Source organism: Tachypleus tridentatus, chromosome 2 (assembly GCF_004210375.1).
Source record: "Tachypleus tridentatus isolate NWPU-2018 chromosome 2, ASM421037v1, whole genome shotgun sequence".
Lineage (NCBI taxonomy): Eukaryota > Metazoa > Arthropoda > Merostomata > Xiphosura > Limulidae > Tachypleus > Tachypleus tridentatus.
In genome coordinates this window covers 116918928-117041599 of record NC_134826.1, presented here as the reverse complement: position 1 = coordinate 117041599, position 122672 = coordinate 116918928, and the positions used below count along the sequence as shown (strand labels likewise).

The window sequence follows — 122672 nt, the reverse complement described above, 5'->3', positions numbered from 1 at the left end:
AATTCAGAGGAATTTAGTACGCTGTGATGAAGAACTTTCTTACTGATTTCGGGGAGCTAGCCACCCCCTCTAATCCCTTTTTAACAATAAAAAAGAGACATTTGCTTTGAGGATTTCTTGGATAAGGAGTGCATGATTAGACACTGAGACACAGAATCTAACTGAGACAGTGAATGTACAACAGAGTCGTCCATGCGTGGTCGTTTTCTGATAATCTGTTTTTCTTAATTTTTTTATTTTATTTTTATTTTTCAAGTATGGTTGTATCTATAATAAAGGGAATACATCTCAGTGCCCACTAGCCCTAGCCACCATGGAACCATACGAGGGGACGCGCTACAATGTCAATCAAGGGTATTGTAGCAACGCCAAGGTTTTGTGAGCACTATACCCAAACACCAGAATCAGACACAATCTTCACAATACCCGTTGAGAACGTCCACCACTGGTACTTGGTTCACCCTAGCCTAAGTGAACCAACCGATTGACCTAAGGATTACCCCAAGACCACCCGTCTACAAGTATTCAAGGCCAAAGTAGTATGTTAGGGTTGGACCCTTAAACCATACAGAACCTTCTCTGGTTCTCTTACCTCATACAGGAATCAACACCAAAGGGAAAAAATAGTAAAAATTACGACAAATGTTCGATTGATTACTAATTTCCAATTAGTTGGAAATAACATAGAAGACGTAAGGGTATCATTTAGTTCCTAGTGAGTCAAAGGTCAGTATGACAGCTTATATCACTAAAAATTTGATTTCAATGTCCGTGTTTAGCGCAACTTGGGTAGTCCCTTGTGTAATATTTTGCTCCAAAACAAAAAACAAGGAAAGTACTTTCAGGATGGCAAAAGTTCTTTTTTGTTACTGATCTTACGATTGTTTATTTGTTTTTTTCTCAAGTTAAGAACAAAGCTACACAATGGGCTACCTGTACTCAGGTAACCATGATTATGGAAACCCAGTTTCTAGTGTCGGAGTGCGCAGACATACCTCTGTGTTACTGAGGAGCCCGATATTACAAACCAAATGACATAAACTTTAAGAAAACCCTTCACATTTGGTTTCTATTCAAAACACATATAAATTCACGACAGTTCTCTTATAGTCATTTTATTAACTAATTCAACATTAATCTTTAAAGTTTGTTAATTTACTTTTAAAATAAATAAAGTGTGCTAAATGTGAAGCATTTCACTATTTGGATTTATCCACTGTAGATAGTTTTTTTTCCCCTGCTGTATGATGTATTCTTTAATCAAGGTTAACTAACTGAGAAAACATACTTTTGGACTATGTTTAAGTTACAAAAAGGTAAAAAAAACAACTTTAAGTCACGTTAAGTGTGGTCACTAATTCCAGTAAAAATCATAAGACTAGGAAATCCAGCAAATCTAAAAAAACAACAACGTAATAAAGAATTTAAATATTATTTTCCAGTGAGAAAAATACGTTTAATATTATTCCAACAACAGCCTGTAGACATTTTATTAACTTGTTTGTTTGTGAATTTCACACAAAGCTACTCGAGGGCTATCTGTGCTAGTCGTCCCTAATTTAGCAGTGTAAGACTAGAGGGAAGGAAGGCAGCTGGTCATCACCACCCACCGCCAACTCTTGGGCTACTCTTTTACCAACGAATAGTGGGATTGACCGTCACATTATAACGCCCCCACGGCTGAAAGGGCGAGCATGTTTGGCGCGATCGGGATGCGAAACCGCGACCCTCAGATTCGAGTCGCACGCCTTAACACGCTTGGCCATGCCGGGCCGTGTTTTGTTAACTAAATACGAAGATATGTAAATATACATATACCAGGGACGTGAAGTTTAAAAAATCTGTAGATTGTAACATTATACATATTCTATAATTTATAAAACAAATCTGAAATACCAGAATGTCATCAACACATTAAAATATTATTGCTTTTCCTCTACCCCCCGCTACCATGAATTCCAAGATATGCTAAACACGAAGAGATGAAGTTAATTCAGAACTAAACAGAGTTACTAACTTCAGAGAAATCTAAAATGGTTTGAACTTTTTTGTGTGAAATAATTATGGCAGCAAGAGAAAATCAGCATTTACATTAAGGGTTAATTTATATGTACAAAAATGTAGATTAGTTCAAACATACACATCTTCATAGTATTTCAAGGCTGTATTTCTCTCTCATTAATCGTGTAGTGCATTGTTCTTTAGAATAAGGTTTGTTACCAAATACCTTCTCGGGTTTATTATAATATGTTATAATACCCTGTACGATAGCGACTGCTGAGCCATCGAAACATTGAATTAGAGTTTCAATATATTTTAAAGAAATGAGGAGCAACTGACAGCTAAGCTTGGGAATGGGGCAAATCTTAACTATGTTTACTCATTTTTCATGATTTGTTAAACAGAGGGTCTTTCACATCATGTTATTTGAAAGCCTTAGTTAAGTTTTCTGTTTCTTTTTTGAAAAGTTTTCATAAATTTCCAATATTTGTTTATTACAGTAAACAGTAGGCAACGTTACGGCTGCCTGTTCTGGTAATTTACTAAACCTTTATTACGCTAAACTGAAAGAATTAATTTAATCTTAGCAAAAACGATAACATTAAACAGTTCTTTTATTTTGAAATCATAATGTTACGTACCTCATAAACAGCTACAAAGATGCTTAAGTTATATTATATTTTAAAACTTTGACTTTTATTATTTCATAGTTCGTGAAGAAACACCTTTATGTGTTTCATTACATCTATCTCGTGTATGTTTTCAGTTACTTACTATTATTAATATTATTACCTGTAATTCATTGGCGTGATCAAAATAAAAAACAATATTTTTCTTATCTGGAATGCTTCGTATTAAGCATGATTGTTTTAAGTTCGTGTTTTATAATTAAATCTGCTTCAATCTCAAACTACTTTAAAACATACAATTTTTGTTTTTATTTTGAATATCCAGTTCAGGAAGTCACTTTACAACCATAGATTATTGAGTAGGTTGTATGGTATCAACGAAAACATAACATAAGAACATAAACCCAATAATAGCTGGTGTTAATGCTTACTCTAGATGCTTTAAAAAGGAATGGAAACATAGAACATAAATACCATAATTCTTAAAGCAGGAAAATAGAGGTAACTGTAAAGTATGACTATGATTTTTTTCAGTTATATTTATTGTACTGTTTGGATTTTTTTAAAAATAAACGAATTCCCTGAAAAAATAATAGATATGCTTAAATTTATTACAATAAAACCTTAATATTAACCTTAAACAGTAAATTTTAAAATATTGTACTTGATATAGTAATAGCGTTTCAGAAAATCTTTTGTCTCCTGTCGCTAGCCTAATTGACAAGTTCCGCTTTTGAACAAACCTTATAGAAACCTGCAGGAGAAAATACTGACCCGAAATACTATTCTTATAGATTTCTGTTTATGAATTTGAAATGAAAAAATTTGGTTTGTTTTGAATTTCGCGCAAAGCTACAAGAAGGCTATCTGCGCTAGCTGTCCCTAATTTAACAGTGTAAGACTAAAGGGAAGGCAGCTGGTCATCACCACCCACCGCCAACTCTTTTACCATCGAATAGTTGAATTGACCACACATTATAACGCTTTAACAACTGAAAGGACGAAGATGTTTCGTGCGATAGGAATTCGAACCTGCGACCCTCATAGCATGAGTCGAATGCCTTAACCACCTGGCTATGCCAGGCCTTATGGACCAATTAAAAAAGAATGTTTAAAAACTGCAATTACCGTTTTTGTCATAACATTGATGCAATGTATCTAGTGTGGACTTTAAAGTTGAAGAATTTGAGTGGACAAAGTATATATGTAATTTGATCACCATGTTTATTTGCTGTGTTACGTATTATAATTTATCTCGGACGAGACACCGCTTTATTATATTACGTACGTTACGTATCACAATTTCAAATAGCTTAACATTTTAATTTAAAAGTTTTTTTGAGGGTCGATATATATGATGTTTACGATATTTGGCTGTAAGATTCATACGCACAATTTTGCTTTGTTGAAACGACTATGTTTTAATATACAAAGAACAACATAATTTATAATAACAATTATTATAAATGATGATTTATATACAAAAAAAAGCTTACAAACTCACAAACAATATTTTCTATCTGGTTTGAAACTAAATATCTTATCGACCGTCCACGACGAATGAATTAATTCTTAGTTGATATTGTTACATTTCGTTTAAACGTAAACTAGCTAACTGTTTTTTTTTTGGCTGCCCTCACGCAGCATACAAGTTGACTTTTTACCGACTAAGAAATTTAATTTTCTCGTAGAAATACCAAAATTTGAAGTTAATCCTCTGAAGTTGAACGGTTTTTAATGTTGGAAATTTATAAGCATTTCTGGTCAAATATCTGTGGTTTTTCAATTATAAGCATTTATTACAATTCCGAAGTTTGTAATATAATAACTGTAGCAAACCAACAATATTACTAAACTGCCACTCCGCGTTTTGCGATGGTTACCTTTTATACTTATAAGGTAAGATTCTCGAAAATGCAGCTGCCAATAATACTAGCAATCACTGGTATTTTACATACACACGAAAATTGGGGATTTTTATGCTCGAGAATCTTCTATAAATTTAGAGAACAGGCGGAAATTTCGCAATAAACATATAACAATATACGTTACATGCATTTCTGAATATATATTAAAGTGAAACAAACATAGACATTAAAATAAATGTATAACAGAAAATCGGTTGCAGTACTAATAGACTCTATTGTAACAGAAGTAATTCATTTTAATACCGAGCTAGTCTATAAAAACCATAACACTTAACAATTTATTGACTTAAATGTACTTTAAGCTAACTTAGAAATTATTGTCAGCATCATATAAATATTATCGTTTTATTCAGTTATACTTGTACATAACTTTTAGTGTCTTATTTTAAAACAAGCGTAATATATAAAAGGAATTACACTTCATACTAAATAGCATTTTACATTAATTATAGGTCACTTTCAAAACACGTTTCGTTACCAGGTGTGTGATTTAGTTACTTACTTTCTAAATGAACTTTAAATCTGAGCAAATATTCTAGACATCACTATGAAAGTATGTTCAGAACATGTGACGTTTCCTCCAAGACCTGTAAACCTATTTGTAGACATATTTACTTGATATATTCACATATAAGACAGTCCGGTATAGCAAAGTAGTTAAGGCACTCGTACTCCGAGGGTCACAGGTTCAAATCCCCGTCACACCAAACATGCTCGCCCTTTCAGCCGTGGGGACGTTATAAAGGGTCGGTCAATCCCACTTTTCGTCAGTAAAAGAGTATCCCAAGAGTTGGCGAAGGGTGATGATGACTAGCTACCTCCCTCTACTCTTACAGTGCTAAATTAGGGACGGCTAACGTAGATAGCACTTGTGTAGCTTTGCTCGAAATTCAAAAACAAATAAATACATATAAGACACGCCAAATGTAAATCACTTACAGAATATAGTTTGCAGAACGTGGTTGTAAAATGTAATTGATAATTTGTAGAAGGTATAATAAACTTTATCCGTTTGTTAAAATATTCTTTTAAAACAACATTCTGTTTTATTAGTACACACCTTTATCAAGTCTATACTGATTTTGTTTTATTGATGTTCGTGCTTCATTTGATAATTTTCTTGTTTTTTTTTCCTGACATTACGGTGGATTTGCCAAAATGTTCAATATTTTTTACCTAAAATGTTATTACGAAAAGTAAAGAAATTATATTAAGAATTTTAAAGTAGTGGCTGTGAATAATATTGTATTTTATGTGAGAATATATATGTTAAATGAAATGAGTGATTGATCTTTTGATGTCATGCACGATGCTTCATCTTGTTTGCGCTTCATTCAACAAATAAACTCTGTTATTATAAACTTTCTTTCTTCAGTATTACAGATTTAATTGTTCACTTTATCAGAACTCTACAATAACTCGATATTAACAAACAACTTATTTTTTTATTACCATGCTCATTGTGCAATGTAACTTTTTGTTTTGTCCGCAATAGATAACCATTTCTTACTTCTGTAATTGACACTCGTATAGTGTGTGTTTTCTTATAGCAAAGCCACATTGGGCTATCTGCTGAATCCGCCGATTGATCATTCAATAAGTATTTTCAATAACATACCTTTTCTACAGTGTGTTTAAAATAGTTTATATTTTGCCATTATTTTATTTTAAAATGAGTGCTTTTATAACAATGTGCAAGAGATAATATGACACTCGTAATTTCTATAGTTAATTGTCTATTATAATGAGATGAGACTTTGTTCCTTTGAGTAAAGATTTCTTATTAGATATTAGCTAGCTCCTAAACGTGTCTTCAATGTTTCAACTTAAGCAGTTTGCTAAATGTCAGTAACTCGTGTTAAGGTAATTTGATTAGTACCAAGAGAAAACCCTTCTTTAATGCATTCAAATGAAGGAACATAACTAATGTTTTTTGTTTGTTTGTTTGTTTTTAGTAGAGGAGAAAATTTATCTTCTGAAAATATAGATCTTTTAAAAGTTGTTATGAGTATATACTCATACCCAGATGTAGCACATTACTTCATGTTCTTCACTCCTTTCTCTAAATAAACACACTTCATGAGCAAGAACATGAAATAAAACATGTTTTATTTATATTTCTTTCAAAATGCTACCTTATTCTGCATACGACATCCTGATATTTACATGTTTTGATTAAAAGTGGATAAAAGAGGAAATAACACGAATAAAAACAAGACATTTCTCTAAATCTGAAAAAACAAAACAAAAGGGGAAAAACATAATGCATTTTATGTGTGCACAAAAATAATGAAATCATTATATGCGTTCCTGTGAAATTTTAAGTAAATACGTGGCTATGCGTTATGATTAACAACAACTCTAATGATTTTGTTCGATGTACAGATAAATTTAACAAAAGTATCTTTAAAATAGTATTTTGAAAAAAGGCAAACAAAATAGAAAATCTTCCAGGCTCTATAAACTTTATTTAAAGGGTACATGAACTATTATAAAGAGTAGTTTATTTCAGCACTTTATAAACAAACGATATTTATGTTAAGAAACGTTGCATGTTTGTCAATCAAATGCAATCGTAAAAAACACTATTGAACATCAACATTACGATATTGAAAGTCTGGTTTGCATTTAGATCTTAGAAATAATACTAATTCTGTGATTTAAAGCTATACTAATATATGTAATTTATTCCCAAGAATACTTAGAAAACATTTCAAACATTTCTGGAATACTTAGAGTTAGTTATTTACTTAACTAACTCAATAGTGAAAGCTTTGTTTCAAAAGTTTCATATATTCTACCTCAATGGCGACAAGTAATAAATCTTACAAAAGAAAGGAAAGAATGTTTCTTTAAGTGTAGAAGTTACTCAATTTTCTTTTTTTTATAGAGTCAACCTTTAAATGTTAATTGTTTTATATAATTAACATCACAACACAATGCAATAGAATATATTTACATTTATTATATAATTCAGACATTGTTAAATAGTTAGGATGCACGACTTCCAAGGATGAATAAGAAATTTTCTTTCATTACAATATCAAATTTTAAGGTGAGTCATCAGTCAAAAACTGCTCTTCTGAAAAGGATATAGAGACTTAAACCTAGTATTTACAGTTTAGATACAAAACTTGTTGTGAGGTTTTCCTTTTTTTGTACTTGAGGTGAAATCGAAAAAGAAACCAGTTATTGTCGTATCTCATGTGAGCATTAACGTGTTTCACTCGAAAAGGTCTTCAGGTATGTGGGAAGTTTTCAGGAGTTGTATGGAATAACACACAGTAGTGAGAATATTAGAAACCATTTTAACAAGACATGACAAAAAGTATTCATGAACACTGGTCGAAAGCTAAGAAACCTTAAAAGCAACGTAAATATAATTAATGTCGACTTTTGAATTTTAATTTCAAAACTGTGGAAGAATATTGTAACGTAATTCCTTCTCATAACCAACAGACTAAATAAAATATACACACACACGTGTTTACAAATCAACTAAACACTCTGCACTTCCCGTATAGCTTGATGAGAGAAAATTGTCAGCTCACTGAGCGACTTCACACAGGGCAGCACGGAATTGTTGGTTCTTATCTCTTGCTTCGATACATAAACCCCTAAATGGCATTTGTACATCTCGTAGAGACAGGATATCTCTGGGTTTCGTTGAAATCGTGTGACCGAGTGACAGTCCTCCAGTTGAAACTCTGTAATTTTTAGTTGTAAACAATTATCTTAAATTAATATCATGGAGTTTCTACTACGCAAATAAATATCTATTACAATAATATCTCTGTAAACAGTTTTGAAAGCTTTAAAACTTTTGATGGCCCAGCATGGCCAGGTGGTAAAAGCATTCGACTCGTAATCCGAAGGTCGCAGGTTCTAATCCCCGTCACAAAATACATGCTCGCTCTTTCAGCCGTGGGGGCGGTATAAAGTCGGTCAATCCCACTATTCGTTGGTAAAAGAGTAGCCCAAGAATTCGCTGTGGGTGGTGATGACTAGCTACCTTCCCTCTAGTCTTACACTGCTAAATTAGAAACAGCTAGCGCAGATGGTCCTCGTGTAGCTTTGCGCTAAATTTAAAATTCAAAAAACACTGTAGTAGAATTATCAGATTTATGTGATTGAAAACGTTACTTTGATATATGACCTCAAATCTATATTTCAATATTTTAAACCAAGAAACTAAGTTGTTCGAAATCGTGAATGGCTGAAGTAATGATGATATAAAAGTTTTAAAACGCGTGTGTTAATAAATAAAGTTACTTATGTCTATTTAATAAATAAAGTTACTTATTTAAAATTTTGTTTAATGTCCAAATAATGAAAGCTGCTTAGGAAATAATTTAATTTATCTAGTATCTGTATATTTCAAAGTCTTAAATAAATAATTTTTGTAGTATCGTGCATAGTACTTATTTACAAAGCAATTACATTCTATATTTATATTTCAATAAATATTGCCATATAATATAAAAACTATGGAGACGTTCAGCAAAAAAAAAAGTATTCTAGCAAATATTAGTTATTTAAATATAATCTTAATTAAATCAAAATTTATCCACTATATAAAGCAAAACTGAGAGTATTCTATCTGGAACATTTGTAAATATCTGAATTTTTTATCGATTGGATCGCCTATATTAGCAATGCTTCTTTCCAATACTCAACTTCGAATCCCCGTCACACCAAACTTGCTCACCCTTTCAGCCATGGAGGCATTATAATATTGCGATCAATCCCCTATTTGTTGGTAAAACAGTAGCTCAAGAGTTGGCAGTGGGTGGTGATGACTAGCTGCCTTCTTACACAGCTAAATTAGGAACGGCTAGCTCAGATAGCCCTCTTATAGCTTTGCGCGATATTTATAACAAACCAACCAAACTAAACCAATATTCAACAATACAACTGAACGCTTATAACGCTAGAAGTTTGAGTTTAACTCCTGCTCATACGTACGCAGTCCATTCTACAGCTTTGAGATAAAACACACATACAATAACTATTATCATCACCAGTTGTTGTTTATTTGATTAGGGCGAATAAGGTAAAAAAAAGCTTTAATTTCATAGATTGGTCAATTTGTCCGATGGTTTAACATTTTAGTGGCTTTTTTTAAGCCTAATCTAAAACAATATGACTAGAAGGGACAGACACTTTGTTTCCTTCCTCCTGATCCATCGAGAGACTGCTGAGGTCGAAGCACAGTTGGGTTTGAATTATGCAGCTCAATGAATTGCTGTTCGAATCTTCTGTGGTGTCTATTTTGCTGCATTCTATCACGGAATTCAAGTCTAAATCTTTCCTAGATTAGACAGTAAACAGAACGATATCATCGTTAGCTCATTAAGCATAAAAAAACAAATACCTAATTAATTTAAAATAATTAATTATATAATTTATAAATGCATTTGCAGTATATTTGCAGTACAGATAGCTCAAGAAAACTTCAGGTCATTATTGAAAAAGATACAAGTGGAGGAAATTTCTACTTATTTTAAGGTTTGACGAACTTTTTATTTACGTTGCATTTAACTGTATAGTTTCGATGTTTTAGCTGTGTTTGTTGTGTGATATCTTAAAACAAAGTATTGTTTGGTCAAAATGTAAATGTATGAAACACATGAAAAATGTCTTTACGTGTGGTCATGTTAAGAATCATATGCTCCCCTCCCCTGTCATTTGGCTTTTTTATCAAATCACCACTGCATCGAAATATATTCAATTCACTGAAAGAACCGACCTTCTTTTCAAATTAAACTTACATTTATTTGATACACCTTATTTTTTACAAAATAATAGATTTTTTATTGTCCCAAGAGACTATTTTATCATGCTTTTTTTCATAATAAAAATCTCAAATGTCAATTAAATTGTGATGGATGCATCTTTGAAACCTATGTCATTAATGAAAATACGTTGCCTTAAGTTTAAACAACTTTTTCTTCGTAATGACAAGGACAAAATTTTAAAACAAATTGTATGAAATTAGCTGAGAGTGCAGAGAAATTCTGAAAAATTGAATAAGAATACAATTAAACAATTAGAAAAAATATGTGATATGTTCTGCATAAACGAAACAACTATCCAGTTTTGTAGCATTAGAATTATAACAAAAATTAATCATTTTTGGAAAAGAAGTGCACACAATATTTATAATACACCTGTAAATCAACATAAATTATTCCTGTTTGAAATGGTGATAAAATTGCATTAAATGTTTTATTTTTAACACTTGTTTCTAGCACCAATTTATATAAAATGTTTTTATAAAAATGTTACGAAAACATTATTTCATTTTGCATACAAAATTCAATTACACTGAGTTGTAATTATACAGACTTTTGTTATTTCACAACAGTATGATTTCTATTACCTGAACACTTACTTCTGCAAACTTATTGGTATAACTTAAATACACTGTTGTGTGATGAAGTCACGTTTTTATGACGAGTTTTTATTTCAATCGCTCAGGAAATGAAAAATGTTCATTTAAAGTAATTTATAAAATGCTGTTTTAATGCATAGTTTGACAATTAGGAATTGCTACGAAATACCATAAGTTGTTAATATTGTTATTTGTATTTCGATTGTATAATATTCAACACAAAGACTGCGTCAGCCAACATATGTTGCTGTTAGCTTTAATAGTTCACAATGGTGGTAATGTTTTTACATAAACTTGTGTTGTTCAAATACCAGAAAACACAAGTTGTGTTGTATTTAAATACGTTGATTTTACAGTGTATGACATACATGAAAACTAAACAGCGACGTATTTAATAATTTTTGGAAGGTTACATCCATATTGGTGTTCTAAAATTTCATTATTTTATTCACTTATTCATATGCCTGTCTGAGTATTTATGTTTTAGTTTCTCTCTTATTGTCTTTTATTAAATATTACTCATTATAACAGGTATGTTGAGCTTTTAAGATTTAATAAAGTGGAGGATTAACACATTACAACTGATTACATTATTGTAGTTTACTGTAGAATTAACACATTACAACTGATTACATTATTGTAGTTTACTGTAGAATTAACACATTACAACTGATTACATTATTGTAGTTTACTGTAGAATTAACACATTACAACTGATTACATTATTGTAGTTTACTGTAGAATTAACACGTTACAACTGATTACATTGCCGTAGTTTACTGTAGAATTAACACATTACAACTGATTACATTATTGTAGTTTACTGTAGAATTAACACGTTACAACTGATTACATTGCCGTAGTTTACTGTAGAATTAACACATCCCAACTGATTACATTGCCGTAGTTTACTGTAGAATTAACACGTTACAACTGATTACATTGCCGTAGTTTACTGTAGAATTAACACGTTACAACTGATTACATTATTGTAGTTTACTGTAGAATTAACACATTACAAATGATTACATTATTGTAGTTTACTGTAGAATTAACGCATCACAACTGATTACATTATTGTAGTCTACTGCAGAATTAACACATCACAACTGATTACATTGGTGCAGTCTGCTGTAGAATTGCAATTTTTGTTGTTGAATTTTCATCTATACAACATAATACATGATTTGTTTCTGTTAAAGAAATGTAAGTGACAACGATAAACAAAATTGGGTCTCTACTCACAGTTGTCTAGGTAAATAGTTAAAGTCCCTAAACAACTCTGTATCTCTTTCGCTACCAAATTAGACTGATTCTACGGCTTCGTGCCATTTGCGACTATTGTCGAATTTTTATAGCGTCTTCTTTGTTAAATAGATAGCAGCACTTTACGGGTAAATGCAAAGCTGCCACTTAATATTCTTGAACCTTTGATGGTTTATCTAGGATTTGCAGTGAAGTTATAATTTTTTTATGTAATGCACCCCTATTCGGTACTAACAGGTAATAAAGAATCTGGCAGTCAGCATAAGTTAGAAATAATAGTTTGGCAGCAAAAGAGATATAATATGAATTATACAGGGTGTTCGGAAAGTCACTGTGTAGTTTTGTAATCATATGTTGTCATATTTCAAGCCAGCAACTGATAGCGGTGTTTAGAAACAAAATAAGAAGGATCCAAGTCTGTATTGATGCCAACTGGGGTCACTTTCAACATTGTTTATAATTGTCATTCATATTTACCTCCTGTATTCTATATTGAAACATGTCTGTTTTATTAATTCTGTTATATTAACAGAATATATAATATTCTATATATAAGTGCACAGTGACTTTCCGATCACCCCGTAGATAGCTACTGATTTCTTATACAGAAATTAAATACTTCGTATTAATCATGGGCAGATTGGTCTATTGATAAAAAACAGATTTATATGAGGAATGAGGTAATATAAAGATCATTTTACCTGAATCGAAAATCATAGCCATCTATTATGTCACGCAAAAGATATGTATTTTCATTGTGCATATCAGATGATATTGCTTAGTTGGATCTATCCTTATGTAATCTAATTCAAAATATCATTTACAAGCTTAAACTGCCAAAGTATCACTTTGTAAAAATTAAGTTGTTTATAAAAAAACTATCATTAAAGTAAGAGAGGAAAGGTTAGGTATGAAATTAGATAGTCACCTTGTACACTGAAATAAACTTTTTTAATGATTTTGTAGGCCTAAACATAGTAAAACGAGACTACTGGTATTTATACTATAAAGGGAATTAATATAAGTATAATATATAGAATATACATACAGGTCGTCTTCGTCTATTTGTTCTTCTTATCGGCCCCACCTACATACGGTACAAATCAAAGCTAAAATGGTTGTGTGATCAATACATATGTTTAATAAAATGATAATGTAGGCTAATCTTATTGAATTAAAATCATATTAGAAACAATAAACTATTTATAACAATAACTGAAATTACGGGAATCACTGTCAATGTGCTTAAGAACATCACATATATTTTGGCGGTTAATATAAGTATAATGAAAACATTTCTGATACAAAATTTGTCAAGTTCAAAATACTTTTGAAGAGATAAGTTTGTTTATTTTTTGAATTTCGCACAAAGTTATTCGAGGGCTATCTGTGCTAGCCTAATTTAGCAGTGTAAGACTAGAGGGAAGACAGCTAGTCATCACCACCCACCGCCAACTCTTGGGCTAATCTTTAACTAACAAACAGTGGGATTGATAGTCACATTATAACGCCCCACGGCTGAATGAGCGAGCATATATGGCGCGACGTGGATGCGAACCCGCGACCCTCAGATTACGAGTCGCACGCCTTATCATGCTTGGCCATACCGGGCCGAAAAGATTAGTAAAATAAATCAAATTAAAAATGTCAAGTTATTGTGAAGTTAGCTGAGCTGCATTTTTTATTTCCATCGCAGTTTAAAGGGAATTACTTGTTTAGTAATACAGCAGTTGGCATGTATACTCATTCGTGACCTTAAATCTCTCAGTGTCTTTAATTAATGTACCAGTTTTGTTTCATTATTAATATGTTGGCAAACTGACATAATTTTTGCATAATGTAACTTGCCCCGTATGTCTACGGATTTACAACGCTGGTGGGCTGAGCAGATAGCCCGATGTGGCTTTACTATAAGAAATCACGCACACAATATAACTTTAGAAATATTATTCAGTTAAAATATTTTGATATATGTTTAATTTCAAGACATGATCATGCGAAAAGCCAAACAACTACAACACTATATGACTACTGTTATGTGGTAATCGTTGTAAAGCAATATTAACAACACTATGATTATTTTGTGTAGAAACTTGTAATATATTTTTAATAAGTTTAGTATTGCCAAAAAATAAGAACATTAGCGAAATACCACTTTTTTAATCAAATGATAGTGTATATCACCTTGGTTACCATTACTTACGCGTTTCAGATATTTTATTTAAATTCATGCTAACAGATAGGGATAATTGTATTAATTTTAATGAGATACAAATGTTGTCTTGTAGATGAAAGAAAAAGTCTGGCGAAAAGAAAAAAATGCTTTAATTTCTGTGTTAGAACAGAAATATCGAGCCATAGCGGATTGTACTTCGTTTGTTTTTTGAAAAATAAAATTATATGTCTGAAGTCTACAAAATGACACATATATGTACACATATTAAGTAAATCCTAAATTCTATACATGAATTTTATTTACTTTTTGCACTGCTTAAAACAAATAAAATATATAACGCTTATAAAGAAACTGAACGTGTATTAACCGGACTAGTATACAGTTTGTAACTTACTTACGGTAACAGTGTATTTTAAATAAATCTTTGCGTGTTTTAAGATTGCTTCACTCTAGAAGGCTTACGTTAAAGTGTCAAGAAAAGTTTGAAGCCCATGGGCAATTTCAATACCGTTTGTTTTAAGTTACTCAATTATTGACTGACAAACATTCTTTGACTTATTATTTTGAACTGACAAAAAAAGGAAATTTTATTAAGCTTGTCAGTCATTATTTGTTCTCGATGCAACGCTTTCAAAGTGTAGTTAAAACCTAAATAAAGGGACGTTTCTTCTGACTTAATCAGGTAAATGAATCGTTTTGTAGTTTTCTACTTTATAATTAATCATAACATAGTATTGAAAACTTAACTTTGGTTCTTAGATAATGCATAAAGTTAGCTTAAATAATACTCACGTTGTAAATGGCATAAATAAAAGGATTACAGCAAGAATTGCTCATGGCCAGCCAGTGACAACAAAACCAAATTACATTGATGTACTTGTACCTGTTGGAGAGAAAAAGAAAAAGGACATTAAATCATTCTCTGAAAGTTCCATAACTCTAAGAATCCAACACATAGCACTAAGAATTACTGATTAACCGGTGAAAAAAATGCAAATACTACATAGTTTACACGTATTATCATGAATATAGGATTTCTAAAAATTGTTATGATAAAACTTTTATTTTTTGACGAAAAACTAAAAAATAACTCAATTTATCCTTACCTTACGGCTTGCGCGGTTTGCTTATCAAGACGATGCTTCAGGAAGAAAATGTTTAGAAGTGAGAAAACCATGCGTAACTAACAGTAGCATAAAAATAACCTTCATAATTGTAACAGGTTGACTGGGAAGTGAAAATATGCCAACACAGAATTCGGGCAATAAAACAGATTTAGGAACGAGTACAAAACTAGTGGCAGTGCACACCACATAGTTTTGAGGTCTGTATTGTTGCATTTTGTTCTTGTGTAATATTAGCGCTACGCTCTTTTTGTGAAAGAACATCTGATTTTACTCATGTCCAAACTGTCACTCTGAAACGAATTATACGTTATTGCATAATCATACTATAATAATATGTGCTCGTTTCACGACTCTTCAATTGAAATATTACCTAATATATTAAAAATTATAAAATGTATTCTTAAAAGTTCAAAGATTGTATTCATACTGATTTAAAAAATAAACACAAGTTACATGATCAACAGAAATGTCATATTCTTCAGTACATGAGATATGACTTAAAACTTGTATACAGAAAGTGTATTCATAATAATTATAATCAAAGTTTCGGTAATAAATCAAGTAAAACAATAAGAAGCACTTGAAAGTTGCTTAATAGTTTATTCAAAGTAAACAAAATGTTAAACCACTTTATATAACTTTTATAGGTTTCCAGATCTGAAGAATTTCGTATTGTGCGTTAATATTGTAATTTAAACATTTATTGATCATTTTAGCCATTTCTAGTTTATCAGTGTCTAGATATAGCTTAATCTGAACTTCATAGGTAAAGTGAAATCGAAGATGGAGACAAAATTTTCATAAAAAACGTCAAGATTTAAACTTTGGGATTTTTGACGATAACAAAAAAGTCTGCTGGAAGGTAAATATCATTTATAAACTCTCTATAAACTATTATATTGTTGTTTCTAACATTTTAAAAGTATTTCTCGTCGGCAATAAACCTAGTGCATATAATTTCAATAAAATACCAGTAAGCATAATGTTTGCCGACACTGCTAAAGACATGATATTTGCCATATACAGTAAACTTCAATAAGCTGATAACCTATTTAGCCTCATTCTGAAAACGAGGAAGATTTTTATTATATATTTATAATAATACATAAAACACATTTTAAAAATTATGATGGCATTCAAGATGTTCATTAGTATACCTTCACTTCGGCAATGAAGTTTACTACGCGAAACAAATATGCCAACAGAAAGCTTACGAATTTCTGCTTTAGGTTGTGAATTAAGTACATAAGCGATTAGAGAGAAATATTTAGTAGTAAATACTGATATGATAAAGATCCTTAGTGTATGATATCGTTGAGTTTTTATTGGTGAAGCTTTGTTTAAATTAACTGAAATCTATAATAACAAAACAGCCTTTCTGTGTTCGTGACCGCAATAACTCCAAGAGAAAATATTCTGGAGATCTGGAACTTCCCAAGCATACGAAGAAGGTTTTGAGGGTGTGCACCTGGGTATTATTTTTTACACTTGATAGAAAATGTTTTGGCCAATTTTTAGTCCTATAGTTTTACACTGTAGCCTTTAAGCCACATAATTCTGCCTTCTGAAGGCCTATTGAAAAGTATAATTTTTCTTTCAAATTCTCACTTACTGAAAGAACAATATGGGGTGGTTTCTGTTTAATACTATTTTTAACACAAGTTAGGAAAAAGTATTCAAATTTGAGAACTTAAACAAAATTGAATTTAATTAACTTTGGGATGTATGTTTTTCTTATAGCAATGCTATATCGAGCTATCCGATGTACCCGCCGAGAGGTATCGAACTGTAGGTGCTAGTGTTATAAATCCGAAACTTACCTCTGTCCCACCAGGAGGCATTAAGTTTGTAAAACGACAATAAACAGCGGAAAGAAAAAATATTAATCAGCGAATATTAAAGAATTTGTAGATTGAAAATAATTCAGATGAAAACAGTAATAAAAAACGACCTCAGAAGCTTACTTAAAGTATTTCCTTTTAAAAAGAGTTGAATTGAATTAAGCTCTAAAAATGAAAACAGATAAATCATTCAAAGAATCGGCGTATTGGTGTAGATGTAGAACCAATTTCAATAATGGAGAAGCTTGACTGGTGAAATGAGATCTCTGTGAATCACGAAGGGACCTTGGAATCCAGCAACGGAGTGTGGTATTTTATGCTATTTTGAAAAAAAAATTTTATATAAGAAACAATCAATCCAATGATTCAAGTTAAAGCTGGACACAAGCCCGTGTGACCACGGATACTCTTCATTGGTTGCTTCTCCTCAAGCATTAACGTGTTAAAAGACTCAGCCAAACATCTTTCAAGTATGAACACAATTTGAATTTGAAAAATCGACTGTTAATGGAGTGAAAGTGCAAGATATATTCCTTTAGGTACGGATAGATTAATGATTACACGATTTGGCTAAAGGAGCAGTACGAAGGTGTCTATAATTACCTCGTAGGATCTATAGGACAGTCTACACCTGAGAGTATGAAGTCGTACATATCACTTTTAATACATAATTTGTTTTAGTTTTGGTCATGGTGGCCAATTTCATAAGGTCCAAAGAGAGCATAAATGCATGTTTTTATAAAAAATACACATATAAAAATCTGCCGAACAGTTAAAAAGAACCATTACAGGTGGGTTTTACGAAATACGAAACATGGAATTGTTTATTGAATACACTGCACTTTCAAAGTAGAGCAAACTTTTCTCATAATGTACATGGTTTTAAAATTTTCATAAGTTCGTTAAGACTATGTCAGTAGTATTCTATGATCTCTTTAATATTTGTGAAACCTGTTTGAGACTTGGAAAAGGATTGCAGTGATGTAGCTTCTTTTCTGATCAAAATAGGTGTGAAGAAGTCATGCGCTGATGTTGCATGTGCGTGGAATATTGCATGAAAGGAGATAACATATTAATGAAATATAGTTGGAAGTATTTTCATATCTTAACGCATTAAATATTGGTCCGTTTTTAATAATACAATTTAATTTTTGACCGAAATTCGTTATAGAATTAATAACTTCTTAAAATTTATTAAAATAGCGTTTTATTGGAAGAAATACATGTTGATAAATGTGTTTCATGAGACTATATATTAAATGAACAATTAATAAATCTATAAAATGAAAAAAGAAGTTGTAATTATCTGAAGTTAGCTGTGTTTTAGATTTAAGCCAAAATAATTCACCTTGTCTGTGAAATGTAAGATATTGACTTCATTCACTGGGACAGTGTTAAGTCTTCCGATTTATAACACTAAAATCATAGGTTCGATTCCCCTGTACTCGAGTCTTTCGAAAGGTCCACCTTTCGAAAGTACTTGTGTTATAGAGTTTCAGATCTTTGAGGCAAATCTATGATATTGATTTTGGTCTGGTAACTAGTCTAACTTTCTATGAGCCTTTGAGAAAAAAGATTGTATCTTCAGCGGTTACATGGAAATATGATTATTCCTCAGGAATGTTTGCTCATTAGATCTATAGCATCTGGCGTATTCTCTTTCAAATATTTTTTTCCATCTCCTTCGCTACATGTTAATACCGAATCAGCCCGCAATTTCATTTCCGAAAGTCATAGCCGTAGAAGACACAGATAAGTTCTTTTTCTAGAAACGTCAAAAAACAGCTATTAAAGTGGAGGGGAAAAATAGTTGAGATTTTATATGCAATGAAGCATGTGTATATAAAAATATTTTTGGAACTGAAAAATAATAAAGTATTTACATTTCTGTTTTGAAGGAGACAGCAATATCCATATTACTTTTTCTTGCTCCTTCGAAACAGAGACGTTAATCATCCCATTCAATGTCAGAGATGTCAATATTAGTTTAAATCAGTTTAAGGGTTAGCTTAAGGAAAAAAGCTTCAACCGTATATTAAAAACTACGAATATTAAACAATTCAACCGGCAAATTAAAAGGATATAAATGTAGAATCAAAGGTTCAAATGATGTAAGTATAATCAACTGATAATCAGAAATATATATAGTTAGACCAATCAATAATGGCGTGAATAAATTTTGATTATCAAAATTATATGTAATTAAATACATTTTACTCATAATTTTGAAATATTCCAAACGCACAATAAATCAATTCGTTTAGTGTATCCATCTCTCACTTAAAGCTTGTCATTATTGACGTCTCGTAGGTTGCTAAACAACTGGTTACCTAAATTTTTTTTACCGCGATTTTTAATATTATAAATCCTCAGACTTGCCGTTTAGCCACCGAGAAAGAAGGGGGAATCAACAGATACGGTAATGAAGCTAACTTCAGGTCTTGAATGAAAAACCTCACAGAACAAAACGTAAAGACAAATGTTACGTGTTTCTGCAAGTTATTTAAGTAACGGTTGAGATCCATCATCTAAAACTATCATTAACACCCGTTTTTGTGGTAATAAACGAAAATTCCAAACATAACTTAAGTGTTATAAAGATAGCATGTTACCCCGTGTGGATAACAGTTTAATATTTGGATAATATCATGAAATTGTATCTGTTACACTTCAATAAGAGGCACCGCGTTCCGAAAAATTCATGGAAATAGACCCGGCATGGCCAGATAGTTAAAGCACTGGACTCGTAATCTGAGGATCGCGGGTTCGAATCCCCGTCACATGCTCGCCCTTTCAGCCATAGGGTCATTATAATGTTCGGTCAATCCCACTATTCGTTGGTAAAAGAGTAGCCCAAGAGTTGGCGGTAGGTGGCGATGACTAGCTGCCTACCCTCTAGTCTTACACTGCAAAATTATGGACGGCTAGCGCAGATAATCCTCGTGTAGCTTTGCGCGAAATTAAAAAAAAAAGTTTCTTGTAACAAGCATAAACAAGCAAGACAATCTACGCTAGCGTATAGCTACAAATGTATAGCGGAAAGATCTAGTCAACCAACCAATCATAAGTCTTTAGACTGTTCTTTCTCAAATAATATAACGTCACCATGGATGTGAAATATAAACTTTAACAGATTTCGATTCCGCAACCTGTAGATAGCGAGTCGAACGTCCTAACCACTAGGCCATTTCAGGCTTCTTGAATACCCTACACATAATATTTACGAACATCATACCAAGCTATAACACAACAAATAATTATCATATAACACATTCTATATAATTTTTTTTCGTTTGCTTGTTCTGTTTGTTTGGTATTAAGCATAAAGCTACATAATGGGCTATCTGTGCTCTGCCTACCACGGATATTGAAACCCAGTTTCTAGCGGAGTAAGTCCGCAGACATACCGTTGTGCCACTGGGAGGCCAATTTTTTCGAATTAGTTTGTTTGTTGTTAAGTACGAAGCAACACAATGAGCTATTTGTGCTGTGCTCAGTTTTTAGAGACTGAGCGCTCAGATTCGCTGGGGGTACATATGTGAAATGAATAATCTTAAAAGTATTCATTCAGTGTATCCTAGATTATGAAACCAAAAAAAAAAATAAGTATTTTTCTCTTACTTAATATTCCTATGAGATATTTAAAGAAAATACCTCTCATTTGATTACTGCGGGTATCGATTTTTAGCTCTATACTCCATTACACTTATTGTCTGGTTGTTTTTATCAAATTATAGAAACTGATTGTAAGTGCTTAATCTGTTTACTTTTAAATTCCTGTTCGTGTATAAACTTGTCAGTTTGTTATTATTTAAGCTAACACATCTTCATTCGTTTTCCGACTCGGCATGGCCAGGTGGTTAAGACATTCAACTCATAATCTGAGAATCACGGGTTCGAATCCCCATTACGCCAAACATGCTCGCCCTTACAGCCGTATGGGCGTTATAATGTGATGGTCAATTCTACTATTCGTTAGTAAAAGAGTAGCTCAAGAATTGGCGTGGGTAGTGATGACTAGCTGCCTTTCCTCTAGTCTTACACTGCTAAATTAGGGACGGCTATCGCAGATAGCCCTCCTGTAGCTTTACTCGAAATCCACAAACAACTCATTCGTTTTCTAACTTGGATATGTATTGTAACTAAAACAACTTATTTTATCAGTTTTTCTTAAAGTATTTAATTTGTTTTTTCGTATTTATTTTGAAATAAAGTCAATAAATGCATTTGTTTGGTTTATTTTGAATTTCGTGCAAAGCTACTCAAGAGCTATCTGCGTTGGCCGTCTCTAATTTATCAGTGTAAGACTAGAGGGAAGATAGCTTGTCATCACCACCCATCGCCAACTCTTGGGCTACTCTTTTACCAACAAATAATAGGATTGACCGTCACATTATAACGCCCTCCACGGTTGAAATGGCGAGCACATTCGGTGTGACAGGGGTTCGAACCCGCGACTCTCAGAGTAGGGGTCATGTTTCTTAACCACCTGGCCATGCCGGGCCAGATACATTCGTACTTCGTTGGAATTATTCGTTTCACGTGTTTCAAAAATAGAATATTTCAGTAGCAGAGAGTGAAAGATAGTTTTAAAAAATAATGCACAAAGTAAATGAAAGTGAATGGTTCTTTACCTTTTATATCAACATTTTAAAACATGCTTAAAACTAGTTAATATATTCATAAAATATGAAATGTCCTAAACAGTCTGAAAGATCTACACCATTATTTGTATTTTTTTTCACTCTGTATTTGTTTTTCTCTGTTTTCATGTATGATTTTATTAGTGCCCTTATCAATAATCATTTTATATTCTACTTTATATATTATATTTTTATGGCCTTTATCAAAAGTGAATGGAATGCAATATAAATTTAGCTTAACCATTATTAGTAATAATATGGCTGAGAGGAACACATAATAAACCAAGTAAGAGTCCTCAATACCAGCGGAACGTAAAATTCTTTAAGAAGGGTTAGAATAAATTAATGTATGAGTCCTCCCCCCTCTTCTTATTAGCCATATTATTGTGTCACCAATACCAGTAGTGTGTCGCTACACGATGCGAATTTACTACTCAACAGGATCTCTACTACCCTACACTCAAATTGAAATTATTTTAGGAAGAATTAAAGTACATTAATCTATGAGACCTTTGGCGTTAACAAATAAATTAATCGAAAGGGTTTTACCTTCTGAATCCAAAACTGTAATTTGACTTCAAATCGGTCAAGAGGTGACAAAACTTAGCTGAATATTTGTACTTGGAAGACTCAGAGCCATTTTATTTTTATTTATTGATTTTTTAAACATTAAAATCAATATTTTTGTATTTCAATACAGAAGGTTTTAAAATCGTAAGACTATCAATGAAAAAAATGCAACAAGAATAATAAATATCTTATTCACTTATTCTGTTGATGTGAAAAATATTAAGACATTGAAAACTATACTTTAGTCTTTTGACAGTTTCATTAACTATCTGGTATTTCTCTTTGTTACTGGTATATGTAATATTAGTTATCTTATTTATTATCCAGTTACACATACACAGTTCATGAAAATTAATTTACAATAATAATTTTCTAGCTGGTCAGCACTGAATTTACGGGCTTGCAAACGGGTTCGATTCCCCTCTGTGGACAAAGCGCTTATTTATGTCTTTCAGCTAAAAATACAACGAATGTATAACAGTAAATGGCCATTTCTTTATACTATAGTATGCCGTTTACTCGAATTTTCCTAACTATTATCTCAGTTATTGACACATAATTTTAATATTTTATCTCCTGGAAATATTTTACGCGTAGGCAGATCGTTTTTCTGAAGTTTCGTGGTTCGCGTCCTGTTATCACTAAAACAAAAATCGCGCTTCCCTCTTTGCGCCCAAGAATACGTTATAAAATGTCACATCACACAGTTTTTTCTAACAAGAGTAGCCTAAAAGTTGATTGTGGGAGTTATTGACTAGCCATTCTCCCTCTAGTCTACTACTAGAAAATTAAGAACAATTAACGCAGGTAGTTGTTGTGTAGCTTTACGCGAAATTCTAGGAGTAAGTAAACAAATTCTATTTTTGTTATAGAATAGAGAAGTCAATTATATTAAGATGTGTTAGTAATAAAATTACAAAGTTATATAAAAATACAAACGTCGTAAAGATGCAATGCAAAAAAAAAGTTCAACAAGAAAAAAAAAAGTAGAAATACATGACGTCTTCTATTGCAAGTGGAAATAGTAGCCATGTTTGATGATTAAGGTTTGCATAGCCCAAAAGGAGCAAAATTAGAACAAATAATGCAAAAATCTCTGGAAAGTTTAAATGTAAATGTACAATTCAATGGCATTTTACTTTGTAAACAGAGAAGCTTGAAAGTTGAAATTAGTTTCTTCTTGTGTTTGCAGTGTCAAAGTTTTCCAAAGGTAATTATTATGCTAACCTTTGTTCGCTGTTGAATATAATCCAAAAGGAATAAAAATATTTTGAAAATCAGAAAAATTCATATTTTTAAGTAAACTTTCCCCATAAACAAACTGGTAGCAGCCAAATCTTCCCCTGTAAGATTTGTGAGTAACATCTTAAATAAAATTTGTTACTGTAAACTAACAATACTTAAAGAACTTAAAGTTAATTTATGATTACACAGGACAGTAAATTTATTTGAATGTATTAACATTGCAAATTAAGAATTTTGAGTATACTTTCCTTGAAGTATTGTTTTGTAGAGTTAAAAAGTAATAAGTGTTAAGGAACGAGGTTATAACATCAGTCAGTAACCATATGTGCATTTAAAAGTATTTAACTTTAATTGTGAAGGCGATATTTTGATTAATAACTAGTTAAAATGATTATCTCAAACTGGACTTCTTGTGGGGAAGAAGTAAAAGTTTTCAGGTTTTCTACATAGGTATGGATGGGCAGAATTTTTTACAGTAGGTGTCTGTAACTTGTTGGCGATAAATTTCAATAATAAATGAACAACACACAGTTCACTCATTTCAAATGATGTATTAAAAAAATTCAAACATATGCACAAAATTCGTTACAGTATTGGTTGTCACAGTTATATCCAGAACTTTAAACTTAAAGCTCTAGATACACATGATAACCAGTATTGTCTATTTTTCGTCAAAATACACAGAGGTTGTTTCAATTACGTTTGAACACCCTTTGTCAAGATAAACTATTCTTCTTTATTTATGTTGTAATAATATAAGCTGTAAAACTCACCTTAAAAATCACCTTTTATATCGTACTGACAATTACGCAGTCTAACTTCTTTTCCACTTTCTTCTGCATTAACTGAACTTTCTTGTTCTAACTTGGTCGCATATATATATTGCTCGACTGTGGTGTAGAGCTTTGTTACACTATAACATTTCGTCTCGAAGGTTTAGAATTTTTAGTTAAAACAACGAGAAAAATTAGTATGGATCGAGTAACATGGCTTTAATTTACATCAATTGAACTACTCAAGAAATGATTCGTAAACAGTTACGTGAGTAAACTTGCTATAACTGTCGCTTCTAAAACGCTTCATATTTTAACGCTCATATAATATAATCTATATAAAATTAAAATAAATAATCGAGTATGTCTAAAAGCATTGTTGAATTTTGCAGCTAAATAAACAAGAGATGCTTACAGCAAAACATGGAAAAGTACATTAACACTTTTGCAAATCATTTATAAAATGTCAGAAACACTTAATGTCTATACTTAAAAAGCTCTGCATTACAGTAAATGCCAAGTTTGATCATGCCATTTCAGATGATAGTCATGGATATTTTAGCTCCATTACCACCATAATATTCAGGAAATAAATACATAATAGTTGTTTTGATATATTTGACTAGACTTCTGAAAGAATATGTTAATTAGCTTAGAAAGCAGAAACCAACTCTCTGTAAACCAAATTGTAGATTGATATGGAATGTCACAGTATTTCTGACGACAGATATTCAAAATTTCATTTCAAAATCAACAAAAGAAATATTCAGGTTGTTAGAAGCGAGGGAAAAGAGACAAGTGAATGATATCTAGCTCTAATGGATTAGTATAAACGGTAAACAGAACTTTATTAGACATAATATTTCAAAATTATAAAATGTTAAAGCAAAACAAAAACAGGAAATTGACATGTTTCATTGCTATTATTAGTTTATAGATGCACAGAAAGAGAATCGACAACTTCTGGGTAATGAAGAGATATGTTGTTGTCAACATATTTAAAAAGTTAACTATTCATCACATGAGATTATAAAACGAAAATGTACAGAGAATGCAAATAGCATTTGAAAGATCAAATGAACACTTAAATTAGGCATCCGAAAGGATGAAAAACAAGCAAGTAAAAAGCGAATGCCAGTGAAATTAATTTAGGAAAGAAGGTTTTGTTACATTCCTTATTGTAAAAAAGGAAAACACTAAGACATTAGGTCAGCTATGGAAGAGGCTCTTTAAAATAATAAAATATTCTGACAATGTGTTTGCTTTATAACATTTCTGGACAGTGGAATAATTTAACGTTTTTTAACTTTTAGCTCTTTACTTTACACCAAATGCAGAGAACTTATCTGAGCAAAGCATTGATCTGTTCGAAAAGGATTAACACACCCTTTTATACAAAACAGGTGCGTGTGGCTCTTTTGACAAACAAATACTCAAAACAACTTAAAGAGATTTCCAATTGGGCTTTAAGGTTGAATTAGAAACATAGAGAGTTAAAAACAAAATGAAACTAATTATACAAAGATAACACATAAGTCTAAGTTCAGGTTGCTATAAAATATTTTTAAAATGTATTTTTCTATGAAGATAAAGTTTTTCAGTTTTAAATTTTACAGTGCATTACTTTTGCTATTAATTCTAAATGAAAGTTGAAGACAGGAGCCATCAATGTACTGTCGATTAGAAAAGCGAACAAACAAAAAACGCATTTTAAAAAGTTGTATAAGTAAATATAAATGAAAAAGAAAACTTACAACGAATTAGAAGTGAAATTTCAAACTTAATAAGATCATATGGAATATAGATTATTTGAAAGATACTTCTGCTCATATACATGTAGAATAATGTATTACGTGTTTCACGGAACAGCCACAGCTATAAGGGAGCGTTAAATGCAAGCAACATAAACTGGTAAAGATGATCTAAATATAAAATATTTTTCCAATACACTTTTTGCATTGTTATTGTTCTTCAGACGTTAGAGAGCGTATGAGAATTTGTATTCGATTCAGTTTTATTAAGTTTGGTTGAGTGGCATCTAAACAAGGTTAAACTGATAGTATTAGTAAAATGATAAGTATTATCGGCGAAACGACTTGCGCTATTGCCAAGATCAAACGTGATTGAATAGGGTTTTGGTTGAACGTGATGTAAAAGTAAAACTGGAATTGTGACAAGGATTGAAGTATTTGGAAAAGGTATTGACGAACCGATGTAGAAAATGTTGTGTTTTCTTTCTTTCTTTAAAGGGAAGATATCATCAATTTTGTAAGATAAAGCTTAGAAAAGCTGAAGAAGCCTAGCGGATGGAATTGTCGTAAATGGACTGTTTTATTTATTGTTGGCGCGAGGAGATAACATAGTAATAGTAACTTCAGAACAAAATTGGAGCAATGTGTTTTCGCGTCATGGAAAACTAAGAAAATGTTTTAGGGAAATACAACAAAATATTACACTCTTGGCGATAGTAAAGCAAGTAAAATAGATAACATACAGAAAAAAATGAATAAAAAAAATAATAAAAAAGATATATGTAAATAATAAACTTGCGTTTGTCTGTCCGAAACTTTCTCGCAAATTGCTCAATCAAACGCTACAAATCTAACATATTTAGAAAAGCCTTTTTCCGATGAGTCTTGGTTGTACATTGGCTTTTCCATTCAAGATGACCTCACCTGTTTTTAGCTTAGTCACACCTTTAAATGTAATGAGTACGCAACATGATTAACATGAAGTAACCATTGGCTGAAATATCAGCTTTAGTTTTTATTTTTAAAGTATTTCACACAAACAACACTTAAACCGGGCGTAATTTTCTAGTAAAATTAATGTTTTACTAAATACAATTCCTATGGGCTTTCTCGAATTATGTAGGTATAAAATATGATGCACAGTTCCTTTAAAACCATGTTTTTATGTGAATCCGTTTTTAGACATATTCAGCTGAGGCTGATTTCAGTACAACTTTACATTTACCTTAATTTGCAATAATTGAGTTTTGATTCGTTTCATAGACTGCTACCAAAATATTTTAGCTATGTTTCACTTGACAATTAGTTTCATTTTTTTTCAACTTGTAATACCCTCCAGTGGCACAGCAATATGTCTTAGGACGTACAAGCGCTATAAATCACGTTTCGATACCCCTGGTGAGCAGAGCACAGGTAGCCCATCGTGCAATAACGTGAGGTTTTGGTAAATGAAGTTATGTCTGACAGTGTAATTTTCTAAATAAACTAGGATTTTTCACTCTATCATATGAAAGCATATCGTAAAAGTGATAAATAAAAAAACAAAGGAAATTCAAGCAAAGGGTGTGAAAATTGAGTCGCTGCTGATAAAACAAATAATTAAATAATTTTCAAGTAGCTTTTGAAGCTGTAGCTTGAAGCAGAAATCAAGAATTTAATAGAAAATTTAATAGGATTTCTAATAAAGATTAGTTAATTAGATTATAGAAGAACTATACAGAATTTCGTTTACAAAGGAACTGAGGAAGATAGAAAAAGAAACGAATACCGAGTCTTTTGTTTGTTTGTTTTGGAATTTCGCACAAAGCTACTCGAGGGCTATCTGTGCTAGCCGTCCCTAATTTAGCAGTGTAAGACTATAGGGAAGGCAGCTAGTCATCACCACCCACCGCCAACTCTTGGGCTACTCTTTTACCAACGAATAGTGGGATTGGCCGTACATTATAACGCCCCACGGCTGAGAGGGCGAGCATGATTAGCGCGACGCGGGCGCGAACCCGCGACCCTCGGATTACGAGTCGCACGCCTACGCGCTAGGCCATGCCGGGCCCAATACCGAGTCAAGAAGACAAATAAAAAAATTGGTAGCGAGTAGTATACGAATTCATCTAATTAAGAATGACTCAAATACTTTGAGTACAAAAACTTGTTTGTTTGTAGTTAAGCACAAAGCTACACAATGGGCTAACTGTGCTCTGCCAACCATGGGTATCAGAACCCGGTTTCTAGCTGTGTGAGTCCGCAGACATGCCGCTGTGTCCCTGGTAGGGAAGCAAGAATAAGATTTTGGTTTGTTTTGAATTTCGTGCAAAGCTACACGAGGACTATCTGCGCTAGTCGTCCCTAATTTAGCAGTGTAAGAGTAGAGGGCAGGCAGCTAGTCATCACCACTCACCGCCAGGCTACTCTTTTACCAACGAATAGTGGGATTGACCGTCACATTATAATGCCCCCGCGGCTAAGAGGGCGAGCATGTTTGGTGTGACGGGATTCGAACCCTTGACCCTCGAGCCAAACCGTACAAAAATAAGAATGCAAGGATGGATGTATAAAAAAATTTGAACGAACTTTGGAAATATACATTGGAAATCAATGTTTAATACAAATTATAAGACGAAAAACATTGTTTGAAGTGACCAAAAGAAGGAAGGGGAAAAAGGTGAGTATGAAATATGATAATAATTGAAGACCAAGAAATTGCACAGGACGAAGAAAATTCTCCAACAGCGATTAATAATGAAATCGAGAATTTGTAAATAAAATACGTAAGGTTGAATGAAATTAAGAAACAAATAAAGAAACATATACAGAGGAGAAAATATGAGCGCAAATGTTGTAAAAGGTCAACAAAATACAAGAATTGAAAATAAAGAAGAGAAGAAAATAAAGTATTTTTAGTGTAGAATGTGGCAAGATTATTTTATAAGAATAACGAATTTTGGAATTATGTTTACAAAGACGAAGTGGTTATACTAACTTAGACGTGGTGCAGCAAAAAGTTAAGGGCAGTATAAAGAGAAATTTGAAGAATGAACAAAAAATTGAAAGGGGAGAGAGAGAGGTAAAACATAAGTAAAAGACATGAAATGGATTTTGGGTTTAGATAGAAACACGCCCATTGACATTTTGTAGATATGATTATCAGTACAATGGAAAACATTTATGCACACTGCCCGATTACCCATGGCATCAGTGCATTAGATCCACGCGTGATGTTTCATGACGTCATATCTGCACAATGAAAATGGAGGAAAATGAATTTCTCCGTGATAGGAAATGGAGGCAAAACGGTAAAATCGTAATCCCTATTGGAAATTTGCATGCACACAGGATAAAATTTCTCGAAGTTGAAGGTTGCATATTGCGTAATAAAAACGTTTTTCCAGTATGATGTAAGCAACAGTTCCATTACAGTATGATACGTTGGCTACATTGTAAACGGAAAAAAGAAGATAACTAAAGCGCTTTTGAAAATTATTTCAAATGAAAATAAAAAAACGATAGAAGAAAATGATGAAAATGGGAAATGGAGGGATACTAGAAGCCCTGAAATATGTAAAATGATAGCTGAAGAAGAACAAGGGGAAACTATAAAAACATTAAGGGTGTAAGAATGAAAAACGAATTGAACAAAACATACAAAAACGATGGGAGATACAATAGAAAATTATATGTATTATGAGTTGTAAAAATACAGTTGAAGAGAATGGCATATTAACAGTTTAGAATACAATTTACAGGAGAAATAATATAATATAATACGAAACGGAGTAAATGAGTATTTTTTCCTACATGAAAGGTATTGTAGGTAACATCCTAACCTGCATGGAAATTATGCCAGTTACAGCTGCTTCTATGAAAATGTCTTACCGTTATAAATTATGTTTCGTCAATATGCTTGTGATATATGCAGAAGTCATGTACTAATCTACCGAGCGAAAAAAATCACATAGCATTTATGAGTGTAAAACACAACGTATCATATAAGCAACACGTTACACATTTGAGTACCACGTGAACTTTTTACAGTACATTTTTACTTACTCAAACACAGATGTAAGTGCTTATAGTGCTTATATTTCAACATTAGTAAATTTCCGATATTTGTCTATACGTTAAAAAACATAAAGAAAATATATGCATTTTACGTTGTTAGACTCAACCACTTATTTGAGTAGAGCTTCAAAAAAAAATAATGAGAAAAGGGAAAATAAAAATAAAAAACTTTTTTTTGAATTTAATGGGGAAAATGTGAACACTATGAAATTAGCCTAAATACTAGCTGGTCAAAAGTTTAAGACCGTACTGAAACGAAGCGTTAATCGGTAAACAAGTAACGAAATTTAGTCATTTGTGTTCAAGCATTAGCGTTGTCAACATCTCCCACTGACATCTCATGTGTTACATTGGGTAAAAACACGATAAAGGCTAAAAAGTTGACAGAGTTTGAGCGTGACAGAATTGTCGAGGTGCAAAAGCAAGGTCTCGCTCAACATGCCATCGCTGGTGATATTGGGCGTAATAAAACTGGTGTTGCAAATTTCTTAAAAGACCCTGAGGGATACGGAACGAGAATTTCAAGTGGTCAGCCGAAGAAAATTTCGCCGGCGCTAAACAGGAGGATTTGAGAGGTTGACCGGCAAAACACCAGCAGATCGACGAACCAGATTAGGATCATTACGGACGCAGAACGCAGCTCAAGAGCAATAAGACGTCATCTACGAGAAAAGGCTTTGAAAACCGTAAACGTCTTTATAGGTCACCCCTCCTTCCACACCACGAAACAGCTCTGTTAAACTTTGCTGAGAAGCACCAAACATGGGACGTAGAAAAGTGGACGAAGATTTTGTTCTCTGATGAAAAAAAATTAACCTGAATGGTACAGATGGCTTTCGACGTTACTGGCAAAGAATATCCCATCGGAGACATTTTCTATACGGCACAGTGAAAGAAAGTTCCATCACGATCTGTGATGCTTTCTCCTTCCATGGAACAATGGATCTTTAGGTTATACAGGGGCGTCAAACAGCATCCGGCTACATTGACATGTTGGAGAGAGCATTCTTATTGACTGAAGGCCTTCGCTTGTGTGGAAATGTCTGGATCTTTCAGGAGGACAACGCTGCAATTCATAATGCCCACAGGACAAAGGACTTTTTCATGGCGATTGACGTGATTCGTTTAGACCATCCAGCGTGTTCGCCCGAACTGAAACCCATTGAAAATGTTTGGGATGGATGGCAAGGGAAGTCTATAGAAATGAATGTCAATTCCAAACAGTGCATGATCTTCTTGAAGCTATCTTCACCACTTGGAATAACATTCCAGCAAGCCTTCTGCAAATGCTTATATCGACCATGCCAAAGCGAATGTTTGAAGTTATTCGCAATGACGGCCGTGCAATTCACTACTGAGACCTGTTGTTGGGCGTTTTCTACCCTGTTCAGGACTTCATTTTGGTATGGTCTTAAACTTTTGACCAGCTAGTATTTAGGCTAATTTCATTGTGTTCACGTTTTCCCTTTCCTTATTTTCATCTTTCGAAGTTCTACTTAAATAAATGGTTGAGTAAACAACGCATAACGCATATTTTTTATGTTCATTGGCCTTAAGATTTTGACCAGCAGTGTATGAGAAAATGTACCTGATCACAGAGTGAAGTAAAAAACTTTGAATTCATATCAAATTTTAGGTGACTGAAAGCAGTGTAAAAATATACAAATATGTTATTTTGTGATGTTTCAGTACCATGGATGATAAATTACTATATTCCCAACATTAAAAAAATCCCCAGATTGTAAGAGTTCGTAACTCAAACAAAGAATGTTATCGTTGTTTGTAATTAAGCGCAAAGCTATACAATAGGCTATCTGTGCTCTGCTCACTACAGGTGTCGAAACATGGATTCTAGTGTCTGTAGACATGCCGCTGTGCTACTGTATGGGATAAACTTTACAAACCAAAAATATGTAATACAATACTGTAGGACTTCAAATCGAATTTTTAGGAACAATTACCGACATAACCTTTTATTTTCAGTTGCTGGAGCTAACAAAATTTGAAAGAGAATATAAATGGAGATAGATATTACATATCATTACGATTTATTTTTTGAGCTTCCTTGAATTAAAGGGTTAAGCGAGGTTAGAGTTAATAGCGTGCCGCATGGTGGTTCTGGAGTTCTAGGTTTTGTATTTTAAAAACCATTCTTCGCTTTTTGCGGCTGTGGGTGCATTATAAGAGTGAGTGTCATATCCCACTGCTCGATCTAACAAAAGTAGACCAAGAGTTGACAACGAATGGTATTAACCAGTTTTCTTTTTAACCTATGGCTTTCAAATTAGCTATAGATGGCGCAATAGTTCTCGTTTGGCTTTGCGAGATATTTAAAAAAACAAAAAACAACCAAACTGAGTTAAGAAAAACGTCAAACATGTTTTCAGTCATTCAATTCAAAAAGAAATATACCTTTACCTCATACTTAATAACTGTACAAGCGAACTACGTTTTTGAATTCCGCAGCATCACTTATTCATTGAATCTACAATAAATGGAATTTAATAGTAAGCATTTAATGAATCATTGGCCGACATTTCGTGACACGATTATTTCGTGTTGTTTTTTTAATACCTATAAAAAATACTAGTCTTCCTCTGTTTCTTTCAATTCATTGTTAATTTTTACTTATAACACACTACTCTTGGCATTTCTATTTCACATCATGTTGAAACAACAATGACAACTGCTGAAAGACGTTTTAACATTAAATGTTGTTGATTGTGGTTCAAAGTTTGGTACATTTTACACGTATCGCATATTTATAAATTAAAAATTCATAACATAGTAAAATAATATCAAAACCCTAGATGTGAGCGGAGCTATACTATTAAGTCTAACACTGTTTGTAGACAGACGAAAATAGACTTGATAATTATTTACTCTTTTTTAGTTGTGAAGTTATTTCAATGGTCTTTAATCTTAATTTGAGGTACAACCAGTTTCTTGACACTTTTGCAACTCTTCCGGTTTAAGATAAAAAGGAAACAAATACAAAATCAAATTACAGAAAAATAATGTTCATAGAAATAGAAACAAATAAAAATATCAGTAATAAATGTTCAAATTGAATAAATGTGAAATATATTATATTGATAATTAAAACAAGTACCTTTCAAAATATTACTTTCTCAGGTACACAGGTATGTATTCGACTTAGCATTTTTTACATATTTGAAGTAGATAGAAAGTCGTTATATTTGCCCCTTCTACAATTTGAAATGATTTATTATTAAATGTAGCTTTGAAATGTTGGATGAAAATGTTTTTCATACATTATACGTATTTTGTGTTTCTGATTTTGTTTCGCACCTGTAAAACGAAAGTACTAAAAATAGCTATTTCATGAAAAATGGTTTTTTGGAATAAGATAATTATTAAAATGCTTTCTAGTTTGTAGCGAAATAGGGGAAGAAGTACATACTTGGTACTTACGTATGTTCGTGGGCAAACAAAAATTATTCGTTTTTCCGACATAAACCTAGTAACATAATGCAGGAAATATGTAACATATTTGGAGTTACAACGATACTGACCGTTGGCATGAAAGATTTCTTTACCAGTAGAACTACAGATAAATTTTCCAACTTTAATGTGGTATTTGACACAAATCACAATTCCAGTGATATATTCGTTTTTGTGCTGTAAGGTTTTATGAGTCAAGTAGTGTGTGTAAAGCTTTTAGGCTATTTTTCAGTAAAGTGTCCATTTCTATTTCGATTAAACTAGAATGATGGATAATTATAAGTGTAATAATTGTTTTTTATGTTTGATCTACAGTCTTGAGGTTTAAACATTTTTGTAGTAATGTTGAAACCTCGATATTTTGTGAATTGTGACATTTTCTAAAAATATGTTTTAATTCTTATCTCTAAGGTATAGAATCTTTGTGCTAAGTTCCGAGTGATATCTAATTTTATGAGTTTTGTATGATTGCTCTAAAAATCTAGGAACCTATATGAGTCTTTTGGTTTCTAATAAATATCAGTGTTCACTTCTCTGTTTTTGGTTACAATAATTAAAATGTCTAAAAGGTGAAACTAGTTTTAAAATTCTTAATAGGTAAATTGTGTAACACGATTTATTCTAGTAATTATTTGAAATCAAAATATCTAGATCATAAAAGAAATTCAAAATTGTAAAACAGTCATCTGAATACATTTTTAGTGATAGCGTTTTTAATTAAGTCATGTGAGGGAGATGCTCATAAATGTATCTGAAAGTTATTGATAAAGTTTATCATCAAAATAGAAGAAACAGTTATTTAAGACAAGTTGTAAACTTTCTGTAATTAAAAGTTTACTATATCTAGGATGCAAGATATATATATATTTCCGTAGAAAGTGCGTTACTGCTGTCAGTCCAAAGTCATGTTTCATACTAGGATACAGAGAGATAACACAAAAAGACCTAACTTGTGTGGCTTTCTTCGATTCTATTAGGTAATTTTTTTAAATTAAATTTATACCATTCCTGATGTTGGAAGAGAATTTAGAAGATAAGAGATTGGTGCTATATATCCAAAGTTTCAACAATGTTAACCATTCATTATAGCTACCTTAACAACTTACCTTCTTGGTGTTTCAGGTGGCGGGTTATTCACACAATGATGACATTTACGTTTTGGCCCGGCATGGTCAGGTTGGTAAAGGCGTTTCACTCGAAATCTGATGGTCGCGGGTTCGAATCCCCGTCACAGCAAACATGCTCACCCTTTCAACCGTGGGGGCGTTATAATGTGACGGTCAATCCCACTATTCGCTGGTAAAAGAGTAGCCCAAGAGTTGGCGGCGGGTGGTGGTGACTAGCTGCCTTCCCTCTAGTCTAACACTGCTAAATTAGGGACGGCTAGCGCAGATATCCCTCGTGTAGCTTTGCGCGAAATTACAAAACAAACAAACATTCATGTTTTAATTTAATTATAAAAATCTTATGGAGCATTGCATTTGTGTATTTTTGGAAAACACAGAAATGATTAACTTTCTTTGTTACTTATATTATATTTAACTATGCTGTATAATTCATCAAGTTTCTGTTTTCAGTTCTAATCTCATAGACCTCTATTTGCTCTACATTTCTGGATTCAACACAACCAGTATCTTATTTATTAGTTATATCTTAAAAACAATCGAATAACATTGTGCTGGCTTACTTACTCATTGATTTTAGGAACAATCTCTTGAAGTATATTATAGGTCTGGAATGGAAGCCAACAAAAAGCGAAAATTGTTACCACAATCAACAGCATCTTGATAACCTGCAAAGAGATAAATTACATCAATGTTTATGAATCTTACCTAAAGTTCGTAAATAAAGCCAGTTAGATAGAATATTATTATAACTTATATTTTAATAGCCTCAAAGAATGAAGCTTACCAAAATATTAGCTCATTGTTCTGTCTCTTAATAATATGTATCGGAAGAGTATTCACTAATTAGTAAGTTAAACCTTTTGGTGGAACCGTTCATAGGAGGCATTACAAAGAAGCAGAGAGAATGGAGTAGTTGTCCCCATTTTTTTGTTTTTATAGGAATATCGTATCTGTATATATATATATAAATTACGTAAGTGTTTTTTGCTTCTCAAATTTTAAGTCCGAGTCTCGCTCATGATTTTATGACATTCACAGGTCAGCAGTTTTGAGCTAGAATTGATAAGTTTACTTACTTGATTAACCTATGCTTCACGAGCTTACATAAAAACACTTCTCTTACCGACGATATGATAATTGTTTACCAGTTTTTGTAAGCAGCTATGTATTATATAAGGTTACTGTTTGTTTAGTATAGTTTTGTTATGCTTCTACAGGTAATGTATTTTCTTGCTTTCATATAACAATTCAACTTACCTTAGTTCTTATTTATTTTATATTACAAAGATATATTCGAACAACTAAATGTTAAATCTTATTTGTTTATGATCCGTAATCCTTTAGAAATTTTAATTTCTGTTAGTTGAAACCCAGTATTTTTCTAGGCAAGTGTATAAAGAAGTCGTGCTTTGTGTATATATATAAATATATTGATTCCATTCAGTTTTATCTCTTAAAACAAATTCACGTTACATTTGTAAACGAAATATTATTTTTATACGAATACTATTAGATACCCGATCAAACAATTCAAAGGTAATTTTCCTAAAAATAATGTTGAATAAACAAATAATGTACAGTCAACCGAACCCGTTGGATGAGAGTGCATTCCATATGTTCTTTGAACAAGTAACGTTTTTTATTTAGTAAAGGACTACAGTACATTGTTGGCAAAACCTTTGGTTTCCAATACAAGGGCTACACCCAGCAGATTACAGTATCCAGATTTGTTAAGAAGCCGAGGATATTTTTTTTTCTGCTAGATGTCTTGTCATTTTACTGAGCACAAGAAAAGACCGCTGCTAAAATTAGCGCTTTTTGACAGTTGTTATTTCCATAGGAAGTATCAAACGGAGACGTTCAGTTTTATTCACAGTAATGTATTTTTCACATAGTGCAAAAATAAAATAAATCATATTATACATATAAATATATAATACCCAGACTAAACAAAATAATATCTATAAACCGAACAACAACAAATAAACATATATATATATATACATATATATACTCAAACAAGTTTCTTTCTTTATACGCGTTGTTTTAGTCTTGTTCCTATCTTCTACTTAGTTTTTCTAATGAGTTGAGAGAGGAAGCCTCTGAAATTCCGCACGATAAACAGCATTTTGTTCTGAATAAGTTTCTTTTATTCTTAGATTCAGCATATAGAAAGATGACGGATCGATGTTGGTCTCGATATAAGCTTTTAGGAGCAGCAAAAAATGGATTATTTTCCTATAATGTACTCTTGAAGACAAACATTCTGACATACATATATATTTGATATAAATATATATTAATAGGATTACCCGTTCAAAAATACAAAGCATGACAAAGAGACACTAGGCTATTATACAAGCAACATTTGTTTAAGTATTATATATCGGTATACAATCACAAAGATTCATCATGATTTAGATATAATGAACAAATTTAATTATTTATGTAATAATATTTTTAAATGTTCAATTTTTACCCAGAGAAGTAAAGTTTTTCATTCAAAGTTTAATGGAATCTTAGCTAGTTCTTTCTGAATAAAGTATTATTACTGTTATTGTTTTAACATTCTGATGACCAAATATTTTAGCAGCAATCTTCTCTAGATTTTTACTGTCATGTATATCATCCCAAGATATCAAACCTCCTGATGACTTAAAAGATAAGTTTCAGAACGTATAACGCTAAAAATCGGGTTTCGATACCAGGGGTAGACGAGCATAAGTAGTTCATTGTGTAATTTTGCACTTGACAACAAACAAATCATTCCATACAATACAGAAATTAACTAGTTCTATTAAGCCTACTGTGGAAAATAAAAAATACAGCATTTGGTTTTCGATTTCTCAACTTACATGTACAGTTTTTGCTTTGGCGCAAAACCACATTGAACTATCTGCTGTGCTCATCGCAGGAAACTGAATTTTAGCTTGTAAGTCAATAACCTACCACTGACACATCAGGGAACTAACTATTTTAAATAAAATTTTGTAGTTGTTTACGATATATTTTGTCTGTGATAGTTCAATTTATAACAAGTTATGACTGACTCAAAAACATCTTGTTTGAAACCTCTTAACTTGTACTTTAGAAGACACTTTCAGTATTTTTACGTGTAAGACTTATAAAGTTCGTGAATATTGACTTCGTATTTCGTATAGATAAATATATTTCAAAGCATCGTTGTTAGAGGATTTTTTATTTACCCACTGATGTCGCAATCGACAGAGTAAACAAATATTTCTCAGGAAAGACTTCGGATGTTTAGCCAGTAACGCATCTGGAAATTCATTCATCTCCATTTATTTCGAAAACTTATCCAGGGATTTCAATCAGCACCAGAGTTTAAAATAGAAAAATAACATATGCTAAAGCAACATCCTTTTCTGAAAATAAAATTTAAAGTAATGTCTAATTATCTAACCAACCTTCAATTATATGTCCATTTAAACTTTTAATACTGCACAACTTCAGATTACTACCATCCCTTACATGATTTGTATTTCTTTTCTTTCAATACAGAAATGTAAAGTTTAAATATAAAATTATATTTGTGTATGTATTGTGGTAAAGCGTCCCTTAGTTAGTTAGCTAGTTAGTTATCACCAACAAATTCCATCTAGGAACATAGGGCCGCAATCGCTTGCGGATTCTTCAACAAGTATTTAAGCGAGTAGGTTGTTAGCCCACTGCACCGAGCCGTCCCTAATTTAGCAGTGTAAGACTAGAGGGAAGGCAGCTAGTCATCATCACCCATCGCCAACTCTTGGGCTACTCTTTTACCAACGAATAGTGGGATTGACCGTCACATTATAACGCCCCCACGGCTGAGAGGGCGAGCATGTTTGGCGCGACCCTCGGATTACGAGTCGCACGCCTTACGCGCTTGGCCATGCCAGACCTAAAGCGTCCCTTAAGGATTATTAATTAGTTATTAGTTACTTTCTTAAATGTATATTAGTAGCAAAACAGTCAGTTGAGAAAATTAGCATAATATTATATACTTTATTATTTAGCCCCTCCCAGAGGCACAGCGTTATGTGTGCGGACTTACAATACTAGAAATCGGGATTCGATACCAATGATGGGCAGAGCACAGACAGCCTACTGTGCTTAACAAGAAAACAACTTCATTATTTAATGATATCCAATACTAAACCAAGAACCTAAAGTAAGATATTAAAGCTAGAAGATAATACTGACTAAAAGGTTTTGCATTGCGCTTATAACGTCACTTTTATTGACTAAATATAAAGAGAACTATAGCTATCTTCATTGTATATATTCGTTATATTTGTGTAAATGTGTATTGTCAGTTCAACGACAATATATTACATTTGCTCCTCTGTTATTTAATTTCAAAATCCTATGCATTTTCGGCGCATTTGTTTTGCTGAATTAGTTTACTTAATTCTAAAGAGAACCACATAAAACCTAGTGGCTAGCGTGTCCGAACAGTGAATGTAATGTTCAGAGTTCGTGTCCCATTGCCACATAACATCCTCCACACTTTGAAGCCATTTGTAAACTAAAAAGGAATCGGTCAAATCTTTCCATGTGTCAGACAAGATTAGACCAAGAGTTGGTAGTGAGTGCTACTCACTGACTGCCTTTTTCCTCTTGGATTTCTGTTACTGAGGGCAGCTTTCTCCCTGTTAAAATGCTATTATAATGAGAGCTATATCCATGGTTTTATAGAGTATTGCCTGTTTTGGAATTCTGAATTATTTTTCTTCTTCTTTGTGTAGGGTGTGTGTTACGTTTTTCCAGTTTTAGCTATATTTAGGGTGCATATTTTGTTAAATCTTAATACAGGTTTTCAGGTTCTGGTAATGGTATCTTACTTAGATTCATTGCTATGCGGTTAGACGTGTCTGAAGTTTTAAGAAACTTCTGCTTGAGAAAATCGATGGATGAACTTGGTTTGCTGGTGTAAATTATTTTAGTATATTAATGAGTATGTGTTGATATAGAATATAAATAGCTCTAAGTATCTTAATAAAGTCTGTTGTGGCTGTTGTGTTATTTATCTAATAATATGGATCATTAGTTATTCTGTATTTTATGTTTACTAAAATGATGACATTGGAACTTAAAGAAAGAAAACACCCTGACTAGTACCACTAGTAGGAGCTTATTTAAAGATAAATATTAATGAATGGAACCTAAGGTAAATATTTAATAATGAGTGTCTTAACTAATTAATATTTATGCTTAGATAATCATATGGAGTATACTATTAACTATAACCAATTATCACACCCTTACAAAGGGTCAAGGTGAGAAATTATCATACTATGGTTTGTAGCAAATTTAAACAGAATCGCTGCAAAATGTATGCATTTTAAATCCCGTACACAATATTGTTCTTTTAAGTTCCAGACTTAAATTCGTGAACGTCATACTATAAATCTCCGAATAAAATTAAATACAAGAACGTCATCCATACATAACGCATAATCAACAGCGATATGTAAATTAGAAGTGAGACAAGAATAGAAAATGTTGTTTAACTTCACAAGAAAAAATATTAAATTTTGGAAATATCCTGGACTTAAGTCACGCGATCTTCTCTCAACGGCCTTTTTCTATTAAAATTTCTATTGCAGAAAGAGAAATGTTAATAAAAATACTCTTTTGAGAAATGGCTCATTTTTCATCATCTTTACTTTGATATATTAGAATGTCAACACTAAATCAGTCCGTACAGATCTTGTGAAATATTAAGAGACACATTACCATATAATAATGGAACTTTACAGCTTTGTCCTATTGCAGCATCTATATAAAAGTTAGAAATTAAATAATCTCGAAATACTTCAAACCTATGGTGACAAATATGTACATACTAGATCATGATTGCAATAATATACCTATAAATTTTTCATTTCGCTTCTGATAAGAAGTCTATTCTTTTTGGTTAACGTATGTGGAAAATGTATTTACTCTCCTAAATAATTGTGTCGGTTTTCACAAAGTCAAAAACCAATAAATACGTCTGTGTGTTCTTCTCATTATATTACTCAACTGTTTGTGTTAGCCGTCCATATAGTAATTACATAGGCCTTTATAATAAACAAAAAAATTAAATATAAATATTTTTTTTATATTTTATGAGTTGGAATTTTAGCAAGATTGAAAATTGTTAGATTGGGTTTAGCAACTGGCAACATGACAGCAAACTTCTAGCTATAAAGCGCTACTACAACTTTATCAACAATTTAGTCAATGTAGAATTAGTACTTTTTAAAATAATTCTTCAGCAATAAACATGGCAGTTGGAAAGTTCTCTCCATATATGGTGAATAATATACTATACTTTACCAACAGAAGTAGTTAGGTAATGCATAGTATATTGATTTTAAGTATGCAGATCATCACGCCACATACCAATTACAGCTGGCATAAAGGTGAGATGGAATGAAATGTATTAGAACTATATTTTGGCAGAGTTTATCTTTGGATAGATAGTGTAATGATACCGAAAATTGATCGGTTTCAAAAACAACCCTTTCCGACGCAAAATATTCATGCATTTAGTCTTAAAGATATCTCCTTATTGTGGATTTAAGATTTAAAGACGGAGCTATTCCTTCTGTTTAATAACACTTTAAAACCATTGAATATGTATCGACTCATGAAAATGTACAAACGTAAACACCAGTAGGTAAAAAGATCCATCTATGTGGCCCAGGAACGTACTCAAGAAGGATCTCTGCTTGGAAAAGCCATCCACAACATATACATTCAACTGTTTCATACCTCAAGCATCTGAATACAAAATTGGTATGTATACTATTACCTACTCGTTGTGCTGTTTAACACAGAGCCCATGGATTTGTGTGGGTTTGAAATGTTGAAACAAGAATTCGAAAAATTGTGTCCTCGTACTCTACATAGGTTATGGAAAGCACACGGAAAGCATAGTGCGCTTTTGACACTAAAGCCTTACGAGCTCAAAGCAACCGATGAGTTTTATCTCGCGAATTGAATCAGCTGTTAATAGTGGTAAGTAGACAAAAAATTAAAAGTAAGTATGAGTAACAATTTCAAAGAAGAAAAAGACGCATATACTGTGGTAGCCACGCTGACCTATATATTCCAGGGCATAGCTTTTATAAATATACATACAGAAGGACAGGCTACGACCGTCAGTGTAGCCATGACATGCTGATGTTGTTTTCAGAAATTTGCTCTGATGAATGATAACACGTAATCCCCCTACCCCACCCCTGAAGTACTCGACTGTTTGGCACATTCTGGGACTAATGAACTTGATTTTGGTAGAACACGTACATTATATGTTCTTGGGAGAACGCTTAATAACAAGTTATTCACCTGTTGCAAGATGCTGTACTTTGTTTATCACAGTTGCGCTAAGACTGGTTTCATTTTTCTTTCTGGATATTCTTGGTGTTCCACGTTACGTTATACTTTTTATTCTGATGTCAATATCTATAAGTATGGAAAATTCTAAATCACTGATCTGAGTAAATAATTATTTAGCGTCAGAAAAAGTTGCTGCTTACCTTTCCCAAAAGTGATCAATTTTCGATGGCAACACACTTTAACGTAACGCTAAACAATGTCAAAATATAACTCTAATAATTTGGTTCCACCTCGACTGTATATTGGCTGAGGTTGTAAAATGACTTGCTGATTTCCATATTCAAAGCCCGGCATAGCTTATCACAGTTTATCACAGTTATAGCTTACTATTTTTATAGTATACTAATTGTAGAAAACCAATAATATTATTAAACGTTCTCTTGGCGTGGCCGGCATGGCCAGGTGGTTAAGACATTCGACTCATAATCTGGGAGTCAAAGGTTTGCATCCCCGTCATACCAAACATACAAAACAACCGTGTGGGCGTTATAATGTGACGGTTAATCCCACTATTCATTTGTAAAAGAGTAGCCTAAGAGTTGGCGTTGGGTGGTGATGACTAGCTGCCTTCCCTTTAGTCTTATACTGTTAAACTAAGGATGGCTAGCGCAAATAGCCCTCATGTATCTTTGAGCGAAATTCAAAACAAATAAATAAATTCTCGTGGCGTGTCAGTTAATGAAGTTTCAGGATTAAGTTCGCTAGTGATGTTGTAAAACAAATATTATTAATTCTTATATATATTTAATGCTTTATGTTACAGGCATTTCTAAATATCTATTTAACAAAAACAAACATTGAGATTAATGTAAATACATAATAGTAAATCCGTTACAGTATCATATGTTGTAAACTTTCCGCTGAGCCAATGGAAGAAGTGGTTTGTTTGTTTTGAATTTTCGTGTAAAGCAACCTGAGTGATATCTGCGTTACCCTTCACTAATTTAAGAGTGTAAGACTCGAAGGAAGGCAAACTAGTCATCATCATGCACCACCAGATAGCCCTCGTGTAGTTTTACGCGAAATTCAACAAACAAACATTTTTTTTTCTTATTCTATTGATGGTTTTATATCATTATTGATTGTTTGTTTTTTTTAATTTCGCACAAAGCTACTCGATGGCTATCTGTGCTAGCCGTCCCTAATTTTGCAGTGTGAAACTGCAGTCATCACCACCCACTCTTGGGCTACTTTTTTGCCAACGAATAGTGGGATTAACCGTCACATTATAACGCCCCTACGGGTGAAAGGACGAGAATGTTTGGTGCAACGGGGATTCGAACCAGCGACCCTCACATTATGAGTCGGACGCCTTAACACGCTTGGCCATGCCGGGCCATTATTATTGAAATCTACTTTGTTTGTTTGTATTTAAGCACAAAACTACACAATGGGAGATCTATGTTCTTGTCCACCACGAGTACTGAAATCCGATTTTTAGCTTAGTAAGACACCAGCAGATCGTCGAACCAGATAAGGATCCTTACGGACGCAGAACGCAGCTCAAGTACAATAAGACGGCATCTACGAGAGGAAGGCTTTAAAAACCGTAAACGTCTTCAAAGGTCACGCCTTCTTTCACACCACGAAATAGCTCGGTTAAACTTTGCTGAAAAGTACCAAACATGGCACGTATAAAAGTGGAAGAAGTAGAAATTTTCTACACGAAACAGTGGAGGAGGTTCTATCACAATCTGGGGTACTTTCTCCTTCTATGAGACAATGGAGCTTCAAGTTACACAGGGACGTCAAACAGCAGCTGGATACATTTGGCATGTTGGAGAGAGCATCCTTATTGACTGAAGGCTCTCGCTTGTGTGGAAATGACTGAATCTGTCAGCAGGACAACGCTGCAACCCACAATGTCCGCAGGAAAAATTACTTTTTTCATGGCGAATAACATGATTCTTTTGGAACATCCAGCGTGTTCACCCGAACTGAATCTTATTGAAAATGTTTGGAGGTAGATGGCAAGAGAAGTCTAGAGAAATGGACGTCAATTCCAAACAGTGCATGATCTTCGTGAAGCCATCTTCACCACTTGTAATAACATTCCAGCCAGCCTTCTGCAAACCTTTATATCGACCATGCCAAACACAAATGACTAAATTTTGTTACGTGTTTACTAATTAACGCTTAGTTTCAGTATGGTGTTAAACTTTTTACCAGCTGGTATTTTGGCTAATTTCATAGTGTTCCCATTTTCCCTATTAAATGCTAAAAAGTGTTTTACTTTTATTTTCTCTTTTCTTACTTTCATCTCTCGAAGCTCTACTCAAGTAAGTGGTTCAATTTATGAACGCAAAATGCATATTTTTTATGTTCATTGGCTATAAGATTTTGGCCAGCAGTGTAAATAAAATTAAACGACTTTATAAAACGTTTTGCAACGTGACATATATTATGACGCATTGGTTTGATTTGTCTTGAATTTCGCGCAAGCCTACACGAGGGCTATTTGCGCTAGCCGACCCTAATTTAGCAGTGTAAGACTAGACGGAAGACAACTAGTCGTCAACCCACCGCTAACTCTTGGGTTACTCTTTTACCAAAGAATAGTGGGACTGCCCGTCACATTATAATACCCCCACGGCTGGAAACGCGAGCATGTTTGGTGTGACAAGGATTTGAACCCCCGACCCTCGGATTGCGAGTTGAGTGCCTTAACCACTTTGCCATGCCAGGCCTAGACGATGCATTGTTATTATCTAATTCCTGGGCCGGCACGGACAAGTGGTTAGGGCTCTCTACTCTTAACCTGAGAGTAGCAGGTTCGAACACCCGTCACACCAAACATGTTCGCCTTTTCAGCCGTGAGGGCGTTATAAAGTTACGGTCAATCCCACTATTCATTGGTTAAAAAAAATAGTAGCCCAAGAGTTGGTGTTGGGTGGAGATAACTAGCTGCCTTCTCTCTAGTCTTACACTGCTAAATTAGAGACGGCTAGCGTAGATAGCCCTTGAGTAGCTTTGCGTGAAATTCAAAACAAACAAACAAAGAAAACCATGTATCATAAAAATTAACTTAATGCTTAACGTTTATTGCTGATTTTTGGTTTTTACAAATTCTGTGCAAAACATGGAAAGTACTTTTTCTCTTTTTGTGATAAGTATTTTTGTTAATGGAAATTATTTCATTCTAATGGAACACTTTGCTGATAAAGGATCGAATAAATGGATATTTTGTTTCTATCCAAGACGTCAGTATTGTTCCACTAATAATACTCTTGATTTGCGAGTTTCGAAAAATTTCAGGTACAATATAACAACAACTGCATTCTATCTAACTGGGTAAAAAGGGTAAAAAAAAATAACTAATAAATCACAAATATCACAACCCTGAATCTGAGACCGGATTTCGATACTTGTGGTGGGCACATAATGTATAGCCCACCGTGCAGCTTTGCGCTGAACAACAAACAAACCTGGGCATGAATAAGCCCAGTAGAGTGTGAAATAAGAAATTGGTAAAAAATAAAACCAAAGGAAATTAATTAGGTATAAAACAAAATAAAATCGTTAATAAGGTAGTGGAAGTTCATTAGGGTGCTCGCCTCACAGTTTGAGGGTCGTTGGGTTCGAATTCCCGTCTACCAAACATGCTTGTCCTTTCAGCCGTGGGGGCGTTATAATGTGATTTTTAGTCCCACTATTCATTGGTAAAAGAGCAGTCCAAGAGTTGGCGGTGAGTGACGATGACTTCTGCCTTCGTGTAGCTTTGCGCAAAATTAAAAAAAAACCAAACCTTACTAATTTCTTTCAAACTTTTAAATCTACGAAAATCCATAAGTGTCTCAAAGCAGTATGTGGACCGACTGTTATGAATAACGGGTTTTATCAAAATGTCGATCATTCAGGACTAAAGAGTAATGTCATACTGCTAATAACAAGGTTAGAAATTGAGCAAAAGTATGTTGAAAGTGTATACACTTGCTGTTGATGTGTTTACAATAGTACACAGTAATCATGTTGTTTCTCTGTAAAAACAAGTTAAAAACTGAACATGGGAGACTAGAAAAACAAACAAAAGGGTTAAACAAGTATGATATTTTAAAACTACGTACGGTTAGATAACAGAGATACTTTTCATGACCAAAAATAAGTTATGTTATTTTTTTACATAAATAAATATTAAGTGGGGTTGAGTGTGGCCAAGTGGCTAGCGTGATCGGTTGTGAAGCTTTTTGTATCATGCATCGTCGTCGCAAAAAGACGTTCCATAATTTGTGGTCATGAGTGCGCTGTAAGAGTGACAGTCAAATTTCACAATTTAACTGGATAGGAGTAGTGGATGATGTTGTCGACTGACTACTTTTGTTTTAGTTTATCGGCTGTAAATCGGAGATGGGTATGCGCAGGTATCCTTCACGTGGCTTTACTTGAAAATTATAAAAGAAATAAAATTAATTACTCACCTACAATTTTGTTCCATTCTTATAAATTCAAACATTATCTACAAACTTAAATGATCTTTAATAAATGAAAAGAAATTTGAAAGCTGATGTAAAAATTTATGGATATGGTTTCGTTCCTAAATAATTAACGAATATTTTGATATAACTCAGGCTTTGTTTAGAAACTTGTAACAATATCTTTTGTTTATGAGAAACGTTAAATTAGTGAAGCGTGGTATCATTAAATTATTAATTAATATGCATCAGCCGTTGATTTGAAACACTTAACATTTTCCCTGCCGGTTAGTGCCTTAAGACTTCACACACTTTTACCATATTTTTGTTTAATTTCTAACTTTTCATCAGGAACAACAGGAACTTTAACATCTTGGGAGGACTTAACTCGTTAGTCATGGATGATAGATATTTTGACACAATTCGTAATTTATCTTCTTTATTAAAATAATTATACTTAAACAAACATTTTAAGAAAGATTGTCTACACATTAGGATAATGATGTAACGTTTCCCCAAAAACTGAAGTAAGAAACGGTAGTTTCGTAAGAATAATAAAAAAGAAAATACAAACAAAACTATTGAAAATTTTCTGTTTATATAGTCTGCTCATTGTGCATGAATACACTTGTTTATTACTCCAAAATAAAACATATCAAGTGTTTAAGTTGTTCACTGAGCATTAATTACCGTTATAACGGCTGTGTAAAAGTATATTCACCAGCGTCTGTTTATTTCTGGTTTTAAAGGCGTGTGTTTTTCTCATAACAAAACCACATCGGGCTATCTGCTGAGTCCACCGAGGGAAATCGAACACTTGATTTTCGCGTTGTAAATCCATAGACTTACCACTGTACAAACAGGGGACGGTTTTAGAGGCACGGAAAGTTTTCAAGAACATTACTCAAGCTTTGATTAGCAATAACAAAAGTGATACAATGATATTTTTAGTGGTATAAGTGTAGAAAAGAAACTTGATTAAACGCTGGTTTAGAGCTTGACTGGAGTAAATATAAAAACTGCTTTAACATGGCTTTCAAAGTGATTCCATCGAAAGATGAACGGAGCAACTCTAATATCTAGCGACCACAGCCAACATATGTTAGTTTATCTCTCGCAAATATTACCACATGTACTAATCCTAGAACTAGTGACATGAAGCAACGTATTAACTCTGCGTCTTCTCAACCTTAGGCAGTTTTGACTTTTTTTTTTCAGTTGTAAGTAGGCATTGTATTTATTCTTACAAATTTCCTCTGATGGAACAACGTTAAGTTTAGGGACTTATAACACTAAAATATGGGGTTTAATTCTCCGCAGTAGGCACAGCAAAAAGACCTTATGTGAGTAAAGGTAAGTTTCATTATTTTGCTGTGAAATATCACTTATTGTTTGAGCTAAATTATTATTGCGGCATTTTGTTTCGCTCACGTGTTTTTCGTTAGAAATTATATAAAATGTAATATTTCAATAGATTATGTTTTACAATAATGACTTACATTACACAAATCACATACATTTGTGTTCAGTTATAGAAAACTTGAAAAAAAAACACTTTAATGTGAAAAATGAAAATTGTTTTCAGGCAAAGAAAACTTGAAAAAAAACACTTTAATGTGAAAAATGAAAGTCAGATGTAATTTTTTTTTTACATTCGTTATCAATGGGAATAAACAAATGTATTCGTTATAAAATACATCTGGTAAAGTCTATCACGTATTGAACCCCCTATAAACGATTCAGTTTATTTTTTAAAATGACTATCAACAAAGATGTGTATGCGCATAGAGATAAATCAGTTGTTACAAGGAAACAAGAGTGATACAAACAAATGAAGAAACGGAAGAACTGGTAACTGACGGCAAGATAATAATAGTATAAGCATCCACTTGATAAATGATTCTTAAAATTTAAGCAACGCATTCAGAATTCCTAAGCACATAAGCGAGTTATTAGTCGTTTACTTTTTGTTAACATTCCAATGCTTAAATGGTATACTGACAAGACAATATGTGTTTTACCAACAACCTAGGACACCAGCTATTCTCGACGTACGAAATATTGTTATCAGTTTTTACAGAAGCTGAAAGACAAACGTTTCCTGCTGAAACGAATCTGTATTTTTTAACAGATCAGCTCACATATCATTTTTTTCTGAAATTGATTGTTGCCAGCTAATGTTTTTGACAGATCTGTGTTTCATCATTTACAAAATGAAATAGAACAATAAAAGGAGCATTAGTTCTTACAACACGCTTTAAAAATTAATTATGACAATGTCAGAGGCCCGGCATACCTAGGTGGTTAAGGCGTTCGACTCATAATCCAACGGTGGCAGGTTCGAATCCCTATCGCACCAAACATGCTCGCCCTTTCAGCCGTAGCGGCGTTATAATGTGACGGTCAATCCCATTATTCGTTGGTAAAAGAGTAGCCCAAGAGTTGGCGGTGGGTGGTGGTGACTAGCTGCCTTTCCTCTAGTCTTACACTGCTAACTGAGGGACGGCTAGCACAGATAACCCTCGAGTAGCTTTGCGCGAAATTCAAGACAAACAAATCTTCTCCGTGTTTGTCCTTTTTTAAAAAATGTTAGGATGACAATTCAAAGATACGCAGCTAGTGGAGTAGCGTTTACTCATTGGGTTTGTTAGTTTGCTTGTTTGTAAAGCACAAAACTACACAATGAGCTGTGTGTTCTGTCCACCACGGGTATATAAATCCGATTTCTAGTGGTGTGAGTCCGTAGGCACACCGCTGTGCCAAATTTATGGGGTTAATTAACTTTGTAGCGTTATCTTTTTACTAAGTACACTAGGAATTTTAAATTGTTTTACTTAAAACATATTACAGCTAAAGTTATATTATTTCGTATAAACTTAATACCAATGAGTTTGTATGTGAACATACTTAAACCAATTTATTAATACTAACCACCAATTTCAGTAACACATTTAACTATTCGGTACTAAGGACAATTAAAACCTAATAACGTATACGAAATATATAATCCTGTTAAATTTGTTAAAGAACTTCGTATTTTAGAGAAATTAAATGCACATCACACACAAAAGTTTCACATTTAGATTTGTACGTTTTATATATGTTTTACGTTTTAAATATATATATATTTAAAGTTAACACTTACAATTATTTAACAGTATTCAGATAACAAATATTTTCATTTCCAAGTGAGTATCTGATAAGTTAATTTAAGACAATAATTTTTTCATACAGAATGATTTGTGTTTCAACGAGGCAAAATACTAAACATGTATTCCATGTTCAGTTTGTTTGTTTAGAATTAAGCACAAAGCTACACATTGGGCTATCTGTGCTCTGCCCACCACCCACGGGTATCGAAATCCGTTTTTAGCGGTGTGAGTCCGCAGACATAACGCTGTGTCACTGTGGAGGGGTCGTGTTCAGAAGATAGAAACACTCACTAGTTTTCCTTTTCTACAGTGGAAGCATCTTAAAATAAGAACAGGTTCTGTAAGTTAGAATGTTAAATCAATCCTTCTGATACGTTCCTCATACAAATGTATAGAATAGGTGAATGTTAAATGAAGAGGTCAAGAAGAAATATTTAGGGCACCACACATACGTAATAACCAAAAACACAACAATATAGGATCCATTACAAATATGGGAAGAAACAACCAGAACAAATGTTCTTGGCACCGGTATGACACGTGAAAGATAATGGCTTTCTGGGCACTAGTACTGAATGTAAGAACAGCGACAAATGTATTTATGGAACTGGTTCTTATATCTCGCGCAAACTTACTCATATTTATATAAATAGCCACTTTGCGTTGAAGGAAAATTCTACATTTTATAACTGTTTTACTATACCAAAAGTAGCACATAAGACAGTTTTTGTTTCAAATATCTGAATGTACTTCTTCTGTCATTAACTGTTTTCTGGTAGAAGGTGCATTTCTTATTGGTGTAATGTTAAGCTGTATTTTATATATTTTTTTGCACAACGGCATATTTATTTTTACACTGAAAGTACTGCTCAGAACCTCGGATGCAAATATTTTAATACATTTAAGCAGTTTCCTTCGAAAGGAGCTCAGATGTAAATATTTTAATACGTTTAAGCAGTTTCTTTAGACAGGATCTCAGGTGTAAATACCTTAATAGAATTAAATGTTAATGATATTCATTGTTACACTTGTCCCTTTACCGTGTTATTATTGATTTTTTTAAATAGTCTGTACCGTAATAATGTCCAACGAATTTTATATTATTTATAACACACTTCAAGTTTTAGAATGAGTCAGTGAAGCTGGAACTACAAATAAAAACAACCGTAATACATATATTTTATTTCTTATAACTGAGCATGGCTAAATATACATTAAAATAACTGTGGATAAGTTGTTTTGGAAACATCATACTTTTATTAATAAATCAATACTGAGAGCCGAGTACTAAAAAGATTTTGAACGTGGTTTGTTTCTGAATTTCGCGCAAATTTACACGAGGGCTATCTGCACTAGTCGTCCCTAATTTAGCAGTGTAATAATAGAGCGAAGGCAGCTAGTCATCACCATCCACCGCCAACTGTTGGGCTACTCTTTTACTAACGAAAAGTGGGATTGACCGTACCTTTATAACGCCCTCTCGGCTGAAAGGACGAGCATGTTTGGTGTAACGGGGATTAGAACCTGCGACCCTCGGAGTAGGTGTCGAACTGTCGAACGTCTTAACCACCTGGCTATGCGGGCCACGCCAAGAGAACGTTTAGTAATATTGTTGGTTTTCTACAATTAGTATACTATATAAATAGTAAGCTATAACTGTGATAAACGCTTATTAGTTAGGAAACTAATAACAATAATCATAATTTGTGAGCCCGTTGAAGATCTAAATCAGAGAAAAAATTAGTTTTAACTTCAAATTCAAATCTTAATTCCATTTACCCTCGAACAACTAAAAAGTTATAACAAAAGTGAATTGCTCGAAATAGCCAAAATTGTAGAATTAAACGTTAAAAAATCAATAAGAAAAAATGAACAAGTATCAATGTTATTATAAATGATTATTTGTAATAATCGTTATTATAAATTGCATTATTGTTTGTATATTAAAATATATATGTATTTTAAAAAAGAAAACAGTGTGTATCAATCTTGTTGATAACCATCATAAGTCTAGCACATCTCTACATTTAATTAACTTCCAAATTTATGTTAAAAATTAAGTCAGTTTCAGAATATCGCCCCCCGCTAGCAAACAGCGGTATGTCTCCGGATTTACAACGCTAAAATCAGGGGTTCGATTCCACTCGGTGGGCTCAGCAGATAGCCCGATGTGGCTTTGCTATAAGAAAACACAAACACGCACACGTTTCAGAATATTTGAAATCGTAATACGTAACCTAATAAATTGAAACTCGTCTGAAATAAATTATATTACCTAACAATATCCTTCGTTGTCAGAGTATAGATAGCCTAATGTATAGATTTGTGCTTAATAACAACCAAACCCAAAATACCCATTCCTTCTATTACATGCTATAGGAATTGTTGTAAGATTGATAGTCTTATTTCAAGAATTCTAAATAAAAATACCCCTTACATTGCACATTATAACCTCTCTACACATACGTGGTCTCTATTAGTATCAGTTAATTGTCAACATCTAGTTTGGTCTTATGAAAAACTCCGAGAATATTAATTCATTAAAATTATCTTAGGGATAATACTTTTCTAAAATAATGACATATATCTAGTTCAATATTACAGTTTTGCTCGGCAAACGCTGTGAGCTAAAACTCTATTATTATAAATGGCATATGAGCAATAATATTATAGTTAAAATTTATCTCAACTTATAGTTACAAAGCATTGTTGTGAATTTGAAATACCTAACTTTTGGTTAAACGGTTGTTTCAGTTGTCAACCCCAAACTCTGTGCATAAAAACCTCTGTAAATGTATAACAGATGTTCGTTGTCATGCAGATATGTCACTGCCCTTTTATTTCCGGAAATTTCTGATGATGGCTCAGCTGAAAGCTTGTAAAGTTAATAACCTGATTTTGATATCCACACAAATAGTCTACTGTGTAGCCTTACTCTTAGCAACAAAATACCTTACGAAGGTTAATACTCTATCCTGTTTATTGAGTTTGTTGCTGCATAATATTTCTTTTTTTCAGTTTACATAACAAATATATATTTTTGACGAAAAAATTAATAGGACTCATATCTTCATATATTTTCTCTGAAGTGGAAATACTTTGTGTGATAGTGAAAATCGGAAATTATATAAATTGTTATTTTTAGGTCATTTATTGGTTTAAGATTTGAATCAAATTTCACACTAGAAAACGAAAAAATCATTTCTGGTAAAAAAAGCAAATCTACTTCAGGAAAAGAATTTTAAAAACATTTTGGTTTAACTTTGGCTTTTCTCTAGAATTATAACTGATTTTTGACCTCGCTCTGGTACGCTTGGGTTTGGTTGAGAGTTGTGTAGTTTGCTTTGTTTGACCTCACTCTGGTACGCTTGGGTTTGTCTGAGAGTTGTGTAGTCCGCTTTGCTTTACCTCACTCTGGTATGCTTGGGTTTGACTGAGAGTTGTGTAGTCCGCTTTGCTTTACCTCACTCTGGTATGCTTGAGTTTGACTGAGACTTGTGTAGTCCGCTTTGTTTGACCTCACTCTTTTACGCTTGGGTTTGACTGAGAGTTGTGTAGTCCGCTTTGTTTGACCTCACTCTTTTACGCTTGGGTTTGACTGAGAGTTGTGTAGTCCGCTTTGTTTATTTGTTTTGAATTTCACACAAAGCTACACAGAGTCTATTTGCTCTAGTAGTTCTTAATTTAGCAGCGTAAAACTAGAAAGAAGACAGCTAGTCATCACCTCCCACCACCATTTTTAGGCTACTCTTTTACCAATGAATAGTGGGATTGATCGTAAATTATAATGCCTTCACGGCTGAAAGGGAGAGATTGTGTGGTGTGACGTGAATTCGAACCCGCGACCCTCAAATTACGAGTCAAGCGACCCTAAACATCTGGCCATGCCAGGCCAATGTGATTTGTATAAAACTATTCGAGGAATGAAATAAACAATTCATGTTATATATGGTACAACAAACAGTTGACTTCGATCTCCAAGATTGTATATTCTCTGAATACTGACACTATCCTTCAACACTTCTTTATCAAAAGTAACTTTCAGCTTGAGTATAATTCTATATTATTAACCCTGCGTTCACACATTTAAATATATTTTATGTCATAATGTTTGATAGAAAGAAGAGCTGTTGACCACCTACGACTAGCTAGAACGTTCGGTGTTTAATTTAATTCCCGCCCTTTTTTCATTGATAAATTAACACCAGTTCAAGAGGTGCTTCGTAACGTTATATTTTATTGTCGGCGCAGCTCTAGAAACTTTATTGTCGACGTGGCTCTAGAAACTTTATTGTTGATGCGGCTCTAGAAACTTGATTGTGGAACTTTAATAAAGCACATTTATATCACGAATTTTCTAATGTTTGCCACTCTAGTCTACTATATCATGAGAGAGCTAATATACAGCTCCTTAGTTGCAAAGTTCACATTCAGATGTAGTCATAATATTACGTGACTGATGCTTGTATTTGTTATCCAGTTAGAAAACTCATTAAATAATAATATTAACTGTAGTTATAATACGCTAAAAAGGTATACAATTGATTTATATGTTTTTAATGACATGACGAGAAATATCATTAACAAAACAATAAGTTTGGTTTAGTTTAAATTTCACGCAAAACTAGATGAGGGCTATCTGCGATAGACGTCCCTAATTTAGTAATGTAAAACTATAGAAAAGGCAGCTTGTCATCACCACCCACACCGCTAACTCTTGGGGTACTCTTTTAACAACGAATAGTGGAATTAACTGTCGCATTATAACGCTCCCACGGTTGAAAGGGTGAGCATATTTAATGTGACGGGGATTCGAACCCGCGATCCTCAGATTACGCGTTGAGTGCCTTGACCATTTGGTGGTGCCGGGCCAAGGCAATAAGATGAATATTCCAAAACCTATCCAAGTGAAATATAAAATTAACACATATAAAAGTTACTGTGGTAAAATTGTATCTAATCTTATCATCATTCGTAAATTTAACACATATATATTCCTTTTATGTTACATGTCATAATACTGTGCTCAGGCCCGGTATGGCCAAGTAGTGAGGTCGCTCGACTCGAAAGCTGAGAGTCACGGGTTCGAATTCCCGTCACATCAACCATCATCACTCTTTCAACTGTAGGAAAATTATAATGTGACAGTCAATCCCATTATTCGTTGGTAAAATATTAAAAGCGTGGTGATGACTAGCTGCCTTTCCTCTAGTCTTACACTTCTAAATTAGGGACAGTTAGCGCAGATAATCCTCGTGTAGCTTTTCTCGAACTTCAAAAACAAACAAACACTACTCAGCTTTTGACATTTCGTTTACGACGGTTATTTGGCCCTTATTATACAGCGAATACTTATGAAATATACTAGGGTCGGACGTGGTTTATACTTATTTGAGCAAAAAATCGTTCATTTATAGTTAAGCATGAAGCTACACAAACTTCTAATCATCAGGGTATAGAAACCCGTTTTCTAGCGTTTTAAGTCCGAAGGCCTAACGCTTTGCCACTGGGGGGAGCAAATTTTAAAATATAAAACAAACCTATTAATTAATTTGGAATTACAAGCTAGTCTTTAAAAGAGGCTCAAACTATAAGAATTTTCTATTTTATTGGAACGAATACCGAAATGTTGCAGCTTACGTAACAACATTATATAGATTACATTCTCCGTTGAACAAGAAACGTGCTTAAGGCAATGATTAAAGTATGATAAAGCATAATCTTTATCACTGATGCCTGTATGCCATGAACGTTCTTTCCATTCACTGAAATGACATATCAAATTCCAGTGCGCGTTAAGACAACAAAAGGAAAAATCCTCAGATAAACTTAATAAGATTTCACAAAAATTAAAAAAGTATGTGATAATATACCATAGAAGTAAAAATTTTTAATCTACTTATATCTATAAATAAATGAATAGTAGATGTTTGAATCATTCTAGGAATAACAAAATAAGCCTTTAGACATTGAAGTGCAAGCGTATATTTAAAGACGCTAGTATATAAATCAGTGAAATAAGGTTTGCAGTTCGAGCGTTTCAAGCAATAAATTTATTTTCTTAAAAAAAACCTCTGATAAGAATAATTTATGTTTAAAGGGAGGTTATGAGTTAGGTTTAACCTATATAAACGTAGGTTTTATTTACTCAGTGAATGTTTTTTTATAATAAACAATGTAAGTTGAAACGAGAGTCGAAGATAGAAATAAAATATATCGTCTGATAGACCAAATATCCCATTTTTCTAGTTCAATACTTTCGTATACAACAAACTCTTCCAAAAACTAATACAAATTTACTAAATTTTCCTAACGAAACTAAAAAGTAAGAAGGCATTTGATTAATTTGGATATGATCTCTTTTCAAATTAAGATAAGCAAGATATGCTGAAGAAATGATTATGTGAGAGGAAATTTTTCTTTTTAACATGGTTTAGGCGTGGCTTAGCGAATAACTTACTGAGCTGCTAAAAGCTATCTAATTTGTTTGTAAACGTGAAAGCTAGTCCTATTATTCAGTTATGGATGTACGCTTACGGTATTGCTAATTAGTTGCCTTCCTTCTAGCCATAGGTTTTGTACTAAGGACGATTATGTCTGTACCATGAGGGCTCTATGGCTGACAGTGTGTCCTGTTTGTCGCTTAAGTAGTCGTCCATTAACAACAGTAAAATCAAATTTACGTATTAGTGATCAAATCACGTTTCAGTAAACAAACACTTGAATTCCAAAAAATACATTTTTTTTCCCAAAAATCTAAGAGAAAAAATATATTTGTATATTAAACACGAGATCACAGCTGAATGCTGGTTGTATAGACAGCTTGCAGATAATCTTAGCTGAATTATTTGGTATTGTTCTACGAAGCTCTAGTAAAATATCGTATTGTATTATTTAACTCTAAGCCAGCATTATTATTCTAGTTATCTATTACAAAGGCACGGTGGTATGTCTGCGTATTTATATCACTAGAATTTTACTTTCGATACCTGTGGTGGGCAGAGCAAAGATAGCGCATTTTAGTGAATAAACTAACACAATGTTTATTAGTTATGGAGTAATTATGTTTTTGATAAGTTTTATTTATCTGAAGGATTCTATTCTCAAAAGTGAGACTGGGGGTTTGGTTCATATTATGTAAGGCCACAACATATCAAAAGAATAGATAGGTTTAATGTATATAACAGTAAGAAGACTAGTAAGAAAGATGTGCGGACGTTATGTAGATAAACATACTGAAAAAAATTCTGATAAAAATTTCATAATAAAAAGAGCACTATAGTCAATATACGTTATTCATCATTGTTTCATATCTTATATACTTCGTATATTCATGGTTCGCACTATGTTGCCGAGAAAACGCTTACGCAATTTGGAATGTGAGTACACTATAAATGTCGGCCATATTCTACTATTCACATAGAAAATACTAGCCTAAAGGTTGGCGACATGTGCTGTGAACTAGCTTCTTTCCTTCATCAGTTCCAGTTAGTAACTGCTATTACGAGTTAGCACGAAATTCTGAAACCAACAATCCTCTTTCATGTGTATGCATAACTTAAGTTGTAGATGAAGGACTAAGTGAGTGTTGAAATCTAAAGTAATAGTTACAAGAGAGAAAGAATAACTTTATAATTAGGGTTACGGGAATGAAAATCTGAGACTTTTTAATTTTTTTTCGTATTAAGTGAGAGTGCTTTGAAATAGTTTAAATTACAATAGCATTTTTTTTCTGCTGCCGTTAGTTAGCTAAATACATGTTTATTGTATATTATTTCAATGCTAGAAATGAACAAACTTTGTTCAGAGCTTACTTAGAGAAAATTACAATTGTAAAAATACGCTTATGTCGTCTTAAGCCTACTCAAAAGAAAGACGCAGCTTGTTTGTTTTCCTCCCTCAGTGACAGATTAAGAAACTCATCATGGAGGAAGGGTGTGAAAAGCAATACCGTGTAGTCTTTCTTTGTTAAGTGATTCTCATACATATCAACTCACATTGATAAATTAATACATTTACTGAGACAAAAAATATAAGGCTAAAACTGAGATAATTCCAGGTTTACTAGAAGGTATGGTAATCCTATTCATAATTTCTCTGTTCAGAAATTTATGAAGAATATAATACATGTACCATTCAGGTTAGAACTGCACGTAAATTAGACCCTTACTTTTCGGCGAGACTGTCAGATGCTAAGAACGAATCGGACTACGATCTAACAATAATGACAGACGTAACAAGCCTGCTCAGGATTAATGTAAGAATGCTTTTGTAATGTATTTTTTAATATCGAATGGCACAGAGACGTTGTACTTGAGTCAGTCCTTACAAAATATAGATTATGTAAATGTATCGATGTGAGTTGTATGACTTTAGTCAAAGTAGCTAATATCAAATTATATTATTGGGAATTTGAGTACAGGAAACCATAATAATTAATCTTAAGTTGAAACATAAGCATAAAATTTAAGTACGAATAAATATTTTTAAGTAAAAACATGAAGCAGAAAGAGCTTTCAATGTTTCTATAATAATACAAATATCATCATTTAATTAATTACTAGAAATTTAAAAAGTGATTTGACGTTTAGTTTTGTGGTCGTGATTGCTTTAATTGATTTTTGTTAAACACAAAGCTAAACAACAGAGTATCTTCGAAACCTGATTTTTAGTGTTATATGTCCTTAGACTTACTGCTAGGCTATTAGAGGGGTACAAAGTTTTGAGCCAGTAAAATCTTATATTTTCAAACTAACTAAGAATGTTCTAGCAATTTTCAAAACGAAAATGTAATGCATTGGTTACATAATCTCAAGGTTAATCTTTAAACTGAAGGAACAGAAAATATTACAAACGAGTTCACATACACACACAAATCCAAGTTCGCCACACATTCTTTCTAACATTTGTTACACGGAAAGAAAGATAAATATGATATGAACATATAGTATTTCATCAAACCCCCTCTTCTCGAAAAATATGTGAGGAGCATTTCGAAAGGAAATATTGCGTCAAAAGATCTTTTGATATTTGATTTTAGCAAAACTACTTATATTTCGAAGAAAATTGTCGTTATTGAAATGTATAAATTATTTATATGCAGGCTGTTTTATACATTCCGATATTCTACAACATTAACGTATAACAAATTATGTGTGTTCAGCATGCCAAGAAATATCTAGGATCTATGTTTTATCCATTCAGCAACAATTATCTCTATTAGTCACTAGCCAATCTTGTAAACGATACGAAGCTACTTGAATGTCATATGTGTACATCCTTAAACATAAAACATAAGAACTGATAATTGATATAACTGGCGCATGAAATTCTAATTTTTATAAATAAAGCACTATGTTATTTAGTAAATGTTATATTTTCATGAATAGCCTTTAAATAATAAGTTAATTTTTCAACTTAAAACTGTAATCTTGTACTTTAATAACATATAATAAATCTCATAAAATCCGCTGAAAATTAATTTCTTATATAACATGTATTTTATACAGTTTCTATAACGACCTCATTATCGTATGCCTACTTGTCTTAGACAAAATTCATAGAATTTTTATTTAGAGAAAATCAATAAAACTCTACCTCAACCTATTTTCACACCGTAATCACTTTAAGTTGGATGATTTCGTTCATTGCTCGCCACCTAATGTTTAACTTTTTAGCATAGAAAAAGTCCCATTATTGTTTGGACATCATGGTCGATTTTCCACTTCCTCTTTACTCTATAACATTTAACGTGAATCACGATAGATTCCATTATTTCCACTAATTAGATGTACGATAAAAAAGGGTATATCTTAAGAATGAGATCCTTTTAAGATAAATCAACTTACCTAAATACTTTCTTTTTAAATTATTGTGTAACTTTCTTCTACGTAGTATTTTACTTCAAACTTTCAACAAACTGGGATTTCAACTTCTCACCAAATTAAATAAAAAAATATCATTATTCGTCTATTTCAACATGTCCAGAAAACTTACTCACAAGGGATCTTGGATAAAGAGTTTTATTAAGACATAGGCTATGTTCTTTCTTTTTTGTTTCCTAACATATTACAATTAAAACTTTCTTTAAATATTTACTACATTTTAATAGTAGTTTTTACAGTTGAAGTAAGCATTGTTTTGAAATATTTATAATGTTTTAAATGTTTTACCTAAAACATGTTTCAAATTAACCTTACCGTATTTTCTGGTTATTGGATGTTCCACAAAAACATACTGTATATTATTACTTTATATCTTTTTTGACAATTATTTATACGCCTAGTAAATACCTAGCTAAGGTGCTGTTGTGCATGTTCTTCATTTATATTTAATTACTCGAATAAAAATTAAAAATTAAGTATAATTAAACCAAATCTTATACTTACTCCATAATACACAAGTGCTTATTGTTTGTTTGTTTAATTTTGAATTTCACGCAAAGCTACACAAGGGCTATCTGCGCTAGTCGTCACTAACTAGGGTGAAGGCAGCTAGTCATCACCACTCACCACCAACTCTTAGGCTACTCTTTTACCACTGGATTGTGGGATTAACCGTCACATTATAACGTCCCCACGGACTCATTGTGTTTTTTATTGTTTTTTTCCTCCTTTAATATCTAATACAAAGTGTATTATTGAAAGAAGATTAGGCCATAGTACAAAATGAACATCTTAAAGTCAAGCAGTAAGCACATCTTTGTTTCTTGTATCAATCATCGTCTCATTTTACTATAGCAATTTTTCTTAACTGAAAGCTTTCTTTACAATAATAATGTCTCTATACTGACCTGGGAGTAAAGGCTTAAGGCCTTTAAATTCGAACTACAGTACTTTCTATCCGTCTCTGGTCCACGACACAAACAAGTTTTTTTACTAAATGGAAAATGTTTACCGAAATAATTTTATTACAGATGTGAATTTATTAAAAATATTCTAAGTTATTTTATAAAACTTTTAAAATTTTATACTTATATTATTCTAAACAGCTAATCTCTAACATTCCATGTAGCCTATGACTCAAACTTATAAAAAGATTAAGGTGACCCTATGTGTTATAACAAACACTCCTCACTGACACAGTGGTATGTTTGCGGAATTGCAACTCTAGAAACCTGGTTACGATACTTGTAGTGGGCAGAGCAAAGATAGTCCATTATGTTGCTTTGTGCGTAATTCCAAAGCTATAATAAAGCATAAATCTCAGTAATCAGTAAAAATGACATTAAAATATTAAGACAACATCACTGTAATTAAATACATTATTTTTCCAAAAATGAAATAAAACAATGCCGATTTTTTATGCTTAAAATCAGATGAAAAAAATAGAACTAGTTATTTTGATTATCACACCATGTATAAAGTCCAATAGAACTAGTTATTTTGATTATCACACCATGTATAAAGTCCAATAGAACTAGTTATTTTGATTATCACACCATGTATAAAGTCCAATTGAACTAGTTATTTTGATTATCACACCATGTATAAAGTCCAATAGAACTAGTTATTTTGATTATCACACCATGTATAAAGTCCAATTGAACTAGTTATTTTGATTATCACACCATGTATAAAGTCCAATAGAACTAGTTATTTTGATTATCACACCATGTATAAAGTTTAATTGAACTAGTTATTTTGATTATCACACCATGTATAAAGTCCAATAGAACTAGTTATTTTGATTATCACACCATGTATAAAGTCCAATTGAAACGTTTTGTGACAAGAACTACTTTATATACATTCTGCCTGTACTATGAAACAAAAGATTAAATTTCCTAAATAGAACAATTTTCTGGAAGACATTCTACTCACCTTTCAGTCTTGATGTTGTCTTATACACGATAAAGTAAATCAAACACTATATTATATTATATTACTTTATACTGAATACACAGCTCTGTAAATGCACTGGACTCTATGCGTAAGATTTATAGAGTAGATGTTAAAGTATCACGGAGAAATACCGAAATTGAACAACGGATCCCATTTAAAGTAATTGTTTCCAAAGACAGATTTTAATCTTAAAACCGTGTATTATTTCATATGATTAAATTACATTATTTAAATCACTTTTATTATTCATTTCTCTTTCTTTCCATCTCTAACCAACTAAAAGAGAGAGAAAAAATCCTTTCTGAATTTCGCATACATGTTTCAATGTTCCACCTTCCTGGAACTTAACGTTTTTCACTCAAAATGAGTTATGCGTGACTAGGAGATTGGTGTAAACGCATTGCGATTCGATGGGTTCATCGTTCCATTCACCATATGAGGGTTAACATATTAGGGTTTTATCAGCAGGAATAACAACAACGTTAAACAAGCTATTCATAGTGATAATCACTGGGTGCTGTTGGCCGACTGCCTGCCCATTGGTAAGACCATACCTGAGTTCTGTGGTTTCTGACATGACATAATTGTGTCATATATCGTATAAGGTGTAATTTAGGTTGAAAATACCAAATATAAAATATCGATGAAATTAAACGTTACACTTTTGTATATAGAATATTTCTATAGATTTTATGTATATAATATTGTCTATAGTTTTTATGTATAGAATATTGTCTATAGTTTTTATGTATAGAATATTGTCTTTAGTTTTTATGTATAGAATATTGTCTGTAATTTTTATGTATAGAATATTGTCTATAGTTTTTATGTATAGAATATTGTCTGTAGTTTTTATGTATAGAATATTGTCTATAGTTTTTATGTATAGAATATTGTCTGTAATTTTTATGTATAGAATATTGTCTATAGTTTTTATGTATAGAATATTGTCTGTAGTTTTTATGTATAGAATATTGTCTATAGTTTTTAATAGGCGTTGATCTCATTTAAGTAATAGATGTAACAGCATTTTATTTAAAGAGACATCCATTTCTCTCTTCCTTTTAACATTCGCATTTATTAGTATTCAAATATTAGCAAAATATAGTTCAATAATTAAGTTATGACACATAAACACTGCTGATATAAACTGTTAAAATTATTTTTACAGGTATATAATGAGAAAAATTACACTTCATGATCGTTTGTTTTGATGAAATTCATTACAAAACAAGATTTCGAAAACAATCTATTACATAATTGTTTTTGTTAAATTAAGAACATTGTGTAGTTGGAATAAAGTATACTATAACTACAACTTAAGGCCCGGCATGGCCAGGTGGGTTAAGGCGTTCGACTCATAATTATATAGGTCAAATTACTGCTATTTCCTCTAAATATAGCGTAGCTGTTTCTACACTGTAGACACTGTTATATATTATAATTTATCTTGGACGACTCTCCGTTTTATGAGCCCGGCATGGCCAGGTGGGTTAAGATATCCGACTCGTAATGTGAGGGTCGCGAGTTCGAATCTTCGTTGCACCAAACATTCTCGCCCTTTCAGCCGTCAGCCGTAGGGGCGTTATAATGTGACAAAAACAAATAAACAAATTCCGATTTATTATGTTACGTACAGTTTCAAACAGCCGAAAACTTAATTTTAGCTTAGAAGTTAATTGAATCTCAATGTGTGTCAAATTTATTACATTTGCCAAGATTGATACACACAATTTTCTTTCTTAACACAAAAATATTTTAATATACGAGCAGCAATACAATTTATAATAACGGTTATTACAGATAATAATTTATGTACAAAACTATTACAAACTTGCAAACAGTATTAAGTCCTCTATCTGGTTTGGAACTGAATATGTTATCGACGGTTTACGAAGAGCACATTACTATGTTAATATTATTACCCTTAGCTTAATGGCTAGCCTCACGTAGCTTGCAAGCTGTTCTTTCGGTCACGTTATTATTCTTCCCCATTTTAATATTATTAATATTACTGTGGTAGTTTTGCAGTGGGATGTTCGATGTTACTAGAGCTTCTAACAAGCAGCAAGTTAATGGTTAGAAATTTAGAAGCACATAAAAGTATCATAGTCTATTAGAATAGAATGTTAATATTTGTTTTCTATAGCTCTAAATTACCTTCTTCCAGCAACTATTATTTTACACAGACAAGTGACACTCAGTTTATGAAAAATATACATAAAGTGTTCGATTTTTTTCTCGGTTGCTAATAAAATATGTTTATATATATATATACGTATATAAAGTTATTCTTATCTGATCCTTTCTGATTTGTGACGGATTTACTATCATATATTTATCTAATAAACGTGTTGTTAAATGTATATTCAGAAATGTAAATAACTTATAGACTTGTATTGTTAAATATGAATTATGAAATTTCCGCCTGTTCGCTATAGTTGTAGAAGATTCTCGAGTGTAAAAATCAGCATTATATGTGTGTGTACGAAAGTACTGTTGTGTCGTCTATATTGTTGCGTAAACTGAAATTTCTAGAAAATCTCCTTACGCCTATAAATACAACTCACGCGACGCGCAAAATCAACACAAAAAACATAGCATATATTACTGGTTTGCTATAGTTGGTGTGCTATAAACCTCAAAAGCTACAACTATGATTGTTATAACACTTATTAATCAGGAACCTCAGATATTTGACCAGGAACGTTTGTATATTTTGAATTTTAAGAACCATTTAACTTCAGCGTATTTACATTGAACATTAGTATTTTTACGAAAACGTGGCATAACTTTAACAGTGGATAACACGGCGTGTGGCCAGCGAAGAATGAAGACTCTATATTGTTTGTATGTTCGTAAAACTTTTGTAAATTGTGTTATTGTTTGTATATTAAAATATATTTGCATTTAAAAACTGTCTGTATCAGTCTTGTTAGCAAGTATCATAACTTGAATACATATCTACAATTTAGCTTCTAAATTGAAGTTATTATTTAACTTTCAGTCGGGTTGTAATTTTAGAATACATTATGTAATGGATTTAAAGGTGCTTTCGGCTGAAGTATGTTATGAAATTAGCTGAATGTTCGTCAAGGTTTGAGAAAATTAAGAAAGTTAAGGGCTTTTAGTCAGTCCCTAAAGGAGTTATAACATTTTAACTCTTTAGGATATTATTATTATATCATTTTATTTATTTATTTATAACAGGCGCTTAGCAACACATTGGTATGTACCTAACACAAATAACAGAGAGACCGAGAAAACAAACATGTAAAATAAACCGTGATGGTTAAATTGCTCTTAATTAAAATTATTAAGTGACACTTAATCTACCTAATAAGATTCTTAGTCGTTTAAAATACCAATTTGGTTAAGCCCATCTCACAATTCGAAGCTACTTATTTTCAGTTAGTGATTAACCTACATTTAAACATAATTAATTATTTCCATTATTTATATTAAAATTTATAATCACAAAGAATGTTTAATTATCAGTCAGTTTCATCAAGTTAAGTTGCAGAGACTTTTTTATCCTTGCAAGTGATTATATTGTGTTTTAATAAAGGTTTCTTTTGTTTTTAAGATTCTGTTTATTTTTAGGCTTTAACTCTCATATGCAGTTTTTGTGTATATATATATATACATACATATGACAGAGCGATTTGTAAGCCTAATGAAAAAATTAATACATATATATTTCTACAGAGCATTAGAGCATTAGTGTGTCTTCTTCATACCTGTCATATATATATATACAAATCTTCTAGCGTAAAGTGCTTCCCTATACAAATAGTCACATGTTGGTGGCACAGTTCATGAGGGAATTCCAGTGATATATACATATTACAGGGTATATACTGTTACTAGCCAGAGCCAAATTTTAATTAACACTGCAACTAAAGCCAAAGAAACTTTACTTTGTCACTACTTGAAATAAACCTTCTATATAATCTGAGCTCATTAAACTAAAAGATAGATAGACAAAGTATACGTACCTCCTGTATCCATAACATGATTAGCACGCAATTTTTGGTGTTGGATTGTTTCTTTGCTTTTGAATTTTCGCGCAAACCTATACAGCCATCCTTAATTTTGAATTCATAGACTGGATGAAAGAAAGCTAGTTACTGAACAACACCCACCACCAACTTTTGGGCTTGTATGATCGAATAATGGGATTTGATTGTTACGTTTACAATGCTTCCACGGCTCCAAAGTGCGGAGCACGGTTTTTCGGCAAGGAGACGCGAGCCATAAATTTTTAAATTCACAATTGAGGTACATTAACTTATTATAATTTACGTGTGAAATATTGATACATTACAATATTTTCTTTCAGAACAGATTCATCATGTTTCGACAAGGTAACTACTGTTGTTTTCAAATATGAATAATTCATTGATGGCATTAACCAATAAGGTCAATACAGTCAGATAGCGCTTTCTTCAAATTTTTTAGGTTTTTCTGAGGCTATATTTTTATCTAAGTAATATGTACATTTTTACTTTCAGAAACAGTAATCTTAATATTTAATAATTAGCATAAATACCTTAAGCTAGTAAGAATGTTACGTTCAAACTACAACGTCTTTTCCGATTAATTTTTAAAATCCCTTATTTGAGATCACTGTGTGATCTCTAATACATGAAGCAAGAAACATTTTCTTACCCTACTTCTTTCATACTAAATATTGAACAGCAATCAGCGAGTTACTGCACTAGTAATTTATCACTGCCAACCTGCCTGTAGAGCCATTTCTTACCCTGCCCACACTGTTCGATATTCACGAGAGTTTTCATGTTCCACGATTTATGGCTATACTATTCTGTTATAAGTCACTGACATACTACTGTATATTATTTCTGCCTTTTTCAAACTGATACCAGAACCTTTTCATGTTTCTTCGTTTCACTGTGATTTTTGTTGATTAATCAGAAGATAAACACTATAAGTTTAATGTAGAACACCTAGAAGCATCGTTCAACTTTGAAGACGTTGATGTTTTTCAAAGACGTTATTACCATTTCAAAACAACAAAACATGGACCAGTGAGTAATGTGCAGGGCTGTGAATGGAAAGGTCCACGCTTCGCGCGGCGAATCTATTAAACATGTTTCACACTTTTCTTGGTTAGGTACATTATAATAAGGAGATTGTAGCTCGAACAATATATCTTTTGCTAATTTTTTTTTTTCAATTTTATCAGTAGTTCAAGATTAGGAACGACTATCCCTGAACCAGAGGGGTCTCTAATTTAATCATTTAGTAAATATATGTATAATGAGCTGCTCAGGTTGAAAATAACAATACGATATCAAGGTTTGTCAATCAATTCAACAAACCAAATAAAAATATACTAAACAAAAACGTACACTTCTGCTTCAACTAGAAGAGGCAGAAATAGCAACATTTCAAGCATATACCGTACTTAAAATGCTGATGTATGTTCTCGTATTCATTACAAAACAATGTAGTTAGATCCCAAGTGTCTACGTTTTATATGCTGTTTACATGAACATTAAAGATATAACCGCCATTCTTCATATAGTGGGCCCGGCATCGCCAAGTATGTTAAGGCGTTCGACTCGTAATCCGAGGGTCGCGGGTTCGAATCCTGGTCGCACCAAACATGCTCGCCCTTTCAGCCGTGCGGGCGTTATAATGTGACGGTTAATTCCACTATTCGTTGGTAAAAGAGTAGCCCAAGTGTTGGCGGTGAGTGGTGATGACTAGCTGCCTTCCCTCACGTCTTAGACTGCAAAATTAGGGACGGCTAGCGCAGATAGCTCTCGTGTAGCTTTGCGCGAAATTATGGTGATGACTAGCTGCCTTCCCTCACGTCTTAGACTGCAAAATTAGGAACGGCTAGCGCAGATAGCTCTCGTGTAGCTTTGCGCGAAATTAAAAAACAACAACAAAGAAATCTTCATATAGCCCAGTACTCGATCAATGTTTTTCACATCCCCTACTGGTACAATGGTATGTCTGCGAACCGACCTTCGATACTCGTGGTGGACACAGCACAAATAGTCTATTGTATAGCTTTGTTCTTAATTACAAACTTTTTTTTTACATAAAACAGTTCCGGTGATTTTGCTAGTTTCGAGGGTAAATTCTAGGACCCGAACTGTAGTACACGAAATATTTCTGTTATTATCTAATATCTGTGTTATATTTTGTTAATATTTGCCTTATTATTAATTAAAGTTAATAAATAATAATTCCAATAATGTTTCTATCTCCAAGATACGTATATTTAGTTTAATAGATTTACATAAAGTTTTAAACTTTAGAAGCAAACACAGTTTCTTCTATATTTTTTAACCATCAGTAGTTTGTTTAAAAGAATTTCTTGTCGCGAGAAGTTTTATTACAAAAACAAATGTTAAAAGTTAAGAAGAGAGACAAAAAATACGCTCAACATGGTGCTCAAACAATCCATTATCCGGGTTACTGTGGTGATTGTTGTACACAATTCGTGACTTCCAGCTGTTCCATTCTTGTGACCTCTGACACACAAAAGTCTTCCTGATTCAGTGTGTTAATTATTAAAATTATGAATGTTGCTAAAAAGAAACTTTAATCAAACTCGAATGAAAAAACAGATTATGTTAAATGATGTCAGCAGAATCATTTGTTTGTTTTATAAACTGGAGATTTATTAAGTACAAGAATATCTACAGTAAATCTAAATCTACATCCAAATTTAGTTAGAATCTTATAAACTATTAGTATCGGTACAACAGAACAGTCGAATAAGCTTCTCCACCTCTCCAATAATTATAATACTGTAATTCAAATAAATAGATAGTAAAATATTATTCAGTAAGTACATAAGCCTAAGTATCAGTAACTCTATAAGTATAAAGGTTTGCTTCTTGTTAATTGAACAAATAAGGAATAGTTATAAGAAATAACTATACTGGGTAGAATATGATGATATATGAAACCTAGACAATTAAAACAAATCGTTTAACATTGGTAACATTAATCTAAGATACACAGTAGGCGAGCTGTGCTCTGACCATCGCTGGTATTGAAACCCAAATTTTGTAGTTGTAAGTTGCGAGGCTTAACGCTGAACCACCTGAAGGGAGGCTATTGAAGGATTTTATTTGTGTATGTGTGTAATTAGCGTCTGTTACCATTTATCTTAAATCTGTCCAAATTTATACCATGATTAATTCAATGTTGTTTATTATTGAGCACAAAGCTACACAAAGAGCTATTTGTGCTATGCTTACCTCGGGTATCGAAACTCATTTTCTAGTGGTATAAGTCCGTAGACATACCATTGTGCCATTGAAGGACCTCGCAAGTATAGATCCACTAGTCGAGTTTGAGCATTCTTACAAATCTTCGGTTAATTACACATACGTACTAATAACATCAACCTATTTAAACGAATGACCTCTTTCTTTCTCTCTCTATATATATATATAAGTTTGTTATAAAGTAAAAATAAACCGAAACAGAAATAAATTAAAAAACAATAAACAAAAAACGCTGCACAAATTAAAAAGATCCCAGAGTACAAGCTATAATGTGGGATATAAAATGTACCCTAGGTTTTGGAGGTGGCTGTGGAATTAGGACCCACATTGCGGTGGAGATACACCGTCGATCTCCTACTTCCGCAGTCACCTCTAAAATCTAGGGTACATTTTATATCCCATATTATAGCTTGTACCCTGGGATCTTTTTAATTGGCGCAGCGTTTTTTTTGTTTATTAATTTTTAATTTATTTTTGTTTCGGCTTGTTTTTAGGTTATAACAAACTAATATAATTAGTAAGAGGTTTGGACTTGCTGTTTTTAACGCAGTTCTTCCTTTTAATTTTGTTCACTTAACTTTTTCAGTATTAATTTTCTCTAAAAAAATATATATACTGGATTGAGCTACTGCCACTACGAACCAAGAGATATTGTGAAGTCATCAGTAGTTGTAAATGATCATCCTAAATTATTAAAAATATTTCTAATTTAGTTAAGTTATCAGAACAGAAAGATTCCCTTGCATGCTGCAACAGGTTATGTTCAATGTAGTAATAAAGCATCTAAAACCGAGGAGTGACATTTCTCAAGAAATTTGACCTCAAGGTGAAATTTTCTTCTAAATCATGACAATATTTTAAATGATCAAAGCCTGAGTATGAATGGTATACTTGTAGTGAAATTGAACCTCTTAATATTTAATCAGTGTTGTGCAATTCGTATGAAGAAGTGTGTTATAAACAAATTATAAACGACTGGAAGTGAGGCTGAGAAAAATGAAAGCTTAATTTTGTCTTCGTTATTCATATCAACACTAGTTTTAATCATATTTAATTAAAAACTGAAATTATTTGGTAATTGTTCAGATTAGGCTCGCAGAATTTGTAAATGATCTTTGAAAAAGGTTGTTTATGACATATTTATCTTTACAAACTTCATGGAACCTAATTATTTCTTTTCTAACATATTTTCACTGCAACGTCACAAACTGCTACAAATGGCTGACAATTATGACGCAAGGTAACTACTTGCCCTAACCAGCAAAGTTATAATCAGATCATTTTGAAGAAAAATTTTGAGACAGAACTGATCAAACAGTTTGCTTAAGACAAACTGATGGACCAGCATTGTTCAGATGTTTAGATCGTGTAAAAAAAATAAGTAGTATTGTTCAAATAAACTTATCAAACTTAAAGAGAGTTGCATTTGTTAAATTTCTGAAGTTTTTAAAATTAAAATGTAAATAGCTGAAATACTTATATTTAAAGCATAAAATATAGTTGATCTTTATTGCATTATTTCATTTAGATATTATTGTTTCGTATAACTTTACGATATATGTGTCAGTAATCTAACAAAAATAAAAAAGAAATTATTTAAATGTAAAATATTAAAACAAAATTTGAAATATGTACCCAAGATTAGATAAAATTAAAAAATATAAATAAAAAACAGTATTAGTTAAAACAGTACTATCTTCATAAACGGTCACCAACAAATGACTACTAATTATTAATTCTTCACTCTACAGATTTATTATTATATATTTATTTCAATATTGTTGTTTCTTTTAATTAACTATATATTTAGAAACGTTTGTAGATTATAGTGTTAAATATGAATTGCGAAATTCCCGCCTATTCATTAAATATGTGAAAGATTCTCGAGCGTAAGAATAAAAAATACATGTTTTATGAAAGCATTAGCCTAACTTCAGTAATGCTGGGCCAAATTTATTTCTAGAATCTCGTCTATAGTTTATAAACCGACTGGTCACAGTTGGTTTGCCACAATTGGTATGCTATAAACCTCGAAAGCTATAATCGTGATTAACGCTTATTAATCGGAAAACTAAAAACATTTTACTATAAATATGTATAGATTTTGAATATTACAGACCGTTTATCTTCAGTGAATTAACATCGGGTGTTAGCATTTTTATGAAAAGTGTTTATTTTTTTTAGCAGTGAAAAATTTACATGTGATTGGCGAAGATCTAACTAGCTCCCCGTTAAGGAAATTGTACCTATTGCCATTCAGAATTAATTCATTCGTCGTGAACCTTCGATTTGATATCAAGAAAATTCCGAATCGAATAAAAAACTCCATGTTGTTTGTAAGTTTGTAAAACTTTCTTATATAAATTATTATTTGTAATGGCCGTTATTATAAATTGTATTTTTCTTTGTATATTAAAATGTATATATATTAGGAAAGAAATCTGTGTACATTAACCTTCTTGGCAAATATCCTAAATCTGATACATCTTGACATTCAGTTAACATTTTTCAAATTCAAATTCAACTCAGTTTCAGGCTATTTAAAATCGTAATACGTATCATACTTCAGTAATAATAATATTTTAGAAAGTTCAGCACACCTACTCTTACAGAGAGCCTACAAATGAAGATAAAAACGACAATCAGTTCTATTTCTAAATTTCAAAGGACTCAGTAAGGAAATTATTGCGTTAATTTCATGTGATATTTTTCTCTTTGAAACTATACCTTTGTTTGTTTGTTTTTAATTTTGCACAATGCCACATGATGGCTATCTGCGCTATTCGTCCCTAATTTAGCAGTGTAAGACAAGAGAGAAGGTATCTAGTCGTTACCACCCACCACCAACTCTTGAGATACTTTTTGCCAACGAATAGTTATATTGACTGTCCCAATATAATGCTCCCACAGCTGAAAGAGCGAACATGTTTGATGAGATAGAGATTCGAACCCGTAACCCTTAGATTATGAATCGAGCACCTTAACCACATGGCCACACCTGGCCAAAACTATACCTTTAGCCAAAGTTTGTTCGACATAAAATCTCTGTAGCTTTTGCTATATTTTATACAAGAAAATTGCTAAAGGAATACTTGAAAAATAAGTCGATCAAGAAAGAAATTGAGTGATAATAGAATGAGATATGAATCACTACAGCAGATTTTTTCTGTGAAATTAGATATGGCATTGCAATGGCTTCTCTTGATAAAGGTTGTATTTGATTCACTACACATATAGATTAGTAATTTATATTCTGCAAATACAACAATATCTGGATATACCTTGAACATATGATATGACATACTCAGCATTATCTATAAATAATTCAGTAAGTATCAGTAAAATAAAAAAAAAAACAGATAGATTGGTATCGAAGTGCGTACAATATAATGAACCTTTTTGGTGTGAACTTATATCGGAGAGGAAGTGCTATAGGTTATTAGAATCATAAAAAAATATTTCGTGAAATTACCTAAGATTTTACTTTCTTGCGTTACCCCCTATATTTAAGTACATTCATAAGGCAAGTGATAATAAAACATCCATGTCACTTTCAAATATGACACAAGCATATCAAACATTCAGTTGTAGTAACGGAAACAAAGTTTTTTACCAACATCATGATCACGTGTAAATCTCAAATATTTGATTAATCAAAATCTACGCAATGTACTTTTTAATAATATGATCAGTGGGGGCGCCAGGGGGGCTTGAGACCCCCCAAAAATGAGCCAAGTCCCCAGCCTCCCCAATATTGTTACCTACATATGTTCATAAAATATGGAAAACACAATCGTCGTTGTTGCTTAACAATTAACATCAAAGAGACATAGATCTGTAGAACTCAACGTCTTCATGAAGACGGAAGTATGTGTCATGCGTCCCATAGCAACATACTGAATGCACTGAAACTCATGTGCTGTATTGCCGCTCCCTGTGTAATGCCATTCTATCTTGAGCTTTGACGAAGATTAGACAACCACATTGATTTCAAGTTGCAACAGATCATCAGGAATTTTACTTGATAAACCAAAGGTTTTACAGGTATTTATCCATTAATTTCCTTTATCTTTTATTGAAAAGTGAAACATAGCATGCATTTATAAGTGTATTGTGTATAGGTCAAAACTATGAAGCATTTAGCCGGTGTTGTGTCCTTTGTGAGATCATTTTGCATTGTGTATCAGTCATCCAAAATTGTACTGATGATTGTGACATAACTTAAAATTGTGACTTACAATCCAATTAATGTTATACTTCTGATTAGATAATAACCTTACATGTTATCTGACCAAATAATATTTCTAAACAATTCTAGAATGAATTTTGAAATTGTCATTGGGCTATTTTAAAGTACCTAATTTAATGTAATGTAGTAGTTACATAATTGTAACAGGTGCTTGTCACACTTATGATAATAAGAACAATATCACAATCACAGTTTGATCTGTATGAATAATGTGAATTTATGATGAAACAAGCCTTACTGTGATGGTCAACTGCAATTTAGACATTTTGTTTTGGTACTACTATGACCATTCAATATCCAGGTCGTGGGTTTGCTTTGTTCGAGCGCGCGATTCCCGCCTCAAACGCCTTAAACGTATGATCACCTAGCTGCTGACCATGGTGTGCGCTCTGCGTACAGTTAACGATTGGCTCAGCCCGATCGCGATCCAGATGTCAGCCGCACGCCACACTCCCTCCCCGCTCACTCCCATTAGTTGCCCACAGATTTACAACATGCCCTATCAAACTATGTTTGTGTTCCCTAATTAGCCCTGTAATTTTACATTATCACTACCCTCTAATTAAGTACTTGTGTTATATGGTTAAAGATAAACACTTTCTCTAACAGTATTTCACGGATATGTTTTGGATTTTCATGTGCTATTAATATAATTTGGTGATTTCAATGCCGCAGAGCAGTTGTTCGTAATGTTAAAGTATGTTTAGTTGTTATTTGTTCCTTATTCATGAAATGGCCCAATAGTATGTATGTTATATCTTTTTCCTTATATTTCAATGTTTAAAATGAATATCCTTTGTAAGCCCTAATGCCAATATAAGAAGAGAAATTCCCATTCGTTTCATATAAACTAAAACAACTTAGAAGTAAGAAGTGATACTAGCAGTCAGCTGGCTCGGGGGTCACTTTGACGTTCGCCCGCTCAGTATAAAAGGGAGTTATGTTTGTTTACGCGACTCTCGCTTTCTCTGGTACCCGGCCTCACACTGGAACACACACTCAGTTTGGATTAATAAAAGGAAATCACAATCAGCGACTCGTTTTCAAACAAGGATACCAACTCACAAGACAAGAGTCAGACATCACCCACCAAAACATAAACCGGTCATAATACACATAGGGTTCATTATGCAACACTACCTGCTACCCAAGAAGAGGAGAACAATGGTGATCGTAATGGTGAAAATGCGGACACGACTAGTGCGGGACCCCAGCCGCAAGAGGGCACCACTCACGCCCATGGTGAAAAACTACCACCAGGACCCAAGGACCTGAACCAGCTTTCAGATAGTTGTCCTACCTGTCCAGACTTGAAGAGATACCCGGCCACAGAATACAGCGACCAGGCAAGGTCATTCAACAAGAATTGGCGTGATCAGCACTGGTGGTTGGAGTACTCTGTGACCCAAGATGCTGCATTCTGCTCCGCATGTCGTCTTTTCAGTCACACACACTTCACTAAAACTGAGAAATCCTTCACCCATGAAGACTTCTGGAACTGGAAGAAGGCAACCACATCACTGAAGTCCCATGATAACTCTGCAGGACACAAGTTTGCCATGCAAGCTTGGGCAGAATTTAAATTGCAGAAAACAAAAGGTGCAAGAATCCAATATGCTCTCGATGTAAGCCATGCTAAAACTGTGGAGGAAAACCGAGATTACATAAGAGCCGTGATAGATGCACTGCTCTACACAGCCTACCAGAATGAAGCCCAGAGAGGTCACAGGGAAGGTAGTCTGTCAGATAACAGGGGTAATGTTCTGGAACTTCTTTACATGATTTCCAAGTATGATGAAATCGTGAAGAAGAAGCTGAGTGGTCCTGGCAATGCCAAGTACACGCACCATGATATCCAAAACGAACTGCTTGACATCATAGCTGGAATGATCAGAAAGGATATTAGCAAAGAGGTCATGGAGGTCGAGCATTTTGCTCTAATGGTGGATGAAACAAAGGATGTGAGGAAACAAGAATAGCTGTCCACTGTGGTAAGGCACCTCCACCAACAGAGCCTTCACGAGGAGTTCCTGGACTTCACAGCTGCTGAGGGTCTGAATGCAGATTCATTGCTCAAGAAAATCATGGAGACTCTGGCTAAATGTAGTATTGACCATAATGCCTGCATTGGCCAGTGCTGTGACGGAGCTGCAGTCATGTCAGAACACATCAGTGGCGTACAGGAGAGGTTCAGGACAGAGGTGTCTCAGGCTGTGTATGTCCACTGCTGTGCACACAGGCTCAACCTTGTGCTAGTTGATTGTGTGCACAACGTCCAGGCTGCAGCAGAGTTCTTTGTGACAATTCAGAAGCTGTACAAATTCTTCTCTACATCGGTTGTGCGTGAAGAATTTCTGAAGGTACAGAAGGATCTTGAACCCGTGAACCAGCACATAGAGTTGAAGCGATTGTCAGACACAAGATGGGTCTGCCAACATGCTGCTTGTCTGGCTGTGAAAACAACCCTCCTTGCCATTGTGACAACCCTAAAGCGTCTTGTGGAGGGAGACAATGTTCACAGAGCCACTGAATCAAAGGGCCTGTGCATCCTCCTAGATCAGCAGTTCGTAACCAGTCTAGTGGCCATAGAAAAACTACTGCTGATGACACAATCAGACCACCTCCAGTCATCTGACCTGCAGCTGGCCTCTGCAGAGGACCTAGTACAATCTGTCATCTCTGGTCTCTCAGAAATGAGAACTGAAGCAGCATGGATAGACTTGGAAGAGTCAGCTGAGGATATATGTAAGAAAATGGGAATACGCACTGAGACGGTGCGTCAAGGTGGACAGCGATCTGCCCCCAAACACCGAATTCAAACTCACATCTAGTACTGGCCAAAGAGATGAACCAACACCAGATACTAGGAGACACACCTTCTAGGCCATCATAAACAGGATGCTTAACGAGCTGAATAGAAGATTCTCCTCTGATGCCTGCAGTGTTCTGATGAGTGCAACTGCATTGAACCTCAGACACTTCACATTTCTGGAAAATCAAGCACTCTTAGGAATGGCAGCAAACTGTGGTGTAGCAGAGGATGGCCTCGCAGTGGAGGTCCACCAGTTGAACCGGCTAATTCCCAGGAAGAAAGACAAGGGCCAGGAAGTATCCACACCATTGGAGCTTGCGACCATGCTGGAGCCATACAAGGATGCCTTCATGGATCTCCACAAATTTGTATGCATCGCTGTGACCCTTCCTGTCACTTCAGCTGCCTGTGAGAGAAGTTTCTCATGTCTGAAGCTTCACAAGACATACTTGTGCAACAGCAGTGATAACAACCGCACCAGCAACCTTGCCGTCATATCAGTAAACTCCAGGAGGGTAAAACAACTTGATACTGTTATAGACACATTTGCTGCCAATCACCAGAACAGGCGCATTGTTTTGAAGTAATATTCACTATAAACACAACATGATGAAAGATAGTTAGCCTGATAGTGACCTTACTTTTCCTCAGAGTGTATTAACTTTACATGGGATAATTCGTTTCTGCTATGTAAACTATGTCTTTATGTTATATTTTTTGGTTTACAGCTTTACTCTTAATGGTATATTAAATGTTCAATCTAAGCTAATCTTGATTTTCTTTATTATTATATATTACCTTGGGTGGAATTTAGGTGAGCTTCCTCTTTTACATATATGCATATTTTCATAAACAGATTATTTATAATTTGTAATAATGAATTATTAATCAGAGTATGAGTTTCCAATGAAAACTGCATTGAAAACGCAGTTCAAAACAGCACACCTTTCTGAAATGTACCTTGGTATTTACATTATTATAATTTAACAACTATACTTCATATTGATGGCATTTTAGGAAGCCCTCTACAGTTTACCTCAGCCCCTCAACAAAAATATCCTGACGCCGCCACTGAATATGATCTCAGAAAGCTATAATAAGCAAACTTCTTATTAGTTCCAAGAATGTTCGGCAATGTTTTCAATGGCATAAAGTACCTCGGTTTCAGAACATTGATGAAGAAGAGATTATGGTTTCGAAGCTGAAAATCAAGATCTTTATTAGAAGTGTATCAAAATATCAGAAAAAGTTTGGAAATTCACTTAATTTTAAATGTAAGAAGAAAGTGAAAGACTTTACGGTTCTTACATATAACTTGAACACGCTCCGCCAACATTATTTACCTTATTAGCTTTCACAGCTTATAAAAACAATGCTTCAAGAAAAAAACGGAACATTTTTGTGAAAACATTCAGCCGAATGAGCTAGAATATTGAACGAAAGGTTTCATCTTCAAAGGTTTAGATAGACAAAGCGTAGTTGAAATACTGTTATACACTTCACGTAATAGAAACCACATTTGGGTTAGTTAAAACTGAGATATTGAAAATATTCATAGTTCTTTTTATGAATATTATTCAGAGAATTAGGATTATCTTTGCTTGATTGTCTTAGCCAAGGTTAAGGTGGTTACAGAAACAGTCAACAATGATCAGAGTTGTAAATAAAGCGCCTATTTCAAAAGTTATTCCCTTTTTACTATTTTTATAAAACAACAAAATATCATTGTGTACTGGTTGGACTCCGTGACAGCTTTCCGAATTCAAATATTTAATGGGAATAAAAGCTGCGCTTTTTAATATTATTAATGGTCCTTAATAGATTTAACTTATTTTTTTCTCCTGCCTTTTGAACAAAAGTCAGCGGTTAGTCTGTGTAGCTTTGTTTCATAACAAAAAACAAGCAAACTTTGTAAATGTACTTTATTGAAGAAGAGTTTGTAGGTAAGTTGTTGTTTTTTTAAATTTCGCGCAAAGCTACACGAGGGCTATCTGCGCTAGCCGTCCCTGCTTAAGCACTGCAAGACTAGAGGGGAAGCAGCTAGTCATTACCATGCACCGCCAACTCTTGGGCTACTCTTTCGTAAAAAACAAACCTACTCTTTCTAACTTTTACAAAACGTAAACCTACGTATCTAAGACAGGGTGCTAGCACTGTATTTGGAGGAATACATGAACAAAATGCTGCGTCTGTTACAATAATACATAAAACTCAGCTGGAATTGTTACTTCAATAGTCACAATAACGTTGGTATGAAGAGTCGTTCCTTGATTTGTACCATTTCCTACTTTGACCTTTGACCTTTCAACTTCTGTATGTAAGACACTTGTGTGACCAGTGACTGTTAATTAATTCATCTCGTAAAACACTATGGAAGAACATTAAGAACTGAGTGTTGAAAGCATACCTACCGCCACTACTATTATAGTACTATGGCCACTACATCTTCCTTTTAATCACCCAGACTTTCATACAATGTATAGCATGTTCTAACTACAAACGTAATGAGTTTTGAAAACTTATACAAATTGTTTTGTAAGGTAATAATGAATACTCTATTAGTATAGTAGTTATAAATAAAATATGTGAAAGTTATGATTTTTGTGTTACTTATCATAGCATTTACCCCACTTTATTTTCCAGTTCATAACCCAAACAAAGAACTATGCCAGCGGGAACTTTGTGTAAAAAGAGATACAGACAGTGGAAGTGATATGTTCAACCTGAGAGTTTAAAGTAACAACGGTTATATAAATTGGTGGACGGTATTATTGTAAATCGAATTACTTCCGCCACCTCACTCCAGAAGATGGCAGCACGCCAATATAGTGTTTTACTTAAACAAAGAATTTTTAACAGAAGTAAAAACAGAGAGGGAAGAATAGTTTGATATTTTTTCAAGATATACACTGAAAGCACTCTACAAACAAATTTTCTGCTCTGTTTTTGTATTCTTTAAAACACACAGAAAAGAAACTGGAAGACACAAGTTACACGACAGCATGTTTATAAAGCAGGCTTAACTATAAATTTGACAGGAACACTACACTGGATAATTAGGATAAGAAATCAATATTTGAAATTTATTGCGATATTTTAATTCATTCCTAGACATTTAAATGTTATATCTCACAGTATTATAATACCAAACATTTAAATGTTATATCTCTCAGTATTATAATACCAAACATTTAAATGTTATATCTCTCAGTATTATAATACCAGACATTTAGATTTTTCACTCCATTTCATTAAAAGAATGCCGTTTTATAATGATTAAAATAAAATACGTGCAAACCACTAAATACACTAGAAACGTTGAAATAAAACACTTTAAATAATACTATAACATTTTATAATATCATTCAAAGTAATACATTTCACTTCTGATCCAATGTTTTAACTAACTTTTAAAACTAAACACATTTTTCCAGAATTCATATTTAGTCGTAGCAGTCTTCGATAAACCAAATAATTACGACAATTAACTGATACTGCATTCAATATTTTAATCTAAATGATATATTGGATTTCACAAGTAAACATTTAAACCGGATCATCAGGGGAATAGCAGTGTGAATTCACAAACATACCGCTGTGCCACTGTGGAGCTAAAGTGATTGAACCAGCCTGTGTACACTTTGACAAAAAACAGACCAATGTTTAAAGCTCTGGACACAACTATGTTAACAGTGTAATGAACATTTATATTTACGCTTGAATTGTTTTAATATATTATAGTTTCCTCCACAAACCGTATAAAACATTATACGCACACACCTAGACAGAAAGCAAAATCAACCAACAAAAGTAAATATATCTCACGAATCAAAAAATCACGAAACCATATACTGCTGCATACCATATATTCCCGACATCAGCATCCAAATAACCAACATTTGGCAAAAACTAGTAACAAAACATGACATTCCAGTTAATGCCAAATTTATTCAAAATCGAGGCACAAAACTGAGGTTGATGCTATGTAAAAACTACACTGACAAACACCACACCAATATTATTTATAAAATACAATGTGATAACTGCCACGACTTCTATATTGGAGAAACAAGAAGAAAAATGGAAACCAGATTCAAAGAACATAAAAAGTCACCTTCATACGTTTTCGAACACTACAAGTCAAATAAACGCAACATAACCATAGAAAACACTCAAATACTAAATAAAGAAACAAACATAAACAAACGCAAAATTAAAGAAGCCTTACTTATACAACAACTTAAACCCAAAATAAACCAATACAAAGGGACGCCTTTATACCTATATTAAGTATAATAAAACAAAATTATATATTCAAACACCTAACACCGCCCTCTACATTCCGACACTCAGTTACAAAACCCCTTCCAAACATCTGGTCAGCTTCTGGTCATGTACCTCTTTCTTTCTTTGTGAACCTGACGATGACCGAAGAAGGTCGAAACGTTGTTCGCTCTTCTACGTAAAATATTTTCTCAACCCAAATGAGCCATTTTTGCATATATATTTCTCGACATCACTGGTTTTAATATATTATTTTAAAACAAGTTGACTATGTACTGTTTGTTTATTTTTTGAAATTTATCGCCCATAAATCACAAACACACACTGAGAAAATCCGACACATACATTTGTTTTTATTTGTTTTTGAATTTTGCGCAATGCTACTCGAGGGCTATCTGCGCTAGCCGTCCTTAATTTAGCAGCGTAAGGAGAGAGGAAAGGTAGCTAGTCATTACCACCCACCGCCAACTCCTATGCTATTCTTTTACCAACAAATAGTGGGATTCACCGTAACATTATAATTCCCCCACGGCTGAAAAGGCGATATGGTTTGTGCGACGGGGATTCAAACTCGCGACCCTCATATTACGAGTCGAACGCCTTAACCCACCTGGCTATGCCGGGCCCGACCCATACATAAAAACCGGAAACATAAAACCGTTTGTTTTTACTCTTTATTGATTTTAAGTAAACGAAGGCTATTCTTGTCTAATACGATTTCAGAGTATTTTAACGCTGCAATTTGTTATGTGCCATAAAGTTACTATTTAATATTATTTGTAATATCACTTCTATACATCCATGTTGTTCTTAGCACTACTACGTTCACAATTTACTTTAAAACTTTTAAAACATTTTATTTAATTAAGCAAAAAATGTTTATTAAGTTTTAACACAAAACCGCGACATGTCTTTAATCTTATACTTTTGTCCATACATTAAGCTGTTCCCATACAGTTTAGCCTGCATTCTCTTTCTTACTTCACTTAATTAACTTTAGACATTTTTGTGACAAAAAGAATGTTAAGATCGGTTATCTTTTGGTTTCTTTTTCTTTCTTTTTTCATTCTGTTCGAAACCTGTTTCTCTAAGTAACACTTTGTTCCATTAATAATAATTTTTATCCTTGCTGTATATAATATTACATATTATAATTCATCTCGGGCGTATTAAGATTTCAAGCGTGAGTATTAAAAATAAAAGTATAATAGTAAATCTATCGCTTCTCCTACCTTAGAGAAATAAAAATTCGTGTTGGACAATTTATAACCAAAATATTACCCACATTAATTACAATACGTTGTCAAAGAGTCATACAGTTTCAAAAATGAAAACAACATATAAAACAATTGATACAAATAATCTTATGACAATAAAATTGCATAGCATGTGAAAGTGCTTAAACACAAATGTTATCTTTTTTGTTTCACACAGCCAATAATTGCACGGCCAAGATGTTTTCCAAAGCTGGGGTAGATTTCACAGGAACAACGGGCATTTTCTAGTTATGTTTCTTAACCAATTGACATGTATGACAAATTTTACAAAAGTGGGGGACATCTTGCCTAACTTCTGGCTAAAAGAAATGTCTGATAATTTTGTAACACGTCTTGTTGATTCCTAAATGACCTCCCATGAGAAATTCATGGGCAACTCTCAATATTTCAAAATGATATGCGTTTGGAAAACCAATTTGATAAACTACAGCCCAATTCTCTGGAGTGGACGCATTTGGTTGTTTCCACAATCTCACAAGCATACAATTTTCTGATAAAACATAACCAGTTGGAACTTTCTCCGATTCATCTTTTGAGAGTGCATATTTAAATAGTGATGCGATCTAGCGAACAGAACTTCACCAGTTGAATCAGATTCTTCACGTTCATCATTTTCACTCACCTATGAATTGTCAGTAAGACAATTATTCACAAGATTCCCGTCGTGTCAAAAAATATCTGAGACAAATCCATAATACCGTTTCCTGAACACGTCTCTATCATTCGTTTATGACTTAATTTCTAAGCTTGAGCTCTACTCACAGCACTCGAGGAAAACATATCTGGATTCTCCTCAACAACATTATTCTTAGATAATCATGAACACTCTTAGATCAAACAGTGACTAGCTCGCTAACCATCTTGGGTTCGGCAAGAACTTTCCTCCCCAACCAAATCGTTTCCCAACAATAATGATACACCCGTAACTGGCAGAGTAGGTCTTACTCCATCCACTACTTCTCCAGAAACTAGGTCTGATGCTAACTAAATGTTATGAAGAGGAACAAAGCCACCACTGGTAGAAGTCGAATCTGAAGGCAGTGTACCTTCTAATAACAATGGCTGAGTCTCCTAAGTATCACATAAAATACGTATGGGTATGGGACTAGCAATGTCGTTTGTCAAAGACATAAAACCAACAGAGACGAAAGATCTAAATTCCTTCTTAACTACATCAGCTTTTAATCAGTGACGAAGGGGATCTGGTGAAACTATCGATTGTTCCAACAATCGTACACAACATGACCAAGTTTTTACAAAAATGGCAGGCAGGTCTTGATTATTTTAATGAAGTTTTATCTTGACTGTCTGAAGATTTTGAACCAGAAAACTCTCAACTTCAGTTGGTTGAACAGGTACAGGTTATTGCTGATTTGGCAGGAATTTCTTTTTGGAAAACTGGTGTTATGAGTTCATATGTAATCATTGGAAAGAGCCACTACTTCCTGTAATGTTTCAATTTTCTTTTCATCCAAATAAGTTTTGAGGTGGTCACCTGTACAGCATTGAAATTCCTTAATTATACATAATTGCTTTAGTTTGTTGAAATATTGCCAAAAGGAATAGAATTACACCATCGATCGAAGTAAATCTCTTTTTCTTGGACGAATTCCATGTAAGTTTGACTATCTTTGCTTGCAATAACTTCAAAACTTTTGACGATAAGCATCTATTACTAACTCATATTCTTTGAGAATAGCTACTTTGACTTTATCATAATAGGTGCAATCGTCTAAAGGAAGAGATTAGCATAATATTTTTGGACTTTACTAAACGAAACGTTCTGTAATAACAATGGACGTTTTTCACTAAACCATTCCACGATATGGTCAACATTATCAAAAAGTTGGAAATATTTATCAACTTTATTTTAATTAAAAGGTTAATATATCGAATTTGTTCAAAGTTGTCATTTTCACCTGGTCGATCGAAGTTGAGTTTAAATTCCATTCCTTTTAGCTAAATTCTTCGTCGGCTTCGATACGGGCTTTTTGTTCACGAGATGTTTACTTCGATACGGGCTTGTTCAAGTTCGATTTGTTTGAGTTTTAGCTGGATTTCTAACGTATATTTATTGCACAATGACTGTAGCTGACTAATAATAATCTCTCTTTATTTTTTTTACTGTCTCTCGGCTAGTGGTTTTTTATATGAATCCCGCGAAGTTCTCGATGTTTCAACAATATTCGAAGTAAGCGTAGGTATTAAAAATAAACGTATAACGGTAAATCCGTTACAATAAACTGCACATGTTGTAATCTGTGATGTCGAGAAAACCACTTGTAGGGAAAAATATATATGTAAAAACGGCTCGTTTGGGTTGAGAATTTTTTTTTACGTAGAGGAAACGTTATTCGCTCCTGTGAACCTGGCGAAATGAAGAGATAATTGACCGGAAACTGACCACATGTTTGAAAGGGGTTGTGTAACTGAGTGTCGAAATGTAGAGGGCGTGCTTAGATGTTTGAATATATAATTTTATACTATTTATTTTTATTATTGTTATTTATTATGTTATTTTTAATATAGGTATAAAGGTGTTCCTTTGTATTGATTTATTTTGGACTTTAGTTGTAGTATAAGTAAGGCTTCTTTAATTTTGCGTTTGTTTATGTTTGTTTCTTTATTTAGTATATGGGTGTTTTCTATGGTTATGTTGTATTTATTTGACTTCTAGTGTTCGAAAACGTGTGAAGGTGACTTTTTGTGTTTTTTGAATCTGATTTCCATTTTTCTACTTGTTTCTCCAATATAGAAGTCGTGGCAGTTATCACATTGTATTTTATAAATAATGTTGGTGTGGTGTTTGTCAGTGTAGTTTTTACATAGTATCAACTTCAGTTTTTTGCCTGGTTTTTGAATAAATTTGGTATTAACTGGAATGTCATATTTTGTTACTAGTTTTTGCCAAATGTTGGTTATTTGTTTGCTGATATCAGGAATATATGGTATAAGCAGTACATGGTTTCGTGATTTTTTTATTCGTGAGATATATTTACTTTTGTTGGTTGATTTTGCTTTCTGTTTAGTTGTGTGCGTATAATGTTTTCTACGGTTTGTGGGGGAAACTTATTGATGTTGATGAAGTATTGTTTTATTTTGTCTAATTCATCGTTAATTTTATCTGGTGAGCATAGTTTTATGGCTGTGTTTATTTGGTTTCTTAGTATGTTGAGTTTTGCTTTGTTTCATGTGCTGAGTCCCAAGGAATGTATAGTCCAGTATGGGTGATTTTTCGGCGGATTTCTGTCTTAAATTGCGTGTCGGTTCTTGTACTTTTGAGGTTAAGAAATGATATTTGATTGCTTTTTTCCTGTTTACATGTGAAGTTAATGTTGGGATGTATAGAGTTAATATGACTGAAAAAATTAAGTGTGTGTTCCGTACGTAGATGTGAATCCCGCAACCGTGTCATCTACATATCTGCACCAGTATAGTGGTGGATGTAATGCTGTGTTAATTGCTTGTGTTTCAACTTGTGTCATAAAAATATTGGCTAGAACTGGTGATACTGGGTTGCTCATGCTTAGGCTATTTGTTTGTATATAATTGTGGTTGTTGAACATGAAGTTTGTCTTCGTCGTGGTGAATTCTATGAGGGTTGCTAATTGGTTGCTGGGAATGTCTGTTGATGGGTTAGGGTCTCGGATATAGAGTTCTAAGGGTATCTTGCAGGCTTCAGTGGTTGGGACTTCTGTAAAGAGGGATATAACATCGAAACTGGCCATTAAGGCTTTATGATTAAGTTGATTAAGATTAGACTTGAAATTAAAAGAATCTTTGATTAATGAGCTGGCTGATGTTACATATTTGGAGAATGCCCATACTTTGTATTTACCAAGATTGTAATTAAACGATTCATATGTGGACATTATTGGTCGTAATGGACAATCTGGTTTATGAGATTTGGGGATGCTGTATATTTGTGGTGTGTGTGAGTCGGTATTGCGTAGGTAGGAGTAAAGTGTTTTTGAAATTGTGTTGGCTTTTTTCATTTTTAGTAGTATTTTGTTTAATTGCGTTAGTGTGTCTTTGTTGGATTTGTGTGTATGTGTTTAAATTTGTTTGTGTCTGATAAGATGTTCTTCATTTTTTGGATGTATTCATTCGTGTTCATTATGACTATAGCGTTACCTTTATCTGCTTTTAGAATTTTTATGTTTTTGTCTTGTTTTAGGTTTTTAATGGAAGTAATGTCTCTTTTTGTAAGATTGTTTTTTACCTTTCTGTTTTGTGAAATTATGTTGACGGTTTTGTGAGAAAATTATTTGAAAAAATCGTTTAAGATGTTGTTTTTAAGTGTTTCTGGAATATAAATTTTTAATTTTTCTTGGGAGGTTTCGTTGCTTGATGACAATAAAATTGTCTAAGATGTCTTCTGTTGGTGAACCTGACGATGACCGAAGAATGTGGAAACGTTTTTCGCTTCTCTACGTAAAAAATTCTCAAACAAGCCGTTTTTACTTATACATTTTTCTGCACATGTAGTAGTTGCCTTTTATCAGAACAGACCCCTTGACTAGTTGCCTTACTTTTAGCTTTCCTTCCGTTTTTCTCTTCACAGTTTAAGTGATACCATTTCGATAAAAGATGACTTTGAGATTAGCACATCAGAAACCGCTTTATAGTTAAGTTACACTTAAACATTAAAAATGACGAACAATCACTCATCGCTAAATCAGAAGTATAATTCCATATTCAAATGGTATTGGGTCCGGCATGGCCAGGTGTGTTAAGGCGTTCGATTCGTAATCTCAGGGACGCGGATTCAAATCCCCAGCGCATCAAACATGCTCGCCTTTTCAGCCGTGGGGCGCTATAATGTGAAAGTCAATCCACTATTTGTTGATAAAAGAGTAGCCAAAGAGTTGGCGGTTTGTGATGATGACTAGCTACCTTCCCTCACACTGTCTTACACTGCTAAATTAGTGACGGCTAGCGCAGATAGCCCTCGTGTAGCTTTGTGTGAAATTCAAAAAACAAACAAACAATCAAATAGTATTTGTATTCGAATCATAGCAGCCATTTTGTAATAATGTTAAATTTAACAGGAAATTAGAATAAAAGTCAACATTATCTTTAACAATTTAAAAACTTAATCTTTTAATATTTTTATATTTATGTGGCTGTTATTCACTTATGTTAATATAACTTGAAACATATTACGATTAAATTTTGTTTACATTTATGCGAATTTAAAAATATAGAGAGCACTGTGTTATAGAATCATACTAATTTGGAATTCTTGCTTGTATGATACTAGAAAAACATTTTTCTTACGCGGTGTGCAACTCTCAAATTTGCAAAAATTTTATCCTGTGTGCATGTAGATTTTCAAATGGGGTCATGATTTTTCCGTTTCACCTCCATTTCTTGTCTAGGAGATCTTTATTTTTCTCCATTCTCAGGTGTAAATATGACGTGATGATACGTCACACGCGAATATAATGCACTGGTGCAATTTATATAAATATAATAATACTGTATGTCCGTATAAATACTTTACAGGGTGTGGATGAATCTTCATTAAAATTTTTAAGCAAAATCAAATGAAGCTATCTGCTGTGTCCACCGAGAGAAATCGACCCTTTGATTTTAGTGTTGTAAATCCGTAGACTTACTGCTGTACCAGTGAGGGACTAAAATTGGTATGGAGGATCATTAGGTCTTTTTAATTTTGCACTTTGCAGTTTTTCTTTGTGTTTTGCGATTATCTTTTTTACCACTAATTCGCTTCTCTTGATGGATCTTCACCAAATTTGGTATGAAAGTTTGTTGTGTCCATGAGAAGATACATGCAAATTTATCGTTTCACATTTTGTGTTTTCCTCGTTTTGGGGGAAAGGCTTTTTTGTTTTTTTAAATCATATATAAAATTATATATTTTATTACCCATGAGCTTGTATAATTTCACTCCAAGGGACGTATCAGCTAGTATCATTAAGAAGAGTCTTAAAATAGTATAAATTTAATGTGAAAGCGACAGAAAAAAAATCTAAGAAATGCGTTTTTAACGCCCCATCATAGGATAACCCAACGGCGCTTGCTTCAAGATACACAAATTAATAAACATGAATGTTTAACTTGTATTATCATACCTTTAAAATACATTAATAACTGGCTCAATATATCTTAGAACGTCATCAAGCATAACTGACTCAGTTGCGAATAATAACACCAGGTAACACAACACGTCAAGCAATACTTAATGAAACACTTGTAATCACAGGAGAAGATAGTTTCAACATATTAGATCAATCGTAGTACAATTGTCAGCAATATCTTAGTGTCATTGGTAGAAACAAATCAACAAAGTTAATATGATTATAAAGGTGGTGAAGGTGCTTGATTCGTAATCTGAGGGTTACGGCTTCAAATTCCCGTCCCACCAAATTTTTTCGCCCTTTCTACTGTGGGGGCGCTGTGAGTGATGGTAAATCCCACTATTCATTTGTGAGATAGCAATAGCCCAAGAAGTGGTGATAGATGGTGATAATCATATTCCTTCCCTCTACTATTTCACTGCTAAATTATGGATGGCTAGCACAGATATACTTCATGTAACTTTAGGCGAAGTTCAAAATAAACCAAATCTCCACAATATTTTAAAAATATTCTACTTCCTTGTTAGTAGTTGAATTTTATTTGGTTTTTTACTCAATAGCGAAATGAGTGTTTCATGTTTAGTTGTATTGATGAACATAAATTATTTTGCAGGAAATTCAAACCAGACAAATCATTGTTTGTAAAGTTACTGTTCCGGAGGTAGGCGTTTCTCAGGAGGACGTAGGTAACTCTATCCTCTTCATCATGTATGCATGTTAACAATATGTCTCTGAAAGATCCAAATCACGGATACTCCTACAGCTACAAATTTAGAGCTCCAATTAAACAGAGTAAGTGAATATTGCCAAAAATACAGAATTCAAATTAACATACTGAAAACCAACTAGCAGTTTTCGCAAAATTAGCCAAACATAAAAATAAAACCATCAAAGCCATACATGAACGGAACGCTACTTCATACTGCTACATTCGCCTAATTCTTAGAACTAACATATGATTTGTAACAGACATGGACAAATCACTTAAACAATATTAGAATCGAAATTTGGCAACAAACTAACTATGCTGGGAGTCTTACTGACAAAATCGCATTGGAGCAACGTATTAAAAACATACAAAATACACATACGACACGTAATTGATTACACAGCTCCGGCATGGATAAATGTCGCACCAAAACTACTAGTACAAAGAAAATTACAAACCATACAAAACTCATTTCGATAACTTTTGTAGTTCCTAGATCGACTTCTTCCAGCTTTCTGTCTAAATACTCAAACATGGAAACCGTAACCGATCGACTCTTACGTCGTACTCTATATTACTTCGCATAAAAAACTTATTATGAGAACTAGACGGATAATCTATATTACTTCGCGAAAAACATATTATGAGAACTAGACAGGTATTGCATACGTAATGATTATAGTCCTAATTATATTTTCTCAGTGTGTGTGTATATATATATATAATAACTAAAAACTTGCCATCTAATTATTAGACAATTAAATCTAGCATTAAGTCAATTTGAGAACATTGTAGGCTATTTATGTGCTTGGTCTACTCCTAGCTTAAAATATATGTGAAATGCTAAAATACCACAGGAACTGTTTACAAACATAGAACCAAACCAAGCCATAGTGTGTTTCAAGTATTTAGTTTTACCATACCTACATGGCCATGAAAGACCAAAGGGAGTGCGCATGATTAACTTTGATCCTCATGTAGTAAATATAATAACATTACTAAAAAACCAACAACATGTGTAGGAAGAGGGAAGAGGTCAAATGCACTTAACCCTTTCAGCTCTTCAATGACCATATCTCGACTAAGACAGAGAAAGAAAGCAACCATAATTTCTATTAATCTGTTTAACATGTAGGTAAATTTACACTTATTTTCGAAACAACTTAACAGAATAAAAAACTTTTAAGAAATGGCAACAAACTGAACCCTTTTAATACATTTTGTCATTTTTTTCATTGGATTTTGCCCCCTTAGTGGCATAGCGGTATGTATGCGAGCCCATACCGCTGGAAACCGAGTTTCAATACCCATAGTGGGCAGAACACAGATAGCGCATCATGTATCTTTGTGCTAAATAAAAAAAAAAACATATTATTGGCTTTTTAACCAATTCCCTTTCTCGAGCTCTCCTGAGATTCAGAGACAAGAATCGAAACTTATACCGCATGAAATCGGCTTTCTATGCTCGTAGTGTACAGAACACAAATAACTCATTGTGTAGTTTTTCGCTTGATAACAAAGAATAGTTTCCTAATGTTTCTCACTAACCATCTCAACCCAAACTTTGCGTGTATTAAAAATTTCTAGATTATAAATAAAAATATCGAAAATGTATCTTCCGTAAGTTTGTTTTGCTTGTTTGTTTGCAGTTAAACACAAACCTACACAATGGGCTAGCTGTGTCGTACTCGCGAAGTGCATTGAAAGCCGGTTGTTAGCTTTATCTTTCTTCAAACTTACCGCTATGCCACAGTTGGTGGTAGTTGGGGAAGTGTGGGGCAAGTTCTGCAAGAATGAACTACAAGCATCATAGCAAACGAATAAATACTATATTTATGAGCACCATGTACAGTGTTTATCATTCATGTAACTCGTTCTGCAAATCTTATTTCACCTGGATGTGTAAGTGTTTGTATACGTTAGCAAGTTATCGATTTTTAAAATAATCTACAGCAGAAAACGTATACCTTTTTTCAATTAACGAAAATGATAGGTTGGTTGTTTCCACAGCTGATGTTTTATGTCGTTATCAATCAAAACTGTGCAAGAGTAAATATGAAATACAATTAATCACAATTTTTTACCATTTTTCGTATTCTTTATACTAAGCCATTGCTAGTAAATAATGATGAAACGCAAATTGAAAGAAAAATATTTACGTTTCTAGTAGTGTTTTAAAGTTTAGTAAATAGCATTGCTGCTATTGTGTGGAAGATTTGTTTTAACTCAAAGATGAGGAACTCTGTTTACTGCTGGGAATCAAACCACAGATTTTAATAAACTTACAACTAGCACACTAATGGTTTCCACTCTTGTAGAATTCAATTTGTTGTAATTAAAAATATACGTTTTAATGAAGAACATTTAAAACATTTTACATTCTTTTCTCGAGCATTCAAGTAACAAAAATATAAATACCGTTATAAATTAGAAAAAAGAAAACAGCTTTTCTCAGTTATTGCATCTTCAATTTTGTGATTCTATGTATTTGTATTGATATTAAAAAAGTCTTTCTTTTTTTCAAATATATTGTTTATTTTACAATAATTTATGAGCACTATGTATAAACACCAAAGTTGATATTTGTTTGTTTGTTTTGTAATTTCGCGCAAAGCTACACGAAGGATATCTGCGCTAGCCGTCCCTAATTTAACAGTGTAAGACTAGAGAGAAGGCAGCTAGTCATCATCATCCGCTGCCAACTCTTGGGCTACTCTTTTACCAACGAATAGTAGGATTGATCGTCACATAATAACGCTCTCACAGCTGAAATAGCAAGCATGTTTGGTGTGACGGAGATTCGAACCATCGACCCTCAAATGACGAGTCGAGAGCCTGAACCTCGTGACCATGCCGGGCCTTATACTACTTGGTATTGGCAGTTGTTTTTCTCATTACAAATATCAACTGATTAGTGGAAATATTTCAGTTAATTTTTAATTTAAATAAATAAGTCGATATCATTACTTCCTATAAGAGTAAAGAAAAATAATTACAAGTGTTCAAGCGAATAGTTATTTTGATTTAAATAATACATACATAAACATATATTGATAGTCTTTATAAAAAAATCCAAAATTTTATGTAAAGTAAAAACGTAATATTTCTATCTCAGCATATGCGAAATAATTAAAAAATTAGTTTTTTACTAAAGAATAAAACATGACAGATCCATTGTTAAGTGATTTTTCAAAAATACTTAAAAACAGAAAGTGAAATTTGTTTTTTCAGAGTACTGTTATCAAATAATAAATACGAAATAAAGAAACTACAAAGGAGGTAATTGTGATTTACTCAGATACACACACACACAAAATAAGGTCAGATAAAAATATAGCGATTTCTTTGTTTTTACTTTGATTTCGATTTTTTTTTACTCTTTCACATCTTCTCTGTACTTAATATTCAGCTTTATTTCATATAAGGCTCATTATTTTTCAACTTGTAATTATTTTGAACTCTACACTAAATGTCAACCTCACTCAACAGGAGTGCACTTCTTGGATTGTTCTTTGAAATGTAACTATAGACGGTAATTTGTAACTGCAGGAAAAACTAATTTTTACAAAAACTTGCCTTTATCGTCGTATTGATAATTGATATGTTTGAATAACTCATATGTTATTTATTTTTTTACAATTCTTGATTTTCGATTGCATTTGTTAATGTAAATAACAAAAAGCAACTCTTAAACTGTCTCATTTAGTTTATGTTTTTCTTGATCGTTTGTTAAACATAAAATTGTCTGTACTTTTCTCACTAAATATATCGAAACCCCTATTTAAAGACAAGCTACTGAGCTATGGGGTGTTTTAATTTGTGTACGTTTGTTTTGAATTGAAGGGAAGGCAGCTAATCATTACTACCCACCGCTAATGCTTGGGCTGCTCTTTTACCAAGAAATACTGGGGTTGACCGTCACATTATAACGCCTTCATGGCTGTAAAGGTAAAGATGGTTGTAATCACAAAGATGCGAACTCGCAACCCTCAGACTAAGAGTCGAGCACCCCTTACCACTCAGAGATGCTGGACCGCTTTACTCTGTGATATAACATGAAAATAGAGTATCAACTTATTGAAATATGAGTTTCATTAAAACCTCGTGTAAAATGTACAACGTTTCAATAAATGACCTTTTCTTTCATATTTTCAATAAATCTTTGTTTGTAATTGTTTCTGATGAATGCCTATCACAATCCAAAAGAAACAAAAAAGTATATTATCTTCAAGTCTCCAAACAATAATACACTTGAATATTTTTCAACACTTAACTAAATATGGCCCTGATTAAGTAACCATATTTGTTCCACGCATTAGGTACATGATAAATTCCTACGTTTCGATTGGAGTATCTGATAGTATCATCTTAAGCATAAGAAGCTCCTAGTAACTTGCATCATTCTGCTTTCTTCAGTCATATAAAGATCACTTCTTTATCTCGAGTACAGTTTTTCTAGGAAGCATAAGAATCATGTAAATGAACATGATCAAATAATTTTACATTTAGGTATTAAAACGCAAAGTACAAAAAAAATTAGTAAAACCACAGCTTTTAATTATGAAACACGTAAACAACAGAAAAAACGCATCCGAACATCTCAATGTTAAAACACCATTGAAATTGCAGTGTTATAAAAAACCAAAAACCAAGAAGGAATCCTCAATATCCATGGCACTTGAATTTCTCTTAGGCGGGATTAGAGTAAATTAACCTACAAGGCCTTTGTTTCCCTTTTAATTAGATACATTTTTGTGCGCCAGCAATACCAACTGTAGTGCGTGGGTACACATGATTCGAAGTATTTACTCCTCAGGATCTTTACCAGCCTACCCTCAAATTGAAATTCTTTCAGGCAAGATTAAAATAATTTAAACTGTAAAACATGTAGTTTGACTTCCTGAGTGGAAAACTGTAATTAGATTCAGACATCGATCGCGGCTAAAAAATCAACTGTTGCAGTAGTATTCAATATTCATAACGATGCCTACCGTCATGGGAGTCCTAATTTGCACTCCAGCAGAACCTGGAAACTTAGTCTTTGGAAATAAAATACCTGGAATGATAAAATAGCTATTCAAGATCAGAAATATTTTTTAACAAGGTGAAAGTTTTGCTTGGAAGAGACGAGCTTGTGCTCTATACTATAATAAAGTATATTTCACTATGGCTGTTTCAAGTACCGATTCTTTTGTATATTATTTTCTTTCATATCTGCCATCTTACAATATACCATATAGTATTTTATAGAACTTAATCGTATTAGAAACGATAACGTCTATATAAAGATACGTAGATATTATTACTTTTTTGAGGCCTAGCATGGCCAAGCGCGTAAGGCGTGCGACTCGTAATCCGAGGGTCGCGGGTTCGCGCCCGCGTCGCGTTAAACATGCTCTCCTTCCCAGCCGTAGGGGTGTATAATGTGACGGTCAATCCCACTATTCGTTGGTAAAAGAGTAGCCCAAGAGTGGGTGGTGATGACTAGCTGCCTTCCCTCTAGTCTTACACTGCTAAATTAGGGACGGCTAGCACAGATAGCCCTCGAGTAGCTTTGTGCGAAATTCTAAAACAAACAAACAAATACTTTTTCGAATTAAAAAATATTATGAACACGACATCATTTTTTCATTAAACTAAAAAGCAAAAGGTAATGTAAAAATGATTCAAATGTAATGTAAACTCATTGCACACATATAAAACGACATTGAAAACGTAACGGCTAAATTAAGAGAACTGCAAGGTATGTTAGAAAATTACTATAAAGTAATAAAGAAATGCTCAGTTCAGATGAAAACATTCTACACCTGGTACGAGTAATAAAATAAACACATTTAAAGTTTGAACTATTCGATACGGAAAGAAAGTATCTAAGTGACTTACTTATCTTGCTTTTAATTGTGCCAAACTGTAGTAAAAAAATAAGATTTGTAGAAATAATATAACCATTTAAAAGCTAATTACATTGGAAACACACGTGCTGGTAGATTTAGAACAATGGTTGTATCTAACACTATTTCGCTAAATGTTGGTAAATACGTATTATTCTTTTGTCACTGAAACCAATAATTTCTTATTCGCTTCCAAGTAATGTAATTCTGAAGCTCATATATCATTGTTATCAGATTACTGAACTAAGAGACGAAACGTAACATTAACATGTACGCTCTCGCTTTCAGAATATTTCTTAATTGCAATTAAGTCTCTAACGCTCACTGTTATATGTTATACAACGTTAGAATTTAGAGAAAATATGGTAGATTTACCCATTAAACTAATATAGATTTAACGAAACCAATGTTACTTTAGTGAATAATTATCTTCAACTTTTAAATGGTTTTACATGGTTCAAAGTTATAAATTTGCTTCAGATTTTATAATAATATTTAAATTTCAGGCGGTATTACACAACTATAAGGCTAATGTAGTACTACAGTCACACACCATTCTGCTAGATAAAGCATTTCACACTTTAAAATGTGGGAACTTCCTTTGTGTAATAAGAAGTTACTCATATTAATAATTATGCAATATTAAATAAATTAAAATAATAATAATAATTTTACTAGCTTTACAATACCTGAAAGTTAATTAGATTTAGTTTTATCACTAACAGATTAGGAATTCCATTGGCACCGGGGACTTACAACGGTAAAAAATCGGATTTCAATACCTGTGATGGGCAGCTAGCTCATCATATAGCTCTGTGCTTAATTACAAACAAAAGAAAAATATTTCATATACTTTGTTAGTTATGTCAGACATAAGATGTAATCAAAACGAAAAGTTCATTAGTTTTTTTTTAATTTACTGCAAAGCCATACGAGGACTATCTGCGCTAGTCATCCCTAATTTAGCAGTGTAAGACTAGAGGAAAGGCAGCTAGTCACCACCACCCACTGCGAACTCTTGGGCTATTCTTTTACCATGAAATAATTGGATTGACCATAACATTATCACACCCCTAAGGCTAAAAGGTATGACGGGTATTCGAATCCACCACCTTCACATTGCGCCCTAACCACTTGGCCAACCTGGGCCTTTGTGAAAAATGAGAGACGCCAACAACTTTATTAATTTAAAACATATTTTAGATATCACTACAGCTTAAGCTAGTTATTTTATATCACTACAGCTTAAGCTAGTTATTTTATATCACTACAGCTTAAGCTAGTTATTTTATATCACTACAGCTTAAGCTAGTTATTTTATATCACTACAGCTTAAGCTAGTTATTTTATATCACTACAGCTTAAGCTAGTTATTTTAGATATCACTACAGCTTAAGCTAGTTATTTTAGATATCACTACAGCTTAAGCTAGTTATTTTAGATATCACTACAGCTTAAGCTAGTTATTTTATTTCGAAAACTGTCTAACCTCAAAATATGATCATCTAAGGATTAGGAAAAAAACAACCTGAACAATTATTTTCCTTTTTTAATGATAACTTTTCAAAGTTGTCATTAATTAATTTTAGTTAACTCTTTTAGTTTAGATAAAAGATTAAACCTTATAATACGTTTATGCATCATTTCTATATGTATATGCACAACATGCACCAGCATAGGCGACGATTATTTATCAAGAATATATGTAAAAAAAAAAAACTTCTATAAAAATAACGTAATGATTATTTCATAATATTTAACTATAATTAATTACTGATGACTTGTACATTGAGCCATGAATAGATTGCGTGATTTTATTTCTCATGTTATTGCTCGCACACTCAACAGTAAAGATATCTATTTTCTGAAAACAAAATTGTATTTCTAAGCATATAAAAATGTTATATGAAATAGCAAATCACCAATTTTGAGAAAGAAAAAGCGATCTGTTTTGTTATTTCTCTGCATGTGCGAGTATCGTGTATTTATGGCAAAGCCACTGAAGCTATCTGCTATTGTCCCTAATTTGAAGTTAGCGACCAGAAGGAAGGCAGCCGGTCAACAGCATCCTACTACCATACGCTAAGAAACTTACTGTCAATCTTATAGCACAAGCAAAGCTTAAAATGCAAAGAATATTCTGCAGTATAGCACGAATTCCAACCTGTCTTTTCGACTCTGAAATTCAAAACACTATTACAGAGACATGCCACGCTTCTATTTGTTAGGATTTGTCTAACAGCGCATTACATTGTTTTCTTTCACTTCTTCGTACAGTAAAGCATTATAACCAAATATTTAGGGTTGATTTTTAGCCATAACATAGCGGCTCATAGAATGACTCAAGTATTCCAGTGGAACAGCGGTATGTCTGCGGTCTTAAAACTCTAAAAACCGGGTTTCTATACCCGTGCTGGGCAGGACACAGATAGTCCATTGCGTACCTTTGTGCTTGATTCAAAATAACACCAAGAATGGCTCAAAGATGTTTTCCGAGTACAATCTTTTACCTCATATCTCTGTCATTTCTTGACCAATATGATATGTATTTAGTTTTCTACTCAGAAAGTCACATTATTTGGACTGATGTATTTGACAACGCCCAAGGTCTTATAGATTAATTTACTCTAATTCTGTCTAAAAGATTTTCAAGTGCCGCGGTTATTGAAGATTCCCTCTTGGTTTTTAACCAGGAAGACTGAAACTTCACCGAGTCTGCTTTAAAAGTCGTTTATATACAAAATATTTTCAACTTATTTTAATGCATTTTTTTTCATAATGTTAGGTTCGCTGTGATTTTTTAATTACTTCAGTGTTACTTCAACCTTGTAGCACAAAAATCAAATATAAACAATATTTCAAAGTAACAATGAAACACCTTTTCAGAAAATTAAAATGGCTGATAAAGCTGAAACAGATTAAGTTACGAGCCTTTTCTTTTAACGAAGCTTCATTTGTTTATGACAAAGTTAAAAAGATTTGTTTGTAACCATACCTAGTTTGTAACTACTGACAACAGAAAAAATTACCATTCAACCAGCAGTTAACATGGCTAACTCTTCAGATGCTCTTTACCAAAGATATATTGTATAAAACAGTAATCAGTTTTAAGGAAGAAAAGACACTAATCTCGTAATTCTCTATATGTGTTAGCATTATGTTGTGTTTTGTATTTAAGGCAAAGCCACCAAAGTTATCTTCATGTTTCGCACCGCGATTCCGCTTTACCATACTACTATGGGACAGCGGTAAGTCTTCAGAGTTCCAATGTTAAAGTAAGGAGTTTGATTCCCCTCGGTTAACACAGCAGATAACCTAATATGGATATTCTATAAAAAACAACAACACATAAACAATTCTTTTTTGTATTACCGGCAGACTGAGAGTAGAACACTTAACCATTAGACCATGCCGAGGTTTAATATAAAAAAAGTGTTACAAAGTAAAAGCACCACTGTTTTAAAAGTTTGTACTGTTTGGAAATAAGATGAAACTAAATAGTTTAAAGGAAAAAATGTTGTACATACATAAAGTTAAAGACGCTTTTGATCTTATACTCATAAAGGAAAATTATAGTTTAGAAAACTTCTGCAAAGAGCAAAGTTAAAGAGAATTCAGTCGAAGGAAATAATATTTTTCCTTACAGAATCTTAAGTATATATAAATGAGAACTTATAAAGGTACTTATCTAGCCTTTCGTGAAAAGGTACTTCAAGTTTCATAGTAAAAAATAACTTCGTTTATCCCAATGCCGAATCCAAAATTATTCTTTATCTGTGGATAAATATTTTTTTTTCTAAGGAAGCTGCGTAAACACAGAATAACTACAGTGCAAGTTGTATAACACTTGAATAATTTACTCTGTTTCGATATATTATCTGCTTACCAAAATGCAGAAGTGGTAAGATAACTTATATATTCTATTAGTTTATATTTTCCTTTTATATTAAAAGAAAACCAAAGCATAAATAAAAGGCTTAAATAAACTGTTTGTTGACATTGTTATTATTTTACACGCTCAGTGTATGGAAGAATAAACCTCTCACCTTTTTCTTGTTTTTAATTATTCCATGGTCTCTAGGTCCATGAGAATTACCAGGAACGTGACCGTCTCTGAGTTTGAGTCCCATTCTGCTGTAAGCAAAGCTAATAATGAAAAGAGGGACAAAGTATTGAATACAAACCAAGATATGTTTGTAAGTCTTCCATGCTGTAGGCGAGAATTCTACGTTGTCACAAAAAGGTTTAGTGTAATTGTTTGTTGTTGAGTCGTACACCTGGCTAACACGCAGAGCAAGGGCGTAGGGGATTCCAGTAGCTCCTCCAAATGCCCATATGCCTGCGATGGTTAGTTTAGCCCTAAATTTTGAGGTCCTGACCTTCAATGGAAATACGACTGCCCTGTAGCGGTCAAGAGCAATAGCTGTCAGAGTGAAAATACTCACGTTGACTGACAGAACCTGAACAAATGGACAGAAGGCGCACATAAAGTTGGGTAAAACCCAGCGCTGAAGTAGAGCAGCTTGAAACTGAAAGGGGATAGAGAAAATACCGATAATGATATCAGCGCAGGCTAGGTTAGCGATGAAGAAGTTGGTGACCGTCTGCATTCGGCGGCTTGTGGCGACAATCCACAGGACACAAAAATTACCAATCACTGCTACAAGAGATACCGTTCCATAGCAGAAAGATAGTAAAATAATTATGGCAACAGGGGCATCGTAAATCTCTATCGAGGCTTCTGGTGGAAGGGAAGAATTAGTGAATGCAACCAAAATAATCTCGCTGTTGTTCAGAAAAGTTTCATTTATGGAAAGATTTTCGTGGGATTGCGTATTACTCATCATTTCAGACTGTCTTGAGGCAAGTGCTTCGGTTTCAGCTATACCAACGTTTTCACAAAATGTGGCTTCTTCGATTGAAGGAAACTTTCTTGCAACGCGAGTGCGTGATATTCTCGCATTTAACGCATGCGCAGTGCCATTGAAAACTTCTAAACTGCAAGTGCCAACGAGCTTATTGACCAGCGGTGCAGGTCAAGATGATCAACTAGCTTCCTGAGGTAAATCGATTCGAACGTTAAGAGATGCAAATATATTTCATTTCCTCTAGAATCTAGATTTAGGTATGCAAGATTGTATTGTTAACACGTGTATTTGTTTAAAACAGTTAACATGTGAGAATAGTTTTCCATGCATATAACTTAAGTTTAACATTTTATTTAGTAGAAGAGTGTTGTGTCTTTATTTATAGCAAAGCCACATTGGGCTATCTGCTGTGTCCACCGAGGGGGAATCAAACTTCTAATTTTAGCATTGTAAATCCATAGATTTACCGCTTTACCAGCGGAGAACTTGTTAGAAGTAACGCAAATGAGTATTAAAGATGTTTTAGTATGTTAAAATACTATGGTTCTAGAAGTCGTTTAACAGGCATATCTGTAGATGCTTTACCAAATAAGCTACAGCCTCTCAAATGACGTGACTCTCGTGATTATTTCATTATTTTGCAATAACAAAGAGGAACAAAGTCCTTCAGTTATAGGGCCCGGCATCGCCTAGCGCGTAAGGCGTGCGACTCGTAATCCGAGGGTCGCGGGTTCGCGCCCGCGTCGCGCTAAACATGCTCGCCCCCCCAGCCGTGGGGGGTGTATAATGTGACGGTCAATCCCACTATTCGTTGGTGAAAGAGTAGCCCAAGAGTTGGCGGTGGGTGGTGATGACTAGCTGCCTTCCCTCTAGTCTTCCACTGCTAAATTAGGGACGGCTAGCACAGATAGCCCTCGAGTAGCTTTGTGCGAAATTGCAAAACAAACAAACAAACCTTCAGTTATAGCAATCGGTGGCTAAAAGGGTCAGAACACATTTAATTTCAATACGACTAGAGTGTGTGTGTGTTTTTATATAGCAAAACCACATCGAGCTATCTACCGCGTCCACCGAGGGGAATCGAACCCCTCATTTTAGCGTTGTAAATTCGTAGACTTAACGCTCTACTAGCAGGGAACTCGATACAGCTTGTAGTTTGTGTTTTAATTCCAATGACACGCCATTCTGTGAAATAGGAAATGTTCCAACTCGCAAATTTTCTTTCATTTTATTTGATGATCTTTTTAACCTGAATTCCATATTTTTCTGAAACATGGATTAAACGGACAGATAAAACAGAAAACGAGAACTTAAAAATAAGAAATAGCAGCTCTTAATAAAAAATTTGTTGATCGGAGAGAGAGCAACCAAACAGCAATACCTACCATTTCTTAAATGAATAAGAGTTACGGTTATAATTGCTAATTTTCAGTGACATATCGTTACTCGAACCTTGGATCTTTACAGATTATTATGTTACGTTAATTGCTCTATCTCTCTATATTACTGACTTGAATATTCACTTACACTTGATACTGTTGTTATATCAGCTACGTGTAGTTTCAAGAAAAACGAGGAATCGTAACAAAGAGATGCGTTCTCTTCCGCATGTTTTGTCATTCATATTTGAAAAATCATAAGACTATTAAACCAGGTTAAATTATGAAATAAATAGCATTTGTATTGAACTTGCAGCAGGTTTCTATTTAATAAAAAATATTTAAAATTACAGTAAAAAAGACAAATATGTCACTAGTAGAATAATATTGTTTACAAGTTATTATAAATTTATTCAAGGTGTTATTATCGATTATTAATACTCATATAGTAAGAGTGTGCGATACCTTCATAGTTTAACATAAAAAATATTACCATACTAACCTTGGTATTTGAAGTGTATTTTAAAAAAACAACAAGATATTGCGGTGAATGTTTTTAAACAGTTGTATGTGTTGTGAAAACACATTATATTGAAGTTAGAATAAACCTAGGAAGTATCCTTAAAGACATATAAAGATTTAGATGTTGGTTTAACATATTGTGATATTATAATAACACTTGTTAAATAGAGTAATGAGATACTCTTGTGTTATACAGTTACCCAGATAGTATAAAACAATAAATCAAGTAAGATTTGATATGCAAGCCTTTTCAGTAACAAATGGAAGCGAATTAATATTTGTATGATCATTTTGTTTATAACAAACCACTTCTTTATTTTGTAAAGTTCACAGATTAAACAGATTAAAGTTCACAGATTAAACAGATTAAACTTCACAGAATCTTAAACTACAGACAATATATCATATACTTCATTTTTAACTCTTGGAGTTTGGTGTCTATTAAACGTCTAACATAAACCATTACGAAACGGTAGTGACTGCCCTCTATATTTCGTGAGAAAAGGGGCTTTAATTAACTTATGTTATTTACTTGAACATTTACACTACATTAATTTTTACTTGTATTGGTGTTTTTGTGTATTAAAATATTTGTCTTTTATTTGTGTTTATTTCATAGTAACTTAGAATTATAACTGCCATTTATTATTGTCCCCCAGTGGAACAGGGGTAAATCTTCCGTCTTACAAACGATAAAAATCCGCGTTTCGGTTACCCACAGTGGATATATCAGATAGCTCAATGTGGCTTTGCTATAAAACAAATAAACTGTCAATTATAATTTTTAGGGTGATGAGTTCTCAGTGAACAAGTGAAACTAGTATCATTTTACTACCAAATAAAACTGTGGTCATTGTTTTTTTCGTATCTTACTTTCAATGCTTGAGTGGATATATCAAGTTTGTAATTCGAACATTAAAATTACGGTAATTTCTATTCACAAACACGTACAATGACATTTTAAATTTTAGAAATCATGAAATTAAGTAAGTAAGATAAAAATTAATACATATAACACAGTAATTTGGCAATCTTTTCAAAGACAGCTACAAATAGCATGGTAAATCAATCCATACACTACACAGGATTAGTTGTATCCTTAAACTTATTGTGATATGTAGATAAGTATTTACATAAGTTATGAACACATTCATAATGGAGTTTTTAGTGCACTTTAACTGAAAAGTTTGACACGCTATTAAGAGCCGTGTAAGCACTATGAAATAAAAGTAAACTGCAATTTCTGATATAAAGACAACTAATTAATTAAAAGACAGACTTTTTAAACATAAAAATGCAAAACAAAAATATATATCATGCAATAGACACTTCAATGCATGAATTATCATGGTACCTGAAGCAAGAACAACTATGTAGCTAAACAAAAATTAAATTATGTGAAATACTTTCAGCCAAATGAAATTCATATGTGTATACATAAAGAATTTTAAAATACAAAAGATGGCCTAGAATCGTTGTAAGGAAAACACATTACGTTCTTTTAGCTTAATGTCCTTTAACTGGAGCCAATGAAAGTATTTGTTTTTTTATTTCGCGCAGAGCTACACGAGGGCTATCTGCGCTAGCTGTCCCTAATTTATTAGCGTAAAACTTGAAGAAAGGCATCTAGTTATCAACACCCACCGCCAACTATTGGGCTACTCTTTAACCCACAAATAGTGGGATTGATCGTAACATTATAACACCCCATGGCTGAAAAGGTGAGTATGTTTGGTGTGAGAAATATTCGAACCCGCGACCCTCAGATTACGAGTCAAACGCCTTAACACACTTGGCCATGCCGAGCCCTTGAAATTATTTGACAAAAAACGTTAACCTAATAGTCTGAGAACGATTTTGACCGTTTCTTTGTGCATTGCACAAAAAATCTATTATATGTAATATTATAGCTGTGGCAAAACAAAATCATTGTTATAAAATAATACGAATTAGCCAGTGCTATGAAGTTTCATAAAGTTCTTTTGGTTGTCCGAGCGAACCGTGCCATTAAATAAACAGTTTTTAATTATTAACTTAACTTAATTGTACACTTTGGAGTTTATTTGGTTAGTGATTGTAATATAATATACTTGATAAGCAGTATTAAAGTGGATTACCAATCTTAAAAAGTTGAATATCAGAACTTTAATGAAGACCAACTGTCTACGTTGTTCCAAATATTAAAGGTGAATTATGATATACACTGTCTGTAGTGTAAGATTAAGTAAACTTTAATATGTTTATTAAAAAATAAATAAATAGTTTGCTATGAAAAAGAAAATGACAAAAAATTCTTTCCCTTCCATTTGTTAATCTTTATTTGTTTACTATAAATACCTGCACATCAAGTCTTAACCCATTTATTGTTTTATATTTTCTGAATAATGAGGGAATACAAAAATATCACATTAATATTTTAACAGACATTATGATAACATCACAATCTTTGTAACCAACTCCAAACTCTTCATATTTTTGGAAATACTTTCTAAGGAGTTTGATTCTATCATGATTTCTTCGAACCACTTATAACTATTTAAAGAATACCATTGCACGGCAAGGCCAGGTGGGCTAAGGCGTTTGACTCATAATCTAAGGGTCGCGGGTTCGAATTCCGGTCGCACTAAACATGCTCGCCTTGTCAGCCGTGAGGGCCTTATAATGCTATGGTCAATCTCACTATTCGTTGGTAAAAGAGTGACCCAAGAGTTGGCGGTGGGTGGTGATGACTAGCTGTTTTCCCTCTCGTCTTACACTACTAAAGTAGGGAGGACGAGCGCAGATAGTGTAACTTTGCGCGAAATTCAAAAACAAACAATAATACCATTTGCAATCTCGTGATATTCATTTAATGATTATGATAATATCCTTTTATGTTAAAATATGAAGTTATTGAACTATCCATATAACTGTTAATTATCAGTAACAATGCTCTGAGTAAATTAATAATATATTTAAAATAATATGACTCTGCTAATTTTTACTACAGTTTAATCACAGAGAAGTTTATTCTTATTTTTTTCTGTAACAATAACAAAAAATGTAGTCCACTTGAGAAAACAAAAGCGTTTTATTTCTTCAACTAAAAGTTTTACAACTTTACAATGTATAGCACTGAACCTACTAAATTAAACACTGATTAATTCTCTGTTTTATCAACAGTAGTTCTCTTGTGGACGTTGTGTTAAGTCTAGACACTCTAGAAATTTCTAAGCATTACACGTTATTACTATGTCATGCCAAAACACCCTATAACAAACAGTATAAAATGTCTAACTTAAAACAATACTAGTTCGCAAATACAACAATAATATTTGAAATTAAACTCAAATAATTACTATTAAACTCACAATTTAGAATAAACAAACGTATACATTCCTAAAGACACATTAAAATAATTAAATCATTAATTAAATGTATTAAACAAAATACAGTCAATTTCTTGTTATTAAAACAAATTCATCTTCAATATCTTATTTACTATCTCTAAATTGTCAATTCATCAAATCTTTTCGGTGGTTTTACTTTCCGTGGCTTATAGCACGATGGTGGAATGACCACTTGTCTTTTATCTGTTTTCAACTGGAAAAGATAATTTAAATAATCAAGAGAATCCAACAGTGTCTTTATCCTTGTCAATACTCAGGAAGAAGTACAGAGAGAAATCACGAGCTCTCCTACTGGTCGTTTTATTCTGATGGAGTCTTCACTGAAGTTAAATAAACTGGCTATCATCCTGTCGACATCCTTTTAAAGACGAGCAAGAAGTATAGCCTTCTGTTTCTACACTTGTTCATCTAAATGTTTCTCTTTTGCACTTCAGGTTGGCTGTCTTCATTAGTCTGTGCATCCATTCTTGTTGTCACTGAAATCTAAACTTTGGTGATGTAGTCGTCATATCGTACATGTGATATTCTGGTCATAGACTGTGAAGCTATTTGAAAATAGTCTAGTCGCACATCCACATGACCCCTTAATATCAAGTACCAATCATGTTGTATAGAGATAATTCCCACAGAGTTAGAGTGGCAGTCAGTCTGATGACTCGTGAACTGGTTCTTTTAAAGTAATACATTTCTAATTTCTATTGAAATAGACAGAATATTTTCATTCCCAAGATATACTTTCTTCTTCATTTGTTATCACATTTTCTTCCATACTTGTGGTCGTTTCTTGTTCTGTCATCCTTTGGAAGTCGTTTCTAGTTATATGTCCCTTTAAATTTATGTGAAACATTTACAGTCTTATGGTGTACTTTCTTACTTAAAAACAATAAAACGCATGTTTGTAATAAATTATTTGATTTATTTTATACTTGCATCAGAATAAGTTAATTTTTCCAACCACAACCAGAATTCATGCATGATGATTTTAGTTGTTCATCTGTATCTTTATCTAATTCAACGTTTACTGTCTACAGGATAGTAGTTTCTTTTGGAAACATGTACTTTATTTTGTTTTAGTTTAATTCACATATATTCATCTTATATAGCATCTATGAAGAAGTCACATACCTATCAATCAATAATTTCAAGATAAGATACCTAGACAAACCTTTATACATCTTTTTCCATATTCTGCTTTTAAACTTTACTTTGAAAACTTTATTCTTATATGAAAAAATATTCATAAATATCTGCCAGCTATTGCGGCTCTCAGCTAAAATATTACTTTGTTATAACCTATTGGTTACTCACTTTATAGTGTTGTCGAATTGGCCAAATAAATTCTGAGACTGCGTATCTCAGAACGGCTGGTATGGGTACTAACACTTTTATTGATAAGCAGAGAACAACGTTTCGACCTTCCTAAGTCATCTTCAGGTTATCAACGATAGTTTGCAATTGACCGTTGCTGTTAAGTATCTGGGAGTTTTCTATGTTATGTGATTGCAGGTGTGGGCAGCATTGTTTACGTTTTATGTGGTTGTTTCTTAATTTATAAGTAATACACAGCTGTGTGGGGGACTCGAACCTAAGACCCTCACATTACGAGCCTAGGGCCCTAACCACCTGGATATATCGGGCTTTGGGTAAGATGTCTATGGAATAACGTTCTTAAGACAATATATTATACCAAGCGTAAACTAAAAATTTAACTTGAGATTTATGATTGTTAGTTAAAACAATTTCATAATAAAAACAAAAAACTCGCTAGTGTAAGTTACATTAATAACTTGTTAAAAACATGAATATTGATAATTTATTGTAAATTTCAAAATTCTACTTAATTACAATGTTGTCTTTCGAATTTTTATAAACATGTTTCTGAGTAAAATTAGTACAGACTACATTAAATTAAATTACATTTTATATCTCAGAACGGCTGGTATGGGTACTAACACTTTTATTGATAAGCAGAGAACAACGTTTCGACCTTCCTAGGTCATCTTCAGGTTATCAACGATAGTTTGCAATTGACCGTTGCTGTTAAGTATCTGGGAGTTTTCTATGGTTATCTTGTGTTTATATCAGTTGCAGTGTTCAGAAACGTGTGAAGGTGTTTTTTGTGTTCTCTGAATCTAGTTTCCATTTTTCTTCTTGTTTCTCTAACATAGATGTCCTGACAATTGTTGCTTCGTATCTTATAAGTTATGTTGGTGTTGTGTTTGTCAGTGTAGATTTTACATAGTATGGACTTTAGTTTTGTATCTGGTTTTGAATAAATTTTGTGTTTACAGGAATGTTGTATTTTGTTGTAAGTTTTTCCAAATGTTGGTTATTTTTCGCTGATCTTGGGAACATATGGTATGCAGCAAGTTAAGGTTTTGTAGGTTGTTGTATCTTGGAATTTATTGTTGTTAGTCTAGGTGTGTGCGTATAATTTTTTTCACGGTTTTTTGAGGGAATTTGTTGATATTGATCAAGTGTTGATTCATTTTAGTGATTTCATTGTTAATTTTATCGGTGAGCATAGTTGTATGGTTATGTTTATTTGGTTTGTAATATGTTTCTTAATATGTCAATAACGAAAACTACCTACAAATAAATGGCCTAAGTATGGTAAATAACATGTCATCAGTTCTAGCCAACACGTTTATGACACAGATTGAATCTCTAGCGGTCAATTCAGCCTTATACTCACCACTATACTGGTACAGGTATGTTGATGATAGAATTGCTAGCTTCACATCTACAGAACACACACTTAGTTTTTTCAGTCACCTCAACTCGATACACCCTAACATGAAGCTCGCATGTGAGCAGGAAAAACTAACCGAATAGCATTTCCTAACGGCCTAGCATGGCCAAGCGCGTAAGGCGTGTGACTCGTAATCCGAGGGTCGCGGGTTCGTGCCCGCATCGCGCCAAACATGCTCGCCCTCACAGCCGTGGGAGTGTTATAATGTTACTGTCAATCCCACTATTCGTTGGTAAAAGTGTAGCCCAAGAGTTGCCGGTGGGTGGTGATGACTAGCTGCCTTCCCTCTAGTCTTACACTGCTAAATGAGGGACGGCTAGCACAGATAGCTCTCGAGTAGCTATGTGCGAAATTCCAAAACAAACAAACAAGCATTTCTTAACCTCAAGATCACTAGAATTGATACACAATTCAAAACAGAAATCCAAAGAAAAATCACTTATACTGAATTATACATTCCCTGGGACTCAGCACATGAATCAAAACAAAAAACTCAACATATTAAGAAACCAAATAAACACAGCCACAAAACTATGTGCACCAGATAAAATTAATGATGAAATCAACAAAATAAAACAACACAACGTCAACAAATTTCCTCAAAAAATCGTGGGAAAAAAATTATACACACACATCTAGACCAACAACAATAAATCCCAAGATACAACACACTACAAAACCTTCTACTGCTGCATACCATTTGTTCCCGACATCAGCGAAAAAATTACCAATATTTGGAAAAATCGTATAACAAAACACAACTATTAAATTACGGACGGCTAGTGCAAAGGGTCGTTGTGTAGATTTGCGCAAAATTCAAAAACAAAGAAGCAAACACAGCAATAACTCAACGTGGCTACAAAACGAAATGTTCGACCTTGATAGTTTTAATGTTATAATCTTATTTTATACTTTTATCTTTATGTTAGAAAATTATCTACACACAATTAACAGAACTGTCACCTGATACAAAACCAGATGCGTCTCATATACTTGCGACTTCACCACTTTATCTACACAAAATGACCAGTTTAAGAGTCCCTTCACTTGTACATCGCAATATATCATATATTATAACCCTTGCATTAGTTGTGGATTCCTATAAGTTAGAGATACATTAAGACAATTAGGAGATAAGTTTCAAAAAACATCCAGTCTGGTCTGGTTCGTGATGACAACAAATCACATTGTCCCAAGACACTTTAAATCTCCTACCCACTATGTTACTGTAAACATGACAGCCTTCGTTTTTAACTCATGCCCTGCAAAACAGGTTACAACGCCAAAGGCTAATAAAATGTTTTATTTTCATTTTAAACACTAAATTTACTCACATTCTGAGTGAAATGTTTCTTTTAAATGACTATTTATTCTGTTATGCATTAATTCGGAATAGTTGAATACACACGTTCTATGTAGTTTGTTGTTTCTAACTGTGTGTAAAGGTAACTGGTTATACTTATGTACACACATATATATATTATTATTTAGCTTCATTATATTGTTTATGGTGTATCACGTAACTTTGATATAATTTTTTTTTCTAATGCTATGTATACACGACAGTGCATTTTATTATGAATCATGAAAGAGCAGTTGTTAAATAAAATGTCATTTTTTTCTTTGCTGTACGTGTTTTTTAAATATACTTATTTGTGTTTTTCCTTATCTTGTTACCTTGTAGATGATGTATATTATTAACTATTTGTGCTACTTTTCCCTCCATTGTTGAGCAAACTGTCATTTATTTATCGAAAAATATTACTTTGATTCACCTTGAAAGAGAACATGTCTTCAACTTTGCTTATTCTCTTGTTTTTGTCCGATGTGCCTTTCAACCTTTTGATTTCATTACCTCTCCTCAGTGGAAGCTGTAACCATTTACCATTGTGTATTTATTTTAATACCTACGCTTGTTTTAATATAGTTTTAATTTTTGCATGTAACGCACATTCTTGACTGTGTATTGCGCAACATCCGCCTTTTATGTAAAATTTGTAAAAGATTCTTGAGAGTAAGAATCAACAATATTTGTTTCACCAAAACGCTAGCTAATTTTCGAACATCGTTAAAACTTCGAGAAATTCGCGTGATTCGTATAAAAGCAGCTAGCCAAGAGAAAGTAAAAGAATATTATTATTGGTCAGTTACAGTCAGTGTGCTATAGGCCTAGAAGCTATAATTGTGATTAACGCCTATTAATCAAAAAACTACAGAATTTGACCAGAAACGTTCATAGATTTCAAACATTACAAACCATTCAACATGAGTAAACTACTTCAGAAGTTATTATTTCTACTAAAACAATAAATATCTTCCCCGGTAAGAAATGAACTGGTAACCTGTGTGAGGCCAACCAAACTAGCTAGCTAAGCGAGGTGCAACAATATCAACTTGAAATTAATTTGTTCGTCGTGGTCTTGGATCGTCGATAAATATCCAGTTCTAGATTAGATATAAGACTCAGTATTGTCTGTAAGTTCGTATGTAAATCATCATTTGTAATTGTTATTAGTAATAACTGTTATTATAAATTGTATTGTTTTTATGTTTCTATGTTGAAACATATTTGTGTTAACAAAGGAAATTGTGTGTATCAATCTTGTTGGCAAATAACATAAACTTAATAAATATTGAGATTTAATTAATTCCTAAAATAAGCTAAAATTTCTGGTTATTTGAAGTAATAATACGTTAATACACATAACGTAATAAATTGGAGATTGGTCAGAAAAAAGTATAATACGTAACGTGTTTTTCAAGCAATTACACGTGTATTTAGACTGTTTTGTGCTAATGTATATCCTGCTGATTTTAAGGTAATACTATCATCTGTATTGACAATAGGGTTAATGGCAAGGTCTGTACTTCATCATTATCTAGCACCTATTGAATATAAACTATGAGCTGTAAGATCTTCCATTCAGCATCTAGTGGAAATTAGAGTCTTGTCACGAGTATTCGCATAATTTCTATCAAGACATCCTAAATCTGGGTATTTTTCTAACATTATGAACTTCCATAACCTTTCCATTCGGTATTTCAGGTCTGGAAGCCATGGCCAAAATACACTACTATTAGTAGGCATATTTATTTAATTGTAACTTTCGAATTAATACAGAGGATATAAAAAATAAGGATACAATAACATCATTTGGAACGATTTCCAATACCTTGAGCTAAGCGTGACCTAGCAGCCAGCATGCCGGAGTATAGATGTGTCGACCCAATGTACGCGTCCCGCTATCGCAATTTGAGGCCGGGTGTGTATTATAAGGGTGTTGACCAAATCGGACTAGTCGGTCAGACTAAAGTAGTCCACGGACTGACCAGTAAGTGATATTGACTAGCTGTCTTCCCTTTAGTCTATCACTACAAAATTATGGGCGGCTAGCGCAGAAAGTAGTTTTACGTGAAATACAACAATAAAATAGACCTAAATACATCAAAATGCATTGCTACTTTTTTCACCTCTTTGTTTTGATTTACAATAATTCTAGTAGTTAGTACTTTTTGAAAACCCTTCAATCACCGACAGCAGGTGACAATGCAACACAGATACCCAGAAACAATAGCTAAAAATTAGAAAAATATGAAACCATAGAATAATTAAACTGAAGTACGATGTTTAACAGTACTTATCAAACGAGCTGAAATAGTCATGCTTTATCGCAATAAGACTTTTGGAACGTATTGTTAACTTTTGATATATCAATGTTTAGAATTGTATTAATTGTAATTTTCAAGACCGTAATAAAGGTTGGCTCTTTTATCTTTTGCTGTAGTGTATATCTATATATCAAATCATGCATAAATCAGCAAAGCAAGTAACTAGCTAGGAATTAAACAACATGTGTTTTTCGTAAATTAAATATTACGGTATTTTCAGATCATGTATGGATAGTTAAACTTCAAACATAATTTTATTAATAAGAGTAACCTCAAGTTTTTTGCTAGTGTACAAACACGACAGTACTTCTGAGAAAATAATCATTGCCTAAATCTATTCTTTTAACTAGTTACTAACTTTTCTCTAACAGTTACAGTTGCTTCTGTTGCTGTCTTCAGAGAAGTCAAAAAAGAAATGTATTTACTGGAATTATTTGGAATTAAAACCGCAGTAATTTTGTTATGAACATAAATAAACCATCTATTCTTTCGGCTCCATATTTTTACTCTTCACATACATATGGGCTCGGCATAGCCACGTGGTAAGGACGCTCAACTCGTAATCTGAGGGACGCAAGTTCGAATCCCTGTCACATCAAACTTGCTCTCCCTTTCAGCCAGGGAGACGTTATAATATAACTTTCAGTCTCATTATTCTATAATAAAAGTGTAACCTTAGAGCTGGCGATGGGTTATATTGACTAGCTGTCTTCTCTCTAGTTTTACACTGCTAAATTACGGACGGTTAACCCTCGTGTAGCTTTGCACAAAAAACAAACAAACATCTCTGTATGTGTAAACATCATAAACAAAGTTTCAGCACACTAACCATCAATAACTCTTGTATAGAGTTTAAAAGATCCAAGTTATCTCTTACTAGCACTCAAACAATATATTTATATTAAATCAAATAACATCTCTCGAGAAAGAAGTTAAAACTGATAGTCATAGCTTATCTCTGAATCTCTGAACTACTAAGCTGCAGCTCAGTAAGTAAGGTAAACGTTTATTTGCTGTTAAAGTTAAAAAAACATCTACAAGGTATTAAAGTTTATGAAAAACGAAAATAAAGAATGTCATGTCATTTGATAGTAGGGCAGATAGTCTTCGTGTAGTTTTGCGCGAAATTCAAAAAACAAAAAAACAAACAAACATATGGTAGCTTAGAGTAACTTTTCCTGGAAGTCTAATTTTTAGAGTTCCAAAAAAAAAGAGAGAAAGTTGTGCATAATGGGAGCTTTATACCGCAAATTATTAATCTTTAAGGTTACCGTTTGCGTTGGTAGGATTATATACCCGTTGCGTTTCTTTTCGTATAGTTATTACGAAAACATTAGATACTTGATAACTGTTTAATATATGCTGGTGTTTTCTTATAGCAAAGCCACATCAAGCTATCGCCTGAGTCCACGAGAGGAATGGAACGCCTTATTTTACCATTGTAAATCCATAGACTTACCGCTGTACTAGCGAGGGACTGTTTCATATTATTTTATTTCTTTAGGATGTTTCATAATTTATCTTCCACAAAACAATGTTTTTGTTGCCGCTCGGGTTGTTGTTACTTTTGTTCCTTAATAGATTATTTCGTTTACAAAGTTTAATAAAATAAGAGTGTGTTCATATTTTTTGTTATAGCAACCCCTCATTTTATCATTATAAATCCGTAGACTTACCGCTATATTAACGGGGGGGTAGTAAAATAAAAGAAATAACATTATCAAATGTAGAGCTTTTATATACCTTCCTAACTTTTCTATATACGACATTAGTGATGTCGAGAAAACTCACTTGTAGAGAAAAATATATATGTAAAAACGGCTCGTTTGGGTTAAAAAATGTTTTTACATAGAGGAGCAAACAACGTTTCGACCTTCTGGTTTCGATCAGAGCCGTTTTTACATACATATTTATATACGACATTTTGAGACAGTTGTAGTATAAGCTACGTCTAGGATTGTCAATTTCATAAGACATTCAAGCACTCAGAAATGTTTCCCATGATTTAATTTGCACTTGAACAGTTTAAGTAGTAGTAAGTGTGTAAGTTAGTAACAGCCACTGGCAATTTGTTTATGCGAGAAGCATCTGATTCAAGCTGATCAACCAAAAACGTAACCAAGATATCTGTCATATAGGGTTAAATACGTGCGTATCTCATCATAGTAGTCTATACGATACGTATCTAGATACAGAAGGTTTCACCAACGGTTTGTTACAAAGTTTGGCAATCTTGTCTGTAATTTATTACCTACATTACTAACATTGTCTTACTTAAGTATTTTGCAATGCTTTTAAATCTTATCAGCTAAATGATAGTTGAAAACAGTTAAAATAAAAAATAATATCATTCGTTCATTCACCTCTTGATTCTATCAAGAACATAGGGCCGCAATCGCTTGCGGATTCTTCAACAGGTATTTAAGTGAGTAGGTTGTTAGCCCACTGCACCGAGCTGTCCCTAATTTAGTAGTGTAAGACTAGAGGGAAGGCAGCTAGTTATCACCACCCACCGCCAACTTTTGGGCTACTCTTTTACCACCGAATAATGGTATTGACCGTCACATTATAACGCCCCCACGGCTGGGAGGGCGAGCATGTTTGGCGCGACGCGGGCGCAAACCCGCGACCCTCGCATTACGAGTCGCACGCCTTACGCGCTTAGCCATGCCGGGCTAAAAAATAATATATGTTAACCTATTTGTTATTTTTAGTTTATGTTACTTTCAGGTAATATTTTCGATAAAAAACAATGAAGACAACACTCAATACTCATCATTAGATAATTCATCTTTAATAAAAATGTGTTTGTTTTTTCTGTAGTAAAATCTTGTAACGTTCACTGAAAGGTTGCCAAATGTCATGAAAGTACACAGAACGTATCGTATCCAATCGAACGATGTACTGATAGAATCGTATCTCTGTCTGCCACACTTTTAGTACACTGTACACTTCAAAACCAACTTCAATTAATTTTTTTAATGGGACGTTAATAAAACAAAAAGCTGTTACCTATTTTGTTTTAGTTATTTGTACGCTTCCCTCTTAACTGCTACCGATCTTCAAACATAAAGACAAACCCGCTTAGATATCAAATACTATGATAACTAACCTTGTGAGCCATTCTTATTAATTGAAAGTGTGGATAGGTACACATTATCTTCGAAGCTGAGCAATGTCTGAGCAGTGCACTACAGGTAGCTGAGCAATGTCTGAGCAGTGCACTACAGGTGCGCTGGAAACAATTTTCTTTGCTTACAAAGAGTATCGACCCTCATGAACACTGATTTTACTTAAAATGTAAAATTAAACAGTTGAAAGTGGATAAATTTGTTTTTACCAAAATGAAAACTACAATTACGCAGATACTTATATTATAAGAGTTGCTAAAAATGTACAATAGCAAGTAACAAATCGTGATCAACAGAAAAAACTGTAAAAAGACTGTGCCCTAGGTCATCAGTTGGATGGTCTTGCTGTTAAAAGCGAGAACACCTGTTACAAAGGTGTCTGTGATCTTTATCGGTAGTAAGGTCTTATATATGTGGGAGAACCAGGTGTATTTAACCTTTTCCTCCTCCATGGCACATGGTAACTGGTTTTTGGAGATTCTAATACTATAAAATACAGTGTTTACCTGTTCTCGGTCACGCACTGATGTCATAGCAAAGTTTGGCTACGATTGATACAAAATTGAAGGTAGACTAAAATGCATTTTTAAAAATTTTTTCATTTTTCGCAATTTGAAAACGTAGCTTTGTTAAACTGATTTATGCCAGAAAAATTTTTCCAATCTCAAAAATCTCCTTCCCTGGACGACGAAATCGAACTTGCGACACAATTTAGATGTGACATCCCACTGTTTAATTGGTCACTCACTGAAGACATATGAAGCATATGATATACTCAAAACTGCAGAGCAAATGCAGAACCATTGTTGGAGTTTAATAATGTAAACGCTAAGGGAATGGCACAGAAGACAAACGAACACCACAAAATTTTAAATTGAAAGCATCAAAGCGAGTACCCGAGCACAACACAGAAGAGATCGACTTGCCAACAAAAGTCGGAAAGAAATAGACGTTAAAAGAGAATGTGTTAAAAGCAGAACAGCAAAAAGAAGACAGACCAAATCGCAGAAATAAGTAGATGCTAGAAGAAGAGATGATAAACGCAAAAGTGCAAAAAAATACAGAACTAATCGCAGAAAGAAGCGGATGCTAGAAAAAAAAAAACTTTTAGAAGAGAAGACATATCAAATATTCTTTTTGTACAAGATTCATCAATTATCCATAATACATCTATGGATTTTCTTTTCAAGTCATTTTGATGGGTATTACGCTGGTATTGTAATTACTACATGATGGTAAAATATCCCGCACCATATTGATCCCTTTCAGAATAATGTCCATGTATGTAAACGTAGTAATATTCACGTGAATAGATACATTCTCTCTTTATTCGTTGTTGCTAAAGTTCTGCTCTTGGTGTATTCACAATTGAATTAGCTCTACATACTCCTCGAGAGCATTGCACATAAATACTCTTTAAGTGCTCTTAGTGAGCGCTCTTCATCTTCATCGGAATTTGGTCCATGTTTTGGACCACGGAGATCCATATTTGGCGTAGACTTCTTCCTTCCTCTCAGGAATTATTTTATTTTGTTAGCACTCTTACTGAATCCTAGGAAATAAACATTTTTAAGTTATTTTTGCATAGCTCGAAGTATGTTACATTTTGTCGTATCATGCCCAGTTTATGGATTGATATGGACTCCCACCACTAGAGTTCAGCACTCGGAGTAGGTGCCCTGAACATTAATTTTCATAGTCCTATCTTCCATGAAGTAATAAATGAAGTGAATAATTTATATAAGGAGCCCCAACTTGGACAGTTCATATCTAAGTCCGATGTGCTATACATTGTTTTTTTTATTAAAGCCATGTATTATTTCTTCCATTAATATTATGAGACAATTTATTGTTTTTCTTGCTTACAGAAAGCCATTTTGTATTTTAGGAAATATTGATTTAGTTTCAAGGTAACTCGTAAGTCTGTTATTTATGATTTTTTCAAGTAGTTTTTCTAGTTTACTTATAAACCTGTAACTTTCAGGGTTATCTGCTGATTTTCCTTCCTTGTGGAAAATAAAAACATCGACTTCTTTCCAAGCAGTGGGTATGTATTTTGTTGTTTTTATAGATAAGTTGTATAAAGACTTCAGATGTTCTAATAACCTCAAAAAGTCTATCTTCAGTGTTATGTTTTAAGTATTTCTTGTCCTGGTGTTTTGATTTTCGAGTTTTATGTTTTCTTTTATTTCTCCTACTAAGGAGTCTGATAAGTTGTTTTGTTGCATACACATTTAACGCTTCTGTTGCTGTGTTATTACGTAGAGTGTTCCAAGTGAAGTGTGGTGTGTGTGTGTGTGTGTATTACGAATACGATTGGTTGTTATATAATTAATTACTATGTTCACAAACTGGTTCATGTTTGAATCGTTTGGTGTTTCAAATATTTTTTGAGATTAAAAGAGTGTTTTTTTCTGTTTATTTGTATATGCTAGTTTAGTAAGACATTTAGTAAATGCCACACAGCGTGCGTCAACTTTTGGGTCACTCTTTATGGAAAAGTGGAAGTGGTTGTCACATTACAACGCCCCATGGTTTAAAGTGTGAACATGGTGACGAGGTTTATTGAGCTTCCTAACCATCAGGCCTTGACGAATTTCTAAGCACCGAAACGAAACTAACGTAATTATTTAAATAATAATAATTATACGTATTAGATTTCCCCAATATTGTAAGCCCTTCGCTAATACAGCGGTAAGTCTACGGATTTACAACGTTAAAATCAGGGGTTCGATTCCCCTCGGTGGGCTCAGCAGATAGCCTGATGTAGCTTTTTTATAAGAAAAACACGCACACAAAATTGTAAACAACGAAAATGCATATCTAATTAATTAAATTTAATATTATAATAATTATTATTAATCAGATGTAAATAAACACAGAATATAATTTGAGAAAAGTTAGAAATAACAGATAATGTATGATTTCGACCACGTTTGTGGCATCTACAAATACAAACACTAAAATAAAAACAAGAAACAATGACTAGGATAGAGCAAAACCTTTTAAAAGACACAGGATTTCCAAGTAAATATAGCACGGCATAAGTGTTGTGATTTGATTTTTTGGTTTTCATTTTGTTATTAATAAAACTTATTTTCTTTGCTTTTATCAACACTACTCGCATTCTCCACAATTTGAAAAGTATATTTTTCAAACTCATGGATCTGGAATGGTCTGCTGGTTAGGACAGTCGACTCGCATTGTAATCAAATTGTAGTTTTTCTATGTGCCATTTTCATGAGTATGTGAGAGGGGGTTTGTGTGTGACTGAATTCTAATGTTCAATTTGTGTTCCGTTCTATATATGAAGGAATTATCTTTGCAATTATATTTATAAATAATTCCAATATTGTATGTATTTCTATATACCTTATTTAACAACTTCTTAATATTTAACCTGGATTTTGTACAAATAACATTTTGTCATTAAATTTGTTTTTTTTCTTAATTAGGAATTCTAATAACATATTGTGTACAACGTTCATCCATATATTGGTAAAACTCCTATTATATTGTTTATATTCTTAAGCATTTTTTCAACAGATTTAGTTTCGTAGTTATTGTTTAGAAATTTTATTTTATATTTATTTCATTTATTTCCAATTTTTGTTTTAGGAAAATAAACTTTCTTTTTCATAATTTTAGAAATAAACTATATTTTTATCTAGATTGATCATACTACGTAATAGGAAAGCTACACTTTAGATGAACGTAAATATTTCACTTTTTTGTTGTATTGAGCGGGCTGATTTCTATTTGATTTAACTGTAGTTGTGACAGGAGTTGTAATACATTTTGCTCGTCAAAGCATAGTTTTAAAGAGCGCTGTGGTAGGAAATGGGCAGGAATAAATTATACTGGGTAATATCAATATATCCTGGTAGCAATTATTTATTTGCAAGACGTTTCGGGAAAAACGCCCTTCCTTAGATGCATTAAGGTCTCAAAAAACAGAATGTATCAATTAACTTAGCTTATAATGCACCTAGTCATGGGCGTATTCTACCCCAAACGTCGTGCATGTAAATTGGATACCATTTGTATATAAGTTCAGAATAATATCTCGCGTGTGCCTCTTAAAACACTTAAGTCATTGATGTTTAGGTAAGTTGTATGTATGTAGATCTAGAGGTGTTTCTGTAAATGAATGCTCTAAACTAATCATAAACAGTTCGCAAAATCTTAGAGATAATAAACTTTCCTTAAGCCTCTTTATCAGCATTTCGATTTCAAAATTAAAGGATATGTGTGAAACGACTGAGAAAAGTTTCTGTGATTTTTTTAAGATAAGACCGTATAGAATTTTTATCGGTGTTTTAAACATTAATTCTAATGCTAGATTAGCTACCTTACGCTTTAGTTTTGTTGCTTACATTGATATTGTATAGTTTTGTCGTTAGAATTGATACTGCGCACTTTGTTGTTTAAACTGATACTGTGCAGTTTGTCATTTACATTGATAATGTGTAGTTTTATTGTTTACACAGATACTGTGCAGTTTTGTTGTTTACATTGATACTATACCTGGTCTAAATTACCTAGAAAAGTTTCAAATAAAAATATGTTTAACTGCTTCTTTTGCAATGGTTTTGTTAAACACATAAATTTCGCGCAAAGCTACAGGTGGCTATCTTACGCTAGCTGTCCCTAATTTAGCAGTGTAAGAATAGAGGGAAGGCCATCACCACCCAACGCCAGCTCTTGGGCTTCTCTTTTTTTCAACGAATAGTGAGATTGACCCTAATATTATAACGCCCCCACGTCTGAAAGGGCGAGCATGTTTGGTGCAACGAGGATTCGAACCTGCGACCCTCGAATTACGAGTCGAGTTCCTTAACCACCTGGCTATGCAGAGCCAGAAGGCTAAGTAATTGATACTTACATCTGAAGTATATTGAAAGTATAAAGCATGTTTTAATACCTTTGTTTTTGTATTTTCGGATTTTAATAAAGACAAATAGTGCGTTCTTATGAATCTTTAAATAATTATGTAAACCAACATTAAAATTTTGTTCTTTCTTTAATTTTAAAAGCAGATTGCTTAGTTATGTTTCAGTACAATCATTTATTTTTTATTTAAATACTGAATTATCTTTAATATTTCAATGCACAAAATTGTTCTACTTCCATTATTACTATTATTTCTTCTTTTATTGGTTTTTAAAATTACAGTATTACAATCTTATAGTTATTTTCCAATTATCTCAAATACTGCATTTCGTGTTTGGAAAAAGTTTGTTTTGTGTTTCTTTTTCATGTATAGTAGATAATCGAAAACAAATAGTTAATTTTATAAATAATAAACAGAAATAAAGAAGGTTTTAACAATAACATATATCGTAAATCCTCTCCCAACAACAATTACATGAGCAGAAATCATTTAGCTCAGTAAAATAAAAGAGGATCCTTGCACATATCTCCAATATAGCCTTCCAGTAATGTAATAAAAGTAATCTAGATAAAGATATGAGTTTGGTTCTGAAATGTTGGGGAAAACTGGAAAATTAGAAATTGAAGAATATTAAACCAAAATAAAAGTAAATTTGAAAAAATAACCACGAAAATATAAATGAAAATGTATCTATTTAATAAACAACAATTGAATAACTATGGTTTACCCAAAATTCCAAAAAAAAAAAAAGATGATGCTCTTCATGCCCTACAGTTAACAGTAAACATTTAATACGCCAGACTTTAGCTAAATATCGCCATTAGCATGTTAAGAACTCAGTTCATGGTGTAGGAATTATAAAATTAACCAGGATAAATGTACAAGAGAAAACAATCAGCGTCGACCTCTTCAGTAATGTTTACTTGTGGTTAAGCACAATGCTACACAACGGGCTATCAATTATGTTCCCACTACGGGTCGAAATATAGTTTCTAACGTTATAAGTCTGGAAACTTGCCTTCGTGCCTCTGAGGGTCTTACTAATGTACTCTTTTTGAACAGTTTTGACGTATACCTTTTTCTTGTTAGATGGCGTTCTTATGACGATGTCTAGCCTTTTGGTGAATGTCTGAGTTTGACAATATATCTGGAATATTCAAGGACTATGAAGAAAGTAAATATTGTATAAAGAACCAGAGTGTGTGAGATGGTTAGTTAGTAATCCAGTTAATAAGAATGAATTCAGTAAGTGAATTACTGTATCAGTTAGTTAGTGCATTTACTACCGATGATTACTTGATGTGTTAGTCAGCCAGTACTAATACAAATTGTATTGTAGATCAGAGGGTAAATTCTACAAGTAAGTAACCGTTATTTAGTTTTATTTTTGAGTTAAACGCATTATTAACTGTGTACATTCTGTTTAAAAGTTACCTATAAAGTTAGGCCTACCAGCAAAATGAGTCTGTAAAATATATACTATTCAGTCGAAGAAATAAATACTTCGTTACGAATAAAGAAACTGACTTTGTGTGTTTTTTACTAAATAATCAGAAATCACCAAAAATTCAGTAAGGCCTAACTATTTAAAACTTTTGTAACGTATTTTATGTCAGGCCTGGAGAAAAAAGTTTGTTATTAACTTGCAACGTATCTCCCTTTAATTGCATATTGATATGTGTTTGATATATATTCGACCAAATGTCTCCTTAATGTAGAACACGGCTGTTTTTGTATGTGTATCTTTGCTTTAGTGATTAAACGTTGTTTATTGTCTCTGTTTCCTTAATTTGTTCTCCAGTTCACATGGACAAAAACGTTTCATCAAATTTATTGTTCTTTTCTTAGTGCAAAGCTACACATTGAACTATCCACATTTAGTCCACCGCAGGAAATTAAGCCCTGGTGGATCTTAGCGTTCCGCAAACTTACCGCTGGCCCATTTATCAAACCATCCCCTAAACGAAAAGTTATTTTACTTACATTAAATAAATATACTACCTGCACAAAACTTCATGTAGGTTCAGGGGTTTTCTATAACAGTTAAAACTGTTCGTTTTTATCACCATCAGTTATTGGCAGCTGTTATTCAACAACGTATTAAATTTTAGCACAGAAAAATGTAAAATTATCTTTGCTGTAAGAATTATTTTATCTATTTTCATGTGTATATGAGTGTGCATGTGATGGTGGAAGAGTTGTCTTTCATTAAGCTTTCTCAGTAGACACAGTGATTTGTTTGTTGAACTTCGCATAAAACTATTCAAGGAATAGTGACACTAGTAATCCATAATTTGGAAGTGATAGTCTAGAGGGTAGGCAGCTAGTGAGCATCATCCACAGTCAACTCTTGGGATATTCTTGACAGACTGAATAAGTAGTATTTGGTGCCCTCTTTCTTATATTGCATATATGGACCCAAAGGACAAAATATTACTTTTTTATTGATGGCAACAGGAAGCGAACCATGGAACCTCAGGCACAGATTCCGGCACAGGTTCGGTCGTAGTCAGCGCTAAACGCAATTGCACAAATGTATAAAATGACTAAAAAGATTGTTCTATATAAAGAATGTGGTTAAAATTCATTTTTATCTCTTTATGGTAGTTTCTTTATGATTTCTTTGTTGTTTATTTTACAGTTTTTGCTCAACTATATTCAAAGAGGTATCTATGAAAGCACCTAATCAGCAGCACCAACTGGTATCACCCGAACTACTTTTGTCACATTGAACAGATATATTTGGCATACCCAAAGAGGCTTATGAAATAATTTTGTAAGTGACATTGAAACTTGATAGGTTGTCCAGTGAAAATTCAAGAGAAATCCTTCAAAAAATCTCACTAAAAATTAAACACGTACTGCGTTTTAATACTATTTATCTAATTAAAAGCCATAAATCATACAGTTAAGATATATAACCATCGGAATAAGAAATAGAGTATTTCTTTTCGATTCGTTTCTGAAATTCTTCACAACATATGACATGATTTTCTGCTCCATTTAACTTAACTCCATTTCTTCTCTACAAAAACGCTACTAAGAATCTGACAAATTAAACCCTTCATTTCGCAATGAGTAATGTTTTAAAATAGATATCTGAAATCTTCTTTGTGATAGCTATTCAGTCAGAAATACAAATACTATTCTCTAATATAAAACTTTAATATTTTACATACAGTTTCATTTCATTACAATGTTAAAAGGCAATTTAAACATTTTTACATTCAATTCATCCAGCCTGCTCCCTTCTCCTCCCCAAAATAAAACAGAATATAACTCTTTCAAAAAATTCTTTATTTCTTTTTTCTCAGACATTCTTCTCAAAAATACAGATCGTACTTTCAAACATTTTAAAATTTCTAAAATAAATCTAGCATTGCACAATCGTCACGTATATCTTATTTTATAATTCACTGTTTTAAAGAAATCATCCTCGAAATAAACTATTATAATATGTTAAGTATGAGACTTAAGGCACTCGACTCGTAATCTGAGGGTCGTTGGTTCGAATCTCCGTCACACCAAACATACTCGACCTTTCAGCCGTGGGGGCGTTATAATGTGACAGTCAGTCCCATTATTCATTGGTAAAAGAGTAGCCCAAGAGATGGCGGTGGGCGGCGATGACTAGCTGATTTCCCTGTAGTCTTACGCTACTAAATTAGGGACGATCAGCG

The 122672-nt window shown here is 33.1% G+C and overlaps 1 protein-coding gene across 1 annotated transcript; it reads right to left on the bottom strand.

Annotated features, from left to right (window-relative positions):
• Window positions 1-7562: 7562 nt before the first annotated feature.
• Window positions 7563-99294, bottom strand: LOC143236450 (RYamide receptor-like). Its single transcript, XM_076474707.1, has 6 exons — window positions 98435-99294; window positions 35557-35657; window positions 15187-15277; window positions 13267-13305; window positions 9720-9869; window positions 7563-8265 (listed from the first exon to the last, which is right to left on the bottom strand). Exons 1-6 carry the CDS (start codon window positions 99233-99235, stop codon window positions 8176-8178), a joined length of 1272 nt encoding a protein of 423 aa, XP_076330822.1. The 5' UTR covers window positions 99236-99294; the 3' UTR covers window positions 7563-8175.
• Between the last annotated feature and the right edge of the window lie 23378 nt (window positions 99295-122672).

What these genes read in the sequence shown, in the direction of transcription:
- LOC143236450 (XM_076474707.1), bottom strand. Translation starts at nt 99,235, where the DNA reads ATGATGAGTAATACGCAATCCCACGAAAATCTTTCCATAAATGAAACT. An exon ending in ATTGTTCCTAAAATCAATGA is followed by an intron (nt 15,278 to 35,556) that starts GTAAGTAAGCCA and finishes TCTCTCCAACAG; the next exon opens with GTACAAGTACATCAATGTAA. An exon ending in TTATTTATGCCATTTACAAC is followed by an intron (nt 13,306 to 15,186) that starts GTGAGTATTATT and finishes TACCGTATGTAG; the next exon opens with GTGGGGCCGATAAGAAGAAC.